This window comes from Salvelinus alpinus, chromosome 4, assembly GCF_045679555.1.
Source record: "Salvelinus alpinus chromosome 4, SLU_Salpinus.1, whole genome shotgun sequence".
NCBI classification, from domain to species: domain Eukaryota; kingdom Metazoa; phylum Chordata; class Actinopteri; order Salmoniformes; family Salmonidae; genus Salvelinus; species Salvelinus alpinus.
The window spans coordinates 4,249,235-4,393,413 of NC_092089.1; the positions used below are offsets into that span (position 1 = coordinate 4,249,235).

Consider the following 144,179-nt stretch of genomic DNA (forward strand, 5'->3'; position numbering starts at 1 on the left):
ACCAGGGTCCATAGGGAATAGGGTGCCAGGGTCCATAGGGAATAGGGTACCAGGGTCCATAGGGAATAGGGTACCATGGCCCATAGGGAATAGGGTACCAGGGCCCATAAGGAATAGGGTGCCAGGGTCCATAGGGAATAGGGTACCAGGGTCCATAGGGAATAGGGTACCAGGGAATAGGGTACCAGGGTCCATAGGGAATAGGGTGCCAGGGTCCATAGGGAATAGGGTACCAGGGTCCATAGGGAATAGGGTACCAGGGCCCATAAGGAATAGGGTACCAGGGCCCATAGGGAATAGGGTACCAGGGCCCATAGGGAATAGGGTACCAGGGCCCATTTTTTTAAACTAGGTAAGTCAGTTAAGAACAAATTCTTATTTACAATGACGGCCTACCGGGGAACAGTGGATTAACTGCCTTGTTCAGGGGCAGAAGGACAGATGTTTACCTTGTCAGCTCTGGGATTCGATCTTGCAACCTTTCGGTTACTGGCCCAACGCTCTAACCACTAGGCTACCTACGGCCCCATAGGGTAGTGCACTACATTTGACCAGGGCCCATAGGGTAGTGCACTACATTTGACCAGGGCCCATAGGGTAGTGCACTACATTTGACCAGGGCCCATAGGGTAGTGCACTACATTTGACCAGGGCCCATAGGGTAGTGCACTACATTTGACCAGGGCCCATAGGGTAGTGCACTACATTTGACCAGGGCCCATAGGGTAGTGCACTACATTTGACCAGGGCCCATAGGGTAGTGCACTACATTTGACCAGGGCCCATAGGGTAGTGCACTACATTTGACCAGGGCCCATAGGGTAGTGCACTACATTTGACCAGGGCCCATAGGGTAGTGCACTACATTTGACCAGGGCCCATAGGGTAGTGCACTACATTTGACCAGGGCCCATAGGGTAGTGCACTACTTATTAAATAGAGTGCCGTTTAGAACACAGCCAAGGGCCTGAAGTAATGATAAAGAGTGAGGACTCAGAGTCACAAACCTACAGCACCTCTACAGGGAATACAGGATATCACTGCTAGGAGGAGCAGCAACAGCTAATGAATATTCACAACCAGGCATGTACTGTACTTGGCTTGAGAACGAGTGATGGCTTGAAAACGGTACTGTTGGATCTCTACATTTGGAATCATCATTTGTATTGGTCTGGTCCACAAAACATATAGCATCCTATTACCTATACTGGACACTTTGACCAGGGCCCATAGGGAATAGGGTACCAGGGCCCATAGGGAATAGGGTGCCAGGGTCCATAGGGAATAGGGTACCAGGGTCCATAGGGAATAGGGTATCATGCTAATCACATTAGCCTACGTTAGCTCAACCGTCCCGAGGACGGGACACCGATCCGGTAGAGATTTTAAGGTACAGCCCCCCCCCCCCCCCCATCAGTACAGACTGCAAATACACTGAGAAAAGATAACATTCTCATGAGCAGATTTGTAGCTCCCCCTCTGGTCAGATTTGTAGCTCCCCCTCTGGTCAGATTTGTAGCTCCCCCTCTGGTCAAACAGAGTTACAGTACTAGGACAGATTAATCCTTCAGATGTAAGGTTATTAAATGAGGTTAAACAACACTGATCTAGGTCACTCGGAAAAAGGCAATTAACTGTGAGAAGGATGGTCCCTGAAGGACAACAGAGAGACAGAGACAGGAACTTAGAGGTCGGGAGATACAACTGGGTCACTTGACAGCGACAGTGTATGTCCTGTATTCAGCGACCACTGGCTGGCCACTGGTCAAACATAAATTACAAATCAGTGACTGAACAATGTATTTTGACGTTTTTAGATCAAGTTTGAGAAGAGTCACAATATTGTTGCAGAGTTTGAAAGGTGAAGCACCACAACATCCTGAAACGGGGCGTAGTGTAGTGTTATGTAGTGTTATGTGTTATGGAGTGTATTATGTAGTGTTATGTAGTGTGTTATGTAGTGTTATGTAGTGTGTTATGTTCGCTGCTCTGGCCCCCCAATGGTGGAACAAACTCCCTCACGACGCCAGGACAGCGGAGTCAATCACCACCTTCCGGAGACACCTGAAACCCCACCTCTTTAAGGAATACCTAGGATAGGATAAAGTAATCCTTCTCACCCCCCCCCCCCCCCTTAAAAGATTTAGATGCACTATTGTAAAGTGGCTGTTCCACTGGATGTCATAAGGTGAATGCACCAATTTGTAAGTCGCTCTGGATAAGAGCGTCTGCTAAATGACTTAAATGTAAAATGTAGTGTCATGTAGTATTATGTAGTGTTATGTAGTGTGTTGTGTAGTGTGTTATGTAGTGTTATGTAGTGTGTTATGTAATGTTATGTAGTGTGTTATGTAGTGTTATGTAGTGTGTTATGTAGTGTTATGTAGTGTGTTATGTAGTGTTATGTAGTGTGTTATGCAGTGTTATGTAGTGTGTTATGTAGTGTTATGTAGTGTTATGTAGTGTGTTATGTAGTGTATTATGTAGTGTTCTGTATATGATGTATTTTATGTGTTGTGTTTTGTTTCCTGTTTGTTTACATATACAATAAAAGACTGGCTAAACGTGTCAGTGTGTCTCTCTCTGTTTTCTCTCTAAGTCCACTACACTTGACTGCTGCAGCAGCAGCTGAGATGTCTGTGCTGCTAAACCTAGTATTACTGAGACCAGGGAACCACCACACTGTCTGTGCTGCTAAGCCTAGTATTACTGAGACCAGGGGACCACCACACTGTCTGTGCTGCTAAGCCTAGTATTACTGAGACCAGGGAACCACCACACTGTCTGTGCTGCTAAGCCTAGTATTACTGAGACCAGGGGACCACCACACTGTCTGTGCTGCTAAGCCTAGTATTACTGAGACCAGGGGACCACCACACTGTCTGTACTGTTAAGCCTAGTATTACTGAGACCAGGGAACCACCACACTGTCTGTGCTGTTAAGCCTAGTATTACTGAGACCAGGGGACCACCACACTGTCTGTGCTGCTAAGCCTAGTATTACTGAGACCAGGGGACCACCACACTGTCTGTGCTGCTAAGCCTAGTATTACTGAGACCAGGGGACCACCACACTGTCTGTACTGCTAAGCCTAGTATTACTGAGACCAGGGGATCACCACACTGTCTGTACTGTTAAGCCTAGTATTACTGAGACCAGGGGACCACCACACTGTCTGTACTGTTAAGCCTAGTATTACTGAGACCAGGGGATCAGGGGACCACCACACTGTCTGTACTGTTAAGCCTAGTATTACTGAGACCAGGGGACCACCACACTGTCTGTACTGTTAAGCCTAGTATTACTGAGACCAGGGGACCAGGGGACCACCACACTGTCTGTACTGTTAAGCCTAGTATTACTGAGACCAGGGGACCAGGGGACCACCACACTGTCTGTGCTGCTAAGCCTAGTATTACTGAGACCAGGGGACCACCACACTGTCTGTGCTGCTAAGCCTAGTATTACTGAGACCAGGGGACCACCACACTGTCTGTGCTGCTAAACCTAGTATTACTGAGACCAGGGGACCACCACACTGTCTGTGCTGCTAAGCCTAGTATTACTGAGACCAGGGGACCACCACACTGTCTGTGCTGCTAAGCCTAGTATTACTGAGACCAGGGGACCACCACACTGTCTGTGCTGCTAAGCCTAGTATTACTGAGACCAGGGGATCACCACACTGTCTGTGCTGCTAAGCCTAGTATTACTGAGACCAGGGGACCAGGGGACCACCACACTGTCTGTGCTGCTAAGCCTAGTATTACTGAGACCAGGGGACCAGGGGACCACCACACTGTCTGTGCTGCTAAGCCTAGTATTACTGAGACCAGGGGACCACCACACTGTCTGTGCTGCTAAGCCTAGTATTACTGAGACCAGGGGACCACCACACTGTCTGTGCTGCTAAGCCTAGTATTACTGAGACCAGGGGACCACCACACTGTCTGTGCTGCTAAACCTAGTATTACTGAGACCAGGGGACCACCACACTGTCTGTGCTGCTAAGCCTAGTATTACTGAGACCAGGGGACCACCACACTGTCTGTGCTGCTAAGCCTAGTATTACTGAGACCAGGGGACCACCACACTGTCTGTGCTGCTAAGCCTAGTATTACTGAGACCAGGGGACCAGGGGACCACCACACTGTCTGTACTGTTAAGCCTAGTATTACTGAGACCAGGGGACCACCACACTGTCTGTGCTGCTAAGCCTAGTATTACTGAGACCAGGGGACCACCACACTGTCTGTGCTGCTAAGCCTAGTATTACTGAGACCAGGGGACCACCACACTGTCTGGGCTGCTAAACCTAGTATTACTGAGACCAGGGGACCAGGGGACCACCACACTGTCTGTACTGCTAAGCCTAGTATTACTGAGACCAGGGGTCTGTGCTGCTAAGCCTAGTATTACTGAGACCAGGGGACCAGGGGACCACCACACTGTCTGTGCTGCTAAACCTAGTATTACTGAGACCAGGGGACCACCACACTGTCTGTGCTGCTAAGCCTAGTATTACTGAGACCAGGGGACCACCACACTGTCTGTGCTGCTAAGCCTAGTATTACTGAGACCAGGGGACCACCACACTGTCTGTGCTGCTAAGCCTAGTATTACTGAGACCAGGGGACCACCACACTGTCTGTGCTGCTAAGCCTAGTATTACTGAGACCAGGGGACCACCACACTGTCTGTGCTGCTAAGCCTAGTATTACTGAGACCAGGGGACCAGGGGACCACCACACTGTCTGTGCTGCTAAGCCTGGTATTACTGAGACCAGGGGACCACCACACTGTCTGTGCTGCTAAGCCTAGTATTACTGAGACCAGGGGACCACCACACTGTCTGTACTGTTAAGCCTAGTATTACTGAGACCAGGGAACCACCACACTGTCTGTACTGCTAAGCCTAGTATTACTGAGACCAGGGGACCACCACACTGTCTGTGCTGCTAAGCCTAGTATTACTGAGACCAGGGAACCACCACACTGTCTGTACTGCTAAGCCTAGTATTACTGAGACCAGGGGACCACCACACTGTCTGTGCTGCTAAGCCTAGTATTACTGAGACCAGGGGACCAGGGGACCACCACACTGTCTGTGCTGCTAAGCCTAGTATTACTGAGACCAGGGGACCAGGGAACCACCACACTGTCTGTACTGCTAAGCCTAGTATTACTGAGACCAGGGGACCACCACACTGTCTGTGCTGCTAAGCCTAGTATTACTGAGACCAGGGGACCACCACACTGTCTGTGCTGCTAAGCCTAGTATTACTGAGACCAGGGGACCACCACACTGTCTGTGCTGCTAAGCCTAGTATTACTGAGACCAGGGGACCACCACACTGTCTGTACTGCTAAGCCTAGTATTACTGAGACCAGGGGACCAGGGGACCACCACACTGTCTGTGCTGCTAAACCTAGTATTACTGAGACCAGGGAACCACCACACTGTCTGTGCTGCTAAACCTAGTATTACTGAGACCAGGGGACCACCACACTGTCTGTGCTGCTAAGCCTAGTATTACTGAGACCAGGGGACCAGGGGACCACCACACTGTCTGTGCTGCTAAGCCTAGTATTACTGAGACCAGGGGACCACCACACTGTCTGTGCTGCTAAGCCTAGTATTACTGAGACCAGGGGACCAGGGGACCACCACACTGTCTGTGCTGCTAAGCCTGGTATTACTGAGACCAGGGGACCACCACACTGTCTGTACTGCTAAGCCTAGTATTACTGAGACCAGGGGACCACCACACTGTCTGTGCTGCTAAGCCTAGTATTACTGAGACCAGGGGACCACCACACTGTCTGTGCTGCTAAGCCTAGTATTACTAAGACCAGGGGACCAGGGGACCACCACACTGTCTGTGCTGCTAAGCCTAGTATTACTGAGACCAGGGGACCACCACACTGTCTGTGCTGCTAAGCCTAGTATTACTGAGACCAGGGGACCACCACACTGTCTGTGCTGCTAAGCCTAGTATTACTGAGACCAGGGGACCAGGGGACCACCACACTGTCTGTGCTGCTAAACCTAGTATTACTGAGACCAGGGAACCACCACACTGTCTGTGCTGCTAAACCTAGTATTACTGAGACCAGGGGACCACCACAGTGTCTGTGCTGCTAAGCCTAGTATTACTGAGACCAGGGGACCAGGGGACCACCACACTGTCTGTGCTGCTAAGCCTAGTATTACTGAGACCAGGGGACCACCACACTGTCTGTGCTGCTAAGCCTAGTATTACTGAGACCAGGGGACCACCACACTGTCTGTGCTGCTAAGCCTAGTATTACTGAGACCAGGGGACCAGGGGACCACCACACTGTCTGTACTGTTAAGCCTAGTATTACTGAGACCAGGGGACCACCACACTGTCTGTGCTGCTAAGCCTAGTATTACTGAGACCAGGGGACCACCACACTGTCTGTGCTGCTAAGCCTATTATTAATGAGACCAGGGGACCACCACACTGTCTGTGCTGCTAAGCCTAGTATTACTGAGACCAGGGGACCACCACACTGTCTGTGCTGCTAAGCCTAGTATTACTAAGACCAGGGGACCAGGGGACCACCACACTGTCTGTGCTGCTAAGCCTAGTATTACTGAGACCAGGGGACCACCACACTGTCTGTGCTGCTAAGCCTAGTATTACTGAGACCAGGGAACCACCACACTGTCTGTGCTGCTAAGCCTAGTATTACTGAGACCAGGGGACCACCACACTGTCTGTGCTGCTAAGCCTAGTATTTTCTGAGACCAGGGGACCACCACACTGTCTGTGCTGTTAAGCCTAGTATTACTGAGACCAGGGGACCAGGGGACCACCACACTGTCTGTGCTGCTAAGCCTAGTATTACTGAGACCAGGGGACCAGGGGACCACCACACTGTCTGTGCTGCTAAACCTAGTATTACTGAGACCAGGGAACCACCACACTGTCTGTGCTGCTAAACCTAGTATTACTGAGACCAGGGGACCACCACACTGTCTGTGCTGCTAAGCCTAGTATTACTGAGACCAGGGGACCAGGGGACCACCACACTGTCTGTGCTGCTAAACCTAGTATTACTGAGACCAGGGAACCACCACACTGTCTGTGCTGCTAAACCTAGTATTACTGAGACCAGGGGACCACCACACTGTCTGTGCTGCTAAACCTAGTATTACTGAGACCAGGGGACCACCACACTGTCTGTGCTGCTAAACCTAGTATTACTGAGACCAGGGGACCACCACACTGTCTGTGCTGCTAAGCCTAGTATTACTGAGACCAGGGGACCACCACACTGTCTGTGCTGCTAAGCCTAGTATTACTGAGACCAGGGGACCAGGGGACCACCACACTGTCTGTACTGTTAAGCCTAGTATTACTGAGACCAGGGGACCACCACACTGTCTGTGCTGCTAAGCCTAGTATTACTGAGACCAGGGGACCACCACACTGTCTGTGCTGCTAAGCCTAGTATTACTGAGACCAGGGGACCACCACACTGTCTGTGCTGCTAAACCTAGTATTACTGAGACCAGGGGACCAGGGGACCACCACACTGTCTGTACTGCTAAGCCTAGTATTACTGAGACCAGGGGACCACCACACTGTCTGTGCTGCTAAGCCTAGTATTACTGAGACCAGGGGACCAGGGGACCACCACACTGTCTGTGCTGCTAAACCTAGTATTACTGAGACCAGGGGACCACCACACTGTCTGTGCTGCTAAGCCTAGTATTACTGAGACCAGGGGACCACCACACTGTCTGTGCTGCTAAGCCTAGTATTACTGAGACCAGGGGACCACCACACTGTCTGTGCTGCTAAGCCTAGTATTACTGAGACCAGGGGACCACCACACTGTCTGTGCTGCTAAGCCTAGTATTACTGAGACCAGGGGACCACCACACTGTCTGTGCTGCTAAGCCTAGTATTACTGAGACCAGGGGACCAGGGGACCACCACACTGTCTGTGCTGCTAAGCCTGGTATTACTGAGACCAGGGGACCACCACACTGTCTGTGCTGCTAAGCCTAGTATTACTGAGACCAGGGGACCACCACACTGTCTGTACTGTTAAGCCTAGTATTACTGAGACCAGGGAACCACCACACTGTCTGTACTGCTAAGCCTAGTATTACTGAGACCAGGGGACCACCACACTGTCTGTGCTGCTAAGCCTAGTATTACTGAGACCAGGGGACCACCACACTGTCTGTGCTGCTAAGCCTAGTATTACTAAGACCAGGGGACCAGGGGACCACCACACTGTCTGTGCTGCTAAGCCTAGTATTACTGAGACCAGGGGACCACCACACTGTCTGTGCTGCTAAGCCTAGTATTACTGAGACCAGGGGACCAGGGGACCACCACACTGTCTGTGCTGCTAAGCCTAGTATTTCTGAGACCAGGGGACCACCACACTGTCTGTGCTGCTAAGCCTAGTATTACTGAGACCAGGGGACCACCACACTGTCTGTGCTGCTAAGCCTAGTATTACTGAGACCAGGGGACCAGGGGACCACCACACTGTCTGTACTGTTAAGCCTAGTATTACTGAGACCAGGGGACCACCACACTGTCTGTGCTGCTAAGCCTAGTATTACTGAGACCAGGGGACCACCACACTGTCTGTGCTGCTAAGCCTAGTATTACTGAGACCAGGGGACCAGGGGACCACCACACTGTCTGTGCTGCTAAGCCTAGTATTACTGAGACCAGGGGACCACCACACTGTCTGTGCTGCTAAGCCTAGTATTACTGAGACCAGGGGACCACCACACTGTCTGTGCTGCTAAGCCTAGTATTACTGAGACCAGGGGACCAGGGGACCACCACACTGTCTGTACTGTTAAGCCTAGTATTACTGAGACCAGGGGACCACCACACTGTCTGTGCTGCTAAGCCTAGTATTACTGAGACCAGGGGACCACCACACTGTCTGTGCTGCTAAGCCTAGTATTACTGAGACCAGGGGACCACCACACTGTCTGTGCTGCTAAGCCTAGTATTACTGAGACCAGGGGACCAGGGGACCACCACACTGTCTGTACTGTTAAGCCTAGTATTACTGAGACCAGGGGACCACCACACTGTCTGTGCTGCTAAGCCTAGTATTACTGAGACCAGGGGACCACCACACTGTCTGTGCTGCTAAGCCTAGTATTACTGAGACCAGGGGACCACCACACTGTCTGTGCTGCTAAGCCTAGTATTACTGAGACCAGGGGACCACCACACTGTCTGTGCTGCTAAGCCTAGTATTACTGAGACCAGGGGACCACCACACTGTCTGTGCTGCTAAGCCTAGTATTACTGAGACCAGGGAACCACCACACTGTCTGTGCTGCTAAGCCTAGTATTACTGAGACCAGGGGACCACCACACTGTCTGTGCTGCTAAGCCTAGTATTACTGAGACCAGGGGACCACCACACTGTCTGTGCTGTTAAGCCTAGTATTACTGAGACCAGGGGACCAGGGGACCACCACACTGTCTGTGCTGCTAAGCCTAGTATTACTGAGACCAGGGGACCAGGGGACCACCACACTGTCTGTGCTGCTAAACCTAGTATTACTGAGACCAGGGAACCACCACACTGTCTGTGCTGCTAAACCTAGTATTACTGAGACCAGGGGACCACCACACTGTCTGTGCTGCTAAGCCTAGTATTACTGAGACCAGGGGACCACCACACTGTCTGTGCTGCTAAACCTAGTATTACTGAGACCAGGGGACCAGGGAACCACCACACTGTCTGTGCTGCTAAACCTAGTATTACTGAGACCAGGGGACCACCACACTGTCTGTGCTGCTAAACCTAGTATTACTGAGACCAGGGGACCACCACACTGTCTGTGCTGCTAAGCCTAGTATTACTGAGACCAGGGGACCAGGGGACCACCACACTGTCTGTGCTGCTAAACCTAGTATTACTGAGACCAGGGGACCACCACACTGTCTGTGCTGCTAAGCCTAGTATTACTGAGACCAGGGGACCACCACACTGTCTGTGCTGCTAAACCTAGTATTACTGAGACCAGAAGACCAGGGGACCACCGCACTGTCTGTACTGCTAAACCTGGTATTACTGAGACCAGGGGACCACCACACTGTCTGTGCTGCTAAGCCTAGTATTACTGAGACCAGGGGACCACCACACTGTCTGTGCTGCTAAACCTAGTATTACTGAGACCAGGGGACCAGGGAACCACCACACTGTCTGTGCTGCTAAACCTAGTATTACTGAGACCAGGGGACCACCACACTGTCTGTGCTGCTAAACCTAGTATTACTGAGACCAGGGGACCACCACACTGTCTGTGCTGCTAAGCCTAGTATTACTGAGACCAGGGGACCAGGGGACCACCACACTGTCTGTGCTGCTAAACCTAGTATTACTGAGACCAGGGGACCACCACACTGTCTGTGCTGCTAAGCCTAGTATTACTGAGACCAGGGGACCACCACACTGTCTGTGCTGCTAAACCTAGTATTACTGAGACCAGAAGACCAGGGGACCACCGCACTGTCTGTACTGCTAAACCTGGTATTACTGAGACCAGGGGACCAGGGGACCACAACACTGTCTGTGCTGCTAAGCCTAGTATTACTGAGACCAGTGGACCAGGGGACCACCACACTGTCTGTGCTGCTAAACCTAGTATTACTGAGACCAGGGGACCACCACACTGTCTGTGCTGCTAAACCTAGTATTACTGAGACCAGGGGACCACCACACTGTCTGTGCTGCTAAGCCTAGTATTACTGAGACCAGGGGACCAGGGGACCACCACACTGTCTGTGCTGCTAAGCCTAGTATTACTGAGACCAGAAGACCAGGGGACCACCGCACTGTCTGTACTGCTAAGCCTAGTATTACTGAGACCAGGGGACCAGGGGACCACAACACTGTCTGTACTGCTAAGCCTAGTATTACTGAGACCAGAAGACCAGGGGACCACCGCACTGTCTGTACTGCTAAGCCTAGTATTACTGAGACCAGGGGACCAGGGGACCACCGCACTGTCTGTACTGCTAAACCTAGAATTACTGAGACCAGGGGACCAGGGGACCACCACACTGTCTGTACTGCTAAGCCTAGTATTACTGAGAACAGGGGACCACCACACTGTCTGTACTGCTAAACCTAGTATTACTGAGACCAGGGGACCAGGGGACCACAACACTGTCTGTACTGCTAAGCCTAGTATTACTGAGACCAGGGGACCACCACACTGTCTGTACTGCTAAGCTTAGTATTACTGAGACCAGGGGACCACAACACTGTCTGTACTGCTAAACCTAGTATTACTGAGACCAGGGGACCACCACATTGTCTGTGCTGCTAAGCCTAGTATTACTGAGACCAGGGGACCACCACACTGTCTGTGCTGCTAAGCCTAGTATTACTGAGACCAGGGGACCAGGGGACCACCACACTGTCTGTACTGCTAAACCTAGTATTACTGAGACCAGGGGACCACCACACTGTCTGTGCTGCTAAGCCTAGTATTACTGAGACCAGGGGACCACCACACTGTCTGTGCTGCTAAACCTAGTATTACTGAGACCAGGGGACCAGGGGACCACAACACTGTCTGTACTGCTAAGCCTAGTATTACTGAGACCAGGGGACCACCACACTGTCTGTACTGCTAAGCTTAGTATTACTGAGACCAGGGGACCACAACACTGTCTGTACTGCTAAACCTAGTATTACTGAGACCAGGGGACCACCACATTGTCTGTGCTGCTAAGCCTAGTATTACTGAGACCAGGGGACCACCACACTGTCTGTGCTGCTAAGCCTAGTATTACTGAGACCAGGGGACCAGGGGACCACCACACTGTCTGTACTGCTAAACCTAGTATTACTGAGACCAGGGGACCACCACACGGTCTGTGCTGCTAAACCTAGTATTACTGAGACCAGGGGACTACCACACTGTCTGTGCTGCTAAACCTAGTATTACTGAGACCAGGGGACTACCACCCGGTCTGTGCTGCTAAACCTAGTATTACTGAGACCAGGGGACTACCACACTGTCTGTGCTGCTAAACCTAGTATTACTGAGACCAGGGGACTACCACACGGTCTGTGCTGCTAAACCTAGTATTACTGAGACCAGGGGACCACCACACTGTCTGTGCTGCTAAACCTAGTATTACTGAGACCAGGGGACTACCACACGGTCTGTGCTGCTAAACCTAGTATTACTGAGACCAGGGGACTACCACACGGTCTGTGCTGCTAAACCTAGTATTACTGAGACCAGGGGACCACCACACTGTCTGTGCTGCTAAGCCTAGTATTACTGAGACCAGGGGACCACCACACTGTCTGTGCTGCTAAACCTAGTATTACTGAGACCAGGGGACCACCACACTGTCTGTGCTGCTAAACCTAGTATTACTGAGACCAGGGGACCAGGGGACCACCACACTGTCTGTGCTGCTAAGCCTAGTATTACTGAGACCAGGGGACCACCACACTGTCTGTGCTGCTAAACCTAGTATTACTGAGACCAGGGGACCACCACACTGTCTGTACTGCTAAGCCTAGTATTACTGAGACCAGGGGACCACCACACGGTCTGTGCTGCTAAACCTAGTATTACTGAGACCAGGGGACCAGGGGACCACCACACTGTCTGTGCTGCTAAACCTAGTATTACTGAGACCAGGGGACCACCACACTGTCTGTGCTGCTAAACCTAGTATTACTGAGACCAGGGGACCACCACACTGTCTGTGCTGCTAAACCTAGTATTACTGAGACCAGGGGACCAGGGGACCACCACACTGTCTGTGCTGCTAAGCCTAGTATTACTGAGACCAGGGGACCACCACACTGTCTGTGCTGCTAAACCTAGTATTACTGAGACCAGGGGACCACCACACTGTCTGTGCTGCTAAGCCTAGTATTACTGAGACCAGGGGACCACCACACTGTCTGTGCTGCTAAGCCTAGTATTACTGTGACCAGGGGACCAGGGGACCACCACACTGTCTGTGCTGCTAAGCCTAGTATTACTGAGACCAGAAGACCAGGGGACCACCGCACTGTCTGTACTGCTAAGCCTAGTATTACTGAGACCAGGGGACCAGGGGACCACAACACTGTCTGTACTGCTAAGCCTAGTATTACTGAGAACAGGGGACCACCACACTGTCTGTACTGCTAAACCTAGTATTACTGAGACCAGGGGACCAGGGGACCACAACACTGTCTGTACTGCTAAGCCTAGTATTACTGAGACCAGGGGACCACCACACTGTCTGTACTGCTAAACCTAGTATTACTGAGACCAGGGGACCAGGGGACCACAACACGGTCTGTGCTGCTAAACCTAGTATTACTGAGACCAGGGGACCACCACACGGTCTGTGCTGCTAAACCTAGTATTACTGAGACCAGGGGACCACCACACGGTCTGTGCTGCTAAACCTAGTATTACTGAGACCAGGGGACCACCACACTGTCTGTACTGCTAAGCCTGGTATTACTGAGACCAGGGGACCACCACACTGTCTGTACTGCTAAGCCTAGTATTACTGAGACCAGGGGACCACCACACTGTCTGTACTGCTAAGCCTAGTATTACTGAGACCAGGGGACCACCACACTGTCTGTGCTGCTAAGCCTAGTATTACTGAGACCAGGGAACCAGGGGACCACCACACTGTCTGTGCTGCTAAGCCTAGTATTACTGAGACCAGGGGACCAGGGGACCACCACACTGTCTGTACTGCTAAGCCTAGTATTACTGAGACCAGGGGAGGTAGAGACCTCTCTACCTCCACTGCAACACAGCAACTCCTCCCTACCTCCACTGCACCATAGCAACTCCTCTCTACCTCCACTGCAACACAGCAACTCCTCCCTACCTCCACTGCACCACAGCAACTCCTCCCTACCTCCACTGCACCCCACAACTCCTCCCTACCTCCACTGCAACACAGCAACTCCTCCCTACCTCCACTGCACCACAGCAACTCCTCGCTACCTCCACTGCACCACAGCAACTCCTCCCTACCTCCACTGCACCACAGCAACTCCTCCCTACCTCCACTGCACCACAGCAACTCCTCTCTACCTCCACTGCACCACAGCAACTCCTCCCTACCTCCACTGCACCACAGCAACTCCTCTCTACCTCCACTGCACCACAGCAACTCCTCTCTACCTCCACTGCACCACAGCAACTCCTCCCTACCTCCACTGCACCACAGCAACTCCTCCCTACCTCCACTGCACCACAGCAACTCCTCTCTACCTCCACTGCACCACAGCAACTCCTCCTACCTCCACTGCACCACAGCAACTGATCTGTCATTTCTCACAGACACATCACAGACACAGGCACAGGCACAGGCACAGGCACAGGCACAGGCACAGGCACAGGCACAGGCACAGGCACAGGCACAGGCACAGGCACAGGCACAGGCACAGGCACAGACACAGACACAGACAACAGCACTGGACCAGCAGAAACAAATCAATCGGTTAATTTCACATATTCAGCAGCGTTGGCCTCAAGACCCCTTTTGTTGGTCTCTCAACTTTTTGATGATGTGCTTTTGACTTCGAATGGGAATTTGCGCCACCTCAGCTCGGCCACCATTGGTCAGCCACCTCAGCTTGGCCACCATTGGTCAGCCACGTTAGCTCGGCCACCAATGGTCAGCCACCTCAGCTCGGCCACCATTGGTCAGCCACCTCAGCTCGGCCACCATTGGTCAGTACCACCTCAGCTCGGCCACCATTGGTCAGTCACCTCAGCTTGGCCACCATTGGTCAGTACCACCTCAGCTCGGCCACCAATGGTCAGCCACCTCAGCACCACCTCAGCTCGGCCACCAATGGTCAGCCACCTCAGCACCACCTCAGCTCGGCCACCATTGGTCAGCCACCTCAGTACCACCTCAGCTCGGCCACCATTGGTCAGCCACCTCAGCACCACGTTAGCTCGGCCACCAATGGTCAGCCACCTCAGTACCACCTCAGCTCGGCCACCATTGGTCAGTACCACCTCAGCTCGGCCACCATTGGTCAGTACCACCTCAGCTCGGCCACCATTGGTCAGCCAAATGCTCAATAGGAACTGAATATACATTCCTACATTCCGCCTCACCCAATGTGGTACGGACCTGCTATTTTTTTATACTTTAGAACCGTAACCCCAATCAGAAGCTAGCCAGATAACTAGCTACTAGCTAGTAGTCAGTTAGCCACTGCTGCGGTCTTCACCCTCAACTCGGACACAGCCAGCTTCAATACCGGGCCAATACCTGCCAGTCTGCAAGCGCGATATCAATCCAGAGCATATAGGACTGCTTTTTCTCTACCACATCACCGGATTCCTGACGCAAGCTCTGGACAATTACACCGTCTCATCACAGCTAGCTAGCTGCAACCGAGTGGCTACTACTGGCTAACACCTCTGTCCCGAAGCAAGCACCAGTTAGCCTTGAGCTAGCCTCGAGCTAGGCCCATCTGCCGGCTAGCTGAAGAGGTCTACCAGCGAATTCTTGGGCTACAATACCAGCTACAAGCTAATTTAGCCATTTTTTTTGCCGCTGCTAGTAGCTTTTACCTTCTGCACAGACACCAGCCCTGTTATTAGCCTGGATATTACTCACCAATTTACCAGCATCGGACTGTCTCTCGACAACAACGCCGGATTCCTGCCGTAATCCCTGAGCCACTACTTCTGATCCTCACAGCTAGCTTGTAGCTAGCGCAGCTAGCGCCACTGCCACGAAGCTAGCACCAGTTAGCAAACACAATTCTACAATTCACAACCTCTCTTTCGCCATCGCCATCTGGCTTGGATTCTCTGTCGACACGACCACGTCTGAGCAGACCCCCTCCGTCTGAGCAGACCACCCCCCGGGCTACTAACTTTAAACGCCGCGTGCTAGCTTAGTGGAGGCCTCCTCTGCTCCATCTACGGCTGCCCCCTGGACACTATGATCACTTGGCTACATAGCTGATGCATGCTTGACTGTCCATTAATTCACGGTACTCCATTCTGTTTATTTGTGTTTTATCTGTCGGCTCTGTGCTTTAACTCAGGATCTGTGTGTAGTTAATCCGACCCTCTCTGCCTAGTCGTCGCCATTTTTACCTGTTGTTGCTGTGTTAGACTAGCACCCTGTTATTGCTGCTGTTATCTTACCTGTTGTTTTAGCTAGCTCTCCCAATCAAGACCTGCAATCACTTTATGCCTTATTGTATGTCTCTCTCAAATATCAATATGCCTTGCATACTGTTGTTCAGGCTAGTTATCATTATCATTGTTTTGGTTTGCAATGGACCCTGTAGTTCCACTCTCCGTACCTCTGATACCTCCTTGGTCCCACCCCCCACACATGCGGTGACCTCACCCATTGAGACCAGCATGTCCAGAGATACAACCTCTCTTATCATCACCCAGTGCCTGGGCTTGCCTCCGCTGTACCCACGCCCCACCATACCCCTGTCTGCACATTATGCCCAGAATCTATTCTACCACGCCCATAAATCTGCTCCTTTTATTCTTTGTCCCCAACGCTCTAGGCGACCAGTTTTGATAGCCTTTAGCCGCACCCTCATCCTACTACTCCTCTGTTCCTCGGGTGATGTGGAGGTAAACCCAGGCCCTGCATGTCCCCAGTCACCCTCATTTGTTGACTTCTGTGATCGAAAAAGCCTTGGCCTCATGCATGTCAACATCAGAAGCCTCCTCCCTAAGTTTGCCTTACTCACCGCTTTAGCACACTCTGCCAACCCTGATGTCCTTGCCGTGTCCGAATCCTGGCTTAGGAAGGCCACCAAAAATTCTGAGATTTCCATACCCAACTATAACACTTTCCGTCAAGATAGAACTGCCAAAGGGGGAGGAGTTGCAATCTACTGCAGAGAGAGCCTGCAAAGTTCTGTCATACTTTCCAGGTCTATGCCCAAACAGTTCGAACTTCTAATTTTAAAAATTAATCTCTCCAGAAATAAGTCTCTCACTGTTGCCACCTGCTACAGACCCCCCTCAGCTCCCAGCTGTGCCCTGGACACCATCTGTGAATTGATCGCTCCCCATCTAGCTTCAGAGTTTGTTCTGTTAGGTGACCTAAACTGGGATATGCTTAACACCCCGGCAGTCCTACAATCCAAGCTTGATGCCCTCAATCTCACACAAATCATCAAGGAACCCACCAGGTACAACCCTAAATCCGTAAACATGGGCACCCTAATAGACATTATCCTGACCAACCTGCCCTCCAAATACACCTCTGCTGTCTTCAATCAAGATCTCAGCGATCACTGCCTCATTGCCTGTATCCGCCACGGGTCCGCGGTCAAACGACCACCCCTCATCACTGTCAAACGCTCCCTAAAACACTTCTGCGAGCAGGCCTTTCTAATCGACCTGGCCCGGGTACCCTGGAAGGATATTGACCTCATCCCGTCAGTTGAGGATGCCTGGTCATTCTTTAAATGTTACTTCCTCACCATATTAGACAAGCACGCTCCGTTCAAAAAATGCAGAACCAAGAACAGATATAGCCCTTGGTTCACTCCAGACCTGACTGCCCTCGACCAGCACAAAAACATCCTGTGGCGAACTGCAATAGCATCGAAGAGCCCCCGCGATATGCAACTGTTCAGGGAAGTCAGGAACCAATACACGAAGTCAGTCAGGAAAGCAAAGGCCAGCTTTTTCAAGCAGAAATTTGCATCCTGTAGCTCTAACTCCAAAAAGTTCTGGGATACTGTAAAGTCCATGGAGAACAAGAGCACCTCCTCCCAGCTGCCCACTGCACTGAGGCTAGGTAACACGGTCACCACCGATAAATCCGTGATAATCGAAGACTTCAACAAGCATTTCTCAATGGCTGGCCATGCCTTCCTCCTGGCGACTCCAACCTTGGCCAACAGCCCCGCCCCCCCCCGCTGCTACTCGCCCAAGCCTCCCCAGCTTCTCCTTTACCCAAATCCAGATAGCAGATGTTCTGAAAGAGCTGGAAAACCTGGACCCATACAAATCAGCTGGGCTTGACAATCTGGACCCCCTATTTCTGAAACTGTCCGCCGCCATTGTCGCACCCCCTATCACCAGCCTGTTCAACCTCTCCTTCGTATCATCTGAGATCCCCAAGGATTGGAAAGCTGCCGCGGTCATCCCCCTCTTCAAAGGGGGAGACACCCTGGACCCAAACTGTTACAGACCTATATCCATCCTGCCCTGCCTATCTAAGGTCTTCGAAAGCCAAGTCAACAAACAGATCACTGACCATCTCGAATCCCACCGTACCTTCTCCGCTGTGCAATCCGGTTTCCGAGCCGGTCATGGGTGCACCTCAGCCACGCTCAAGGTACTAAACGATATCATAACCGCCATCGATAAAAGACATTACTGTGCAGCCGTCTTCATCGACCTGGCCAAGGCTTTCGACTCTGTCAATCACCATATTCTTATCGGCAGACTCAGTAGCCTCGGTTTTTCTAATGACTGCCTTGCCTGGTTCACCAACAACTTTGCAGACAGAGTTCAGTGTGTCAAATCGGAGGGCATGTTGTCCGGTCCTCTGGCAGTCTCTATGGGGGTACCACAGGGTTCAATTCTCGGGCCGACTCTTTTCTCTGTATACATCAATGATGTTGCTCTTGCTGCGGGCGATTCCCTGATCCACCTCTACGCAGACGACACCATTCTATATACTTCCGGCCCTTCCTTGGACACTGTGCTATCTAACCTCCAAACGAGCTTCAATGCCATACAACACTCCTTCCGTGGCCTCCAACTGCTCTTAAACGCTAGTAAAACCAAATGCATGCTTTTCAACCGTTCGCTGCCTGCACCCGCACGCCCGACTAGCATCACCACCCTGGACGGTTCCGACCTAGAATATGTGGACATCTATAAGTACCTAGGTGTCTGGCTAGACTGCAAACTCTCCTTCCAGACTCATATCAAACATCTCCAATCCAAAATCAAAGCAAGAATCGGCTTTCTATTCCGCAACAAAGCCTCCTTCACTCACGCCGCCAAACTTACCCTAGTAAAACTGACTATCCTACCGATCCTCGACTTCGGCGATGTCATCTACAAAATAGCTTCCAATACTCTACTCAGCAAACTGGATGCAGTTTATCACAGTGCCATTCGTTTTGTTACTAAAGCACCTTATACGACCCACCACTGCGACCTGTATGCCCTAGTCGGCTGGCCCTCGCTACATGTTCGTCGTCAGACCCACTGGCTCCAGGTCATCTACAAGGCTATGCTAGGTAAAGTGCCGCCTTATCTCAGTTCACTGGTCACGATGGCTACACCCACCCGCAACACGCGCTCCAGCAGGTGTATCTCACTGATCATCCCTAAAGCCAAAACCTCATTTGGACGCCTTTCCTTCCAGTTCTCTGCTGCCTGCGACTGGAACGAATTGCAAAAATCTCTAAAGTTGGAGACTTTTATCTCCCTCAACAACTTTAAAAATCTGCTATCCGAGCAGCTAACCGATCGCTGCAGCTGTACATAGTCCATCTGTAAACTACCCACCCAATTTACCTACCTCACCCCCCATACTGCTTTTATTTATTTACTTTTCTGCTCTTTTGCACACCAGTATCTCTTCTTGCACATGATCATCTGATGATTTATCACTCCAGTGTTAATCTGCTAAATTGTAATTATTCGATTTATTGCCTACCTCATGCCTTTTGCACACATTGTATATAGATTCTCTTTTTTTCTACCATGTTATTGACTTGTTTATTGTTTACTCCATGTGTAACTCTGTGTTGTCTGTTCACACTGCTATGCTTTATCTTGGCCAGGTCGCAGTTGCAAATGAGAACTTGTTCTCAACTAGCCTACCTGGTTAAATAAAGGTGAAATAAAAAAAATAAAAAATAAATATATAGATTATTATTACAGAGAACAGAGAAATTACGGAAAAGTCAATTAATATATATATTTTTTTTACCAAATATATATATATATTTTTTCGACCAGCCCACCTCAGTATAAGATGGTCCAGCCCCTCTGACATTTGTCAGAATTGCCAAACGGCCAATCTGCTCATGTCCTGAAATCAGTTTACCTTCCCTGAATCAATTCTCAGAAATGTAGTACAAATATGTTCCACTAGGTGGCGTAATATCCCTGAAAACAACTTGTCATCCCCCCAGAGAGCGGTCCTGTCCATCCACTTACTGTCGTGTCAAAACTCTCTGGCTCAGACATAAATGCATTTACACACCGTGATTCGCTCATGTTAGGATGTCTCACCTTGTGTTAGGATCTACCAGATCTACCAGATCTACCATCGGCAGCATCCTGGCTCAGAACATCCCTAAAGATGCAGGCTATTGGTCAATAATATAATTATACAGCATAGTATCCCGCTTTCCTCCATGACACAGGGCCAACTAGCCATCAGACTAAATTATTAGATTTTGTGATGGCTAAGCAACCTGGTCTCATAGACTACACGTAACATAGTAAATGTAAATCCGGGACATTATAATTAGTATGATATGTTACGTCTGGTATGGTTAACCGCTCCTGTCTCAGCCTCCAGTATTTATGCTGCAGTAGTTTATGTGTCGGGGGGCTAGGGTCAGTTGGTTACCTGGAGTACTTCTCCTGTCTTATCCAGTGTCCTGTGTGAATTTAAGTATGCTCTCTCTAATTCTCTCGTTCTCTCTTTCTCTCTGAGAACCTGAGCCCTAGGACCATACGTCAGGACTACCGGGCATGATGACACCTTGCTGTCCCCAGTCCGCCTGGCCTTGCTGCTATTCCAGTTTCAACTGTTCTGCCTGCGGTTACGGAACCCCTACCTGTCCCAGACCTGCTGTTTTCAACTCTTAATGATCGGCTATGAAAAGCCAACTGAGATTTATTCCTGATTATTATTTGACCATGCTTGTCATTTATGAACATTTTGAAAATCTTGGCTCTCTCTAATTTTCTCCTTCTCTCTTTCTTTCTCTCGGAGGACCTGGGCCCTAGGACCATGCGTCGGGACTGCCGCCCGTGGTGACTCCTTGCTGTCCCCAGTCCGCCTGGCCTTGCTGCTATTCCAGTTTCAGCTGTTCTGCCTGCGGTTATGGAACCGCCACCTGTCCCAGACCTGTTGTTTTTCAACTCTTGATGATCGGCTATGAAAAGCCAACTGAAAATTATTCATGATTATTATTTGACCATGCTTGTCATTTATGAACATTTTGAAAATCTTGGCTCTCTCTAATTTTCTCCTTCTCTCTTTCTTTCTCTCGGAGGACCTGAGCCCTAGGACCATACGTCGGGACTACCGGCCGTGGTGACTCCTTGCTGTCCCCAGTCCGCCTGGCCTTGCTGCTATTCCAGTTTCAACTGTTCTGCCTGCGGTTATGGAACCCCTACCTGTCCCAGACCTGCTGTTTTCAACTCTTAATGATCGGCTATGAAAAGCCAACTGAGATTTATTCCTGATTATTATTTGACCATGCTTGTCATTTATGAACATTTTGAAAATCTTGGCTCTCTCTAATTTTCTCCTTCTCTCTTTCTTTCTCTCGGAGGACCTGGGCCCTAGGACCATGCGTCGGGACTGCCGCCCGTGGTGACTCCTTGCTGTCCCCAGTCCGCCTGGCCTTGCTGCTATTCCAGTTTCAGCTGTTCTGCCTGCGGTTATGGAACCGCCACCTGTCCCAGACCTGTTGTTTTTCAACTCTTGATGATCGGCTATGAAAAGCCAACTGAAAATTATTCATGATTATTATTTGACCATGCTTGTCATTTATGAACATTTTGAAAATCTTGGCTCTCTCTAATTCTCTCCTTCTCTCTTTCTTTCTCTCGGAGGACCTGAGCCCTAGGACCATACGTCGGGACTACCGGCCGTGGTGACTCCTTGCTGTCCCCAGTCCGCCTGGCCTTGCTGCTATTCCAGTTTCAACTGTTCTGCCTGCGGTTATGGAACCCCTACCTGTCCCAGACCTGCTGTTTTCAACTCTTAATGATCGGCTATGAAAAGCCAACTGAGATTTATTCCTGATTATTATTTGACCATGCTTGTCATTTATGAACATTTTGAAAATCTTGGCTCTCTCTAATTTTCTCCTTCTCTCTTTCTTTCTCTCGGAGGACCTGGGCCCTAGGACCATGCGTCGGGACTGCCGCCCGTGGTGACTCCTTGCTGTCCCCAGTCCGCCTGGCCTTGCTGCTATTCCAGTTTCAGCTGTTCTGCCTGCGGTTATGGAACCGCCACCTGTCCCAGACCTGTTGTTTTTCAACTCTTGATGATCGGCTATGAAAAGCCAACTGAAAATTATTCATGATTATTATTTGACCATGCTTGTCATTTATGAACATTTTGAAAATCTTGGCTCTCTCTAATTTTCTCCTTCTCTCTTTCTTTCTCTCGGAGGACCTGAGCCCTAGGACCATACGTCGGGACTACCGGCCGTGGTGACTCCTTGCTGTCCCCAGTCCGCCTGGCCTTGCTGCTATTCCAGTTTCAACTGTTCTGCCTGCGGTTATGGAACCCCTACCTGTCCCAGACCTGCTGTTTTCAACTCTTAATGATCGGCTATGAAAAGCCAACTGAGATTTATTCCTGATTATTATTTGACCATGCTTGTCATTTATGAACATTTTGAAAATCTTGGCTCTCTCTAATTTTCTCCTTCTCTCTTTCTTTCTCTCGGAGGACCTGGGCCCTAGGACCATGCGTCGGGACTGCCGCCCGTGGTGACTCCTTGCTGTCCCCAGTCCGCCTGGCCTTGCTGCTATTCCAGTTTCAGCTGTTCTGCCTGCGGTTATGGAACCGCCACCTGTCCCAGACCTGTTGTTTTTCAACTCTTGATGATCGGCTATGAAAAGCCAACTGAAAATTATTCATGATTATTATTTGACCATGCTTGTCACTTATGAACATTTTTGAACATCTTGGCATAGTTCTGTTATAATCTCCACCCGGCACAGCCAGAAGAGGACTGGCCACCCCTCATAGCCTGGTTCCTCTCTAGGTTTCTTCCTAGGTTTTGGCCTTTCTAGGGAGTTTTTCCTAGCCACCGTGCTTCTACACCTGCATTACTAGCTGTTTGGGGTTTTAGGCTGGGTGTCTGTACAGCACTTCGAGATATTAGCTGATGTACGAAGGGCTATATAAAAATAAAATTGATTGATTGATTGATTGGTTAAATAATACAGAAGGCTACTTAAGGCAATATATATATTTTATTTTTATTTTATTTCACCTTTATTTAACCAGGTAGGCTAGTTGAGAACAAGTTCTCATTTACAACTGCGACCTGGCCAAGATAAAACAAAGCAGTGCGACACAAACAACAACAGAGTTACACATGGAGTAAACAAGCGAACAGTCAATAACACAATAGAAAAAAAGAAAGTCTATATACAGTGTGTGCAAATGGCGTGAGGAGGTAAGGCAATAAATAGGCCATAGTAGCAAAGTAATTACAATTTAGCAGATTAACACTGGAGTGATAGATGAGCAGATGATGATGTGTAAGTAGTGATACTGGTGTGCAAAAGAGCAGAAAAGTAAATAAAAACAGTATGGGGATGAGGTAGGTAGATTGGGTGGGCTATTTACAGATGGACTATGTACAGCTACAGCGATCGGTTAGCTGCTCAGATTGCTGATGTTTAAAGTTAGTGAGGGAAATGTAAGTCTCCAGCTTCAGCAATTTTTGCAATTCGTTCCAGTCACAGGCAGCAGAGAACTGGAAGGAAAGGCGGCCAAAGGAGGTGTTGGCTTTGGGGATGACCAGTGAGATATACCTGCTGGAGCGCGTACTACGGGTGGGTGTTGTTATCGTGACCAGTGAGCTGAGGTAAGGCGGAGCTTTAGTCTAGCGACCCAAAGGTTGTGTGTTCGAATTTCATCACGGACAACTTTATTGTTTTAGTTAATTAGCAACTTTGCAACTACTTACTGCTACTACTTAGCATGTTAGCTAACCCTAACCCTAACCTTAACCATTTAACCTAACTCCTAACACTAACCTTAACCCTAAACTCAACCCTTTAACCTAACTCCTAACACTAACCTTAACCCTAAACTCAACCCTTTAACCTAACTCCTAACACTAACCGAAACCCTAACCTTAACCCTAACCCCTAACCTCAACCTCAACCCTAATTCCTAACCCTAACCTTAACCCTTTAACCTAACTCCTAACACTAAACAAAAACCTTAACCCTTCCCCTAACCCTAACCTTAACCCCTAACCTTAACCCTTTAACCTAATTCCTAACCCTAACCTTAACCCCTAACCTTAACCTTAACCCCTAACCTTAACCCTAACCTTAACCCCTAACCTTAACCTCAACCCTTTAACCTAATTCCTAACCCTAACCCTAACCATAACCCCTAACCCCTAACCTTAACCCCTAACCTTAACCCTAACCCCTAACCTTAACCTTAACCCCAACCCTTTAACCTAATTACTAACCCTAACCTTAACCCCTAACCTCTCATCAAAGAGCTGTAATGGATAGCAGATCCCCCGGGGCTCCTGATCTTAACTTTGTTTTGTACATGTTTTTTTGCCATCGTTTCCTTTGACCGAACAAGATCTCCTGGACATCAAAACAGCCAATCAATAACCTGGATTTGGATGCCGATGTTCTACTTCAACGAGTCGGAGGAGCAGGACGAACTACTCACCCCGGACCTTAATCCCAGAGACTCGGAAAAATAAAAATAACAGGAATATCTTATGTTTCTTGAAGTCGTGGCTGAATAAGGACATGGATACTATACATCTAGCTGGGGTTTTTCTCTCTGCATCGGCAGGACAGAACGGCAACGTCGGGTAACGGAGGAGGTGTGGTGTGTCTCTTTGTTAACAACAGCTGGTGTCTCTAATATTAAGGAGGTCTCGAGGTTCTGCTCTCCTGAGGTAGAGTATCTCATGATAAGCTGTAGACTCCACTATTTACAAAGAGAGTTTTCATCTATATTTTTTGTAGCTGTCTACTTACCACCACAAAGTGATGCTGGCACTAACATCTCATTCAACGAGCTGTATGAGGCCATAAGATATGAGGCACTAACATCTCATTCAACGAGCTGTATGAGGCCGTAAGATATGAGGCACTAACATCTCATTCAACGAGCTGTATGAGGCCGTAAGATATGAGGCACTAACATCTCATTCAACGAGCTGTATGAGGCCGTAAGATATGAGGCACTAACATCTCATTCAACGAGCTGTATGAGGCCGTAAGATATGAGGCACTAACATCTCATTCAACGAGCTGTATGAGGCCGTAAGATATGAGGCACTAACATCTCATTCAACGAGCTGTATGAGGCCGTAAGATATGAGGCACTAACATCTCATTCAACGAGCTGTATGAGGCCGTAAGATATGAGGCACTAACATCTCATTCAACGAGCTGTATGAGGCCGTAAGATATGAGGCACTAACATCTCATTCAACGAGCTGTATGAGGCCGTAAGATATGAGGCACTAACATCTCATTCAACGAGCTGTATGAGGCCGTAAGATATGAGGCACTAACATCTCATTCAACGAGCTGTATGAGGCCGTAAGATATGAGGCACTAACATCTCATTCAACGAGCTGTATGAGGCCGTAAGATATGAGGCACTAACATCTCATTCAACGAGCTGTATGAGGCCGTAAGATATGAGGCACTAACATCTCATTCAACGAGCTGTATGAGGCCGTAAGATATGAGGCACTAACATCTCATTCAACGAGCTGTATGAGGCCGTAAGATATGAGGCACTAACATCTCATTCAACGAGCTGTATGAGGCCGTAAGATATGAGGCACTAACATCCCATTCAACGAGCTGTATGAGGCCGTAAGATATGAGGCACTAACATCTCATTCAACGAGCTGTATGAGGCCGTAAGATATGAGGCACTAACATCTCATTCAACGAGCTGTATGAGGCCGTAAGATATGAAGCACTAACATCTCATTCAACGAGCTGTATGAGGCCGTAAGATATGAGGCACTAACATCTCATTCAACGAGCTGTATGAGGCCGTAAGATATGAGGCACTAACATCTCATTCAACGAGCTGTATGAGGCCGTAAGATATGAGGCACTAACATCTCATTCAACGAGCTGTATGAGGCCGTAAGATATGAGGCACTAACATCTCATTCAACGAGCTGTATGAGGCCGTAAGATATGAGGCACTAACATCTCATTCAACGAGCTGTATGAGGCCGTAAGATATGAGGCACTAACATCTCATTCAACGAGCTGTATGAGGCCGTAAGATATGAGGCACTAACATCTCATTCAACGAGCTGTATGAGGCCGTAAGATATGAGGCACTAACATCTCATTCAACGAGCTGTATGAGGCCGTAAGATATGAGGCACTAACATCTCATTCAACGAGCTGTATGAGGCCGTAAGATATGAGGCACTAACATCTCATTCAACGAGCTGTATGAGGCCGTAAGATATGAGGCACTAACATCTCATTCAACGAGCTGTATGAGGCCGTAAGATATGAGGCACTAACATCTCATTCAACGAGCTGTATGAGGCCGTAAGATATGAGGCACTAACATCTCATTCAACGAGCTGTATGAGGCCGTAAGATATGAGGCACTAACATCTCATTCAACGAGCTGTATGAGGCCGTAAGATATGAGGCACTAACATCTCATTCAACGAGCTGTATGAGGCCGTAAGATATGAGGCACTAACATCTCATTCAACGAGCTGTATGAGGCCGTAAGATATGAGGCACTAACATCTCATTCAACGAGCTGTATGAGGCCGTAAGATATGAGGCACTAACATCTCATTCAACGAGCTGTATGAGGCCGTAAGATATGAGGCACTAACATCTCATTCAACGAGCTGTATGAGGCCGTAAGATATGAGGCACTAACATCTCATTCAACGAGCTGTATGAGGCCGTAAGATATGAGGCACTAACATCTCATTCAACGAGCTGTATGAGGCCGTAAGATATGAGGCACTAACATCTCATTCAACGAGCTGTATGAGGCCGTAAGATATGAGGCACTAACATCTCATTCAACGAGCTGTATGAGGCCGTAAGATATGAGGCACTAACATCTCATTCAACGAGCTGTATGAGGCCGTAAGATATGAGGCACTAACATCTCATTCAACGAGCTGTATGAGGCCGTAAGATATGAGGCACTAACATCTCATTCAACGAGCTGTATGAGGCCGTAAGATATGAGGCCGTAAGATATGAGGCCGTAAGCGAAACCAGAAGTGAGCTCCTAGCGGCCGCTGGTTTTGACGCAAGAAAACAGAAATATCATTTTTTCTTTAGGTATTTACCTCATTTCTACCTGCATGTCACCTGTGCAACTAGAGGCGAAAAAACTAGAGAACACCTTTACTCCACACACAGAGACGCGTACAAAGCTCTCCCTGAATTTGGCAAATCTGACCATAACTTTATCCTCCTGATTCCGGCTTACAAGCAAAAACTCAAACAGGAAGTACCACTCAATACGGAAGTGGTCCGATGAAGCGGATGCTAAGCTACAGGACTGTTTCGCTAGCGCAGACTGGAATATGTTCCGGGGATTAATCCGATAACGTCGACAACGTCGACCCCACAGTGACCGTACGTACATATCCCAACCAGAAGCCATCGATTACAGGCAACATCCGCACCAAGCTAAAGGCTAGAGCTGCCGCTTTCAAGGAGCAGGTCTCTAATCCAGATGCTTATAAGAAATACCGCTACGCCCTCCGACGAAACAAGCAAAGCATCAATACATGACTAAGATCGAATCCTACTACACCGACTCTGACTCTCGTCGGATGTGGCAGGACGTGCAAACTATCACGGATTACAAAGGGAAACCCAGCCGTGAGCTGCCAAGTGACGCTAGCCTACCAGACTAGCTAAGTGCCTTCTATGTTCTCTTCGAAGCAAGCAACACTGAAGCATGCATGAGAGCACCAGCTGTTCCGGATGCCTGTGTGATCACACTCTCGGTAGCAGTTGTGAGTAAGACCTTTAAACAGGTTAACATTCACAAGGCCGCAGAGCCAGATGGATTACCAGGACCCGTACTCAGAGCATGCGCTGACCAGCTGGCAAGTTTATTTATTTATTTATTTTTATTTAACGTCCCATCCCGTTTAACGTTTAACGTCCCATCCGAAAGATTGTGTGGTGCCAAAGTGACATTTGCACCCTGTCCCTGACCCAGTCTGCAATCTTTTAAGCAGACCACCATAGTCTCTGTGCCCAACAACGCCACGGTAACCTGTCTAAATGATTATCGTCCAGTAGCACTCACATCTGTGGCCATGAAATGCTTTGAAAGGCTGGTCATGGCTCACATCAACACTATCATCCCAGACATTCCTGGACCCACTCCAATTCTCATACAACCCTAACAGATCCACAGATGATGCAGTCTCTATTGCAGTCCACACTGCCCTTTATCACCTGGACAAGAGGAACACCTATGTGAAAATGCTTTTCATTGACTACAGCTCAGTGTTCAACACCATAGCTCATCACTAAGCTAAGGACGCTGGGACTAAACACCTCCCTCTGAAACTGGATCCTGGAATTCCTGATGGGCCGCCCCCAGGTGGTGAGGGTAGACAACAACACATCTGCCTCGCTGACCCTCAACACGGTGGTGCATGCTTAGTCCCCTCCTGTACTCCCTGTTCACGACTGCGCACAACTCTAACACCAACATTAAGTTTGCAGACGAGACAACGGTGGTAGGTCTGATCACCGACAACGATGAGACAGCCTATAGGGAGGAGGTCAGAGACCTGGCAGTGTGGTGCCAGGACAACAACCTCTCCCTCAACGATGAGACAGCCTATAGGGAGGAGGTCAGAGACCTGGCAGTGTGGTGCCAGGACAACAACCTCTCCCTCAACGATGAGACAGCCTATAGGGAGGAGGGCAGAGACCTGGCAGTGTGGTGCCAGGACAACAGCCTCTCCCTCAACGATGAGACAGCCTATAGGGAGGAGGGCAGAGACCTGGCAGTGTGGTGCCAGGACAACAACCTCTCCCTCAACGATGAGACGGCCTATAGGGAGGAGATCAGAGACCTGACAACGATGAGACAGCCTATAGGGAGGAGGGCAGAGACCTGGCAGTGTGGTGCCAGGACAACAACCTCTCCCTCAACGATGAGACAGCCTATAGGGAGGAGGGCAGAGACCTGGCAGTGTGGTGCCAGGACAACAACCTCTCCCTCAACGATGAGACAGCCTATAGGGAGGAGGTCAGAGACCTGGCAGTGTGGTGCCAGGACAACAACCTCTCCCTCAACGATGAGACAGCCTATAGGGAGGAGGTCAGAGACCTGGCAGTGTGGTGCCAGGACAACAACCTCTCCCTCAACGATGAGACAGCCTATAGGGAGGAGGTCAGAGACCTGGCAGTGTGGTGCCAGGACAACAACCTCTCCCTCAACGATGAGACAGCCTATAGGGAGGAGGTCAGAGACCTGCCAGTGTGGTGCCAGGACAACAACCTCTCCCTCAACGATGAGACGGCCTATAGGGAGGAGGTCAGAGACCTGGCAGTGTGGTGCCAGGACAACAGCCTCTCCCTCAACGATGAGACAGCCTATAGGGAGGAGGGCAGAGACCTGGCAGTGTGGTGCCAGGTCTCCTCTCCCTCAACGATGAGACGGCCTATAGGGAGGAGGGCAGAGACCTGGCAGTGTGGTGCCAGGACAACAGCCTCTCCCTCAACGTTGAGACTTCCTATAGGGAGGAGGTCAGAGACCTGGCAGTGTGTGCCAGGACAACAACCTCTCCCTCAACGATGAGACAGCCTATAGGGAGGAGGTCAGAGACCTGGCAGTGTGGTGCCAGGACAACAACCTCTCCCTCAACGATGAGACAGCCTATAGGGAGGAGATCAGAGACCTGGCAGTGTGGTGCCAGGACAACAGCCTCTCCCTCAACGATGAGACAGCCTACAGGGAGGAGATCAGAGACCTGGCAGTGTGGTGCCAGGACAACAGCCTCTCCCTCAACGATGAGACAGCCTATAGGGAGGAGGGCAGAGACCTGGCAGTGTGGTGCCAGGACAACAACCTCTCCCTCAACGATGAGACAGCCTATAGGGAGGAGATCAGAGACCTGGCAGTGTGGTGCCAGGACAACAGCCTCTCCCTCAACGTTGAGACAGCCTATAGGGAGGAGATCAGAGACCTGACAACGATGAGACAGCCTATAGAGAGGAGATCAGAGACCTGGCAGTGTGGTGCCAGGACAACAGCCTCTCCCTCAACGATGAGACAGCCTACAGGGAGGAGGTCAGAGACCTGGCAGTGTGGTGCCAGGACAACAACCTCTCCCTCAACGATGAGACGGCCTATAGGGAGGAGATCAGAGACCTGACAACGATGAGACAGCCTATAGGGAGGAGGGCAGAGACCTGGCAGTGTGGTGCCAGGACAACAGCCTCTCCCTCAACGATGAGACAGCCTATAGGGAGGAGGGCAGAGACCTGGCAGTGTGGTGCCAGGACAACAGCCTCTCCCTCAACGATGAGACGGCCTATAGGGAGGAGATCAGAGACCTGGCAGTGTGGTGCCAGGACAACAGCCTCTCCCTCAACGATGAGACAGCCTATAGGGAGGAGGGCAGAGACCTGGCAGTGTGGTGCCAGGACAACAACCTCTCCCTCAACGGTGAGACAGCCTATAGGGAGGAGGGCAGAGACCTGGCAGTGTGGTGCCAGGACAACAACCTCTCCCTCAACGGTGAGACAGCCTATAGGGAGGAGGGCAGAGACCTGGCAGTGTGGTGCCAGGACAACAACCTCTCCCTCAACGATGAGACAGCCTATAGGGAGGTCAGAGACAGTTAACCAAATAGTTAGTTAAATAGTTAACCAACTAGTTAGTTAAATAGTTAACCAACTAGTTAGTTAAACAGTTAACCAAATTGTTAGTTAAATAGTTAACCAAATAGTTTGTTAAACAGTTAACCAAATAGTCAGTTAAATAGTTAACCAACTAGTTTCTTAAATAGTTAAGCAAATAGTTAGTTAAATAGTTAACCAAATAGTTAGTTAAATAGTTAACCAAATAGTTAGTTAAATAGTTAACAAATAGTTAGTTAAACAGTTAACCAAATAGTCAGTTAAATAGTTAACCAAATAGTTAACCAAATAGTTAGTTAAATAGTTAACCAAATAGTTAGTTAAATAGTTAACCAACTAGTCCGTTAAATAGTTAACCAAATTGTTAGCTAAATAGTTAACCAAATAGTTAGCTAAATAGTTAACCAAATAGTTAGTTAAACAGTTAACTAAATTGTTAGTTAAATAGTTAACCAAATAGTTAGTTAAACAGTTAACCAAATAGTTAGTTAAATAGTTAACCAACTAGTTAGTTAAATAGTTCACCAAATAGTTAGTTAAATAGTTAACCAAATTGTTAGCTAAATAGTTAACCAAATAGTTAGCTAAATAGTTAACCAAATAGTTAGTTAAACAGTTAACCAAATAGTTAGTTAAATAGTTAACCAACTAGTTAGTTAAATAGTTAACCAACTAGTTAGTTAAATAGTTCACCAAATAGTTAGTTAAATAGTTCACCAAATAGTTAGTTAAATAGTTAACCAAATTGTTAGTTAAATAGTTAACCAAATAGTTAGTTAAATAGTTAACCAAATAGTTAGTTAAACAGTTAACCTAATAGTTAGTTAATAGTTCGAGAGATACTCAGCCCCTGGACTCCAGGAGGAAACCTGAGAGCTTCCCATTGCCAGATATCCAGCCCCTGGACTCCAGGAGGAAACCTGAGAGCTTCCCATTGACAGATATCCAGCCCCTGGACTCCAGGAGGAAACCTGAGAGCTTCCCATTGACAGATATCCAGCCCCTGGACTCCAGGAGGAAACCTGAGAGCTTCCCATTGACAGATACCCACCCTCTGGACTCCAGGAGGAAACTGTTGTAGAATTTTGTAATCAATGTTCATAAATTTCAATTATCTTTATAGGTCTGCAACCCAGAGTGTGTAAAGTTCTGGTTTAAATGAAACAGACAGAATTCCCAACTCACAATTAGTCAAATCCAAGATTATTCGCGAGAGCTCTCCCGTGCATATACAAAGATGTTCCTTTTATAACCTTCTCTTAACCTTACCACATACCTACACACTAACATTAAGAGCTATCTTCTTCTCTACAATTCTCACCACAGTTGATCACTCCCCAGCTGACAGTTCCCCCCCCCCAGATAAGGGAAACCTGGAGGGGCTCACCCTGTCCTGTCTAATCTCTCTGTCCTATCTTATCTCCCTGTCCTATCTTATCTCCCTGTCCTGTCTTATCTCCCTGTCCTATCTTATCTTCATGTTCTGTCTTATCTCACTGTCCTATCTTATCTTCCTGTCCTGTCTTATCACCCTGTCCTATCTTATCTCCCTGTCCTGTCTTATCTCCCTGTCCTATCTTATCTCCCTGTCCTATCTTATCTCCCTGTCCTGTCTTATCTCCCTGTCCTGTCTTATCTCCCTGTCCTATCTTATCTCACTGTCCTATCTTATCTCCCTGTCCTATCTTATCTCCCTGTCCTATCTTATCTCCCTGTCCTATCTTATCTCCCTGTCCTATCTTATCTCTCTGTCCTGTCTTATCTCCCCAGAGTTATAGCCGGGTCGGTTCAAACATAGGTTAAGGATTCTCTTTGTTTTCTTTCGGGCACACACATACATTCCTATCTTCCCCAGTCCAACCTATTTGGACTTATGTTGATCAGCTTTAATTACTCCTTGTCCTTGGCTACATAACCTCTCATCCCCAGTCCAACCTATTTGGACGTATGTTGATCAGCTTTAATTACTCCTTGTCCTTGGCTACATAACCTCTCATCCCCAGTCCAACCTATTTGGACGTATGTTGATCAGCTTTAATTACTCCTTGTCCTTGGCTACATAACCTCTCATCCCTAATGGTTAAGTTTCCGGGTAGAATTATTTAGTCATTTTTCTTCAACCTTTATAAATTCCTTTAACAGAAACCTGAGAGCTTCCCATTGAGCAACCCAGAACAATGTGTAACACAGTAGTGATCCTACCTGTGAAGGAATATGGACTGGGATATAGAAAGAATGAATTACGATTCAGTTTAAATTAATGTAGCAGCAATCACCATACATACAGAGGGAATCACACAGCAATCCCCATAAATACAGAGGGAATCACACAGCAATCACCATACATGCAGAGGGAATCACACAGCAATCACCATACATGCAGAGGGAATCACACAGCAATCACCATACATGCAGAGGGAATCACACAGCAATCACCATACATACAGAGGGAATCACACAGCAATCACCATACATGCAGAGGGAATCACACAGCAATCAGCATACATACAGAGGGAATCACACAGCAATCAGCATACATACAGAGGGAATCACACAGCAATCAGCATACATACAGAGGGAATCACACAGCAATCAGCATACATACAGAGGGAATCACACAGCAATCAGCATACATACAGAGGGAATCACACAGCAATCAGCATACATACAGAGGGAATCACACAGCAATCAGCATACATACAGAGGGAATCACACAGCAATCACCATACATACAGAGGGAATCACACAGCAATCACCATACATACAGAGGGAATCACACAGCAATCACCATACATACAGAGGGAATCACACAGCAATCACCATACATACAGAGGAAATCACACAGCAATCACCATACATACAGAGGGAATCACACAGCAATCACCATACATACAGAGGGAATCACACAGCAATCACCATACATACAGAGGGAATCACACAGCAATCACCATACATACAGAGGGAATCACACAGCAATCACCATACATACAGAGGGAATCACACAGCAATCACCATACATACAGAGGGAATCACACAGCAATCACCATACATACAGAGGAAATCACACAGCAATCAGCATACATACAGAGGAAATCCCACAGCAATCAGCATACATACAGAGGGATTCACACAGCAATCACCATACATACAGAGGGAATCACACAGCAATCACCATACATACAGAGGAAATCCCACAGCAATCAGCATACATACAGAGGGAATCACACAGCAATCACCATACATGCAGAGGGAATCACACAGCAATCACCACACATACAGAGGGAATCACACAGCAATCACCATACATACAGAGGGAATCACACAGCAATCACCATACATACAGAGGGAATCACACAGCAATCACCACACATACAGAGGGAATCACACAGCAATCACCATACATACAGAGGGAATCATACAGCAATCACCACACATACAGAGGGAATCACACAGCAATCACCATACATACAGAGGGAATCACACAGCAATCACCATACATACAGAGGGAATCACACAGCAATCACCATACATACAGAGGGAATCACACAGCAATCACCATACATGCAGAGGGAATCACACAGCAATCACCATACATACAGAGGGAATCACACAGCAATCACCATACATACAGAGGAAATCACACAGCAATCACTATACATACAGAGGGAATCACACAGCAATCACCATACATGCAGAGGGAATCACACAGCAATCACCATACATACAGAGGGAATCACACAGCAATCACCATACATACAGAGGAAATCACACAGCAATCACCATACATACAGAGGAAATCACACAGCAATCACCATACATACAGAGGAAATCACACAGCAATCACCATACATACAGAGGGAATCACACAGCAATCACCATACATACAGAGGAAATCACACAGCAATCACCATACATACAGAGGGAATCACACAGCAATCACCATACATACAGAGGAAATCACACAGCAATCACCATACATACAGAGGAAATCACACAGCAATCACCATACATGCAGAGGGAATCACACAGCAATCACCATACATGCAGAGGGAATCACACAGCAATCACCATACATACAGAGGAAATCACACAGCAATCACCATACATACAGAGGAAATCACACAGCAATCACCATACATGCAGAGGGAATCACACAGCAATCACCATACATGCAGAGGAAATCACACAGCAATCACCATACATGCAGAGGGAATCACACAGCAATCACCATACATACAGAGGAAATCCCACAGCAATCACCATACATACAGAGGGAATCACACAGCAATCAGCATACATACAGAGGGAATCACACAGCAATCACCATACATACAGAGGAAATCACACAGCAATCACCATACATACAGAGGAAATCACACAGCAATCACCATACATGCAGAGGGAATCACACAGCAATCACCATACATGCAGAGGAAATCACACAGCAATCACCATACATGCAGAGGGAATCACACAGCAATCACCATACATACAGAGGAAATCCCACAGCAATCACCATACATACAGAGGGAATCACACAGCAATCAGCATACATACAGAGGGAATCACACAGCAATCACCATACATACAGAGGAAATCACACAGCAATCACCATACATACAGAGGGAATCACACAGCAATCACCATACATACAGAGGGAATCACACAGCAATCACCATACATACAGAGGGAATCACACAGCAATCACCATACATACAGAGGGAATCACACAGCAATCACCATACATACAGAGGGAATCACACAGCAATCACCATACATGCAGAGGGAATCACACAGCAATCACCATACATACAGAGGGAATCACACAGCAATCACCATACATACAGAGGGAATCACACAGCAATCACCATACATACAGAGGGAATCCCACAGCAATCACCATACATGCAGAGGGAATCACACAGCAATCACCATACATGCAGAGGGAATCACACAGCAATCACCATACATACAGAGGGAATCACACAGCAATCACCATACATACAGAGGGAATCACACAGCAATCAGCATACATACAGAGGGAATCACACAGCAATCACCATACATACAGAGGGAATCACACAGCAATCAGCATACATACAGAGGGAATCACACAGCAATCACCATACATACAGAGGGAATCACACAGCAATCACCATACATACAGAGGGAATCACACAGCAATCACCATACATACAGAGGGAATCACACAGCAATCACCATACATGCAGAGGGAATCACACAGCAATCACCATACATACAGAGGGAATCACACAGCAATCACCATACATACAGAGGGAATCACACAGCAATCACCATACATACAGAGGGAATCACACAGCAATCACCATACATACAGAGGGAATCACACAGCAATCACCATACATACAGAGGGAATCACACAGCAATCACCATACATACAGAGGGAATCCCACAGCAATCACCATACATACAGAGGGAATCCCACAGCAATCACCATACATACAGAGGGAATCCCACAGCAATCACCATACATACAGAGGGAATCCCACAGCAATCACCATACATACAGAGGGAATCCCACAGCAATCACCATACATACAGAGGGAATCCCACAGCAATCACCATACATACAGAGGGAATCACACAGCAATCACCATACATACAGAGGGAATCACACAGCAATCACCATACATACAGAGGGAATCACACAGCAATCACCATACATACAGAGGGAATCACACAGCAATCACCATACATACAGAGGGAATCACACAGCAATCACCATACATACAGAGGGAATCACACAGCAATCACCATACATACAGAGGGAATCACACAGCAATCACCATACATACAGAGGGAATCACACAGCAATCACCATACATACAGAGGGAATCACACAGCAATCACCATACATACAGAGGGAATCACACAGCAATCACCATACATACAGAGGGAATCACACAGCAATCACCATACATACAGAGGGAATCACACAGCAATCACCATACATACAGAGGGAATCACACAGCAATCACCATACATGCAGAGGGAATCACACAGCAATCACCATACATGCAGAGGGAATCACACAGCAATCAGCATACATACAGAGGGAATCACACAGCAATCAGCATACATGCAGAGGGAATCACACAGCAATCACCATACATACAGAGGGAATCACACAGCAATCACCATACATACAGAGGGAATCACACAGCAATCACCATACATACAGAGGGAATCACACAGCAATCACCATACATACAGAGGGAATCACACAGCAATCACCATACATACAGAGGGAATCACACAGCAATCACCATACATACAGAGGGAATCACACAGCAATCACCATACATACAGAGGGAATCACACAGCAATCACCATACATACAGAGGGAATCACACAGCAATCACCATACATACAGAGGGAATCACACAGCAATCACCATACATACAGAGGGAATCACACAGCAATCACCATACATACAGAGGGAATCACACAGCAATCACCATGCATACAGAGGGAATCACACAGCAATCACCATACATGCAGAGGGAATCACACAGCAATCACCATACATGCAGAGGGAATCACACAGCAATCACCATACATACAGAGGGAATCACACAGCAATCACCATACATGCAAAGGGAATCACACAGCAATCACCATACATGCAGAGGGAATCACACAGCAATCACCATACATGCAGAGGGAATCACACAGCAATCACCATACATGCAGAGGGAATCACACAGCAATCACCATACATACAGAGGGAATCACACAGCAATCAGCATACATGCAGAGGGAATCACACAGCAATCACCATACATGCAGAGGGAATCACACAGCAATCACCATACATGCAGAGGGAATCACACAGCAATCACCATACATACAGAGGGAATCACACAGCAATCACCATACATGCAGAGGGAATCACACAGCAATCACCATACATGCAGAGGGAATCACACAGCAATCACCATACATGCAGAGGGAATCACACAGCAATCACCATACATGCAGAGGGAATCACACAGCAATCACCATACATGCAGAGGGAATCACACAGCAATCACCATACATGCAGAGGGAATCACACAGCAATCACCATACATGCAGAGGGAATCACACAGCAATCACCATACATACAGAGGGAATCACACAGCAATCACCATACATGCAGAGGGAATCACACAGCAATCACCATACATGCAGAGGGAATCACACAGCAATCAGCATACATACAGAGGGAATCACACAGCAATCACCATACATGCAGAGGGAATCACACAGCAATCACCATACATGCAGAGGGAATCACACAGCAATCACCATACATGCAGAGGGAATCACACAGCAATCACCATACATGCAGAGGGAATCACACAGCAATCACCATACATGCAGAGGGAATCACACAGCAATCACCATACATGCAGAGGGAATCACACAGCAATCACCATACATGCAGAGGGAATCACACAGCAATCACCATACATGCAGAGGGAATCACACAGCAATCACCATACATACAGAGGGAATCACACAGCAATCAGCATACATACAGAGGGAATCACACAGCAATCAGCATACATGCAGAGGGAATCACACAGCAATCACCATACATGCAGAGGGAATCACACAGCAATCACCATACATGCAGAGGGAATCACACAGCAATCACCATACATACAGAGGGAATCACACAGCAATCAGCATACATACAGAGGGAATCACACAGCAATCAGCATACATGCAGAGGGAATCACACAGCAATCACCATACATGCAGAGGGAATCACACAGCAATCACCATACATGCAGAGGGAATCACACAGCAATCACCATACATACAGAGGGAATCACACAGCAATCACCATACATACAGAGGGAATCACACAGCAATCAGCATACATGCAGAGGGAATCACACAGCAATCACCATACATGCAGAGGGAATCACACAGCAATCACCATACATGCAGAGGGAATCACACAGCAATCACCATACATGCAGAGGGAATCACACAGCAATCACCATACATGCAGAGGGAATCACACAGCAATCACCATACATACAGAGGGAATCACACAGCAATCACCATACATACAGAGGGAATCACACAGCAATCACCATACATACAGAGGAAATCACACAGCAATCACCATACATACAGAGGAAATCACACATGTGTCACGCTCTGACCTTAGAGATCCTTTTTATGTCTCTGTTTTTGGTTTGGTTGGGGCGTGAGTTGGGGTGGGCATTCTATGTTGTGTGTTCTATGTTTTCTATTTCTGTGTGTTTGGCCGGGTGTGGTTCTCAATCAGAGGCAGCTGTCTATCGTTGTCTCTGATTGAGAACCATACTTAGGTAGCTCTTGCCCACATGGGGTTTTGTGGGTAGTTGTTTTCTGTTTTGTGTGTCTGCACCAGACAGAACTGTTTCGGTTCGTTCACTCCCTTTGTTGTTTTTGTTGTTTCAAGTGTTCAGGTTATTTTATTAAATTAAAATGAACATTTACCACGCTGTGTTTTAGTCACCTTCTTTCCAGGACGATCGTTACAACATTAAAATACAGCATCACAACTGTAAAGCATGGTTGGGTTTCTGTGTGTCTGTTTGGTAGCCGAGCCTCACCTGTTGAGAGGGTACACCTGTAAAGCATGGTTGGGTTTCTGTGTGTCTGTTTGGTAGCCGAGCCTCACCTGTTGAGAGGGTACACCTGTAAAGCATGGTTGGGTTTCTGTGTCTCTGTTTGGTAGCCAAGCCTCACCTGTTGAGAGGGTACAACTGTAAAGCATGGTTGGGTTTCTGTGTGTCTGTTTGGTAGCCAAGCCTCACCTGTTGAGAGGGTACACCTGTAAAGCATGGTTGGGTTTCTGTGTGCCTGTTTGATAGCCAAGCCTCACCTGTTGAGAGGGTACACCTGTAAAGCATGGTTGGGTTTCTGTGTGCCTGTTTGGTAGCCAAGCCTCACCTGTTGAGAGGGTACACCTGTAAAGCATGGTTGGGTTTCTGTGTGCCTGTTTGATAGCCAAGCCTCACCTGTTGAGAGGGTACACCTGTAAAGCATGGTTGGGTTTCTGTGTGTCTGTTTGGTAGCCAAGCCTCACCTGTTGAGAGGGTACACCTGTAAAGCATGGTTGTGTTTCTGTGTGTCTGTTTGGTAGCCAAGCCTCACCTGTTGAGAGGGTACACCTGTAACACATGGTTGTGTTTCTGTGTGTCTGTTTGGTAGCCAAGCCTCACCTGTTGAGAGGGTACACCTGTAAAGCATGGTTGGGTTTCTGTGTGTCTGTTTGGTAGCCAAGCCTCACCTGTTGAGAGGGTACACCTGTAAAGCATGGTTGGGTTTCTGTGTGCCTGTTTGGTAGCCAAGCCTCACCTGTTGAGAGGGTACAACTGTAACACATGGTTGTGTTTCTGTGTGTCTGTTTGGTAGCCAAGCCTCACCTGTTGAGAGGGTACACCTGTAAAGCATGGTTGGGTTTCTGTGTGCCTGTTTGGTAGCCAAGCCTCACCTGTTGAGAGGGTACAACTGTAAAGCATGGTTGGGTTTCTGTGTGCCTGTTTGGTAGCCAAGCCTCACCTGTTGAGAGGGTACAACTGACACACCAGCACACCACTCAAACACACATTCCTGTCCCACTCTCACTTCACACTCTAGTCGTTACCTGTCAAACAGGAAGTAGTAAACACACCGTGTGTGTGTGTGTGTGTGTTTCCTGGTAATGTCCAGACACGAAACTGGTTCCCATGAAATACCTGGAATACAACACACCTTTATCTGTGATAAAAACACACATTTCACCTTTATCTGTTATAACACACATTTCACCTTTATCTGTGATAACAACACACCTTTCACCTTTATGTGTGATAACAACACACCTTTCACCTTTATCTGTTATAACAACACACCTTTCACCTTTATGTGTGATAACACACCTTTCACCTTTATCTGTTATAACAACACCTTTCACCTTTATCTGTTATAACAACACACCTTTCACCTTTATCTGTTATAACACACCTTTCACCTTTATCTGTTATAACACACCTTTCACCTTTATCTGTTATAACACACCTTTCACCTTTATCTGTTATAACACACCTTTCACCTTTATCTGTTATAACACACCTTTCACCTGTATCTGTTATAACAACACACCTTTCACCTTTATCTGTTATAACACACCTTTCACCTTTATCTGCTATAACAACACACCTTTCACCTTTATCTGCTATAACACACCTTTCACCTTTATCTGCTATAACACACCTTTCACCTTTATCTGCTATAACAACACACCTTTCACCTTTATCTGCTATAACACACCTTTCACCTTTATCTGCTATAACACACCTTTCACCTTTATCTGTTATAACAACACACCTTTCACCTTTATCTGTTATAACACACCTTTCACCTTTATCTGCTATAACAACACACCTTTCACCTTTATCTGCTATAACACACCTTTCACCTTTATCTGCTATAACAACACACCTTTCACCTTTATCTGCTATAACACACCTTTCACCTTTATCTGCTATAACAACACACCTTTCACCTTTATCTGCTATAACACACCTTTCACCTTTATCTGCTATAACAACACACCTTTCACCTTTATCTGTTATAACACACCTTTCACATTTATCTGCTATAACAACACACCTTTCACCTTTATCTGCTATAACACACCTTTCACCTTTATCTGCTATAACAACACACCTTTCACCTTTATCTGTTATAACAACATTATATCTGTTATAACAACATTATCTGTTATAACAACATTTTATCTGTTATAATAACACTACACTACTGCTGTAGTCTTTGGTACAGTTCCAGACTGCCTAACTGGCTGAGTGACTGGTTGATTGACTGCCTGACTGGCTGCCTAACTGGCTGACTGATGGACTGGCTGACTGGCTGACTCTCTGGCTGACTGATGGACTGGCTGACTCTCTGGCTGACTGTCTGACTGCCTAACTGGCTGAGTGACTGGTTGATTGACTGCCTGACTGGCAGACTGACTGAATGACTGACTGGCTGACTGCCTAACTGGCTGACTGATGGACCGGCTGACTCTCTGGCTGACAGTCTCACTGCCTACCTGGCTGAGTGACTGGTTGACTGACTGGCAGACTGACTGACTGCCTAACTGGCTGACTGATGGACTGGCTGACTGGCTGACTCTCTGGCTGCCTAACTGGCTGACTGATGGACTGGCTGACTCTCTGGCTGACAGTCTCACTGCCTACCTGGCTGAGTGACTGGTTGACTGACTGGCAGACTGACTGGCTGACTGCCTAACTAGCTGGCTGACTGACTGCCTAACTGGCTAACTAGCTAACTGGTTGACTGACAGACTGGCTGATGGAATGACTTATTGGCTGACAGTGTACAGGGTAGAGTACCAGGTGGTAGCTGGTTAGTAACAGTGTACAGGGTAGAGTACCAGGTGGTAGCTGGTTAGTAACAGTGTTCAGGGTAGAGTACCAGGTGGTAGCTGGTTAGTAACAGTGTACAGGGTAGAGTACCAGGTGGTAGCTGGTTAGTAACAGTGTACAGGGTAGAGTACCAGGTGGTAGCTGGTTAGTAACAGTGTACAGGGTAGAGTACCAGGTGGTAGCTGGTTAGTAACAGTGTACAGGGTAGAGTACCAGGTGGTAGCTGGTTAGTAACAGTGTACAGGGTAGAGTACCAGGTGGCACCTGGTTAGTAACAGTGTACAGGGTAGAGTACCAGGTGGTAACCGGTAGTAACAGTGTACAGGGTAGAGTACCAGGTGGTAGCTGGTTAGTAACAGTGTACAGGGTAGAGTACCAGGTGGTAGCTGGTTAGTAACAGTGTGCAGGGTAGAGTACCAGGTGGTAGCTGGTTAGTAACAGTGTACATGGTAGAGTACCAGGTGGTAGCTGGTTAGTAACAGTGTACAGGGTAGAGTACCAGGTGGTAGCTGGTTAGTAACAGTGTACAGGGTAGAGTACCAGGTGGTAGCTGGTTAGTAACAGTGTACAGGGTAGAGTACCAGGTGGTAGCTGGTTAGTAACAGGGTAGAGTACCAGGTGGTAGCTGGTTAGTAACAGTGTACAGGGTAGAGTACCAGGTGGTAGCTGGTTAGTAACAGTGTTCAGGGTAGAGTACCAGGAGGTAGCTGGTTAGTAACAGTGTTCAGGGTAGAGTACCAGGTGGTAGCTGGTTAGTAACAGTGTTCAGGGTAGAGTACCAGGTGGTAGCTGGTTAGTAACAGTGTTCAGGGTAGAGTACCAGGTGGTAGCTGGTTAGTAACAGTGTTCAGGGTAGAGTACCAGGTGGTAGCTGGTTAGTAACAGTGTACAGGGTAGAGTACCAGGTGGTAGCTGGTTAGTAACAGTGTTCAGGGTAGAGTACCAGGTGGTAGCTGGTTAGTAACAGTGTACAGGGTAGAGTACCAGGTGGTAGCTGGTTAGTAACAGTGTACAGGGTAGAGTACCAGGTGGTAGCTGGTTAGTAACAGTGTACAGGGTAGAGTACCAGGTGGTAGCTGGTTAGTAACAGTGTACAGGGTAGAGTACCAGGTGGTAGCTGGTTAGTAACAGTGTACAGGGTAGAGTACCAGGTGGTAGCTGGTTAGTAACAGTGTTCAGGGTAGAGTACCAGGTGGTAGCTGGTTAGTAACAGTGTTCAGGGTAGAGTACCAGGTGGTAGCTGGTTAGTAACAGTGTACAGGGTAGAGTACCAGGTGGTAGCCGGTTAGTAACAGTGTACAGGGTAGAGTACCAGGTGGTAACCGGTAGTAACAGTGTTCAGGGTAGAGTACCAGGTGGTAGCTGGTTAGTAACAGTGTACAGGGTAGAGTACCAGGTGGTAGCTGGTTAGTAACAGTGTACAGGGTAGAGTACCAGGTGGTAGCCGGTTAGTAACAGTGTTCAGGTGATTTTGTTTTGTGAACATGTAAAATGACACAACAAACTGTTAAAGGCTGTCATGTCTCAAATAACCAATCAATGATGCTGGTTCAAGGGTGGCTAGACCAATCAAAAACTTAATAGACAGAGTTATGGATGGATGCAAGGATTAACCATCCATGATGTAAAAATGATAGTTTTAACCATGTTGAGGCTTTATAGTGTTTGTTTACATTTACTTTGTTTACAAACGTCGGAGTTAATAAACAAGCTGATATTTTGGGTTCTGATGGTTCTGATGTTTCTGATGGTTCTGATGGTTCTGATGAGGTACGAGCTGATGAGGCATTTCAAAGTTATTTCTTCAAGAATCAATGGGTACATATCATTAATTCACAAGTCCAAAAAAATGTATGTAGCAACTGCCGATTGCCCCTTTAAGGTTACGGTTAGGTTTACAATCACATTTTAAGAAGAGAATTGTGGAAATAAGACGAGCTATATGACTTTGTGTCTGTGGTAACTAGTGACGACCTCTAACTATCTACCTAGTTTAAATAAAAGTTAAATAAATGTTAAATAAAAGTTAAATCAAATAAATAAAACCTATGCAAAAGTAGTTTATGTCGCGTGTATTCGCTCGTCAGAAACTAGGAAACTAGGAACTTTCATATTAACTCGTTGAAATATGATCCGGAGTTGCCCGCTTGGGAAGTATTAGAATCAACCAATAGGAAACTCTACGCAAATAACTTACGTTAATTTCACCCGGAGGTTCCGAGTTTCCCATAGCACTCAAACGCAGCATTACACACTGCACAAACGTTCTAATATATGACTTAAATTCTCTGCTACAGTCATTTGCAGCTATACCAATGTGATATGACCGTCTTTCAATCGTTCTTTTGACTCCAGATAGGCTTAATTAGAAAGGGACTCGTCGACTAATGTACTGGTTTACTGAGCACCAGGGAATGCGCACGTTGCGTAAATCATACAGCCAGCCTTGAACCAAAGGACGCGAAGACAGGATCCTGAAATTACCTGTGTGCCAAGTTCATTTGACATCCTTCCTCCGGTGTCTCAGCTACTGAAACTTGAAAGTCCAGTTCCTCAAAGAAAGACCGAGTGAAAATGCCTCAGGAGTTTGACAAGTAAGTAATTTACTGTGCTGCTTGCCGAAGTTACTATGCCTGTTATTTCATTTACCTAATATCCCAAAAGGAATTTATTTTGCCTAATTAATGTACATAATATTATTACATCATCTTACCTCGACTAGTCTGTCTTTTATTTATTATTTAACCTTTATTTAACGAGGCAAGTCAGTTAAGAAAAAATTATTATTTACAATGACAGCCTACTTGTAAAAGCCACCCCCGGCCAAACTCTCCCCGAACCCGGACGACGCTGGGCCAATTGTGCGCCGCCCTAAGGGACTCCCGATCACGGACGGTTGTGATACAGCCCGGGATCGAACCCGGGTCTGTAGTGACGCCTCTAGCACTGCACGGTGCCGGTACCCCCTGTATAAAGCCTCATTATTGTTATGTTACTGTTTAACTTTTTTTCTTACTTTAGTTTATTTAATTAAAATTAAAATTAAAAAATTGCCAATATTTTCTTAATTTTTACAAAATTCTGCATAGTTGGTTAAGGGCTTGTAAGTAAGCATTTCTGTAAGGTCGACACCTGTTGTATTAGGCACATGTGACAAAAAGCAATATGATTTGATTTGAATAACACATTGGTGACCCATTTCTACAACCATCCAACAGTAGCAGCAGTAAATATGTGGAGATTATGGCAGGTCTCAATTCTGTGGCTATTATGGTAACCTAACTGGGGGTGCAATACTTGACGTTGACGTGCCAGTTATATAGTCTGCCTGCCGTCTAGCATCTTTAACTTGGAGAAAAAAATACTTCAGGAATGAAAATGTGTCATTGTTAATTGAGAAATACAGTGAGAGGCTATATTTGGTGTTAGAAAAATCTATACATTCATGAATGACTGTAGTTTAACATATGTTGCAAGTTCAATCAACCCCGAGGGATACCATCAACAGTGTCAGTGAGATAGGAGCTGGTTGATGGAGGCTTGGTGAGAAACAGCCTGAGGCAGAGCTGACAACAACAGTAGTGGCTTGGCAGGAGCTGGTTGATGGCAGCTTGGTGAGAAACAGCCTGAGGCAGAGCTTACAACAACAGTAGTGGCTTGGCAGACATGATGGCGAATGCCCTTTAATGACGTAATGAACATGTTCTCTCATGTCCCACTGTTTCCCAATGTGTTGTGTCCAATAGTGGGAATATCTATGGGTGTGTCCAACCGTAAGCATCTGGTAATGTCATTGTGTTGTTGTCCTACTGGTTGAAGTGTCCTGGGGGTAAGGAATACTTTCTAGGGATTGTCCTCCAGTAGGTGTCTGGTGATTTGTGTTGTCTCGTTGTGTTGTGTCCCTCCAGTAGGTGTCTGGTGATTTGTGTTGTCTCATTGTGTTGTGTCCCTCCAGTAGGTGTCTGGTGATTTGTGTTGTCTCATTGTGTTGTGTCCCTCCAGTAGGCGTCTGGTGGTGGTGGTGCCCAACGAGATGGCTGCCCCGTCGCGGAGGTCCTTCAGCAGTGAGGACGAGGAATGGAAGACCTACCTGGAGAACCCTCTGACTGCAGCCACCAAGGCCATGATGAGCATCAATGGAGACGAGGACAGTGCTGCCGCTCTGGGGCTGCTCTATGATTACTATAAGGTGAGAGGTCAGGGGTCAGGGGTTAGACTGCTCTATGATTACTACAAGGTGAGAGGTCAGGGGTCAGACTGCTCTATGATTACTACAAGGTGAGAGGTCAGGGGTTAGACTGCTCTATGATTACTACAAGGTGAGAGGTCAGGGGTCAGGGGTTAGACTGCTCTATGATTACTACAAGGTGAGAGGTCAGGGGTCAGGGGTTAGACTGCTCTATGATTACTACAAGGTGAGAGGTCAGGGGTTAGACTGCTCTATGATTACTACAAGGTGAGAGGTCAGGGGTCAGGGGTTAGACTGCTCTATGATTACTACAAGGTGAGAGGTCAGGGGTTAGGGGTCAGGGGTTAGACTGCTCTACGACCACTACAAGGTGAGAGGTCAGGGGTCAGGGGTTAGACTGCTCTATGATTACTACAAGGTGAGAGGTCAGGGGTTAGGGGTTAGACTGCTCTATGATTACTACAAGGTGAGAGGTCAGGGGTCAGGGGTTAGACTGCTCTATGATTACTACAAGGTGAGAGGTCAGGGGTTAGGGGTCAGGGGTTAGACTGCTCTACGACCACTACAAGGTGAGAGGTCAGGGGTCAGGGGTTAGACTGCTCTATGATTACTACAAGGTGAGAGGTCAGGGGTTAGGGGTTAGACTGCTCTATGATTACTACAAGGTGAGAGGTCAGGGGTTAGACTGCTCTATGATTACTACAAGGTGAGAGGTCAGGGGTCAGGGGTTAGACTGCTCTACGACCACTACAAGGTGAGAGGTCAGGGGTCAGGGGTTAGACTGCTCTATGATTACTACAAGGTGAGAGGTCAGGGGTTAGGGGTTAGACTGCTCTATGATTACTACAATGTGAGAGGTCAGGGGTCAGGGGTTAGACTGCTCTATGATTACTATAAGGTGAGAGGTCAGGGGTTAGACTGCTCTATGATTACTACAAGGTGAGAGGTCAGGGGTCAGGGGTTAGACTGCTCTATGATTACTACAAGGTGAGAGGTCAGGGGTTAGGGGTTAGACTGCTCTATGATTACTACAAGGTGAGAGGTCAGGGGTTAGACTGCTCTATGATTACTACAAGGTGAGAGGTCAGGGGTTAGACTGCTCTATGATTACTACAAGGTGAGAGGTCAGGGGTTAGGGGTTAGACTGCTCTATGATTACTACAAGGTGAGAGGTCAGGGGTCAGGGGTTAGACTGCTCTATGATTACTACAAGGTGAGAGGTCAGGGGTTAGGGGTTAGACTGCTCTATGATTACTACAAGGTGAGAGGTCAGGGGTCAGGGGTTAGACTGCTCTATGATTACTATAAGGTGAGAGGTCAGGGGTCAGGGGTTAGACTGCTCTACGACCACTATAAGGTGAGAGGTCAGGGGTTAGACTGCTCTACGACCACAGTGCTCTTTGACGAAGGTGAGACGGCTGTAATGGGAGTGGTCATTAAGGGGGATTCCTTGTGTTGTACCGTCTCCTCATGTACTTTACTTGCCCAAACCCTACAACGTGCTGCTAGCTAAGACTCTGATGTGAAATCTGACAGAACAACGTCAAACCCTACAACGTGCTGCTAGCCTGTTGAGGACAGAGGGCGCTGTTTTCACTTTGGGAGAAAATCGTGCCCAATTTAAACGGCCTCGTACTCAATTCTTGCTCGTACAATATGCATATTATTATTACTATTGGATAGAAAACACTCTCTAGTTTCTAAAACAGTTTGAATTATGTCTGTGAGTAAAACAGAACTCATTTGGCAGCACACTTCCTGACCAGGAAGTGGAAAGTCTGAAATCGATGGTCTGTTCTAGGGCTTGCCTATAAATGGGCATGATACGTATTAGTATACATGCACGTCATACACCTTCCACTAGATGTCAAGAGGCAGTGAGAGAAGAAATTGAGTGATTATCTTGGTCTGAGGTGGAATAAATCCTCTTGGAATGACGTGTCACCCATTTCCTGTTTTCTGGAAAGCGCGAGGATGGACCTGGAATTGCCTTCTGGAAAGCTGTTGTTATAGGCGACTACTATCTCCGGCTTTGATTTTATTTGATACATGTCACAATATCATCGTAAAGTATGTTTTTTCAATATAGTTTTATTAGATTATTGAAATTTATTCGGGACGTTAGGCGTGTTGCGTTGCGTGCCTTTGTTCAGGAAGGAGAGCTTCGCGCCACTTGGCTAGTGTGCTTGCTAATTCAAGAGGGACAAAGGACGTTCTAAAACCAAACAACGATTGTTCCCGACAAAGGACCTCTTGTACAACATTCTGATGGAAGCTCATCAAAAGTAAGACCCATTTTATGATGCTATTTCATATATCTGTCGAACTGTGCACTATTAGTTTTGCGCCCAGGTTTTGGGCACGCTCTCGCTATAACATAAGCCTTATGTCGTAATGAAGTTATTTTTAGAATTCTAACACTGCGATTGCATTAAGAACAAGTGTATCTATCATTTCCTATACAACATGTATTTTTTTGTAATGTTTATGAATAGTTATTTGGTCAGAATAGGTGAGAGTCTAATAGAAATATCCGCACATTCTGGGAAAAAGATGCTACGTTAGCACAATGTATAACCACTGATTTCAGCTCTAAATATGTACATTTTCGAACAAAATATAAGTGTATGTATAACCTGATGTTATAGGACTGTCATCTGATGAAGGTTTATGAAGGTTAGTGAAAATTAATATCTTTTGCTGGTTTATTCGCTAACGCTAACGTGCCTTGATGAATGAATGCGGTAGTGTGGTAGGCTATTGTAGTAAGCTAATATAATGATATATTGTGTTTTCGCTGTAAAACACTTAAAATCGGAAATATTGGCTGGATTCACAAGATGTTTGTCTTTAATTTGCTGTACACCATCGATTTTTCAGAAATGTTTTATGATGAGTATTTGTGGTATTTCACTTTGGTCTCTATAATTACTCTGGCTGCTTCGGTGCTATTTTTGACGGTAGCTGTGATGGTAGCTGCAATGTAAAACTGATTTATACCTCAAATATGCACATTTTTCGAACAAAACATAGATTTATTGTGTAACATGTTATAGGACTGTCATCTGATGAAGTTGTTTCTTGGTTAGATCTTGGTTAGTTATGTTGGTTTTGTGCATGCTACCTGTGCTGTGAAAAATGTCTGTCCTTTTTTGTATTTGGTGGTGAGCTAACATAAATATACGTGGTGTTTTCGCTGTAAAACATTTTAAAATCGGACATGTTGGCTGGATTCACAAGATGTGTATCTTTCATTTGCTGTATTGGACTTGTTAATGTGTGAAAGTTAAATATTTCAAAAAAATATTTTTTGAATTTATAAATTCAATAAATTCAAAAATATTTTTTGAATTTTCAGTGGAATGTGGGAGGAGTTCCGCTAGCGGAACGCTGGGGCTGTACAGGCTAGCAAAGACTCTGATGTGATATCTGACAGATCAACATCAAACCCTACAACGTGCTGCTAGCTAAGACTCTGACGTGAAATCTGACAGATCAACGTCAAACCCTACAACGTGCTGCTAGCTAAGACTCTGACGTGAAATCTGACAGATCAAACGTCAAACCCTACAACGTGCTGCTAGCTAAAATATGATATCTGACAGATCAACGTCAAACCCTACAACGTGCTGCTAGCTAAGATATGAAATCTGACAGATCAAACGTCAAACCCTACAACGTGCTGCTAGCTAAGACTCTGACGTGATATCTGACAGATCAACGTCAGAGCTAAGTTGTATACTTATGGTTTCACGATGTTGACGTGAGCTAATAACCGTCCTGGTGATAAATCTGTGGTGTGTGATTTATTCTTCCTAGATCCCAAGAGACAAGCGACTGCTGGCCAGCTCTAAAGCACCAGAGACATCAGCCCCTGACTCCCAGGGGAACCTGGAGACCCTGGAGAATCGTGTTCAAGGGCTAAAATCTGAACCTGTCAACCTGTCTCTTAACATCCAGCAGCTGGACTGTACAGACAGGCAAGGGTATGGAGGGGCACCTGGGGAGGCAGTGGGAGCTGTGGTGAAGACTGAGGACCAGACGTCTTGCTACATGGCTCTTGGGGGTCCGGGGGGGCCTGGGGGGTCGTACAGGGGAGAGGGGGAGCGGCAGCAGGTCCGGGTGGTTTATGAGCAGATCAATCCCAATTCCGTGGTCAGCCCTGTCAGCCATGTTGGGAGACACAGAGGCTACACGAAGGAGGAACAGAGTCAGAAGAGTTCTCCAGACAGCACCAACGATGCCTCGTACCCTGAGGAGCAGGAGGTGAGGCCTGGAGCAGAGTGGGGTGGTGTCTACATGTTTAGTTATTCCTTTGAATCCAATCAATTGGAGCAAAACCTTTTCAGACATGACTGTTCTGTTGTTCCTGTTGGTTAATGACACTATAGTCCCATATCTTCTGACATGACTGTTCTGTTGTTCCTGTTGGTTAATGACACTATAGTCCCATATCTTCTGACATGACTGTTCTGTTGTTCCTGTTCCTGTTGGTTAATGACACTATAGTCCCATATCTTCTGACATGACTGTTCTGTTGTTCCTGTTCCTGTTGGTTAATGACACTATAGTCCATATCTTCTGACATGACTGTTCTGTTGTTTAATGACACTATAGTCCCATATCTTCTGATATGACTGTTCTGTTGTTCCTGTTCCTGTTGGTTAATGACACTATAGTCCATATCTTCTGACATGACTGTTCTGTTGTTCCTGTTGGTTAATGACACTATAGTCCCATATCTTCTGACATGACTGTTCTGTTGTTCCTGTTGGTTAATGACACTATAGTCCCATATCTTCTGACATGACTGTTCTGTTGTGTATTTATAATACAGAGATACAGACCATCACCTTCTATAGGAGGGGACGAATCCCTCTACAGTCAGACTGGAGCGTAAGTTACTGACTCTAGTCAGCACTACTATACTGCTACCACTAGTCTACTGATACCACTAGTCTACTGATACCACTAGTCTACTGCTACCACTACTATACTGCTACCACCACCATACTGCTACCACTAGTCTATTGCTACCACTATTATACTGCTACCACTACTATACTGCTACTACTAGTCTACTGCTACCACTAGTCTACTGCTACCACTACTATACTGCTACCAATACTATACTGCTACCACTACTATACTGCTACCACTAGTCTACTGCTACCACTACTATGCTGCTACCACTAGTCTACTGCTACCACTAGTCTACTGCTACCACTAGTCTACTGCTACCACTAGTCTACTGCTACCACTACCATACTGCTACCACTACCATACTGCTACCACTACCATACTGCTACCACTACCATACTGCTACCACTAGTCTACTGCTACCACTAGTCTACTGCTACCACTACTATACTGCTACCACTACCATACTGCTACCACTACTATACTGCTACCACTAGTCAACTGCTACCACTAGTCTACTGCTACCACTAGTCTACTGCTACCACTACCATACTGCTACCACTACCATACTGCTACCACTACTATACTGCTACCACTACTATACTGCTACCACTAGTCAACTGCTACCACTACTATACTGCTACCACTACTATACTGCTACCACTTGTCTATTGCTACCACTACTATACTGCTACCACTACCATACTGCTACCACTACTATACTGCTACCACTACCATACTGCTACCACTACTATACTGCTACCACTACCATACTGCTACCACTACTATACTGCTACCACTACCATACTGCTACCACTACCATACTGCTACCACTAGTCTACTGCTACCACTACTATACTGCTACCACTACTATACTGCTACCACTAGTCTAATGCTACCACTACTATGCTGCTACCACTAGTCTACTGCTACCACTAGTCTACTGCTACCACTACCATACTGCTACCACTACTATACTGCTACCACTAGTCTACTGCTACCACTACTGCTACCACTAGTCCACTGCTACCACTAGTCCACTGCTACCACTAGTCTACTGCTACCTCTACCATACTGCTACCACTAGTCTACTGCTACCACTACTATACTGCTACCACTACTATACTGCTACCACTAGTCTATTGCTACCACTACTATACTGCTACCACTACTATACTGCTACCACTAGTCTACTGCTACCACTAGTCTACTGCTACCACTAGTCTACTGCTACCACTACCATACTGCTACCACTAGTCTACTGCTACCACTAGTGTACTGCTACCACTACTATACTGCTACCACTACCATACTGCTACCACTACCATACTGCTACCACTACTATACTGCTACCACTAGTCTACTGCTACCACTAGTCTACTGCTACCACTAGTCTACTGCTACCACTACTATACTGCTACCACTACTATACTGCTACCACTACCATACTGCTACCACTACTATACTGCTACCACTACTATACTGCTACCACTACCATACTGCTACCACTACTATACTGCTACCACTACTATACTGCTACCACTACCATACTGCTACCACTACTATACTGCTACCACTAGTCTATTGCTACCACTAGTCTACTGCTACCACTACTATACTGCTACCACTAGTCTACTGCTACCACTACCATACTGCTACCACTAGTCTACTGCTACCACTAGTGTACTGCTACCACTACTATACTGCTACCACTACCATACTGCTACCACTACCATACTGCTACCACTACTATACTGCTACCACTACTATGCTGCTACCACTAGTCTATTGCTACCACTAGTCTACTGCTACCACTAGTCTACTGCTACCACTAGTCTACTGCTACCACTAGTCTACTGCTACCACTACTATACTGCTACCACTACTATACTGCTACCACTACCATACTGCTACCACTACTATACTGCTACCACTACTATACTGCTACCACTACCATACTGCTACCACTACTATACTGCTACCACTACTATACTGCTTCCACTACCATACTGCTACCACTACTATACTGCTACCACTACCATACTGCTACCACTACCATACTGCTACCACTACTATACTGCTACCACTACTATGCTGCTACCACTAGTCTATTGCTACCACTAGTCTACTGCTACCACTACTATACTGCTACCACTACCATACTGCTACCACTACCATACTGCTACCACTACTATACTGCTACCACTACTATACTGCTACCACTACTATACTGCTACCACTAGTCTACTGCTACCACTAGTCTACTGCTACCACGACTATACTGCTACCACTACCATACTGCTACCACAACTATACTGCTACCACTACTATACTGCTACCACTACCATACTGCTACCACTACCATACTGCTACCACTACTATCCTGCTACCACTACTATGCTGCTACCACTAGTCTATTGCTACCACTAGTCTACTGCTACCACTACCATACTGCTACCACTAGTCTACTGCTACCACTAGTCTACTGCTACCACTACTATACTGCTACCACTACTATACTGCTACCACTAGTCTAATGCTACCACTACTATGCTGCTACCACTAGTCTAATGCTACCACTAGTCTACTGCTACCACTAGTCTACTGCTACCACTAGTCTACTGCTACCACTACTATGCTGCTACCACTAGTCTACTGCTACCACTAGTCTACTGCTACCACTACTATACTGCTACCACTACTATACTGCTACCACTAGTCTAATGCTACCACTACTATACTGCTACCACTAGTCTACTGCTACCACTAGTCTACTGCTACCAATACTATGCTGCTACCACTAGTCTACTGCTACCACTAGTCTACTGCTACCACTACTATACTGCTACCACTACTATACTGCTACCACTAGTCTAATGCTACCACTACCATACTGCTACCACTACTATACTGCTACCACTAGTCTAACTCAATTCCATTTTATTCAATAGAACTTTGTCAATGAAGGGCAGTTTGGTCACGCTCAACCCACATCCGTGTCCTCTTCTCAACAGTGACACTTTCCAGTGTTCTCTAGAGGCGCCCAGGTCTGTCAGTCAGAATCAGAGGGAGGGGCCTATGACCTACCTGAACAAGGGACAGTTCTACGCTGTGACGCTGCGCGAGATGGGCGGAGCCAACAAGGGCCGACGCAATCCATTCAGCAAAGTGCGGGTGAGTGGGAGGAGCCAGAGTGTTGTACAGGTGAGGGAGAGGGGGAGGAGCCAGAGTGTTGTGCAGGTGAGGGAGAGGGGGGGAGCCAGAGTCTTGTGCAGGTGAGAGGGAGGAGCCAGAGTGTTGTGCAGGTGAGAGGGAGGAGCCAGAGTGTTGTGCAGGTGAGGGAGAGGGGGAGGAGCCAGAGTGTTGTGCAGGTGAGGGAGAGGGGGAGGAGCCAGAGTGTTGTGCAGGTGAGGGAGAGGGGGAGGAGCCAGAGTGTTGTGCAGGTGAGGGAGAGTGGGGGAGCCAGAGTCTTGTGCAGGTGAGGGAGAGGGGGAGGAGCCAGAGTGTTGTGCAGGTGAGGGAGAGGGGGGGAGCCAGAGTCTTGTGCAGGTGAGGGAGAGGTGGAGAAGCCAGAGTGTTGTGCAGGTGAGGGAGAGGGGGAGGAGCCAGAGTGTTGTGCAGGTGAGGGAGAGGGGGAGGAGCCAGAGTGTTGTGCAGGTGAGTGAGAGGGGGGGAGCCAGAGTGTTGTGAATGTGAGGGAAAGGGGGGGAGCCAGAGTGTTGTGCAGGTGAGTGAAAGGGGGGGAGCCAGAGTGTTGTGCAGGTGAGAGGGGGGGAGGTGGTGTAGAGGACACATTCTGAACTCTTCCAAAGTTTCCTGGGAGGTTCTGAAGCCGTGCTGAACCCTGTTCTGGCTAATGATGTACTGGGTATTGAGCTGAACCCTGTTCTGGCTAATGATGTACTGGGTATTGAGCTGAACCCTGTTCTGGCTAATGATGTACTGGGTATTGAGCTGAACCCTGGCCTGGATAATGATGTACTGGGTATTGAGCTGAACCCTAGCCTGGATAATGATGTACTGGGTATTGAGCTGAACCCTGGCCTGGATAATGATGTACTGGGTATTGAGCTGAACCCTAGCCTGGATAATGATGTACTGGGTATTGAGCTGAACCCTGGATAATGATGTACTGGGTATTGAGCTGAACCCTGGCCTGGATAATGATGTACTGGGTATTGAGCTGAACCCTGGCCTGGATAATGATGTCCTGGGTATTGAGCTGAACCCTAGCCTGGATAATGATGTCCTGGGTATTGAGCTGAACCCTAGCCTGGATAATGATACATAATGATGTACTGGGTATTGAGCTGAACCCTGGCTTGGATAATGATGTCCTGGGTATTGAGCTGAACCCTGGCCTGGATAATGATGTACTGGGTATTGAGCTGAACCCTGGCCTGGATAATGATGTCCTGGGTATTGAGCTGAACCCTGGCCTGGATAATGCTGTACTGGGTATTGAGCTGAACCCTGGCCTGGATAATGATGTCCTGGGTATTGAGCTGAACCCTAGCCTGGATAATGATGTCCTGGGTATTGAGCTGAACCCTGGATAATGATGTCCTGGGTATTGAGCTGAACCCTAGCCTGGATAATGATGTCCTGGGTATTGAGCTGAACCCTAGCCTGGATAATGATGTCCTGGGTATTGAGCTGAATCCTAGCCTGGATAATGATGTACTGGGTATTGAGCTGAACCCTAGCCTGGATAATGATGTCCTGGGTATTGAGCTGAACCCTAGCCTAGATAATGATGTACTGGGTATTGAGCTGAACCCTGGATAATGATGTCCTGGGTATTGAGCTGAACCCTGGATAATGATGTCCTGGGTATTGAGCTGAACCCTGGATAATGATGTCCTGGGTATTGAGCTGAACCCTAGCCTGGATAATGATGTACTGGGTATTGAGCTGAATGTACTGTATTCTCTCCAGAGTGTGGTGATGGTGATGTTCAGTGACGATAAGGACAGAGACGAGCAGCTGAAACACTGGACATACTGGCATTCCAGACAACACACGGCCAAACAGAGGGTCCTAGACATCGGTAAGAACAACTAACTAACCCTAACTAACCCTAACTAACCCTAACTAACCCTAACTAACCAACGTAATGGCACTCCAGACAACACACTGTCAAACAGAGGGTCCTGGACATCGGTAATAACAACTAACTAATCCTAACTAACCAACATACTGGCACTCCAGACAACACACTGCCAAACAGAGGGTCCTAGACATCGGTAAGAACAACTAACTAACCCTAACTAACCCTAACTAATCCTAACTAACCCTAACTAATCCTAACTAACCAACGTACTGGCACTCCAGACAACACACTGTCAAACAGAGGGTCCTGGACATCGGTAATAACAACTAACTAATCCTAACTAACCCTAACTAACCAACGTACTGGCACTCCAGACAACACACTGCCAAACAGAGGGTCCTGGACATCGGTAAACTCAACATGTCTTTCCCCACATTGACTTGATCAACCAATGACATCAGTGTCCTCATGGAAAGCCACAGTGTCTTTGAGCCAAAGCCCAGGTCATGGAAAGGCCACAGCGTCTTTGAGCCAAAGCGCAGGTCCTGGAAAGCCACAGCGTCTTTGAGCCAAAGCCCAGGTCATGGAAAGGCCACAGGGTCTTTGAGCCAAAGCCCAGGTCATGGAAAGGCCACAGCGTCTTTGAGCCAAAGCCCAGGTCATGGAAAGCCACAGTGTCTTTGAGCCAAAGCCCAGGTCATGGAAAGGCCACAGTGTCTTTGAGCCAAAGCCCAGGTCATGGAAAGGCCACAGTGTCTTTGAGCCAAAGCCCAGGTCCTGGAAAGGCCACAGTGTCTTTGAGCCAAAGCCCAGGTCATGGAAAGGCCACAGCGTCTTTGAGCCAAAGCCCAGGTCCTGGAAAGGCCACAGCGTCTTTGAGCCAAAGTCCAGGTCATGGAAAGGCCACAGTGTCTTTGAGCCAAAGCCCCAGGTCATGGAAAGGCCACAGTGTCTTTGAGCCAAAGCCCAGGTCACGGAAAGCCACAGTGTCTTTGAGCCAAAGCCCAGGTCACGGAAAGGCCACAGTGTCTTTGAGCCAAAGCCCAGGTCCTGGAAAGGCCACAGCGTCTTTGAGCCAAAGCCCAGGTCATGGAAAGGCCACAGTGTCTTTGAGCCAAAGCGCAGGTCCTGGAAAGGCCACAGTGTCTTTGAGCCAAAGCGCAGGTCATGAAAAGACACAGTGTCTTTGAGCCAAAGCGCAGGTCCTGGAAAGCCACAGTGTCTTTGAGCCAAAGCTCAGGTCATGGAAAGCCACAGCGTCTTTGAGCCAAAGCTCAGGTCATGGAAAGCCACAGTGTCTTTGAGCCAAAGCGCAGGTCCTGGAAAGACACAGTGTCTTTGAGCCAAAGCGCAGGTCATGAAAAGCCACAGTGTCTTTGAGCCAAAGCCCAGGTCATGGAAAGCCACAGTGTCTTTGAGCCAAAGCCCAGGTCCTGGAAAGACACAGTGTCTTTGAGCCAAAGCCCAGGTCATGGAAAGCCACAGTGTCTTTGAGCCAAAGCCCAGGTCATGGAAAGGCCACAGTGTCTTTGAGCCAAAGCCCAGGTCATCGAAAGGCCACAGTGTCTTTGAGCCAAAGCCCAGGTCCTGGAAAGGCCACAGTGTCTTTGAGCCAAAGCCCAGGTCATGGAAGGCCACAGTGTCTTTGAGCCAAAGCCCAGGTCATCGAAAGGCCACAGTGTCTTTGAGCCAAAGCCCAGGTCCTGGAAAGCCACAGTGTCTTTGAGCCAAAGCCCAGGTCATGGAAAGCCACAGTGTCTTTGAGCCAAAGCCCAGGTCATGGAAAGCCACAGGGTCTTTGAGCCAAAGCCCAGGTCATGGAACGCCACAGGGTCTTTGAGCCAAAGCCCAGGTAATCGAAAGGCAGTTTCGATACCACTCCTCTCTCTGTCTGTCTCTTCTCATGTTACTGATGCACACTATGACGCATAACCCTCCCGATTCCCAGACAGTAACAAATGGGGAATACAGCGGGGTGGGGGAGGGGAGCGGAGGGCAGTGACAGATGGGGAATACAGCGGGGGGAGGAGGGGAGCGGAGGGCAGTGACAGATGGGGAATACAGCGGGGGGGAGGAGGGGAGCGGAGGGCAGTGACAGATGGGGAATACAGCGGGGGGAGGAGGGGAGCGGAGGGCAGTGACAGATGGGGAATACAGCGGGGTGGGGGGGGGGAGCGGAGGGCAGTGACAGATGGGGAATACAGCGGGGTGGGGGGGGGAGCGGAGGGCAGTGACAGATGGGGAATACAGCGGGGTGGGGGGGGGAGCGGAGGGCAGTGACAGATGGGGAATACAGCGGGGTGGGGTGGGGGAGCGGAGGGCAGTGACAGATGGGGAATACAGCGGGGGGGGGGGGGGCAGTAATAGATGGGGAATACAGCGGGGGAGGGGAGCGGAGGGCAGTAACAGTCTCTAGTGGGGGAAGAATCAGCCAGAGGTGTGGTCCACTGCCCCCAGGTACCTAACATATTAGGAATGGAGACCCCCCCCTCAGCAGGTGGTGAAACCTGGGAGATGAGAGGAGGAGAGACCTCACGTTACCGGTGGTGAAACCTGGGAGATGAGGGGAGGAGAGACCTCACGTTACCGGTGGTGAAACCTGGGAGATGAGGGGAGGAGAGACCTCACGTTACCGGTGGTGAAACCTGGGAGATGAGGGGAGGAGAGACCTCACGTTACCGGAAGTAGACCTGGGAGATGAGGGGAGGAGAGACCTCACGTTACCGGTGGTGAAACCTGGGAGATGAGGGGAGGAGAGACCTCACGTTACCGGAAGTAGACCTGGGAGATGAGGGGAGGAGAGACCTCACGTTACCGGTGGTGAAACCTGGGAGATGAGGGGAGGAGAGACCTCACGTTACCGGTGGTGAAACCTGGGAGATGAGGGGAGGAGAGACCTCACGTTACCGGTGGTGAAACCTGGGAGATGAGGGGAGGAGAGACCTCACGTTACCGGAAGTAGACCTGGGAGATGAGAGGAGGAGAGACCTCACGTTACCGGTGGTGAAACCTGGGAGATGAGAGGAGGAGAGACCTCACGTTACCGGTGGTGAAACCTGGGAGATGAGAGGAGGAGAGACCTCACGTTACCGGTGGTGAAACCTGGGAGATGAGAGGAGGAGAGACCTCATGTTACCGGTGGTGAAACCTGGGAGATGAGGGGAGGAGAGACCTCACGTTACCGGTGGTGAAACCTGGGAGATGAGGGGAGGAGAGACCTCACGTTACCGGTAGTAGACCTGGGAGATGAGAGGAGGAGAGACCTCACGTTACCGGTGGTGAAACCTGGGAGATGAGAGGAGGAGAGACCTCACGTTACCGGTGGTGAAACCTGGGAGATGAGGGGAGGAGAGACCTCACGTTACCGGTGGTGAAACCTGGGAGATGAGGGGAGGCGATCCCTCATGTTAACGGTGATGAAACCTGACACAGGGAGGTGATTTGAATAACGGACTGGCACGATTCCTCCTGAGGCCCGGTGGCGATGTCACTGCGTCAGGGCTGTTAGCATGAAACATGGGGTGGGGGAGGGATGACTTGTCTCAACTTGTGGGAAGGAGTAAACTGTAGGTAAATAGACAGGGGATCTTAACATGGGGTGGGGGGGGATGACTTGTCTCAACTTGTGGGAAGGAGTAAACTGTAGGTAAATAGACAGGGGATCTTAACATGGGGTGGGGGGGGATGACTTGTCTCAACTTGTGGGAAGGAGTAAACTGTAGGTAAATAGACAGGGGATCTTAACATGGGGTGGGGGGGGATGACTTGTCTCAACTTGTGGGAAGGAGTAAACTGTAGGCAAATAGACAGGGGATCTTAACATGGGGTGGGGGGGGGGACTTGTCTCAACTTGTGGGAAGGAGTAAACTGTAGGTAAATAGACAGGGGATCTTAACATGGGGTGGGGGGGGGGGGACTTGTCTCAACTTGTGGGAAGGAGTAAACTGTAGGTAAATAGACAGGGGATCTTAACATGGGGTGGGGGGGGGGGGACTTGTCTCAACTTGTGGGAAGGAGTAAACTGTAGGCAAATAGACAGGGGATCTTAACATGGGGGGGGGGGGGGGGATCTTTTATCTACCACGTGGCCTTGTCCAATGCACATCGTTCGATCTCGTCTTCCTGTAAAACTGCACATCGTTATATCTCGTCTTCCTGTAAAACTGCACATCGTTCGATCTCGTCTTCCTGTAAAACTGCACATCGTTATATCTCGTCTTCCTGTAAAACTGCACATCGTTATATCTCGTCTTCCTGTAAAACTGCACATCGTTATATCTCGTCTTCCTGTAAAACTGCACATCGTTATATCTCGTCTTCCTGTAAAACTGCACATCGTTATATCTCGTCTTCCTGTAAAACTGCACATCGTTATATCTCGTCTTCCTGTAAAACTGCACATCGGTATATCTCGTCTTCCTGTAAAACTGCACATCGTTATATCTCGTCTTCCTGTAAAACTGCACATCGTTATATCTCGTCTTCCTGTAAAACTGCACATCGTTATATCTCGTCTTCCTGTAAAACTGCACATCGTTATATCTCGTCTTCCTGTAAAACTGCACATCGTTATATCTCGTCTTCCTGTAAAACTGCACATCATTATATCTCGTCTTCCTGTAAAACTGCACATCGTTATATCTCGTCTTCCTGTAAAACTGCACATCGTTATATCTCGTCTTCCTGTAAAACGGTGTTGAACGCTGTGCTTTGTGGACGTGCCAACTAAATACTTAGAATCTGATTCGGCTCAAAAGATGTTGCAGATTTTTGGAAATACTGATTATTTTTTATTGAAGTGAATTGAGTGTGCTCTCATTATCCACTAGTAGAGTTAAAAACATTTCCTACTGTGCTGCCGCAGGGAATATTCTCTAAACTCTTAGAGGTGTGTGTGTGTGTGTGTGCGTGCGGTATTTTTGAAATGCTCTATGTAAATGAAACATCAAAGTAGTGTTTTTAGAGATACTGATGACCTGTGACCTCTTCTCTGCGTGTTAGCCGACTACAAAGAGAGCTTCAACACCATCGGGAACGTTGAGGAGATCGCCTACAACGCCGTCTCCTTCACCTGGGATGTCAACGACGAGGCCAAGGTAAGGAGAAACATGACTGTTGGATACAGGTGCTTCGACAGAAGTGGAAACTTACTCTCCGTACCACACAGGAGACGGTGATCTGGAAAAGTTAACGAGTGAAAATATTTCTAGGGTCCTAAATCTTTGGAGGATGTTGGAATGCAGTATGTGGTAAATAATGAGTTCCGTCGTACCTGTCGTGCCATTATCCTCTCCCTGTTGGTCTGTCAGAAACAGGCCATTATCCGCTCCCTGTTGGTCTGTCAGAAACAGACCATTATCCGCTCCCTGTTGGTCTGTCAGAAACAGACCATTATCCGCTCCCTGTTGGGCCATTATCCTCTCCCTGTTGGTCTGTCAGAAACAGGCCATTATCCTCTCCTGTTGGTCTGTCAGAAACAGACCATTATCCTCTCCCTGTTGGTCTGTCAGAAACAGGCCATTATCCTCTCCTGTTGGTCTGTCAGAAACAGACCATTATCCTCTCCCTGTTGGTCTGTCAGAAACAGGCCATTATCCGCTCCCTGTTGGTCTGTCAGAAACAGACCATTATCCTCTCCCTGTTGGTCTGTCAGAAACAGGCCATTATCCACTCCCTGTTGGTCTGTCAGAAACAGACCATTATCCGCTCCCTGTTGGTCTGTCAGAAACAGACCATTATCCGCTCCCTGTTGGTCTGTCAGAAACAGACCATTATCCGCTCCCTGTTAGTCTGTCAGAAACAGACCATTATCCTCTCCCTGTTGGTCTGTCAGAAACAGACCATTATCCTCTCCCTGTTGGTCTGTCAGAAACAGACCATTATCCTCTCCCTGTTGGTCTGTCAGAAACAGACCATTATCCGCTCCCTGTTGGTCTGTCAGAAACAGACCATTATCCTCTCCCTGTTGGTCTGTCAGAAACAGACCATTATCCTCTCCCTGTTGGTCTGTCAGAAACAGACCATTATCCTCTCCCTGTTGGTCTGTCAGAAACAGACCATTATCCTCTCCCTGTTGGTCTGTCAGAAACAGACCATTATCCTCTCCCTGTTGGTCTGTCAGAAACAGACCATTATCCTCTCCCTGTCGGTCTGTCAGAAACAGGGAGCGTCCTCTGTGTTTCTCGGTAGTATTGTAGGTGTGACACACAGGGCAACTCTGAGGTACATAAAGGTTTCAGCTCAGATTTCAGCCCAGGTTTCAGCTCTGAAAGAGACCCAGCTCTCCAGATAAATACTGACTGTTATGGACGGCCTCTGTTGAAACAGCCCACGACTGTCACTAGCTTGTTGGTCATGTGATTGGGAACGTAAATTATTTTGCATTGTTAAAAGGATGGATGTTATTCGCAAAGGAAATCCAATCTTGTCTTCCTGTATTGTGAGTTGGCCAGACATGCTGATGTTTTGTTCTCAGCTATGAAATGTGAACTCTCTTATTGTCTGTTGATGAGCGGCACCATGTGAATTGAATTGGTTTAGTTGGTAGATCACACCGTTCTGATCAAACTGTCTGGACTATCAGAGTATGTAGGGTTCTGATCAAACTGGACTATCAGAGTATGTAGGGTTCTGATCAGACTGGACTATCAGAGTATGTAGGGTTCTGATCAGACTGGACTATCAGAGTATGTAGGGTTCTGTTCAGACTGTCTGGACTATCAGAGTATGTAGGGTTCTGATCAGACTGTCTGGACTATCAGAGTATGTAGGGTTCTGATCAGACTGGACTATCAGAGTATGTAGGGTTCTGATCAGACTGGACTATCAGAGTATGTAGGGTTCTGATCAGACTGTCTGGACTATCAGAGTATGTAGGGTTCTGATCAGACTGGACTATCAGAGTATGTAGGGTTCTGATCAAACTGGACTATCAGAGTATGTAGGGTTCTGATCAGACTGGACTATCAGAGTATGTAGGGTTCTGATCAGACTGGACTATCAGAGTATGTAGGGTTCTGATCAGACTGTCTGGACTATCAGAGTATGTAGGGTTCTGATCAGACTGGACTATCAGAGTATGTAGGGTTCTGATCAGACTGTCTGGACTATCAGAGTATGTAGGGTTCTGATCAGACTGGACTATCAGAGTATGTAGGGTTCTGATCAGACTGTCTGGACTATCAGAGTATGTAGGGTTCTGATCAGACTGGACTATCAGAGTATGTAGGGTTCTGATCAGACTGTCTGGACTATCAGAGTATGTAGGGTTCTGATCAGACTGGACTATCAGAGTATGTAGGGTTCTGATCAGACTGGACTATCAGAGTATGTAGGGTTCTGATCAGACTGTCTGGACTATCAGAGTATGTAGGGTTCTGATCAGACTGGACTATCAGAGTATGTAGGGTTCTGATCAGACTGGACTATCAGAGTATGTAGGGTTCTGATCAGACTGGACTATCAGAGTATGTAGGGTTCTGATCAGACTGTCTGGACTATCAGAGTATGTAGGGTTCTGATCAGACTGTCTGGACTATCAGAGTATGTAGGGTTCTGATCAGACTGGACTATCAGAGTATGTAGGGTTCTGATCAGACTGGACTATCAGGGTATGTAGGGTTCTGATCAGACTGTCTGGACTATCAGAGTATGTAGGGTTCTGATCAGACTGGACTATCAGAGTATGTAGGGTTCTGATCAGACTGTCTGGACTATCAGAGTATGTAGGGTTCTGATCAGACTGGACTATCAGAGTATGTAGGGTTCTGATCAGACTGTCTGGACTATCAGAGTATGTAGGGTTCTGATCAGACTGTCTGGACTATCAGAGTATGTAGGGTTCTGATCAGACTGGACTATCAGAGTATGTAGGGTTCTGATCAGACTGTCTGGACTATCAGAGTATGTAGGGTTCTGATCAGACTGTCTGGACTATCAGAGTATGTAGGGTTCTGATCAGACTGGACTATCAGAGTATGTAGGGTTCTGATCAGACTGTCTGGACTATCAGAGTATGTAGGGTTCTGATCAGACTGTCTGGACTATCAGAGTATGTAGGGTTCTGATCAGACTGGACTATCAGAGTATGTAGGGTTCTGATCAGACTGTCTGGACTATCAGAGTATGTAGGGTTCTGATCAGACTGTCTGGACTATCAGAGTATGTAGGGTTCTGATCAGACTGGACTATCAGAGTATGTAGGGTTCTGATCAGACTGTCTGGACTATCAGAGTATGTAGGGTTCTGATCAGACTGTCTGGACTATCAGAGTATGTAGGGTTCTGATCAGACTGTCTGGACTATCAGAGTATGTAGGGTTCTGATCAGACTGGACTATCAGAGTATGTAGGGTTCTGATCAGACTGTCTGGACTATCAGAGTATGTAGGGTTCTGATCAGACTGTCTGGACTATCAGAGTATGTAGGGTTCTGATCAGACTGGACTATCAGAGTATGTAGGGTTCTGATCAAACTGTCTGGACTATCAGAGTATGTAGGGTTCTGATCAGACTGGACTATCAGAGTATGTAGGGTTCTGATCAGACTGTCTGGACTATCAGAGTATGTAGGGTTCTGATCAGACTGTCTGGACTATCAGAGTATGTAGGGTTCTGATCAGACTGTCTGGACTATCAGAGTATGTAGGGTTCTGATCAGACTGGACTATCAGAGTATGTAGGGTTCTGATCAAACTGTCTGGACTATCAGAGTATGTAGGGTTCTGATCAGACTGGACTATCAGAGTATGTAGGGTTCTGATCAGACTGTCTGGACTATCAGAGTATGTAGGGTTCTGATCAGACTGACTGGACTATCAGAGTATGTAGGGTTCTGATCAGACTGTCTGGACTATCAGAGTATGTAGGGTTCTGATCAGACTGTCTGGACTATCAGAGTATGTAGGGTTCTGATCAGACTGTCTGGACTATCAGAGTATGTAGGGTTCTGATCAGACTGGACTATCAGAGTATGTAGGGTTCTGATCAAACTGTCTGGACTATCAGAGTATGTAGGGTTCTGATCAGACTGGACTATCAGAGTATGTAGGGTTCTGATCAGACTGGACTATCAGAGTATGTAGGGTTCTGATCAAACTGTCTGGACTATCAGAGTATGTAGGGTTCTGATCAGACTGGACTATCAGAGTATGTAGGGTTCTGATCAGACTGGACTATCAGAGTATGTAGGGTTCTGATCAGACTGGACTATCAGAGTATGTAGGGTTCTGATCAGACTGGACTATCAGAGTATGTAGGGTTCTGATCAAACTGTCTGGACTATCAGAGTATGTAGGGTTCTGATCAGACTGGACTATCAGAGTATGTAGGGTTCTGATCAGACTGGACTATCAGAGTATGTAGGGTTCTGATCAGACTGTCTGGACTATCAGAGTATGTAGGGTTCTGATCAGACTGGACTATCAGAGTATGTAGGGTTCTGATCAGACTGTCTGGACTATCAGAGTATGTAGGGTTCTGATCAGACTGGACTATCAGAGTATGTAGGGTTCTGATCAGACTGTCTGGACTATCAGAGTATGTAGGGTTCTGATCAGACTGGACTATCAGAGTATGTAGGGTTCTGATCAGACTGTCTGGACTATCAGAGTATGTAGGGTTCTGATCAGACTGTCTGGACTATCAGAGTATGTAGGGTTCTGATCAGACTGGACTATCAGAGTATGTAGGGTTCTGATCAGACTGTCTGGACTATCAGAGTATGTAGGGTTCTGATCAGACTGTCTGGACTATCAGAGTATGTAGGGTTCTGATCAGACTGGACTATCAGAGTATGTAGGGTTCTGATCAGACTGGACTATCAGAGTATGTAGGGTTCTGATCAGACTGGACTATCAGAGTATGTAGGGTTCTGATCAAACGGTCTGGACTATCAGAGTATGTAGGGTTCTGATCAGACTGTCTGGACTATCAGAGTATGTAGGGTTCTGATCAGACTGTCTGGACTATCAGAGTATGTAGGGTTCTGATCAGACTGGACTATCAGAGTATGTAGGGTTCTGATCAGACTGTCTGGACTATCAGAGTATGTAGGGTTCTGATCAGACTGTCTGGACTATCAGAGTATGTAGGGTTCTGATCAGACTGTCTGGACTATCAGAGTATGTAGGGTTCTGATCAGACTGTCTGGACTATCAGAGTATGTAGGGTTCTGATCAGACTGGACTATCAGAGTATGTAGGGTTCTGATCAGACTGTCTGGACTATCAGAGTATGTAGGGTTCTGATCAGACTGTCTGGACTATCAGAGTATGTAGGGTTCTGATCAGACTGGACTATCAGAGTATGTAGGGTTCTGATCAGACTGGACTATCAGAGTATGTAGGGTTCTGATCAGACTGGACTATCAGAGTATGTAGGGTTCTGATCAGACTGTCTGGACTATCAGAGTATGTAGGGTTCTGATCAGACTGGACTATCAGAGTATGTAGGGTTCTGATCAGACTGGACTATCAGAGTATGTAGGGTTCTGATCAGACTGTCTGGACTATCAGAGTATGTAGGGTTCTGATCAGACTGTCTGGACTATCAGAGTATGTAGGGTTCTGATCAGACTGTCTGGACTATCAGAGTATGTAGGGTTCTGATCAGACTGGACTATCAGAGTATGTAGGGTTCTGATCAGACTGGACTATCAGAGTATGTAGGGTTCTGATCAGACTGTCTGGACTATCAGAGTATGTAGGGTTCTGATCAGACTGGACTATCAGAGTATGTAGGGTTCTGATCAGACTGGACTATCAGAGTATGTAGGGTTCTGATCAGACTGTCTGGACTATCAGAGTATGTAGGGTTCTGATCAGACTGTCTGGACTATCAGAGTATGTAGGGTTCTGATCAGACTGTCTGGACTATCAGAGTATGTAGGGTTCTGATCAGACTGGACTATCAGAGTATGTAGGGTTCTGATCAGACTGGACTATCAGAGTATGTAGGGTTCTGATCAGACTGGACTATCAGAGTATGTAGGGTTCTGATCAGACTGTCTGGACTATCAGAGTATGTAGGGTTCTGATCAGACTGGACTATCAGAGTATGTAGGGTTCTGATCAGACTGTCTGGACTATCAGAGTATGTAGGGTTCTGATCAGACTGGACTATCAGAGTATGTAGGGTTCTGATCAGACTGGACTATCAGAGTATGTAGGGTTCTGATCAAACTGGACTATCAGAGTATGTAGGGTTCTGATCAGACTGGACTATCAGAGTATGTAGGGTTCTGATCAGACTGTCTGGACTATCAGAGTATGTAGGGTTCTGATCAGACTGGACTATCAGAGTATGTAGGGTTCTGATCAGACTGTCTGGACTATCAGAGTATGTAGGGTTCTGATCAGACTGTCTGGACTATCAGAGTATGTAGGGTTCTGATCAGACTGTCTGGACTATCAGAGTATGTAGGGTTCTGATCAAACGGTCTGGACTATCAGAGTATGTAGGGTTCTGATCAGACTGACTGGACTATCAGAGTATGTAGGGTTCTGATCAGACTGTCTGGACTATCAGAGTATGTAGGGTTCTGATCAGACTGGACTATCAGAGTATGTAGGGTTCTGATCAGACTGGACTATCAGAGTATGTAGGGTTCTGATCAGACTGTCTGGACTATCAGAGTATGTAGGGTTCTGATCAGACTGTCTGGACTATCAGAGTATGTAGGGTTCTGATCAGACTGTCTGGACTATCAGAGTATGTAGGGTTCTGATCAGACTGTCTGGACTATCAGAGTATGTAGGGTTCTGATCAGACTGTCTGGACTATCAGAGTATGTAGGGTTCTGATCAGACTGGACTATCAGAGTATGTAGGGTTCTGATCAGACTGGACTATCAGAGTATGTAGGGTTCTGATCAGACTGGACTATCAGAGTATGTAGGGTTCTGATCAGACTGGACTATCAGAGTATGTAGGGTTCTGATCAGACTGTCTGGACTATCAGAGTATGTAGGGTTCTGATCAGACTGTCTGGACTATCAGAGTATGTAGGGTTCTGATCAGACTGTCTGGACTATCAGAGTATGTAGGGTTCTGATCAGACTGGACTATCAGAGTATGTAGGGTTCTGATCAGACTGTCTGGACTATCAGAGTATGTAGGGTTCTGATCAGACTGGACTATCAGAGTATGTAGGGTTCTGATCAGACTGTCTGGACTATCAGAGTATGTAGGGTTCTGATCAGACTGGACTATCAGAGTATGTAGGGTTCTGATCAGACTGTCTGGACTATCAGAGTATGTAGGGTTCTGATCAGACTGTCTGGACTATCAGAGTATGTAGGGTTCTGATCAAACTGTCTGGACTATCAGAGTATGTAGGGTTCTGATCAGACTGTCTGGACTATCAGAGTATGTAGGGTTCTGATCAGACTGTCTGGACTATCAGAGTATGTAGGGTTCTGATCAGACTGGACTATCAGAGTATGTAGGGTTCTGATCAGACTGGACTATCAGAGTATGTAGGGTTCTGATCAGACTGGACTATCAGAGTATGTAGGGTTCTGATCAGACTGTCTGGACTATCAGAGTATGTAGGGTTCTGATCAGACTGGACTATCAGAGTATGTAGGGTTCTGATCAGACTGGACTATCAGAGTATGTAGGGTTCTGATCAGACTGTCTGGACTATCAGAGTATGTAGGGTTCTGATCAGACTGTCTGGACTATCAGAGTATGTAGGGTTCTGATCAGACTGTCTGGACTATCAGAGTATGTCGGGTTCTGATCAGACTGTCTGGACTATCAGAGTATGTAGGGTTCTGATCAGACTGTCTGGACTATCAGAGTATGTAGGGTTCTGATCAGACTGGACTATCAGAGTATGTAGGGTTCTGATCAGACTGTCTGGACTATCAGAGTATGTAGGGTTCTGATCAGACTGGACTATCAGAGTATGTAGGGTTCTGATCAAACTGGACTATCAGAGTATGTAGGGTTCTGATCAGACTGTCTGGACTATCAGAGTATGTAGGGTTCTGATCAGACTGGACTATCAGAGTATGTAGGGTTCTGATCAGACTGACTGGACTATCAGAGTATGTCGGGTTCTGATCAGACTGTCTGGACTATCAGAGTATGTAGGGTTCTGATCAGACTGTCTGGACTATCAGCGTATGTAGGGTTCTGATCAGACTGGACTATCAGAGTATGTAGGGTTCTGATCAGACTGGACTATCAGAGTATGTAGGGTTCTGATCAGACTGGACTATCAGAGTATGTAGGGTTCTGATCAGACTGTCTGGACTATCAGAGTATGTTGGGTTCTGATCAGACTGTCTGGACTATCAGAGTATGTAGGGTTCTGATCAAACTGTCTGGACTATCAGAGTATGTAGGGTTCTGATCAGACTGTCTGGACTATCAGAGTATGTAGGGTTCTGATCAGACTGGACTATCAGAGTATGTAGGGTTCTGATCAGACTGTCTGGACTATCAGAGTATGTAGGGTTCTGATCAGACTGGACTATCAGAGTATGTAGGGTTCTGATCAGACTGTCTGGACTATCAGAGTATGTAGGGTTCTGATCAGACAGTCTGGACTATCAGAGTATGTAGGGTTCTGATCAGACAGTCTGGACTATCAGAGTATGTAGGGTTCTGATCAGACTGTCTGGACTATCAGAGTATGTAGGGTTCTGATCAGACTGTCTGGACTATCAGAGTATGTAGGGTTCTGATCAGACTGGACTATCAGAGTATGTAGGGTTCTGATCAGACTGGACTATCAGAGTATGTAGGGTTCTGATCAGACTGTCTGAACTATCAGAGTATGTAGGGTTCTGATCAGACTGGACTATCAGAGTATGTAGGGTTCTGATCAGACTGGACTATCAGAGTATGTAGGGTTCTGATCAGACTGGACTATCAGAGTATGTAGGGTTCTGATCAAACTGTCTGAACTATCAGAGTATGTAGGGTTCTGATCAGACTGTCTGGACTATCAGAGTATGTAGGGTTCTGATCAGACTGTCTGGACTATCAGAGTATGTAGGGTTCTGATCAGACTGTCTGGACTATCAGAGTTTGTAGGGTTCTGATCAAACTGTCTGAACTATCAGAGTATGTAGGGTTCTGATCAGACTGGACTATCAGAGTATGTAGGGTTCTGATCAGACTGTCTGGACTATCAGAGTATGTAGGGTTCTGATCAGACTGGACTATCAGAGTATGTAGGGTTCTGATCAGACTGTCTGGACTATCAGAGTATGTAGGGTTCTGATCAGACTGGACTATCAGAGTATGTAGGGTTCTGATCAAACTGTCTGAACTATCAGAGTATGTAGGGTTCTGATCAGACTGTCTGGACTATCAGAGTATGTAGGGTTCTGATCAGACTGGACTATCAGAGTATGTAGGGTTCTGATCAAACTGTCTGAACTATCAGAGTATGTAGGGTTCTGATCAGACTGGACTATCAGAGTATGTAGGGTTCTGATCAGACTGGACTATCAGAGTATGTAGGGTTCTGATCAGACTGGACTATCAGAGTATGTAGGGTTCTGATCAGACTGTCTGGACTATCAGAGTATGTAGGGTTCTGATCAAACGGTCTGGACTATCAGAGTATGTAGGGTTCTGATCAGACTGGACTATCAGAGTATGTAGGGTTCTGATCAAACTGTCTGAACTATCAGAGTATGTAGGGTTCTGATCAGACTGGACTATCAGAGTATGTAGGGTTCTGATCAGACTGTCTGGACTATCAGAGTATGTAGGGTTCTGATCAAACGGTCTGGACTATCAGAGTATGTAGGGTTCTGATCAGACTGTCTGGACTATCAGAGTATGTAGGGTTCTGATCAGACTGTCTGGACTATCAGAGTATGTAGGGTTCTGATCAGACTGGACTATCAGAGTATGTAGGGTTCTGATCAGACTGGACTATCAGAGTATGTAGGGTTCTGATCAGACTGGACTATCAGAGTATGTAGGGTTCTGATCAGACTGTCTGGACTATCAGAGTATGTAGGGTTCTGATCAGACTGGACTATCAGAGTATGTAGGGTTCTGATCAGACTGGACTATCAGAGTATGTAGGGTTCTGATCAGACTGGACTATCAGAGTATGTAGGGTTCTGATCAGACTGTCTGGACTATCAGAGTATGTAGGGTTCTGATCAGACTGTCTGGACTATCAGAGTATGTAGGGTTCTGATCAGACTGGACTATCAGAGTATGTAGGGTTCTGATCAGACTGGACTATCAGAGTATGTAGGGTTCTGATCAGACTGGACTATCAGAGTATGTAGGGTTCTGATCAGACTGGACTATCAGAGTATGTAGGGTTCTGATCAGACTGTCTGGACTATCAGAGTATGTAGGGTTCTGATCAGACTGTCTGGACTATCAGAGTATGTAGGGTTCTGATCAGACTGGACTATCAGAGTATGTAGGGTTCTGATCAGACTGGACTATCAGAGTATGTAGGGTTCTGATCAGACTGTCTGGACTATCAGAGTATGTAGGGTTCTGATCAGACTGGACTATCAGAGTATGTAGGGTTCTGATCAAACTGTCTGGACTATCAGAGTATGTAGGGTTCTGATCAGACTGGACTATCAGAGTATGTAGGGTTCTGATCAGACTGGACTATCAGAGTATGTAGGGTTCTGATCAAACTGTCTGGACTATCAGAGTATGTAGGGTTCTGATCAGACTGGACTATCAGAGTATGTAGGGTTCTGATCAGACTGGACTATCAGAGTATGTAGGGTTCTGATCAGACTGGACTATCAGAGTATGTAGGGTTCTGATCAGACTGGACTATCAGAGTATGTAGGGTTCTGATCAAACTGTCTGGACTATCAGAGTATGTAGGGTTCTGATCAGACTGGACTATCAGAGTATGTAGGGTTCTGATCAGACTGGACTATCAGAGTATGTAGGGTTCTGATCAGACTGTCTGGACTATCAGAGTATGTAGGGTTCTGATCAGACTGGACTATCAGAGTATGTAGGGTTCTGATCAGACTGTCTGGACTATCAGAGTATGTAGGGTTCTGATCAGACTGGACTATCAGAGTATGTAGGGTTCTGATCAGACTGTCTGGACTATCAGAGTATGTAGGGTTCTGATCAGACTGGACTATCAGAGTATGTAGGGTTCTGATCAGACTGTCTGGACTATCAGAGTATGTAGGGTTCTGATCAGACTGTCTGGACTATCAGAGTATGTAGGGTTCTGATCAGACTGGACTATCAGAGTATGTAGGGTTCTGATCAGACTGTCTGGACTATCAGAGTATGTAGGGTTCTGATCAGACTGTCTGGACTATCAGAGTATGTAGGGTTCTGATCAGACTGGACTATCAGAGTATGTAGGGTTCTGATCAGACTGGACTATCAGAGTATGTAGGGTTCTGATCAGACTGGACTATCAGAGTATGTAGGGTTCTGATCAAACGGTCTGGACTATCAGAGTATGTAGGGTTCTGATCAGACTGTCTGGACTATCAGAGTATGTAGGGTTCTGATCAGACTGTCTGGACTATCAGAGTATGTAGGGTTCTGATCAGACTGGACTATCAGAGTATGTAGGGTTCTGATCAGACTGTCTGGACTATCAGAGTATGTAGGGTTCTGATCAGACTGTCTGGACTATCAGAGTATGTAGGGTTCTGATCAGACTGTCTGGACTATCAGAGTATGTAGGGTTCTGATCAGACTGTCTGGACTATCAGAGTATGTAGGGTTCTGATCAGACTGGACTATCAGAGTATGTAGGGTTCTGATCAGACTGGACTATCAGAGTATGTAGGGTTCTGATCAGACTGTCTGGACTATCAGAGTATGTAGGGTTCTGATCAGACTGTCTGGACTATCAGAGTATGTAGGGTTCTGATCAGACTGTCTGGACTATCAGAGTATGTAGGGTTCTGATCAGACTGGACTATCAGAGTATGTAGGGTTCTGATCAGACTGGACTATCAGAGTATGTAGGGTTCTGATCAGACTGGACTATCAGAGTATGTAGGGTTCTGATCAGACTGGACTATCAGAGTATGTAGGGTTCTGATCAGACTGTCTGGACTATCAGAGTATGTAGGGTTCTGATCAGACTGGACTATCAGAGTATGTAGGGTTCTGATCAGACTGTCTGGACTATCAGAGTATGTAGGGTTCTGATCAGACTGGACTATCAGAGTATGTAGGGTTCTGATCAGACTGGACTATCAGAGTATGTAGGGTTCTGATCAAACTGGACTATCAGAGTATGTAGGGTTCTGATCAGACTGGACTATCAGAGTATGTAGGGTTCTGATCAGACTGTCTGGACTATCAGAGTATGTAGGGTTCTGATCAGACTGGACTATCAGAGTATGTAGGGTTCTGATCAGACTGTCTGGACTATCAGAGTATGTAGGGTTCTGATCAGACTGTCTGGACTATCAGAGTATGTAGGGTTCTGATCAGACTGTCTGGACTATCAGAGTATGTAGGGTTCTGATCAAACGGTCTGGACTATCAGAGTATGTAGGGTTCTGATCAGACTGACTGGACTATCAGAGTATGTAGGGTTCTGATCAGACTGTCTGGACTATCAGAGTATGTAGGGTTCTGATCAGACTGGACTATCAGAGTATGTAGGGTTCTGATCAGACTGGACTATCAGAGTATGTAGGGTTCTGATCAGACTGTCTGGACTATCAGAGTATGTAGGGTTCTGATCAGACTGTCTGGACTATCAGAGTATGTAGGGTTCTGATCAGACTGTCTGGACTATCAGAGTATGTAGGGTTCTGATCAGACTGTCTGGACTATCAGAGTATGTAGGGTTCTGATCAGACTGTCTGGACTATCAGAGTATGTAGGGTTCTGATCAGACTGGACTATCAGAGTATGTAGGGTTCTGATCAGACTGGACTATCAGAGTATGTAGGGTTCTGATCAGACTGGACTATCAGAGTATGTAGGGTTCTGATCAGACTGGACTATCAGAGTATGTAGGGTTCTGATCAGACTGTCTGGACTATCAGAGTATGTAGGGTTCTGATCAGACTGTCTGGACTATCAGAGTATGTAGGGTTCTGATCAGACTGTCTGGACTATCAGAGTATGTAGGGTTCTGATCAGACTGGACTATCAGAGTATGTAGGGTTCTGATCAGACTGTCTGGACTATCAGAGTATGTAGGGTTCTGATCAGACTGGACTATCAGAGTATGTAGGGTTCTGATCAGACTGTCTGGACTATCAGAGTATGTAGGGTTCTGATCAGACTGGACTATCAGAGTATGTAGGGTTCTGATCAGACTGTCTGGACTATCAGAGTATGTAGGGTTCTGATCAGACTGGACTATCAGAGTATGTAGGGTTCTGATCAGACTGGACTATCAGAGTATGTAGGGTTCTGATCAGACTGGACTATCAGAGTATGTAGGGTTCTGATCAGACTGGACTATCAGAGTATGTAGGGTTCTGATCAGACTGTCTGGACTATCAGAGTATGTAGGGTTCTGATCAGACTGGACTATCAGAGTATGTAGGGTTCTGATCAGACTGTCTGGACTATCAGAGTATGTAGGGTTCTGATCAGACTGGACTATCAGAGTATGTAGGGTTCTGATCAGACTGGACTATCAGAGTATGTAGGGTTCTGATCAAACTGGACTATCAGAGTATGTAGGGTTCTGATCAGACTGGACTATCAGAGTATGTAGGGTTCTGATCAGACTGTCTGGACTATCAGAGTATGTAGGGTTCTGATCAGACTGGACTATCAGAGTATGTAGGGTTCTGATCAGACTGTCTGGACTATCAGAGTATGTAGGGTTCTGATCAGACTGTCTGGACTATCAGAGTATGTAGGGTTCTGATCAGACTGTCTGGACTATCAGAGTATGTAGGGTTCTGATCAAACGGTCTGGACTATCAGAGTATGTAGGGTTCTGATCAGACTGACTGGACTATCAGAGTATGTAGGGTTCTGATCAGACTGTCTGGACTATCAGAGTATGTAGGGTTCTGATCAGACTGGACTATCAGAGTATGTAGGGTTCTGATCAGACTGGACTATCAGAGTATGTAGGGTTCTGATCAGACTGTCTGGACTATCAGAGTATGTAGGGTTCTGATCAGACTGTCTGGACTATCAGAGTATGTAGGGTTCTGATCAGACTGTCTGGACTATCAGAGTATGTAGGGTTCTGATCAGACTGTCTGGACTATCAGAGTATGTAGGGTTCTGATCAGACTGTCTGGACTATCAGAGTATGTAGGGTTCTGATCAGACTGGACTATCAGAGTATGTAGGGTTCTGATCAGACTGGACTATCAGAGTATGTAGGGTTCTGATCAGACTGTCTGGACTATCAGAGTATGTAGGGTTCTGATCAGACTGGACTATCAGAGTATGTAGGGTTCTGATCAGACTGTCTGGACTATCAGAGTATGTAGGGTTCTGATCAGACTGGACTATCAGAGTATGTAGGGTTCTGATCAGACTGGACTATCAGAGTATGTAGGGTTCTGATCAAACTGGACTATCAGAGTATGTAGGGTTCTGATCAGACTGGACTATCAGAGTATGTAGGGTTCTGATCAGACTGTCTGGACTATCAGAGTATGTAGGGTTCTGATCAGACTGGACTATCAGAGTATGTAGGGTTCTGATCAGACTGTCTGGACTATCAGAGTATGTAGGGTTCTGATCAGACTGTCTGGACTATCAGAGTATGTAGGGTTCTGATCAGACTGTCTGGACTATCAGAGTATGTAGGGTTCTGATCAAACGGTCTGGACTATCAGAGTATGTAGGGTTCTGATCAGACTGACTGGACTATCAGAGTATGTAGGGTTCTGATCAGACTGTCTGGACTATCAGAGTATGTAGGGTTCTGATCAGACTGGACTATCAGAGTATGTAGGGTTCTGATCAGACTGGACTATCAGAGTATGTAGGGTTCTGATCAGACTGTCTGGACTATCAGAGTATGTAGGGTTCTGATCAGACTGTCTGGACTATCAGAGTATGTAGGGTTCTGATCAGACTGTCTGGACTATCAGAGTATGTAGGGTTCTGATCAGACTGTCTGGACTATCAGAGTATGTAGGGTTCTGATCAGACTGTCTGGACTATCAGAGTATGTAGGGTTCTGATCAGACTGGACTATCAGAGTATGTAGGGTTCTGATCAGACTGGACTATCAGAGTATGTAGGGTTCTGATCAGACTGGACTATCAGAGTATGTAGGGTTCTGATCAGACTGGACTATCAGAGTATGTAGGGTTCTGATCAGACTGTCTGGACTATCAGAGTATGTAGGGTTCTGATCAGACTGTCTGGACTATCAGAGTATGTAGGGTTCTGATCAGACTGTCTGGACTATCAGAGTATGTAGGGTTCTGATCAGACTGGACTATCAGAGTATGTAGGGTTCTGATCAGACTGTCTGGACTATCAGAGTATGTAGGGTTCTGATCAGACTGTCTGGACTATCAGAGTATGTAGGGTTCTGATCAGACTGGACTATCAGAGTATGTAGGGTTCTGATCAGACTGTCTGGACTATCAGAGTATGTAGGGTTCTGATCAGACTGGACTATCAGAGTATGTAGGGTTCTGATCAGACTGGACTATCAGAGTATGTAGGGTTCTGATCAGACTGTCTGGACTATCAGAGTATGTAGGGTTCTGATCAGACTGTCTGGACTATCAGAGTATGTAGGGTTCTGATCAGACTGTCTGGACTATCAGAGTATGTAGGGTTCTGATCAGACTGGACTATCAGAGTATGTAGGGTTCTGATCAGACTGTCTGGACTATCAGAGTATGTAGGGTTCTGATCAGACTGTCTGGACTATCAGAGTATGTAGGGTTCTGATCAAACTGTCTGGACTATCAGAGTATGTAGGGTTCTGATCAGACTGTCTGGACTATCAGAGTATGTAGGGTTCTGATCAGACTGTCTGGACTATCAGAGTATGTAGGGTTCTGATCAGACTGGACTATCAGAGTATGTAGGGTTCTGATCAGACTGGACTATCAGAGTATGTAGGGTTCTGATCAGACTGGACTATCAGAGTATGTAGGGTTCTGATCAGACTGTCTGGACTATCAGAGTATGTAGGGTTCTGATCAGACTGGACTATCAGAGTATGTAGGGTTCTGATCAGACTGTCTGGACTATCAGAGTATGTAGGGTTCTGATCAGACTGTCTGGACTATCAGAGTATGTAGGGTTCTGATCAGACTGGACTATCAGAGTATGTAGGGTTCTGATCAGACTGGACTATCAGAGTATGTAGGGTTCTGATCAGACTGTCTGGACTATCAGAGTATGTAGGGTTCTGATCAGACTGTCTGGACTATCAGAGTATGTAGGGTTCTGATCAGACTGTCTGGACTATCAGAGTATGTAGGGTTCTGATCAGACTGTCTGGACTATCAGAGTATGTCGGGTTCTGATCAGACTGTCTGGACTATCAGAGTATGTAGGGTTCTGATCAGACTGTCTGGACTATCAGAGTATGTAGGGTTCTGTTCAGACTGGACTATCAGAGTATGTAGGGTTCTGATCAGACTGTCTGGACTATCAGAGTATGTAGGGTTCTGATCAGACTGGACTATCAGAGTATGTAGGGTTCTGATCAAACTGGACTATCAGAGTATGTAGGGTTCTGATCAGACTGTCTGGACTATCAGAGTATGTAGGGTTCTGATCAGACTGGACTATCAGAGTATGTAGGGTTCTGATCAGACTGACTGGACTATCAGAGTATGTCGGGTTCTGATCAGACTGTCTGGACTATCAGAGTATGTAGGGTTCTGATCAGACTGTCTGGACTATCAGAGTATGTAGGGTTCTGATCAGACTGGACTATCAGAGTATGTAGGGTTCTGATCAGACTGGACTATCAGAGTATGTAGGGTTCTGATCAGACTGGACTATCAGAGTATGTAGGGTTCTGATCAGACTGGACTATCAGAGTATGTAGGGTTCTGATCAGACTGGACTATCAGAGTATGTAGGGTTCTGATCAGACTGTCTGGACTATCAGAGTATGTAGGGTTCTGATCAGACTGTCTGGACTATCAGAGTATGTAGGGTTCTGATCAGACTGTCTGGACTATCAGAGTATGTAGGGTTCTGATCAGACTGGACTATCAGAGTATGTAGGGTTCTGATCAGACTGTCTGGACTATCAGAGTATGTAGGGTTCTGATCAGACTGGACTATCAGAGTATGTAGGGTTCTGATCAGACTGTCTGGACTATCAGAGTATGTAGGGTTCTGATCAGACTGGACTATCAGAGTATGTAGGGTTCTGATCAGACTGTCTGGACTATCAGAGTATGTAGGGTTCTGATCAGACTGTCTGGACTATCAGAGTATGTAGGGTTCTGATCAAACTGTCTGGACTATCAGAGTATGTAGGGTTCTGATCAGACTGTCTGGACTATCAGAGTATGTAGGGTTCTGATCAGACTGTCTGGACTATCAGAGTATGTAGGGTTCTGATCAGACTGGACTATCAGAGTATGTAGGGTTCTGATCAGACTGGACTATCAGAGTATGTAGGGTTCTGATCAGACTGGACTATCAGAGTATGTAGGGTTCTGATCAGACTGTCTGGACTATCAGAGTATGTAGGGTTCTGATCAGACTGGACTATCAGAGTATGTAGGGTTCTGATCAGACTGTCTGGACTATCAGAGTATGTAGGGTTCTGATCAGACTGTCTGGACTATCAGAGTATGTAGGGTTCTGATCAGACTGGACTATCAGAGTATGTAGGGTTCTGATCAGACTGGACTATCAGAGTATGTAGGGTTCTGATCAGACTGTCTGGACTATCAGAGTATGTAGGGTTCTGATCAGACTGTCTGGACTATCAGAGTATGTAGGGTTCTGATCAGACTGTCTGGACTATCAGAGTATGTAGGGTTCTGATCAGACTGTCTGGACTATCAGAGTATGTCGGGTTCTGATCAGACTGTCTGGACTATCAGAGTATGTAGGGTTCTGATCAGACTGTCTGGACTATCAGAGTATGTAGGGTTCTGATCAGACTGGACTATCAGAGTATGTAGGGTTCTGATCAGACTGTCTGGACTATCAGAGTATGTAGGGTTCTGATCAGACTGGACTATCAGAGTATGTAGGGTTCTGATCAGACTGTCTGGACTATCAGAGTATGTAGGGTTCTGATCAGACTGTCTGGACTATCAGAGTATGTAGGGTTCTGATCAGACTGGACTATCAGAGTATGTAGGGTTCTGATCAGACTGTCTGGACTATCAGAGTATGTAGGGTTCTGATCAGACTGTCTGGACTATCAGAGTATGTCGGGTTCTGATCAGACTGTCTGGACTATCAGAGTATGTAGGGTTCTGATCAGACTGTCTGGACTATCAGAGTATGTAGGGTTCTGATCAGACTGGACTATCAGAGTATGTAGGGTTCTGATCAGACTGTCTGGACTATCAGAGTATGTAGGGTTCTGATCAGACTGGACTATCAGAGTATGTAGGGTTCTGATCAAACTGGACTATCAGAGTATGTAGGGTTCTGATCAGACTGTCTGGACTATCAGAGTATGTAGGGTTCTGATCAGACTGGACTATCAGAGTATGTAGGGTTCTGATCAGACTGACTGGACTATCAGAGTATGTCGGGTTCTGATCAGACTGTCTGGACTATCAGAGTATGTAGGGTTCTGATCAGACTGTCTGGACTATCAGAGTATGTAGGGTTCTGATCAGACTGGACTATCAGAGTATGTAGGGTTCTGATCAGACTGGACTATCAGAGTATGTAGGGTTCTGATCAGACTGGACTATCAGAGTATGTAGGGTTCTGATCAGACTGGACTATCAGAGTATGTAGGGTTCTGATCAGACTGGACTATCAGAGTATGTAGGGTTCTGATCAGACTGTCTGGACTATCAGAGTATGTAGGGTTCTGATCAGACTGTCTGGACTATCAGAGTATGTAGGGTTCTGATCAGACTGTCTGGACTATCAGAGTATGTAGGGTTCTGATCAGACTGGACTATCAGAGTATGTAGGGTTCTGATCAGACTGTCTGGACTATCAGAGTATGTAGGGTTCTGATCAGACTGGACTATCAGAGTATGTAGGGTTCTGATCAGACTGTCTGGACTATCAGAGTATGTAGGGTTCTGATCAGACTGGACTATCAGAGTATGTAGGGTTCTGATCAGACTGTCTGGACTATCAGAGTATGTAGGGTTCTGATCAGACTGTCTGGACTATCAGAGTATGTAGGGTTCTGATCAAACTGTCTGGACTATCAGAGTATGTAGGGTTCTGATCAGACTGACTGGACTATCAGAGTATGTAGGGTTCTGATCAGACTGTCTGGACTATCAGAGTATGTAGGGTTCTGATCAGACTGGACTATCAGAGTATGTAGGGTTCTGATCAGACTGGACTATCAGAGTATGTAGGGTTCTGATCAGACTGGACTATCAGAGTATGTAGGGTTCTGATCAGACTGTCTGGACTATCAGAGTATGTAGGGTTCTGATCAGACTGGACTATCAGAGTATGTAGGGTTCTGATCAGACTGTCTGGACTATCAGAGTATGTAGGGTTCTGATCAGACTGTCTGGACTATCAGAGTATGTAGGGTTCTGATCAGACTGGACTATCAGAGTATGTAGGGTTCTGATCAGACTGGACTATCAGAGTATGTAGGGTTCTGATCAGACTGTCTGGACTATCAGAGTATGTAGGGTTCTGATCAGACTGTCTGGACTATCAGAGTATGTAGGGTTCTGATCAGACTGTCTGGACTATCAGAGTATGTAGGGTTCTGATCAGACTGTCTGGACTATCAGAGTATGTCGGGTTCTGATCAGACTGTCTGGACTATCAGAGTATGTAGGGTTCTGATCAGACTGTCTGGACTATCAGAGTATGTAGGGTTCTGATCAGACTGGACTATCAGAGTATGTAGGGTTCTGATCAGACTGTCTGGACTATCAGAGTATGTAGGGTTCTGATCAGACTGGACTATCAGAGTATGTAGGGTTCTGATCAAACTGGACTATCAGAGTATGTAGGGTTCTGATCAGACTGTCTGGACTATCAGAGTATGTAGGGTTCTGATCAGACTGGACTATCAGAGTATGTAGGGTTCTGATCAGACTGACTGGACTATCAGAGTATGTCGGGTTCTGATCAGACTGTCTGGACTATCAGAGTATGTAGGGTTCTGATCAGACTGTCTGGACTATCAGAGTATGTAGGGTTCTGATCAGACTGGACTATCAGAGTATGTAGGGTTCTGATCAGACTGGACTATCAGAGTATGTAGGGTTCTGATCAGACTGGACTATCAGAGTATGTAGGGTTCTGATCAGACTGTCTGGACTATCAGAGTATGTTGGGTTCTGATCAGACTGTCTGGACTATCAGAGTATGTAGGGTTCTGATCAAACTGTCTGGACTATCAGAGTATGTAGGGTTCTGATCAGACTGTCTGGACTATCAGAGTATGTAGGGTTCTGATCAGACTGGACTATCAGAGTATGTAGGGTTCTGATCAGACTGTCTGGACTATCAAGGTATGTAGGGTTCTGATCAGACTGGACTATCAGAGTATGTAGGGTTCTGATCAGACTGTCTGGACTATCAGAGTATGTAGGGTTCTGATCAGACAGTCTGGACTATCAGAGTATGTAGGGTTCTGATCAGACAGTCTGGACTATCAGAGTATGTAGGGTTCTGATCAGACTGTTTGGACTATCAGAGTATGTAGGGTTCTGATCAGACTGTCTGGACTATCAGAGTATGTAGGGTTCTGATCAGACTGGACTATCAGAGTATGTAGGGTTCTGATCAGACTGGACTATCAGAGTATGTAGGGTTCTGATCAGACTGTCTGAACTATCAGAGTATGTAGGGTTCTGATCAGACTGGACTATCAGAGTATGTAGGGTTCTGATCAGACTGGACTATCAGAGTATGTAGGGTTCTGATCAGACTGGACTATCAGAGTATGTAGGGTTCTGATCAAACTGTCTGAACTATCAGAGTATGTAGGGTTCTGATCAGACTGTCTGGACTATCAGAGTATGTAGGGTTCTGATCAGACTGTCTGGACTATCAGAGTATGTAGGGTTCTGATCAGACTGTCTGGACTATCAGAGTATGTAGGGTTCTGATCAAACTGTCTGAACTATCAGAGTATGTAGGGTTCTGATCAGACTGGACTATCAGAGTATGTAGGGTTCTGATCAGACTGTCTGGACTATCAGAGTATGTAGGGTTCTGATCAGACTGGACTATCAGAGTATGTAGGGTTCTGATCAGACTGTCTGGACTATCAGAGTATGTAGGGTTCTGATCAGACTGGACTATCAGAGTATGTAGGGTTCTGATCAAACTGTCTGAACTATCAGAGTATGTAGGGTTCTGATCAGACTGTCTGGACTATCAGAGTATGTAGGGTTCTGATCAGACTGGACTATCAGAGTATGTAGGGTTCTGATCAAACTGTCTGAACTATCAGAGTATGTAGGGTTCTGATCAGACTGGACTATCAGAGTATGTAGGGTTCTGATCAGACTGGACTATCAGAGTATGTAGGGTTCTGATCAGACTGGACTATCAGAGTATGTAGGGTTCTGATCAGACTGTCTGGACTATCAGAGTATGTAGGGTTCTGATCAAACGGTCTGGACTATCAGAGTATGTAGGGTTCTGATCAGACTGGACTATCAGAGTATGTAGGGTTCTGATCAAACTGTCTGAACTATCAGAGTATGTAGGGTTCTGATCAGACTGGACTATCAGAGTATGTAGGGTTCTGATCAGACTGTCTGGACTATCAGAGTATGTAGGGTTCTGATCAAACGGTCTGGACTATCAGAGTATGTAGGGTTCTGATCAGACTGTCTGGACTATCAGAGTATGTAGGGTTCTGATCAGACTGTCTGGACTATCAGAGTATGTAGGGTTCTGATCAGACTGGACTATCAGAGTATGTAGGGTTCTGATCAGACTGGACTATCAGAGTATGTAGGGTTCTGATCAGACTGTCTGGACTATCAGAGTATGTAGGGTTCTGATCAGACTGGACTATCAGAGTATGTAGGGTTCTGATCAGACTGTCTGGACTATCAGAGTATGTAGGGTTCTGATCAGACTGGACTATCAGAGTATGTAGGGTTCTGATCAGACTGGACTATCAGAGTATGTAGGGTTCTGATCAGACTGGACTATCAGAGTATGTAGGGTTCTGATCAGACTGTCTGGACTATCAGAGTATGTAGGGTTCTGATCAGACTGTCTGGACTATCAGAGTATGTAGGGTTCTGATCAGACTGGACTATCAGAGTATGTAGGGTTCTGATCAGACTGGACTATCAGAGTATGTAGGGTTCTGATCAGACTGGACTATCAGAGTATGTAGGGTTCTGATCAGACTGGACTATCAGAGTATGTAGGGTTCTGATCAGACTGTCTGGACTATCAGAGTATGTAGGGTTCTGATCAGACTGTCTGGACTATCAGAGTATGTAGGGTTCTGATCAGACTGGACTATCAGAGTATGTAGGGTTCTGATCAGACTGTCTGGACTATCAGAGTATGTAGGGTTCTGATCAGACTGGACTATCAGAGTATGTAGGGTTCTGATCAGACTGGACTATCAGAGTATGTAGGGTTCTGATCAGACTGGACTATCAGAGTATGTAGGGTTCTGATCAGACTGTCTGGACTATCAGAGTATGTAGGGTTCTGATCAGACTGTCTGGACTATCAGAGTATGTAGGGTTCTGATCAGACTGTCTGGACTATCAGAGTATGTAGGGTTCTGATCAGACTGGACTATCAGAGTATGTAGGGTTCTGATCAGACTGGACTATCAGAGTATGTAGGGTTCTGATCAGACTGTCTGGACTATCAGAGTATGTAGGGTTCTGATCAGACTGGACTATCAGAGTATGTAGGGTTCTGATCAGACTGGACTATCAGAGTATGTAGGGTTCTGATCAGACTGTCTGGACTATCAGAGTATGTAGGGTTCTGATCAGACTGGACTATCAGAGTATGTAGGGTTCTGATCAGACTGTCTGGACTATCAGAGTATGTAGGGTTCTGATCAGACTGGACTATCAGAGTATGTAGGGTTCTGATCAGACTGTCTGGACTATCAGAGTATGTAGGGTTCTGATCAGACTGTCTGGACTATCAGAGTATGTAGGGTTCTGATCAGACTGGACTATCAGAGTATGTAGGGTTCTGATCAGACTGGACTATCAGAGTATGTAGGGTTCTGATCAGACTGTCTGGACTATCAGAGTATGTAGGGTTCTGATCAGACTGGACTATCAGAGTATGTAGGGTTCTGATCAGACTGTCTGGACTATCAGAGTATGTAGGGTTCTGATCAGACTGTCTGGACTATCAGAGTATGTAGGGTTCTGATCAGACTGGACTATCAGAGTATGTAGGGTTCTGATCAGACTGGACTATCAGAGTATGTAGGGTTCTGATCAGACTGGACTATCAGAGTATGTAGGGTTCTGATCAGACTGTCTGGACTATCAGAGTATGTAGGGTTCTGATCAGACTGGACTATCAGAGTATGTAGGGTTCTGATCAGACTGGACTATCAGAGTATGTAGGTTTCTGATCAGACTGGACTATCAGAGTATGTAGGGTTCTGATCAGACTGTCTGGACTATCAGAGTATGTAGGGTTCTGATCAGACTGTCTGGACTATCAGAGTATGTAGGGTTCTGATCAGACTGGACTATCAGAGTATGTAGGGTTCTGATCAGACTGGACTATCAGAGTATGTAGGGTTCTGATCAGACTGGACTATCAGAGTATGTAGGGTTCTGATCAGACTGTCTGGACTATCAGAGTATGTAGGGTTCTGATCAGACTGTCTGGACTATCAGAGTATGTAGGGTTCTGATCAGACTGGACTATCAGAGTATGTAGGGTTCTGATCAGACTGGACTATCAGAGTATGTAGGGTTCTGATCAGACTGTCTGGACTATCAGAGTATGTAGGGTTCTGATCAGACTGGACTATCAGAGTATGTAGGGTTCTGATCAGACTGGACTATCAGAGTATGTAGGGTTCTGATCAGACTGGACTATCAGAGTATGTAGGGTTCTGATCAGACTGGACTATCAGAGTATGTAGGGTTCTGATCAGACTGTCTGGACTATCAGAGTATGTAGGGTTCTGATCAGACTGGACTATCAGAGTATGTAGGGTTCTGATCAGACTGGACTATCAGAGTATGTAGGGTTCTGATCAGATTGGACTATCAGAGTATGTAGGGTTCTGATCAGACTGTCTGGACTATCAGAGTATGTAGGGTTCTGATCAGACTGTCTGGACTATCAGAGTATGTAGGGTTCTGATCAGACTGGACTATCAGAGTATGTAGGGTTCTGATCAGACTGGACTATCAGAGTATGTAGGGTTCTGATCAGACTGGACTATCAGAGTATGTAGGGTTCTGATCAGACTGTCTGGACTATCAGAGTATGTAGGGTTCTGATCAGACTGTCTGGACTATCAGAGTATGTAGGGTTCTGATCAGACTGTCTGGACTATCAGAGTATGTAGGGTTCTGATCAGACTGGACTATCAGAGTATGTAGGGTTCTGATCAGACTGGACTATCAGAGTATGTAGGGTTCTGATCAGACTGTCTGGACTATCAGAGTATGTAGGGTTCTGATCAGACTGGACTATCAGAGTATGTAGGGTTCTGATCAGACTGGACTATCAGAGTATGTAGGGTTCTGATCAGACTGTCTGGACTATCAGAGTATGTAGGGTTCTGATCAGACTGGACTATCAGAGTATGTAGGGTTCTGATCAGACTGTCTGGACTATCAGAGTATGTAGGGTTCTGATCAGACTGGACTATCAGAGTATGTAGGGTTCTGATCAGACTGTCTGGACTATCAGAGTATGTAGGGTTCTGATCAGACTGTCTGGACTATCAGAGTATGTAGGGTTCTGATCAGACTGGACTATCAGAGTATGTAGGGTTCTGATCAGACTGGACTATCAGAGTATGTAGGGTTCTGATCAGACTGTCTGGACTATCAGAGTATGTAGGGTTCTGATCAGACTGGACTATCAGAGTATGTAGGGTTCTGATCAGACTGTCTGGACTATCAGAGTATGTAGGGTTCTGATCAGACTGTCTGGACTATCAGAGTATGTAGGGTTCTGATCAGACTGGACTATCAGAGTATGTAGGGTTCTGATCAGACTGGACTATCAGAGTATGTAGGGTTCTGATCAGACTGGACTATCAGAGTATGTAGGGTTCTGATCAGACTGTCTGGACTATCAGAGTATGTAGGGTTCTGATCAGACTGGACTATCAGAGTATGTAGGGTTCTGATCAGACTGGACTATCAGAGTATGTAGGGTTCTGATCAGACTGTCTGGACTATCAGAGTATGTAGGGTTCTGATCAGACTGGACTATCAGAGTATGTAGGGTTCTGATCAGACTGGACTATCAGAGTATGTAGGGTTCTGATCAGACTGTCTGGACTATCAGAGTATGTAGGGTTCTGATCAGACTGGACTATCAGAGTATGTAGGGTTCTGATCAGACTGTCTGGACTATCAGAGTATGTAGGGTTCTGATCAGACTGGACTATCAGAGTATGTAGGGTTCTGATCAGACTGTCTGGACTATCAGAGTATGTAGGGTTCTGATCAGACTGTCTGGACTATCAGAGTATGTAGGGTTCTGATCAGACTGGACTATCAGAGTATGTAGGGTTCTGATCAGACTGGACTATCAGAGTATGTAGGGTTCTGATCAGACTGTCTGGACTATCAGAGTATGTAGGGTTCTGATCAGACTGGACTATCAGAGTATGTAGGGTTCTGATCAGACTGTCTGGACTATCAGAGTATGTAGGGTTCTGATCAGACTGTCTGGACTATCAGAGTATGTAGGGTTCTGATCAGACTGGACTATCAGAGTATGTAGGGTTCTGATCAGACTGGACTATCAGAGTATGTAGGGTTCTGATCAGACTGGACTATCAGAGTATGTAGGGTTCTGATCAGACTGGACTATCAGAGTATGTAGGGTTCTGATCAGACTGGACTATCAGAGTATGTAGGGTTCTGATCAGACTGTCTGGACTATCAGAGTATGTAGGGTTCTGATCAGACTGGACTATCAGAGTATGTAGGGTTCTGATCAGACTGGACTATCAGAGTATGTAGGGTTCTGATCAGACTGTCTGGACTATCAGAGTATGTAGGGTTCTGATCAGACTGTCTGGACTATCAGAGTATGTAGGGTTCTGATCAGACTGGACTATCAGAGTATGTAGGGTTCTGATCAGACTGGACTATCAGAGTATGTAGGGTTCTGATCAGACTGGACTATCAGAGTATGTAGGGTTCTGATCAGACTGTCTGGACTATCAGAGTATGTAGGGTTCTGATCAGACTGTCTGGACTATCAGAGTATGTAGGGTTCTGATCAGACTGGACTATCAGAGTATGTAGGGTTCTGATCAGACTGGACTATCAGAGTATGTAGGGTTCTGATCAGACTGTCTGGACTATCAGAGTATGTAGGGTTCTGATCAGACTGTCTGGACTATCAGAGTATGTAGGGTTCTGATCAGACTGGACTATCAGAGTATGTAGGGTTCTGATCAGACTGGACTATCAGAGTATGTAGGGTTCTGATCAGACTGGACTATCAGAGTATGTAGGGTTCTGATCAGACTGTCTGGACTATCAGAGTATGTAGGGTTCTGATCAGACTGGACTATCAGAGTATGTAGGGTTCTGATCAGACTGGACTATCAGAGTATGTAGGGTTCTGATCAGACTGTCTGGACTATCAGAGTATGTAGGGTTCTGATCAGACTGGACTATCAGAGTATGTAGGGTTCTGATCAGACTGTCTGGACTATCAGAGTATGTAGGGTTCTGATCAGACTGGACTATCAGAGTATGTAGGGTTCTGATCAGACTGGACTATCAGAGTATGTAGGGTTCTGATCAGACTGGACTATCAGAGTATGTAGGGTTCTGATCAGACTGTCTGGACTATCAGAGTATGTAGGGTTCTGATCAGACTGGACTATCAGAGTATGTAGGGTTCTGATCAGACTGGACTATCAGAGTATGTAGGGTTCTGATCAGACTGTCTGGACTATCAGAGTATGTAGGGTTCTGATCAGACTGTCTGGACTATCAGAGTATGTAGGGTTCTGATCAGACTGGACTATCAGAGTATGTAGGGTTCTGATCAGACTGTCTGGACTATCAGAGTATGTAGGGTTCTGATCAAACGGTCTGGACTATCAGAGTATGTAGGGTTCTGATCAGACTGGACTATCAGAGTATGTAGGGTTCTGATCAGACTGTCTGGACTATCAGAGTATGTAGGGTTCTGATCAGACTGGACTATCAGAGTATGTAGGGTTCTGATCAGACTGTCTGGACTATCAGAGTATGTAGGGTTCTGATCAGACTGGACTATCAGAGTATGTAGGGTTCTGATCAAACGGTCTGGACTATCAGAGTATGTAGGGTTCTGATCAGACTGGACTATCAGAGTATGTAGGGTTCTGATCAGACTGTCTGGACTATCAGAGTATGTAGGGTTCTGATCAGACTGTCTGGACTATCAGAGTATGTAGGGTTCTGATCAGACTGGACTATCAGAGTATGTAGGGTTCTGATCAGACTGTCTGGACTATCAGAGTATGTAGGGTTCTGATCAGACTGTCTGGACTATCAGAGTATGTAGGGTTCTGATCAGACTGGACTATCAGAGTATGTAGGGTTCTGATCAAACTGGACTATCAGAGTATGTAGGGTTCTGATCAGACTGGACTATCAGAGTATGTAGGGTTCTGATCAGACTGTCTGGACTATCAGAGTATGTAGGGTTCTGATCAGACTGGACTATCAGAGTATGTAGGGTTCTGATCAGACTGGACTATCAGAGTATGTAGGGTTCTGATCAGACTGGACTATCAGAGTATGTAGGGTTCTGATCAGACTGTCTGGACTATCAGAGTATGTAGGGTTCTGATCAGACTGGACTATCAGAGTATGTAGGGTTCTGATCAGACTGGACTATCAGAGTATGTAGGGTTCTGATCAGACTGTCTGGACTATCAGAGTATGTAGGGTTCTGATCAGACTGTCTGGACTATCAGAGTATGTAGGGTTCTGATCAGACTGTCTGGACTATCAGAGTATGTAGGGTTCTGATCAGACTGTCTGGACTATCAGAGTATGTAGGGTTCTGATCAGACTGGACTATCAGAGTATGTAGGGTTCTGATCAGACTGTCTGGACTATCAGAGTATGTAGGGTTCTGATCAGACTGTCTGGACTATCAGAGTATGTAGGGTTCTGATCAGACTGTCTGGACTATCAGAGTATGTAGGGTTCTGATCAGACTGGACTATCAGAGTATGTAGGGTTCTGATCAGACTGGACTATCAGAGTATGTAGGGTTCTGATCAGACTGTCTGGACTATCAGAGTATGTAGGGTTCTGATCAGACTGGACTATCAGAGTATGTAGGGTTCTGATCAGACTGTCTGGACTATCAGAGTATGTAGGGTTCTGATCAGACTGGACTATCAGAGTATGTAGGGTTCTGATCAGACTGTCTGGACTATCAGAGTATGTAGGGTTCTGATCAGACTGGACTATCAGAGTATGTAGGGTTCTGATCAGACTGTCTGGACTATCAGAGTATGTAGGGTTCTGATCAGACTGGACTATCAGAGTATGTAGGGTTCTGATCAGACTGTCTGGACTATCAGAGTATGTAGGGTTCTGATCAGACTGTCTGGACTATCAGAGTATGTAGGGTTCTGATCAGACTGTCTGGACTATCAGAGTATGTAGGGTTCTGATCAAACTGGACTATCAGAGTATGTAGGGTTCTGATCAGACTGGACTATCAGAGTATGTAGGGTTCTGATCAGACTGGACTATCAGAGTATGTAGGGTTCTGATCAGACTGACTGGACTATCAGAGTATGTAGGGTTCTGATCAGACTGTCTGGACTATCAGAGTATGTAGGGTTCTGATCAGACTGGACTATCAGAGTATGTAGGGTTCTGATCAAACTGGACTATCAGAGTATGTAGGGTTCTGATCAGACTGTCTGTACTATCAGAGTATGTAGGGTTCTGATCAGACTGGACTATCAGAGTATGTAGGGTTCTGATCAAACTGGACTATCAGAGTATGTAGGGTTCTGATCAGACTGTCTGGACTATCAGAGTATGTAGGGTTCTGATCAGACTGGACTATCAGAGTATGTAGGGTTCTGATCAGACTGTCTGGACTATCAGAGTATGTAGGGTTCTGATCAGACTGTCTGGACTATCAGAGTATGTAGGGTTCTGATCAGACTGGACTATCAGAGTATGTAGGGTTCTGATCAGACTGTCTGGACTATCAGAGTATGTAGGGTTCTGATCAAACTGGACTATCAGAGTATGTAGGGTTCTGATCAGACTGTCTGGACTATCAGAGTATGTAGGGTTCTGATCAGACTGGACTATCAGAGTATGTAGGGTTCTGATCAGACTGTCTGGACTATCAGAGTATGTAGGGTTCTGATCAGACTGTCTGGACTATCAGAGTATGTAGGGTTCTGATCAGACTGTCTGGACTATCAGAGTATGTAGGGTTCTGATCAGACTGGACTATCAGAGTATGTAGGGTTCTGATCAAACTGGACTATCAGAGTATGTAGGGTTCTGATCAGACTGACTGGACTATCAGAGTATGTAGGGTTCTGATCAGACTGGACTATCAGAGTATGTAGGGTTCTGATCAGACTGTCTGGACTATCAGAGTATGTAGGGTTCTGATCAGACTGTCTGGACTATCAGAGTATGTAGGGTTCTGATCAGACTGTCTGGACTATCAGAGTATGTAGGGTTCTGATCAGACTGGACTATCAGAGTATGTAGGGTTCTGATCAGACTGTCTGGACTATCAGAGTATGTAGGGTTCTGATCAGACTGTCTGGACTATCAGAGTATGTAGGGTTCTGATCAGACTGTCTGGACTATCAGAGTATGTAGGGTTCTGATCAGACTGGACTATCAGAGTATGTAGGGTTCTGATCAGACTGTCTGGACTATCAGAGTATGTAGGGTTCTGATCAGACTGTCTGGACTATCAGAGTATGTAGGGTTCTGATCAGACTGGACTATCAGAGTATGTAGGGTTCTGATCAGACTGTCTGGACTATCAGAGTATGTAGGGTTCTGATCAGACTGTCTGGACTATCAGAGTATGTAGGGTTCTGATCAGACTGTCTGGACTATCAGAGTATGTAGGGTTCTGATCAGACTGGACTATCAGAGTATGTAGGGTTCTGATCAGCCTGTCTGGACTATCAGAGTATGTAGGGTTCTGATCAGACGGGACTATCAGAGTATGTAGGGTTCTGATCAGACTGTCTGGACTATCAGAGTATGTAGGGTTCTGATCAGACTGTCTGGACTATCAGAGTATGTAGGGTTCTGATCAGACTGGACTATCAGAGTATGTAGGGTTCTGATCAGACTGTCTGGACTATCAGAGTATGTAGGGTTCTGATCAGACTGTCTGGACTATCAGAGTATGTAGGGTTCTGATCAGACTGTCTGGACTATCAGAGTATGTAGGGTTCTGATCAGACTGTCTGGACTATCAGAGTATGTAGGGTTCTGATCAGACTGACTGGACTATCAGAGTATGTAGGGTTCTGATCAGACTGGACTATCAGAGTATGTAGGGTTCTGATCAGACTGTCTGGACTATCAGAGTATGTAGGGTTCTGATCAGACTGTCTGGACTATCAGAGTATGTAGGGTTCTGATCAGACTGACTGGACTATCAGAGTATGTAGGGTTCTGATCAGACTGGACTATCAGAGTATGTAGGGTTCTGATCAGACTGGACTATCAGAGTATGTAGGGTTCTGATCAGACTGTCTGGACTATCAGAGTATGTAGGGTTCTGATCAAACTGGACTATCAGAGTATGTAGGGTTCTGATCAGACTGGACTATCAGAGTATGTAGGGTTCTGATCAGACTGTCTGGACTATCAGAGTATGTAGGGTTCTGATCAGACTGACTGGACTATCAGAGTATGTAGGGTTCTGATCAGACTGGACTATCAGAGTATGTAGGGTTCTGATCAGACTGGACTATCAGAGTATGTAGGGTTCTGATCAGACTGGACTATCAGAGTATGTAGGGTTCTGATCAGACTGGACTATCAGAGTATGTAGGGTTCTGATCAGACTGGACTATCAGAGTATGTAGGGTTCTGATCAGACTGTCTGGACTATCAGAGTATGTAGGGTTCTGATCAGACTGGACTATCAGAGTATGTAGGGTTCTGATCAGACTGTCTGGACTATCAGAGTATGTAGGGTTCTGATCAGACTGGACTATCAGAGTATGTAGGGTTCTGATCAGACTGTCTGGACTATCAGAGTATGTAGGGTTCTGATCAGACTGTCTGGACTATCAGAGTATGTAGGGTTCTGATCAGACTGGACTATCAGAGTATGTAGGGTTCTGATCAGACTGGACTATCAGAGTATGTAGGGTTCTGATCAGACTGTCTGGACTATCAGAGTATGTAGGGTTCTGATCAGACTGGACTATCAGAGTATGTAGGGTTCTGATCAGACTGTCTGGACTATCAGAGTATGTAGGGTTCTGATCAGACTGGACTATCAGAGTATGTAGGGTTCTGATCAGACTGTCTGGACTATCAGAGTATGTAGGGTTCTGATCAGACTGGACTATCAGAGTATGTAGGGTTCTGATCAGACTGGACTATCAGAGTATGTAGGGTTCTGATCAGACTGTCTGGACTATCAGAGTATGTAGGGTTCTGATCAGACTGGACTATCAGAGTATGTAGGGTTCTGATCAGACTGTCTGGACTATCAGAGTATGTAGGGTTCTGATCAAACTGTCTGGACTATCAGAGTATGTAGGGTTCTGATCAGACTGGACTATCAGAGTATGTAGGGTTCTGATCAGACTGTCTGGACTATCAGAGTATGTAGGGTTCTGATCAGACTGGACTATCAGAGTATGTAGGGTTCTGATCAGACTGGACTATCAGAGTATGTAGGGTTCTGATCAGACTGGACTATCAGAGTATGTAGGGTTCTGATCAGACTGGACTATCAGAGTATGTAGGGTTCTGATCAGACTGGACTATCAGAGTATGTAGGGTTCTGATCAGACTGTCTGGACTATCAGAGTATGTAGGGTTCTGATCAGACTGGACTATCAGAGTATGTAGGGTTCTGATCAGACTGTCTGGACTATCAGAGTATGTAGGGTTCTGATCAAACGGTCTGGACTATCAGAGTATGTAGGGTTCTGATCAGACTGGACTATCAGAGTATGTAGGGTTCTGATCAGACTGGACTATCAGAGTATGTAGGGTTCTGATCAGACTGTCTGGACTATCCGAGTATGTAGGGTTCTGATCAGACTGTCTGGACTATCAGAGTATGTAGGGTTCTGATCAGACTGTCTGGACTATCAGAGTATGTAGGGTTCTGATCAGACTGGACTATCAGAGTATGTAGGGTTCTGATCAGACTGTCTGGACTATCAGAGTATGTAGGGTTCTGATCAGACTGTCTGGACTATCAGAGTATGTAGGGTTCTGATCAGACTGGACTATCAGAGTATGTAGGGTTCTGATCAGACTGGACTATCAGAGTATGTAGGGTTCTGATCAGACTGGACTATCAGAGTATGTAGGGTTCTGATCAAACTGTCTGGACTATCAGAGTATGTAGGGTTCTGATCAGACTGGACTATCAGAGTATGTAGGGTTCTGATCAGACTGTCTGGACTATCAGAGTATGTAGGGTTCTGATCAGACTGTCTGGACTATCAGAGTATGTAGGGTTCTGATCAGACTGGACTATCAGAGTATGTAGGGTTCTGATCAGACTGGACTATCAGAGTATGTAGGGTTCTGATCAAACTGTCTGGACTATCAGAGTATGTAGGGTTCTGATCAGACTGGACTATCAGAGTATGTAGGGTTCTGATCAAACGGTCTGGACTATCAGAGTATGTAGGGTTCTGATCAAACGGTCTGGACTATCAGAGTATGTAGGGTTCTGATCATACTGGACTATCAGAGTATGTAGGGTTCTGATCAGACTGTCTGGACTATCAGAGTATGTAGGGTTCTGATCAGACTGGACTATCAGAGTATGTAGGGTTCTGATCAGACTGTCTGGACTATCAGAGTATGTAGGGTTCTAACTATCAAACTGGCCCCTCTACCCTCCTGGAGGTTTTAACTCCAACCCTGTTCCTGGATAGAAACCCTCCTGGAGGTTTTAACTCCAACCCTGTTCCTGGAGAGCTACCCTCCTGGAGGTTTTAACTCCAACTCTGTTCCTGGAGAGAAACCCTCCTGGAGGTTTTTACTCCAACCATGTTCCTGGAGAGAAACCCTCCTGTAGGTTTTAACTCCAACCCTGTTCCTGGAGAGAAACCCTCCTGGAGGTTTTAACTCCAACCCTGTTCCTGGAGAGAAACCCTCCTGGAGGTTTTTACTTCAACCCTGTTCCTGGAGAGAAACCCTCCTGGAGGATTTAACTCCAACCCTGTTCCTGGAGAGAAACCCTCCTGGAGGTTTTAACTCCAACCCTGTTCCTGGAGAGCTACCCTCCTGGAGGTTTTAACTCCAACTCTGTTCCTGGAGAGAAACCCTCCTGGAGGTTTTTACTCCAACCATGTTCCTGGAGAGAAACCCTCCTGTAGGTTTTAACTCCAACCCTGTTCCTGGAGAGAAACCCTCCTGGAGGTTTTAACTCCAACCCTGTTCCTGGAGAGAAACCCTCCTGGAGGTTTTTACTCCAACCCTGTTCCTGGAGAGAAACCCTCCTGGAGGATTTAACTCCAACCCTGTTCCTGGAGAGAAACCCTCCTGGAGGTTTTAACTCCAACCCTGTTCCTGGAGAGAAACCCTCCTGGAGGTTTTTACTCCAACCCTGTTCCTGGAGAGAAACCCTCCTGGAGGTTTTAACTCCAACCCTGTTCCTGGAGAGAAACCCTCCTGGAGGTTTTAACTCCAACCCTGTTCCTGGAGAGACCCTCCTGTAGGTTTTAACTCCAACCCTGTTCCTGGAGAGATACCCTCCTGGAGGTTTTAACTCCAACCCTGTTCCTGGAGAAACCCTCCTGTAGGTTTTAACTCCAACCCTGTTCCTAGAGAGATACCCACCAGTAGGTTTTAACTCCAGCCCTGTTCCTAGAGGGAGACCCTCCTGTAGGTTTTAACTCCAACCCTGTTCCTAGAGAGATACCCACCAGTAGGTTTTAACTCCAGCCCTGTTCCTAGAGGGAGACCCTCCTGTAGGTTTTAACTCCAACCCTGTTCCTGGAGAGATACCCTCCTGTAGGTTTTAACTCCAACCCTGTTCCTGGAGAGAAACCCTCCTGGAGGTTTTAACTCCAACCCTGTTCCTGGAGAGAAACCCTCCTGGAGGTTTTTACTCCAACCCTGTTCCTGGAGAGAAACCCTCCTGGAGGATTTAACTCCAACCCTGTTCCTGGAGAGAAACCCTCCTGGAGGTTTTAACTCCAACCCTGTTCCTGGAGAGAAACCCTCCTGGAGGTTTTTACTCCAACCCTGTTCCTGGAGAGAAACCCTCCTGGACGTTTTAACTCCAACCCTGTTCCTGGAGAGAAACCCTCCTGGAGGTTTTAACTCCAACCCTGTTCCTGGAGAGAAACCCTCCTGGAGGTTTTTACTCCAACCCTGTTCCTGGAGAGAAACCCTCCTGGAAGATTTAACTCCAACCCTGTTCCTGGAGAGAAACCCTCCTGGAGGTTTTAACTCCAACCCTGTTCCTGGAGAGAAACCCTCCTGGAGGTTTTTACTCCAACCCTGTTCCTGGAGAGAAACCCTCCTGGAGGTTTTAACTCCAACCCTGTTCCTGGAGAGAAACCCTCCTGGAGGTTTTAACTCCAACCCTGTTCCTGGAGAGACCCTCCTGTAGGTTTTAACTCCAACCCTGTTCCTGGAGAGAAACCCTCCTGGAGGTTTTAACTCCAACCCTGTTCCTGGAGAAACCCTCCTGTAGGTTTTAACTCCAACCCTGTTCCTAGAGAGATACCCACCAGTAGGTTTTAACTCCAGCCCTGTTCCTAGAGGGAGACCCTCCTGTAGGTTTTAACTCCAACCTCGTTCCTAGAGAGATACCCACCAGTAGGTTTTAACTCCAGCCCTGTTCCTAGAGGGAGACCCTCCTGTAGGTTTTAACTCCAACCCTGTTCCTGGAGAGATACCCTCCTGTAGGTTTTAACTCCAGCCCTGTTCCTGGAGAGACCCTCCTGTAGGTTTTAACTCCAGCCCTGTTCCTGGAGAGACACCCTCCTGTAGGTTTTAACTCCAGCCCTGTTCCTAGAGAGAAACCCTCCTGTAGGTTTTAACTCCAGCCCTGTTCCTAGAGAGACACCCTCCTGGAGGTCTTAACTCTGTCCGACAGGAAACATAGGAGCTGGGATGTTGTGGCGACTCTTTTTTAGGCAACATGAGAAACCGCTGACAACCTGGCAGATTGCGGCTCCTGAACGATGACAAAAACAACAACCTACGTAAACTGTTTTGTGAAAAAGTCATATTTGTTTGACTTCCTATTTGGGCTGTGACAGTCATGCAATTTTGGATGACGGTAATTGGCCAAATGACCACGGTCTCAGTAATACCGTTCGACCGCATTTGCTGCCATAGAAATATAAGGAATAGAACGGGCGTCCCCATTCAAGTCAATGATGGCATAAAGGGTGGACTGGCAGGTCATTGCGAGTGTATCTATAGGAGCAAAGAAGTAAAAGCAGGAAGTAAACACAGGAAGTAAAAGCAGGAAGTAAACACAGGAAGTAAAAGCAGGAAGTAAACACAGGAAGTAAAAGCAGGAAGTAAACACAGGAAGTAAAAGCAGGAAGTAAACACAGGAAGTAAAAGCAGGAAGTAAACACAGGAAGTAAAAGCAGGAAGTAAACACAGGAAGTAAAAGCAGGAAGTAAACACAGGAAGTAAAAGCAGGAAGTAAAAGCAGGAAGTAAAAGCAGGAAGTAAACACAGGAAGTAAAAGCAGGAAGTAAACACAGGAAGTAAACACAGGAAGTAAAAGCAGGAAGTGTACCCATCAGTATGTGCTACGCTTTGTTGATTCAACTCAACTGACATTACAAAAAATACATTCCATTGCACGAGTCACATTTGAATTAACATTCTACGTTTCCATGGCAATGATTGCATCACAATACCTGGCAGCCATTGAGAGTGTTCCCATGAGTTTACAAGTCAAACTGCCAGGGTTAAAGGGTTCCAAGCCCATTCCATTCATCATTTGCTTCAATACCTTGCTTGTGTCAGCAATGCCCGGACGTGTTCTTTATGATGTTTATTTTATTAGTTTCACGACAGTCTATTTTCATAACCGTGGGTTATACGGTAATGTTGCTTCGCCCTACTTCATATAGATTGTAACCTGTACTCTCTTCTTCTCTCTACCAGGTATTCATCACAGTGAACTGTCTGAGTACAGACTTCTCCTGCCAGAAGGGGGTGAAGGGCATGCCTCTGATGATCCAGATAGACACTTACAGCTATAACTCTAACCGCGGCTGCAACACACCCACACACAGAGCCTTCTCTGAGATCAAGGTCTTCTGTGACAAGGTGAGACTCTCTGTTTGACCTCTAACCCCACACACAGAGCCTTCTCTGAGATCAAGGTCTTCTGTGACAAGGTGACTCTCTCTCTTTGACCTCTAACCCCACACACAGAGCCTTCTCTGAGATCAAGGTCTTCTGTGACAAGGTGAGACTCTCTGTTTGACCTCTAACCCCACACACAGAGCCTTCTCTGAGATCAAGGTCTTCTGTGACAAGGTGAGACTCTCTGTTTGACCTCTAACCCCACACACAGAGCCTTCTCTGAGATCAAGGTCTTCTGTGACAAGGTGAGTCTCTCTCTCTTTGACCTCTAACCCCACACACAGAGCCTTCTCTGAGATCAAGGTCTTCTGTGACAAGGTGAGTCTCTCTCTCTTTGACCTCAACCCCCACACACAGAGCCTTCTCTGAGATCAAGGTCTTCTGTGACAAGGTGAGTCTCTCTCTGTTTGACCTCTAACCCCACACACAGAGCCTTCTCTGAGATCAAGGTCTTCTGTGACAAGGTGAGACTCTCTCTTTGACCTCTAACCCCCACACACAGAGCCTTCTCTGAGATCAAGGTCTTCTGTGACAAGGTGAGTCTCTCTCTGTTTGACCTCTAACCCCACACACAGAGCCTTCTCTGAGATCAAGGTCTTCTGTGACAAGGTGAGACTCTCTGTTTGACCTCTAACCTCTAACCCCGCCACAGAAGGCTCTCTAAAACTATTAGGTTTTAAATATACTGTATCAAAATTAAATGTAATTGTTCAAATATACACTGCTCAAAAAAATAAAGGGAACACTTAAACAACACAATGTAACTCCAAGTCAATCACACTTCTGTGAAATCAAACTGTCCACTTAGGAAGCAACACTGATTGACAATAAATTTCACATGCTGTTGTGCAAATGGAATAGACAAAAGGTGGAAATTATAGGCAATTAACAAGACACCCCCAATAAAGGAGTGATTCTGCAGGTGGTGACCACAGACCACTTCTCAGTTCCTATGCTTCCTGGCTGATGTTTTGGTCACTTTTGAATGCTGGCGGTGCTCTCACTCTAGTGGTAGCATGAGACGGAGTCTACAACCCACACAAGTGGCTCAGGTAGTGCAGCTCATCCAGGATGGCACATCAATGCGAGCTGTGGCAAGAAGGTTTGCTGTGTCTGTCAGCGTAGTGTCCAGAGCATGGAGGCGCTACCAGGAGACAGGCCAGTACATCAGGAGACGTGGAGGAGGCCGTAGGAGTGCAACAACCCAGCAGCAGGACCGCTACCTCCGCCTTTGAGCAGGAGGAGCACTGCCAGAGCCCTGCAAAATGACCTCCAGCAGGCCACAAATGTGCATGTGTCTGCTCAAACGGTCAGAAACAGACTCCATGAGAGTGGTATGAGGGCCCGACGTCCACAGGTGGGGGTTGTGCTTACAGCCCAACACCGTGCAGGACGTTTGGCATTTGCCAGAGAACACCAAGATTGGCAAATTCGCCACTGGCGCCCTGTGCTCTTCACAGATGAAAGCAGGTTCACACTGAGCACATGAGCACATGTGACAGACGTGACAGAGTCTGGAGACGCCGTGGAGAACGTTCTGCTGCCTGCAACATCCTCCAGCATGACCGGTTTGGCGGTGGGTCAGTCATGGTGTGGGGTGGCATTTCTTTGTGGGGCCGCACAGCCCTCCATGTGCTCGCCAGAGGTAGCCTGACTGCCATTAGGTACCGAGATGAGATCCTCAGAGCCCTTGTGAGACCATATGCTGACACATGCACATTTGTCATCACTCATCACTCAGACATCATTTACAAACAAAGTATTTGTGTTTAGTGAGTCCTCCAGATCAGTAGGCATGACCAGGGATGTTCTCTTGATAAGTGTGTGAATTGGACAATTTTTGGACTGGGGGTGGGCTGGGGAGATAAGCTGGACTGGAGGTTGACTGGGGAGATGGGAGGTGGGCTGGACTGGGGGTTGGCTAGGGAGATGGGGGGTGGGCTGGACTGGGGGTTGGCTGGGGAGATGGGAGGTGGGCTGGACTGGGGGTTGGCTAGGGAGATGGGGGGTGGGCTGGACTGGGGGTTGGCTGGGGAGATGGGAGGTGGGCTGGACTGGGGGTTGGCTGGGGAGATGGGAGGTGGGGTGGGCTGGGGGTTGGCTGGGGAGATGGGAGGTGGGCTGGACTGGGGGTTGGCTAGGGAGATGGGGGGTGGGCTGGACTGGGGGTTGGCTGGGGAGATGGGGGGTGGGCTGGACTGGGGGTTGGCTAGGGAGATGGGCTGGACTGGGATTTTATAGTGCCTTTCCAGGTTTCAGCATGAATGACCAAATGTATGTGGACACCTGCTCGTCCAACATCTCATTCCAAAATCATGGGCATTAATATGGAGTTGGTCCCCTTTTTGCTGCTGTAACAGCCTCCACTCTTCTGGGAAGGCTTTCCACTAGATGTTGGAACATTGCTGCGGGGACTTGCTTCCATTCAGCCACAAGAGCATTGGTGACGTTGGGCACTGATGTTGGGCGACTAGGCCTGGCTCGCAGTCGGTGTTCCAAATCATCCCAAAAGTGTTCGACGGGGTTGAGGTCAGGGCTCTGTGCAGGCCAGTCAAGTTCTTCCACACCGATCTCGACAAACCATTTCTGTATGGCCCTCGCTTTGTGCACGGGGGCATTGTCATGCTGAAACAGGAAAGGGCCTTCCCCAAAATGTTGCCACAAAGTTGGAAGCACAGAATCGTCTAGAATGTCATTGTATGCTGTAGCGTTAAGATGTCCCTTTCACTGGAACTAAGGGGCCCGAACCATGAAAAACAGCCCTAGACTGTTACTCCTCCTCCACCAAACTTTACAGTTGGCACTCTGCATTGGGTCAGGTAGCGTTCTCCTGGCATCCGCCAAACCCAGATTCGTCCGCCAGACTGGCAGATGGTGAAGCGTGATTCATCACTCCAGAGAACGCGTTTCCACTGCTCCAGAGTCCAATGGCGGTGAGCTTTACACCACTCCAGCTGACGCTTGGCAATGCGCGTCGTGATCTTAGGCTTGTGTGCTGCTGCTCGGCCATGGAAACCCATTTCATGAAGCTCCTGACCAACAGTTATTGTGCTGACGTTGCTTCCAGAGGCAGTTTGGAACTCGGTAGTGAGTGTTGCAACCGAGGACAGACGATTTTTAAGCACTTCGCGCTTCAGCAGTTCCGTTCTGTGAGTTTGTGTGGCCTACCACTTGGCAGCTGAGCCTTTGTTGCTCCTAGACGTTTCCAAGTCACAATAACAGCACTTACAGTTGACCCGGGGAAGCTCTAGCAAGGCTATTATACGAACTGACTTGTTGGAAAGGTGGCATCCTATGACGATGCCAAGTTCAAATAAAAAAGCATTGATCGTTCACCAAATTCCATAGGCCATGTTTCCATATCTCTCCTATTAATCATCCCATCCATTCCAGGTTTCATCTCTCATCCTAATCCCTGGTATTAATCATCCCATTCATTCCAGGTTTCCATCTCTCCTCCTAATCCCTGGTATTAATCATCCCATTCATTCCAGGTTTCCATCTCTCCTCCTAATCCCTGGTATTAATCATCCTATCCATTCCAGGTTTCCATCTCTCATCCTAATCCCTGGTATTAATCATCCCATCCATTCCATGTTTCCATCTCTCCTCCTAATCCCTGGTATTAATCATCCCATCCATTCCAGGTTTCCATCTCTCCTCCTAATCCCTGGTATTAATCATCCCATCCATTCCAGGTCTCCATCTCTCCTCCTAATCCCTGGTATTAATCATCCCATCCATTCCAGGTTTCCATCTCTCCTCCTAATCCCTGGTATTAATCATCCCATCCATTCCAGGTTTCCATCTCTCCTCCTAATCCCTGGTATTAATCATCCCATCCATTCCAGGTCTCCATCTCTCCTCCTAATCCCTGGTAATAATCATCCCATCCATTCCGTGTTTCCTCTCTCCTCCTAATCCCTGGTATTAATCATCCCATCCATTCCAGATTTCCGTCCCTGGTATTAATCATCCCATCCATTCCAGGTTTCCATCTCTCCTCCTAATCCCTGGTATTAATCATCCCATCCATTCCAGGTTTCCATCTCTCCTCCTAATCCCTGATATTAATCATCCCATCCATTCCAGGTTTCCATCTCTCCTCCTAATCCCTGATATTAATCATCCCATCCATTCCAGGTTTCCATCTCTCCTCCTAATCCCTGATATTAATCATCCAATCCATTCCAGGTTTCATCTCTCCTTCTAATCCCTGGTATTAATTATCCCATCCATTCCAGGTTTCATCTCTCCTTCTAATCCCTGGTATTAATTATCCCATCCATTCCATGTTTCCATCTCTCCTCCTAATCCCTGGTATTAATCATCCCATCCATTCCAGGTTTCCATCTCTCCTCCTAATCCCTGATATTAATCATCCCACCCATTCCATGTTTCCATCTCTCCTCCTAATCCCTGGTATTAATCATCCCATCCATTCCATCTCTCCTCCTAATCCCTGGTATTAATCATCCCATCCATTCCAGGTTTCCATCTCTCCTCCTAATCCCTGATATTAATCATCCCATCCATTCCAGGTTTCATCTCTCCTTCTAATCCCTGGTATTAATTATCCCATCCATTCCAGGTTTCCATCTCTCCTCCTAATCCCTGGTATTAATCATCCCATCCATTCCATGTCTCCATCTCTCTTCCTAATCCCTGGTATTAATCATCCCATCCATTCCAGGTTTCCATCTCTCCTCCTAATCCCTGGTATTAATCATCCCATCCATTCCATGTTTCCATCTCTCATCCTAATCCCTGGTATTAATCATCCCATCCATTCCAGGTTTCCATCTCTCCTCCTAATCCCTGGTATTAATCATCCCATCCATTCCATGTTTCCATCTCTCCTCCTAATCCCTGGTATTAATCATCCCATCCATTCCATGTCTCCATCTCTCCTCCTAATCCCTGGTATTAATCATCCCATCCATTCCATGTTTCCATCTCTCCTCCTAATCCCTGGTATTAATCATCCCATCCATTCCATCTCTCCTCCTAATCCCTGGTATTAATCATCCCATCCATTCCAGGTTTCCATCTCTCCTCCTAATCCCTGATATTAATCATGCCATCCATTCCAGGTTTCATCTCTCCTTCTAATCCCTGGTATTAATTATCCCATCCATTCCAGGTTTCCATCTCTCCTCCTAATCCCTGGTATTAATCATCCCATCCATTCCAGGTTTCCATCTCTCCTCCTAATCCCTGGTATTAATCATCCCATCCATTCCAGGTTTCCATCTCTCCTCCTAATCCCTGGTATTAATCATCCCATCCATTCCATCTCTCCTTCTAATCCCTGGTATTAATCATCCCATCCATTCCAGGTTTCCATCTCTCCTCCTAATCCCTGGTATTAATCATCCCATCCATTCCATGTTTCCATCTCTCCTCCTAATCCCTGGTATTAATCATCCCATCCATTCCAGGTTTCCATCTCTCCTCCTAATCCCTGGTATTAATCATCCCATCCATTCCAGGTTTCCATCTCTCCTCCTAATCCCTGGTATTAATCATCCCATCCATTCTATGTTTCCATCTCTCCTCCTAATCCCTGGTATTAATCATCCCATCCATTCCAGGTTTCCATCTCTCCTCCTAATCCCTGGTATTAATCATCCCATCCATTCCAGGTTTCCATCTCTCCTCCTAATCCCTGGTATTAATCATCCCATCCATTCCATGTTTCCATCTCTCCTCCTAATCCCTGGTATTAATCATCTCATCCATTCCAGGTTTCCATCTCTCCTCCTAATCCCTGGTAATAATCATCCCATCCATTCCATGTTTCCATCTCTCCTCCTAATCCCTGGTATTAATCATCCCACCCATTCCATGTTTCCATCTCTCCTCCTAATCCCTGGTATTAATCATCCCACCCATTCCATGTTTCCATCTCTCCTCCTAATCCCTGGTATTAATCATCCCATCCATTCCAGGTTTCCATCTCTCCTCCTAATCCCTGGTATTAATCATCCCATCCATTCTATGTTTCCATCTCTCCTCCTAATCCCTGGTATTAATCATCCCACCCATTCCATGTTTCCATCTCTCCTCCTAATCCCTGGTATTAATCATCCCACCCATTCCAGGTTTCCATCTCTCCTCCTAATCCCTGATATTAATCATCCCATCCATTCCATGTTTCCATCTCTCCTCCTAATCCCTGGTATTAATCATCCCATCCATTCCAGGTTTCCATCTCTCCTCCTAATCCCTGGTATTAATCATCCCATCCATTCCACAGGGAGCAGAACGGAAAATCCGTGGCGAGGAGAGGAAGCAGATGCGGATGAAGCCCAAAGGTCAGATAAGTAGTTTCCATGGAGATAACGGTAAAGAACATACCGGTAGCTGCAGTAAAGAGAGTACCTGTCTGGTTTCAACAGGAAGCTATGATTTAGGGGTTCAGACTGGTGCAGCAGGGAAGGTGGATGATGGTTGCATGGATCTGATGGTTGAATGAATCTGTCAGACTTCAGTTTAGATTTTTCCTACGCACCTGTGTACCTGTGTACCTGTGTACCTGTGCACCTGTGTACCTGTGTACCTGTGTACCTGTGTACCTGTGCACCTGTGTACCTGTGTACCTGTGTACCTGTGTACCTGTGTACCTGTGTACCTGTGTACCTGTGCACCTGTGTACCTGTGTACCTGTGTACCTGTGTACCTGTGTACCTGTGACAGTAGGTGTGCAGATGTTTTTATGTTCTCTGTAGACTAACGTCGAGTACCCGTGCATGTTGTTTCTCTCCCGTGTTCCAGGGACGGACGGGAGCCTGGCAGCGTTGAACGGGAAGCCAGATACAATGTTTTTCAAGTCCCTCTCTGACCTGGACACCCAGCCTGTCCTGTTCATCCCAGACGGAAACTTTGGGCACGTGCAGAGGACTGGACAGGTGAGAGATACTTTTGGAGACAAGCCACCGTGACACAAAGACAAATGCATGAGCCAATAATAACCAGAATGATCCATAGTATCTCTATCAATTGGTAATGAAAGTGTTTATCCTAGAAAGATACAATCTTATAGCGTGATTCATCTGTCTGTCTGTGTTGTCCACCCCTAGGTCTTTGCCTTCAACACAGAGGAGATGGAGAGGGAAGGGTAAGTGTAGCTGTATAGATGGAGAGGGAAGGGTAAGTGTAGCTGTATAGTTCTAATAGAGGGAAGGGTAAGTGTAGCTGTATAGTTCTAATAGAGGGAAGGGTAAGTGTAGCTGTATAGTTCTAATAGAGGGAAGGGTAAGTGTAGCTGTATAGATGGAGAGGGAAGGGTAAGTGTAGCTGTATAGATGGAGAGGGAAGGGTAAGTGTAGCTGTATAGGTGGAGAGGTAAGGGTAAGTGTAGCTGTATAGATGGAGAGGGAAGGGTAAGTGTAGCTGTATAGATGGAGAGGGAAGGGTAAGTGTAGCTGTATAGATGGAGAGGGAAGGGTAAGTGTAGCTGTATAGGTGGAGAGGTAAGGGTAAGTGTAGCTGTATAGATGGAGAGGGAAGGGTAAGTGTAGCTGTATAGATGGAGAGGGAAGGGTAAGTGTAGCTGTATAGATGGAGAGGGAAGGGTAAGTGTAGCTGTATAGATGGAGAGGGAAGGGTAAGTGTAGCTGTATAGTTCTAATAGAGGGAAGGGTAAGTGTAGCTGTATAGATGGAGAGGGAAGGGTAAGTGTAGCTGTATAGATGGAGAGGGAAGGGTAAGTGTAGCTGTATAGTTCTAATAGAGGGAAGGGTAAGTGTAGCTGTATAGATGGAGAGGGAAGGGTAAGTGTAGCTGTATAGGTGGAGAGGTAAGGGTAAGTGTAGCTGTATAGATGGAGAGGGAAGGGTAAGTGTAGCTGTATAGTTCTAATAGAGGGAAGGGTAAGTGTAGCTGTATAGATGGAGAGGGAAGGGTAAGTGTAGCTGTATAGGTGGAGAGGTAAGGGTAAGTGTAGCTGTATAGATGGAGAGGGAAGGGTAAGTGTAGCTGTATAGATGGAGAGGGAAGGGTAAGTGTAGCTGTATAGATGGAGAGGGAAGGGTAAGTGTAGCTGTATAGATGGAGAGGGAAGGGTAAGTGTAGCTGTATAGTTCTAATAGAGGGAAGGGTAAGTGTAGCTGTATAGATGGAGAGGGAAGGGTAAGTGTAGCTGTATAGATGGAGAGGGAAGGGTAAGTGTAGCTGTATAGTTCTAATAGAGGGAAGGGTAAGTGTAGCTGTATAGTTCTAATAGAGGGAAGGGTAAGTGTAGCTGTATAGATGGAGAGGGAAGGGTAAGTGTAGCTGTATAGATGGAGAGGGAAGGGTAAGTGTAGCTGTATAGTTCTAATAGAGGGAAGGGTAAGTGTAGCTGTATAGATGGAGAGGGAAGGGTAAGTGTAGCTGTATAGGTGGAGAGGTAAGGGTAAGTGTAGCTGTATAGATGGAGAGGGAAGGGTAAGTGTAGCTGTATAGTTCTAATAGAGGGAAGGGTAAGTGTAGCTGTATAGATGGAGAGGGAAGGGTAAGTGTAGCTGTATAGGTGGAGAGGTAAGGGTAAGTGTAGCTGTATAGATGGAGAGGGAAGGGTAAGTGTAGCTGTATAGATGGAGAGGGAAGGGTAAGTGTAGCTGTATAGATGGAGAGGGAAGGGTAAGTGTAGCTGTATAGATGGAGAGGGAAGGGTAAGTGTAGCTGTATAGTTCTAATAGAGGGAAGGGTAAGTGTAGCTGTATAGATGGAGAGGGAAGGGTAAGTGTAGCTGTATAGATGGAGAGGGAAGGGTAAGTGTAGCTGTATAGTTCTAATAGAGGGAAGGGTAAGTGTAGCTGTATAGTTCTAATAGAGGGAAGGGTAAGTGTAGCTGTATAGATGGAGAGGGAAGGGTAAGTGTAGCTGTATAGATGGAGAGGGAAGGGTAAGTGTAGCTGTATAGTTCTAATAGAGGGAAGGGTAAGTGTAGCTGTATAGATAGAGAGGGAAGGGTAAGTGTAGCTGTATAGATGGAGAGGGAAGGGTAAGTGTAGCTGTATAGTTCTAATAGGGGAGGTATAGACTCTACTATAATACACCATACAGTAAGGCTGGCTACTCTACTATAATACACCATACAGTAAGGCTGGCTACTCTACTATAATACACCATACAGTAAGGCTGGCTACTCTACTATAATACACCATACAGGAAGGCTGGCTACTCTACTATAATACACCATACAGTAAGGCTGGCTACTCTACTATAATACACCATACAGTAAGGCTGGCTACTCTACTGTAATACACCATACAGTAAGGCTGGCTACTCTACTATAATACACCATACAGTAAGGCTGGCTACTCTACTGTAATACACCATACAGTAAGGCTGGCTACTCTACTATAGTACACCATACAGTAAGGCTGGCTACTCTACTATAGTACACCATACAGTAAGGCTGCCTACTCTACTATAATACACCATACAGTAAAGCTGGCTACTCTACTATAATACACCATACAGTAAGGCTGGCTACTCTACTATAATACACTATACAGTAAGGCTGGCTACTCTACTATAATACACCATACAGTAAGGCTGGCTACTCTACTATAATACACCATACAGTAAGGCTGGCTACTCTACTATAATACACCATACAGTAAGGCTGGCTACTCTACTATAATACACCATACAGTAAGACTGGCTACTCTACTGTAATACACCATACAGTAAGACTGGCTACTCTACCATAGTACACCATACAGTAAGGCTGGCTACTCTACTATAATACACCATTCAGTAAGGCTGGCTACTCTACTGTAATACACCATACAGTAAGGCTGGCTACTCTACTATAGTACACCATACAGTAAGGCTGGCTACTCTACTATAGTACACCATACAGTAAGGCTGGCTACTCTAATATAATACACCATACATTAAGACTGGCTACTCTACTGTAATACACCATACAGTAAGGCTGGCTACTCTACTGTAATACACCATACAGTAAGACTGGCTACTCTACTGTAATACACCATACAGTAAGGCTGGCTACTCTACTATAATACACCATACAGTAAGGCTGGCTACTCTACTATAATACACCATACAGTAAGACTGGCTACTCTACCATAGTACACCATACAGTAAGGCTGGCTACTCTACTGTAATACACCATACAGTAAGGCTGGCTACTCTACTATAGTACACCATACAGTAAGGCTGACTACTCTACTATAATACACCATACAGTAAGGCTGGCTACTCTACTATAATACACCATACAGTAAGGCTGACTACTCTACTATAATACACCATACAGTAAGGCTGGCTACTCTACTATAATACACACAGTCCAGTTCAAAGTGAATGATGGCAGGCTTGTGTGGCAAATGGCTTATTTGCATATAGACGTACTGTAGCTCTGATTGGCTATGGCCCACCGGTCTGCAGTAGACTCCGTTCCTGGCCGAGACAGATGTTTTATTAAGGTTTATTTACTGCAGTGTCTAAGTTGTCCAAACACACGGCCACTTTCCCACTCTGTTGTCACAGATGCCTTACTCTACGTCATTCCCAAACACTCTATGAATTAATGAAAACGTTAAAATGACCTTATCTAAGTGCTCACTTGACAGAACATGTAAAAACCTGTGTTATAGTCTTCCTGGGGGTGTACACAAACACATTTTAATACGATTTCATGTAGGAGAGAGGGTAGGGGGAGGGGAGAGGGTAGAGGAGAGGGTAGGGGAGAGGGTAGGAAGAGAGGGTTGGAAGAGAGGGTTGGAAGAGAGGGTTGGAAGAGAGTAGGAGAGAGGGTTGGAGAGAGGGTTGGAAAGAGGGTAGGAGAGAGGGTAGGGGAGAGGGTAGGAGAGAGGGTAGGAAGAGAGGGTTGGAAGAGAGGGTTGGAAGAGAGGGTAGAAAGAAAGGGTAGGAGAGAGGGTTGGAGAGAGGGTTGGAAGAGAGGGTAGGAAGAGAGGGTTGGAAGAGAGTAGGAGAGAGGGTAGGAGAGAGGGTAGGAAGAGAGGGTTGGAAGAGAGTAGGAGAGAGGGTTGGAGAGAGGGTAGGAAGAGAGGGTTGGAAGAGAGGGTTGGAAGAGAGTAGGAGAGAGGGTTGGAGAGAGGGTTGGAAAGAGGGTAGGAGAGAGGGTAGGGGAGAGAGAGGGTTGGAGAGAGGGTTGGAGAGAGGGTTGGAGAGAGGGTAGGAAGAGAGGGTTGGAAGAGAGGGTAGGGGAGAGGGTAGGGAGAGGGTTGGAGAGAGGGTAGGAAGAGGGTAGGAAGAGAGGGTAGGAAGAGAGGGTAGGAGAGAGGGTTGGAAGAGAGTAGGAGAGAGGGTAGGAAGAGAGGGTAGGAAGAGAGGGTAGGAGAGAGGGTTGGAAGAGAGTAGGAGAGAGGGTTGGAGAGAGGGTAGGAAGAGAGGGTTGGAGAGAGGGTAGGAAGAGAGGGTAGGAGGGAGGGTAGGAGAGAGGGTTGGAAGAGAGGGTTGGAAAGAGGGGAGGAGAGAGGGTTGGAAGAGAGGGTAGGAGAGAGGGTAGGAAGAGAGGGTTGGAAAGAGGGTAGGAGAGAGGGTAGGAAGAGAGGGTAGGAAGAGAGGGTTGGAAAGAGGGTAGGAGAGAGGGTAGGAAGAGAGGGTAGGAAAGAGGGTTGGAAGAGAGGGTAGGAGAGAGGGTAGGAAGAGAGGGTTGGAAGAGAGTAGGAGAGAGGGTAGGAGAGAGGGTAGGAAGAGAGGGTTGGAAGAGAGTAGGAGAGAGGGTTGGAGAGAGGGTAGGAAGAGAGGGTTGGAAGAGAGTAGGAGAGAGGGTTGGAAAGAGGGTAGGAGAGAGGGTAGGGGAGAGGGTAGGAGAGAGGGTAGGAAGAGAGGGTTGGAAGAGAGGGTTGGAAGAGAGGGTAGAAAGAAAGGGTAGGAGAGAGGGTTGGAGAGAGGGTTGGAAGAGAGGGTAGGAAGAGAGGGTTGGAAGAGAGTAGGAGAGAGGGTAGGAGAGAGGGTAGGAAGAGAGGGTTGGAAGAGAGTAGGAGAGAGGGTTGGAGAGAGGGTAGGAAGAGAGGGTTGGAAGAGAGGGTTGGAAGAGAGTAGGAGAGAGGGTTGGAGAGAGGGTTGGAAAGAGGGTAGGAGAGAGGGTAGGGGAGAGGGTAGGAGAGAGGGTAGGAAGAGAGGGTTGGAAGAGAGGGTTGGAAGAGAGGGTAGAAAGAAAGGGTAGGAGAGAGGGTTGGAGAGAGGGTTGGAAGAGAGGGTAGGAAGAGAGGGTAGGAGAGAGAGAGGGTTGGAGAGAGGGTAGGAAGAGAGGGTTGGAAGAGAGGGTAGGGGAGAGGGTTGGAGAGAGGGTTGGAGAGAGGGTAGGAAGAGAGGGTAGGAAGAGAGGGTAGGAGAGAGGGTTGGAAGAGAGTAGGAGAGAGGGTTGGAGAGAGGGTAGGAAGAGAGGGTAGGAGAGAGGGTTGGAAGAGAGTAGGAGAGAGGGTTGGAGAGAGGGTAGGAAGAGAGGGTTGGAGAGAGGGTAGGAAGAGAGGGTTGGAAAGAGGGTAGGAGGGAGGGTAGGAGAGAGGGTTGGAAGAGAGGGTTGGAAAGAGGGGAGGAGAGAGGGTTGGAAGAGAGGGTAGGAAGAGAGGGTTGGAAAGAGGGTAGGAGAGAGGGTAGGAAGAGAGGGTAGGAAGAGAGGGTTGGAAAGAGGGTAGGAGAGAGGGTAGGAAGAGAGGGTAGGAGAGAGGGTAGGAAGAGAGGGTAGGAAAGAGGGTTGGAAGAGAGGGTAGGAGAGAGGGTAGGAAGAGAGGGTTGGAAAGAGGGTAGGAGAGAGGGTAGGAAGAGAGGGTTGGAAAGAGGGTAGGAGATAGGGTAGGGGAGAGGGTAGGAGAGAGGGTGGGAAGAGAGGGTAGGGGAGAGGGTAGGAAGAATATCAATTCCACACATTCCATTGGCTGCTTCGATAAGCTGCTGTGTGTTTCCATGGTGACATAACGGCCATGTTTCCATGGTGACATAACGGCCATGTTTCCATGGTGACATAACGACCATGTTTCCATGGTGACATAACGGCCATGTTCTGATGTCTCTATTTAAACAGCATGTAATGAAATCCTCCTCAATGTGACTATTTCTCAATAGTTGGTCTTCATTTACAACGTTAAAGGACTGATGAGGAATTAGAGCTGCTGATTGGCTGCTGTTAAACCCTTAAATGGGTTCCTATTGGTTGTTGTTCAACGTTAATCTATTCCTGTGTGTCAGGGGTGTCGTGATGAAGAGGGTGTCACGACCTGCTGAGGAACACGGCTGTCCGCCTCCTGCCAAACACTTCAAACCAGAAACCCGGAAGAGAGGTGGGTGGTTATTAAAACAGCCTCATCGCTCTCCTGTCTACAGGGTTAGGGTTACACCACTACAGGGAACATCAGTCACGTCTCCTGTCTACAGGGAACATCAGTCACGTCTCCTGTCTACAGGGAACATCAGTCACGTCTCCTGTCTACAGGGAACATCAGTCACGTCTCCTGTCTACAGGGAACATCAGTCACGTCTCCTCTCTACAGGGAACATCAGTCACGTCTCCTGTCTACAGGGAACATCAGTCACGTCTCCTGTCTACAGGGAACATCAGTCACGTCTCCTCTCTACAGGGAACATCAGTCACGTCTCCTGTCTACAGGGAACATCAGTCACGTCTCCTGTCTACAGGGAACATCAGTCACGTCTCCTGTCTACAGGGAACATCAGTCACGTCTCCTGTCTACAGGGAACATCAGTCACGTCTCCTGTCTACAGGGAACATCAGTCACGTCTCCTGTCTACAGGGAACATCAGTCACGTCTCCTGTCTACAGGGAACATCAGTCACGTCTCCTGTCTACAGGGAACATCAGTCACGTCTCCTGTCTACAGGGAACATCAGTCACGTCTCCTGTCTACAGGGAACATCAGTCACGTCTCCTGTCTACAGGGAACATCAGTCACGTCTCCTGTCTACAGGGAACATCAGTCACGTCTCCTGTCTACAGGGAACATCAGTCACGTCTCCTGTCTACAGGGAACATCAGTCACGTCTCCTGTCTACAGGGAACACCAGTCACGTCTCCTGTCTACAGGGAACATCAGTCATGTCTCCTGTCTACAGGGAACATCAGTCACGTCTCCTGTCTACAGGGAACATCAGTCACGTCTCCTGTCTACAGGGAACATCAGTCACGTCTCCTGTCTACAGGGAACATCAGTCACGTCTCCTGTCTACAGGGAACACCAGTCACGTCTCCTGTCTACAGGGAACATCAGTCACGTCTCCTGTCTACAGGGAACATCAGTCACGTCTCCTGTCTACAGGGAACATCAGTCACGTCTCCTGTCTACAGGGAACATCAGTCACGTCTCCTGTCTACAGGGAACATCAGTCACGTCTCCTGTCTACAGGGAACATCAGTCATGTCTCCTCTCTACAGGGAACATCAGTCACGTCTCCTGTCTACAGGGAACATCAGTCACGTCTCCTGTCTACAGGGAACATCAGTCACGTCTCCTGTCTACAGGGAACATCAGTCACGTCTCCTGTCTACAGGGAACATCAGTCATGTCTCCTGTCTACAGGGAACATCAGTCACGTCTCCTCTCTACAGGGAACATCAGTCACGTCTCCTGTCTACAGGGAACATCAGTCATGTCTCCTCTCTACAGGGAACATCAGTCACGTCTCCTGTCTACAGGGAACATCAGTCACGTCTCCTGTCTACAGGGAACATCAGTCACGTCTCCTGTCTACAGGGAACATCAGTCACGTCTCCTGTCTACAGGGAACATCAGTCACGTCTCCTGTCTACAGGGAACATCAGTCACGTCTCCTGTCTACAGGGAACATCAGTCACGTCTCCTGTCTACAGGGAACATCAGTCACGTCTCCTGTCTACAGGGAACATCAGTCACGTCTCCTGTCTACAGGGAACATCAGTCACGTCTCCTCTCTACAGGGAACATCAGTCACGTCTCCTGTCTACAGGGAACATCAGTCACGTCTCCTGTCTACAGGGAACATCAGTCACGTCTCCTCTCTACAGGGAACATCAGTCACGTCTCCTGTCTACAGGGAACATAAGTCATGTCTCCTCTCTACAGGGAACATCAGTCACGTCTCCTGTCTACAGGGAACATCAGTCACGTCTCTGTAACAAAGCAAATGTCCATGTTTGTTTCAAGCCTACTATAAATGACATCTCAATTGGTTTGCTGTAAAGCAACAAAATAATTGTGTCCCTCAGCCCTATTGACCATAACACGTGCTCTGTTCCCCGTCTCTACAGTCCTGCTGTACGTGAGGAAGGAGTCAGAGGAGGTGTTTGACGCCTTGATGCTGAAGTCTCCCACCCTGATGGCCTTGCTGGAAGCAGTAAGTACTACTAAATATATATAAACTACTAAAAATATATAAACTACTAAAAATATATAAAACGCAACATGCAACAATTTCAAACATATTTCAGAGTTACAGGTCATATAAGGATATCAGTCAATTGAAATAAATTAATTAGTCCGTAATCTATGGATTTCACGTGACTGGGAATACAGATATACATCTGTTGGTCACAGATACCTTTATAAAATAAGGTAGGGGTGTGGATCAGAAAACCAGTCAGTATCTGGTGTGACCATCATTTGCCTCATGCAGCGTGACACATCTCCTTCACATAGAGTTGATCAGGCTGTCGATTGGTCAGGCTGTTGATTGGTCAGGCTGTTGATTGGTCAGGCTGTTGATTGGTCAGGCTGTTGGTTGATTCTTGATTATGCCACACCTGTCAGGTGGATGGATTATTTTAGCAAAGGATATAATGCTCACTAACAGGGATGTAAACAAATTTGTGCACAAGATTTGAGAGAAATTACCTTTTTGTGTGTATGAAACATTTCTGGGATCTTTTATTTCAGCTCATGAAACATGGGGACCAAGACTTAACATGTTGCGTTTCATATTTCTGTTCGGTGTCGATACACTGGAAACCTGGACAACTGTAATAAAACAGGCCATCGTGACGTCCTCTGTAACTGTTTTCACAGATCTCAGAGAAGTACGCAGTACCTCGTGAAAAGACCAACATTTACCAGGACAACAGAGGGTGAGTCATTCCACAGATCCAGGACTATACTTGTACAAATGTGGGGCTTTTGTTTTGTTGTTTTGCTAGTGAAACAGGAACCTTTTCTTCTCTCCCTCAGGATCCTGGTGAACATGAATGACAATATCATAGAGCACTATTCCAACGAGGACACCTTCATCCTGGCCATCGAGAGGTCAGCGGACTGCTTCCGGGTCACGCTGGCAGAGATCTGACCCTTTGTGAGGGAGTAAAGGGGCCTCCATCTCAAACCTCACTGGACGGCAGCCACACCTCAGAGTCCATAGCTCAGAGCCAATGCTGGACGCCAAGGCTCTCACTCCAGAAGGTGGATTTACTGCGTCGTTCTCAGTCGTGATCGGATCAACCAAAAAGAACCCTGTGGAATAGCTCCCCCTGCAGGTGGAGATTGGGACTCCAGGAGAGTGGGACATCAGGGCTCTGATCTGCCTCTTTCTCTCTCCAGCATGGTTCCATTAGTTTCCTCCCAGTTAGAGCCTTCTGAACATGATCCTGATCACAACCTCCATCTCGCCTGCTATCTCTGTGACTGAGAGGAAATTACATCTCTGTGACTGAGAGGGAATAACATCTCTGTGACTGAGAGGGAATAACACTGGACAACATGCTGAGTCCCTAATGGAACAGAGCCCATTCAAGCTGAGGCTTCAAAGCCCTGCTGCTTTTAAAGTTCAGTCCACAACTGTAGCAGCACTAAACAATAAAGATTCATATTGTTTTATCGGAGGTTTTATTTGATATTTTATCAACAAAAACATACAGATACAAACGACGACATCATCACCCACTATCTCCCATCATCTACATCACTCCTCCCCAGACCCACTATCTCCCATCATCTACATCACTCCTCCCCAGACCCACTATCTCCCATCATCTACATCACTCTTCCCCAGACCCACTATCTCCCATCAGCTACATCACTCCTCCCCAGTCCCCCTATCTCCCATCAACTACATCACTCCTCCCCAGACCCCCTATCTCCCATCATCTACATCACTCCTCCCCAGACCCACTATCTCCCATCAACTACATCACTCCTCCCCAGACCCCCTATCTCCCATCATCTACAGCACTCCTCCCCAGTCCCACTATCTCCCATCAACTACATCACTCCTCCCCAGACCCCCTATCTCCCATCATCTACAGCACTCCTCCCCAGTCCCACTATCTCCCATCATCTACATCACTCCTCCCCAGACCCACTATCTCCCATCAACTACATCACTCCTCCCCAGACCCCCTATCTCCCATCATCTACATCACTCCTCCCCAGACCCACTATCTCCCATCATCTACAGCACTCCTCCCCAGTCCCACTATCCCCCATCATCTACAGCACTCCTCCCCAGTCCCACTATCTCCCATCATCTACATCACTCCTCCCCAGACCCACTATCTCCCATCATCTACAGCACTCCTCCCCAGTCCCACTATCTCCCATCATCTACAGCACTCCTCCCCAGACCCACTATCTCCCATCAACTACATCACTCCTCCCCAGACCCCCTATCTCCCATCATCTACATCACTCCTCCCCAGACCCACTATCTCCCATCATCTATATCACTCCTCCCCAGACCCCCCATCTCCCATCAACTACATCACTCCTCCCCAGTCCCCCTATCTCCCATCAACTACATCACTCCTCCCCAGACCCACTATCCCCCACCCCTATATCACTCCTCCCCAGACCCACTATCTCCCACCCCTATCAACTACATCACTCCTCCCCAGACCCACTATCTCCCATCATTTACATCACTCCTCCCCAGACCCCCTATCTCCCATCAACTACATCACTCCTCCCCAGACCCACTATCTCCCATCATCTACATCACTCCTCCCCAGACCCACTATCCCCCACCCCTATATCACTCCTCCCCAGACCCACTATCTCCCACCCCTATCAACTACATCACTCCTCCCCAGACCCACTATCTCCCATCATTTACATCACTCCTCCCCAGACCCACTATCTCCCATCAACTACATCACTCCTGCCCAGACCCACTATCTCCCATCAACTACATCACTCCTGCCCAGACCCACTATCTCCCATCAACTACATCACTCCTGCCCAGACCCCCTATCTCCCATCAACTACATCACTCCTCCCCAGACCCACTATCTCCCATCAACTACATCACTCCTCCCCAGACCCACTATCCTCCCCTATCTCCAGCGTCTGTATCACTTTCCACCACATGGCCTCAAACGGCACCATTTTGTTTCTCTCCATCACCCACAAACGTTACATTTTTTGATAGCATTTGACCTTTCCGTTGCGTGAACAACAGAGGTTGATTTACATTTTTTAGGTATACGTTTAAAAAAAAAAAGATAATTGATGAGGAAAGTATTGTCCAGCCCATGGGGTCTCTCACTGCATCCTCATATGTATCCTCACTGCATCCTCATATGTATCCTCACTGCATCCTCATATGTATCCTCACTGCATCCTCATATGTATCCTCACTGCATCCTCATATGTATCCTCACTGCATCCTCATATGTATCCTCACATCTCACTGCATCCTCATATTCCATGTCCTGATATATGCAGACAGACACATTTAAAGTAAATTAACATTATAATACCTCTGACAGCCGTCTTTCCATCTCCGCCCATAACTTTTGGACTTTATAACATTCCCGAGAAGACGTGAATCATTGAGTCATTGGGTAGCTTTACCCTTCGGACACGACTCTGCCGTTGTGCTGTAGAATTTGTGAATTTTTGTCTCTTGTATAATACATTCTAAACATTACATTTATACTGGGTGAAGCGTACATTCTCATTAACTGTCATCTGTTTAGTTATGTTCCATCATTCCCTCCATTTTGTGCCAATATCAGTTATTTTTAGACCTTGTTTCCGGTAGTTTATATTGTGATCTGAGAGATAGTCAGTTGGATCGGCTCTCTGCAGGGTTTTTGTATAGCGGACCTCTATCTGAATATCATTTTCTGACTCAAATAGGATTCCCTTCAAGATGGCTCTGATGTCCGAAATATTTAAAAAAATCGAAATTCTCTGATATAAAACGTTTTAAGTTGGATGTACAGTATTTGGAAAATATCTACCGTTGGTCAGTCCAAAATTGCTGTTTTTAAATGCAGGTCATGGAAATAAATGTATTTCCTGTTATCAAGTCATTTAGGGTTTTTCCGATGCCTTTAGTTTTCCCATGTGGACCAATTGATCAGTGGATTGTGAGAAGCTATCCAAGGATTGTTCCAGAAGGTTTTTCTCGGGAGGGATATTGGTTCTTCTAGAATACGTTTCATTTTCTTCTGTATTGTTGACAGTGTTCAACCAGTGAGGAGATAATCAACCACACACTTAACCAGGAAGTGGTTGATGTTCTCAGGTTTATCCTGTGAACATAGACACGTATAAATATTCTGGGGTTGAGCATCTTCCACCGTTGTTCCTCTTTGGTGTATTTAAACTATAAAGAAGTGTTTCATGACGGTGCAGTTTGAAACAACCGGTCAGAGTTTGATGTATTTTACACGAGGATGTTGAATTAAAACAGACCCAGTTTGCACAATGTTGTCAGGTCTTTTCTGATTGGGATAACCGCTCTCCTTTGATTTACTGAGAACAGATACAAAGCCACATAAAACCCCGTCCCAGTGAAGTCCTCTTTTTGTTGTCCAGCCTTTTCAAACTTTCTTTAGGATCAACAGAGAATTTGTCCAACCAGTGAAGAGATAATCAACCACACAGAGAAATTTCTAATTCTGATGACTGTCCTGGTTTGATGCATATTTGTTAAAATGGTCTCATTGGGGGGGATAGCGGAGTTGATTCTCTAGAGGTTATTATTGAATCATATATCGTCCTCTTGTGTATAACATTTACATTACATTTAAGTCATTTAGCAGACGCTCTTATCCAGAGCGACTTACAAATTGGTGCATTCACCTTATGACATCCAGTGGAACAACCACTTTACAATAGTGCATCTAACTCTAAGGGGGGGGGGGGGGGTTAGAAGGATTACTTTATCCTATCCTAGGTATTCCTTAAAGAGGTGGGGTTTCAGGTGTCTCCGGAAGGTGGTGATTGACTCCGCTGTCCTGGCGTCGTGAGGGAGTTTGTTCCACCATTGGGGGGCCAGAGCAGCGAACAGTTTTGACTGGGCTGAGCGGGAACTGTACTTCCTCAGTGGTAGGGAGGCGAGCAGGCCAGAGGTGGATGAACGCAGTGCCCTTGTTTGGGTGTAGGGCCTGATCAGAGCCTGGAGGTACTGAGGTGCCGTTCCCCTCACAGCTCCGTAGGCAAGCACCATGGTCTTGTAGCGGATGCGAGCTTCAACTGGAAGCCAGTGGAGAGAGCGGAGGAGCGGGGTGACGTGAGAGAACTTGGGAAGGTTGAACACCAGACGGGCTGCGGCGTTCTGGATGAGTTGTAGGGGTTTAATGGCACAGGCAGGGAGCCCAGCCAACAGCGAGTTGCAGTAATCCAGACGGGAGATGACAGGTGCCTGGATTAGGACCTGCGCCGCTTCCTGTGTGAGGCAGGGTCGTACTCTGCGGATGTTGTAGAGCATGAACCTACAGGAACGGGCCACCGCCTTGATGTTAGTTGAGAACGACAGGGTGTTGTCCAGGATCACGCCAAGGTTCTTAGCGCTCTGGGAGGAGGACACAATGGAGTTGTCAACCGTGATGGCGAGATCATGGAACGGGCAGTCCTTCCCCGGGAGGAAGAGCAGCTCCGTCTTGCCGAGGTTCAGCTTGAGGTGGTGATCCGTCATCCACACTGATATGTCTGCCAGACATGCAGAGATGCGATTCGCCACCTGGTCATCAGAAGGGGGAAAGGAGAAGATTAATTGTGTGTCGTCTGCATAGCAATGATAGGAGAGACCATGTGAGGTTATGACAGAGCCAAGTGACTTGGTGTATAGCGAGAATAGGAGAGGGCCTAGAACAGAGCCCTGGGGGACACCAGTGGTGAGAGCACGTGGTGAGGAGACAGATTCTCGCCACGCCACCTGGTAGGAGCGACCTGTCAGGTAGGACGCAATCCAAGCGTGGGCCGCGCCGGAGATGCCCAACTCGGAGAGGGTGGAGAGGAGGATCTGATGGTTCACAGTATCGAAGGCAGCCGATAGGTCTAGAAGGATGAGAGCAGAGGAGAGAGAGTTAGCTTTAGCAGTGCGGAGCGCCTCCGTGATACAGAGAAGAGCAGTCTCAGTTGAATGACTAGTCTTGAAACCTGACTGATTTGGATCAAGAAGGTCATTCTGAGAGAGATAGCGGGAGAGCTGGCCAAGGACGGCACGTTCAAGAGTTTTGGAGAGAAAAGAAAGAAGGGATACTGGTCTGTAGTTGTTGACATCGGAGGGATCGAGTGTAGGTTTTTTCAGAAGGGGTGCAACTCTCGCTCTCTTGAAGACGGAAGGGACGTAGGCAGCGGTCAGGGATGAGTTGATGAGCGAGGTGAGGTAAGGGAGAAGGTCTCCGGAAATGGTCTGGAGAAGAGAGGAGGGGATAGGGTCAAGCGGGCAGGTTGTTGGGCGGCCGGCCGTCACAAGACGCGAGATTTCATCTGGAGAGAGAGGGGAGAAAGAGGTCAGAGCACAGGGTAGGGCAGTGTGAGCAGAACCAGCGGTGTCGTTTGACTTAGCAAACGAGGATCGGATGTCGTCGACCTTCTTTTCAAAATGGTTGACGAAGTCATCTGCAGAGAGGGAGGAGGGGGGGGGAGGGGGAGGAGGATTCAGGAGGGAGGAGAAGGTGGCAAAGAGCTTCCTAGGGTTAGAGGCAGATGCTTGGAATTTAGAGTGGTAGAAAGTGGCTTTAGCAGCAGAGACAGAAGAGGAAAATGTAGAGAGGAGGGAGTGAAAGGATGCCAGGTCCGCAGGGAGGCGAGTTTTCCTCCATTTCCGCTCGGCTGCCCGGAGCCCTGTTCTGTGAGCTCGCAATGAGTCGTCGAGCCACGGAGCGGGAGGGGAGGACCGAGCCGGCCTGGAGGATAGGGGACATAGAGAGTCAAAGGATGCAGAAAGGGAGGAGAGGAGGGTTGAGGAGGCAGAATCAGGAGATAGGTTGGAGAAGGTTTGAGCAGAGGGAAGAGATGATAGGATGGAAGAGGAGAGAGTAGCGGGGGAGAGAGAGCGAAGGTTGGGACGGCGCGATACCATCCGAGTAGGGGCAGTGTGGGAAGTGTTGGATGAGAGCGAGAGGGAAAAGGATACAAGGTAGTGGTCGGAGACTTGGAGGGGAGTTGCAATGAGGTTAGTGGAAGAACAGCATCTAGTAAAGATGAGGTCGAGCGTATTGCCTGCCTTGTGAGTAGGGGGGGAAGGTGAGAGGGTGAGGTCAAAAGAGGAGAGGAGTGGAAAGAAGGAGGCAGAGAGGAATGAGTCAAAGGTAGACGTGGGGAGGTTAAAGTCGCCCAGAACTGTGAGAGGTGAGCCGTCCTCAGGAAAGGAGCTTATCAAGGCATCAAGCTCATTGATGAACTCTCCGAGGGAACCTGGAGGGCGATAAATGATAAGGATGTTAAGCTTGAAAGGGCTGGTAACTGTGACAGCATGGAATTCAAAGGAGGCGATAGACAGATGGGTAAGGGGAGAAAGAGAGAATGACCACTTGGGAGAGATGAGGATCCCGGTGCCACCACCCCGCTGACCAGAAGCTCTCGGGGTGTGCGAGAACACGTGGGCGGACGAAGAGAGAGCAGTAGGAGTAGCAGTGTTATCTGTGGTGATCCATGTTTCCGTCAGTGCCAAGAAGTCGAGGGACCCGAGGGAGGCATAGGCTGAGATGAACTCTGCCTTGTTGGCCGCAGATCGGCAGTTCCAGAGGCTACCGGAGACCTGGAACTCCACGTGGGTCGTGCGCGCTGGGACCACCAGATTAGGGTGGCCGCGGCCACGCGGTGTGGAGCGTTTGTATGGTCTGTGCAGAGAGGAGAGAACAGGGATAGACAGACACATAGTTGACAGGCTACAGAAGAGGCTACGCTAATGCAAAGGAGATTGGAATGACAAGTGGACTATACGTCTCGAATGTTCAGAAAGTTAAGCTTACGTAGCAAGAATCTTATTGACTAAAATGATTAAAATGATACAGTACTGCTGAAGTAGGCTAGCTGGCAGTGGCTGCGTTGTTGACTTTGTAGGCTAGCTGGCAGTGGCTGCGTTGTTGACACTACACTAATCAAGTCGTTCCGTTGAGTGTAATAGTTTCTACAGTGCTGCTATTCGGGGGCTAGCTGGCTAGCTAGCAGTGTTGATTACGTTACGTTGCGTTAAAAGAACGACAATAGCTGGCTAGCTAACCTAGAAAATCGCTCTAGACTACACAATTATCTTTGATACAAAGACCACGAACCTTCATTGAGAAGACTCTTTATGCTGTCTGAGAGGATATCACCAGAGCAACAATCATCGAAGCATTTGGGAACTTCACAGAATCTATTGGAACAAAACCATTTCCTGTGTTCAAAAACCTAATTTGCTTCATTTATCTATAGTTAGATATGATATTAGCTGATGTGGACTAGTCTTCTAGAGTTAGATCTGATGTGGACTATTCTTCTATAGTTAGATCTGATGTGGACTAGTCTTCTACAGTTAGATCTGATGTGGACTAGTCTTCTACAGTTAGATCTGATGTGGACTAGTCTTCTACAGTTAGATCTGATGTGGACTAGTCTTCTACAGTTAGATCTGATATTAGCTGATGTGGACTAGTCTTCTACAGTTAGATCTGATGTGGACTAGTCTTCTACAGTTAGATCTGATGTGGACTAGTCTTCTACAGTTAGATCTGATGTGGACTAGTCTTCTACAGTTAGATCTGATGTGGACTAGTCTTCTACAGTTAGATCTGGTGTGGACTAGTCTTCTACAGTTAGATCTGATATTAGCTGATGTGGACTAGTCTTCTACAGTTAGATCTGATATTAGCTGATGTGGACTAGTCTTCTACAGTTAGATCTGATGTGGACTAGTCTTTTACATTTACATTTACATTTAAGTCATTTAGCAGACGCTCTTATCCAGAGCGACTTACAAATTGGTGCATTCACCTTATGACATCCAGTGGAACAGCCACTTTACAATAGTGCATCTAAATCTTTTAAGGGGGGGGGGGGGGGGGGGGTGAGAAGGATTACTTTATCCTATCCTAGGTATTCCTTAAAGAGGTGGGGTTTCAGGTGTCTCCGGAAGGTGGTGATTGACTCCGCTGTCCTGGCGTCGTGAGGGAGTTTGTTCCACCATTGGGGGGCCAGAGCAGCGAACAGTTTTGACTGTCTTCTACAGTTAGATCTGATGTGGACTAGTCTTCTACAGTTAGATCTGATGTGGACTAGTCTTCTCCAGGTAGATCTGATATTAGCTGATGTGGACTAGTCTTCTCCAGTTCAGTAGTTAATACAGTCAATACAGAGGGATTCCTGTGTTGTATGTAATCGTAGCTCAGAGTCAAGATATTTAGAGTTGGGCCAACTTTTATAATGTTGTAATTCTAGACATTCAGATACATATCATTGTTTAAATATTCCCCATGTAATGTTAACGGGGAGCTAATATGGCCGCCATAGAATGTTGTCGTGTTACGTAAACGCATCATAACGCAGAAACCTCAATGTCCCAACTACTTGTCTCTGGCCTCCCTGTTATTAGTGAGTAGTTGCATCCTATTGAAACCAACAAAACATGAGACTTGGAAAAAGACGACACGACATCCAACATTCGAGCAGAAAACTTGCAGATTTAATTCTTGCTTTTTAAAAGTTGACAAAAAAAAAACTAAATCATGTGTTTAAAAAAAAAACTACAAGTTCACTAAATACAGGACACCAATACAAAATCTACAAAATCCAAACGAGTACAAACATTTTGTTCGACAGATCATTTTACAGTATAAATTTATACAATACTGTTTCGTGTTTATTTGGCACATGACCACATGATGCCATGGTTAATTTATTTCTTACAGAAATGTTACACCTGACAGCTAAAAACAAGATAGAAATACAATAAAAAGCCATTCCAATGTGAAAATCATTGCAGTAGTTGTGATTCTCAGTTATTTTAAAATGTACTTTTTTTTTTTTTTTTTACAAAACAGCAGTTATTAAAAAAACATTCCAAGATTTGTCCGATGAACAGTAAGCCAACTGAAACCACTGATCTGGGGCCTCAGTTACATTCTATTAACAGGAGATGGAAGGGTCAGTTCAATGGGTTCCTGACTGGTATAACTGATCTGGGGCCTGAGTTACATTCCATTAACAGGAGATGGAAGGGTCAGTTCAATGGGTTCCTGACTGGTATAACTGATCTGGGGCCTGAAGCAGGACTGAACGCTAGGGGGGGGGGGGAAGAGGAGAACGCCTGTGAGCTCTGAGAGGATGTATGTACTGTATATACACTGTATGTTACATACTCTGTGTGTGTGTGTCTGTACATTTGTCACTACATGATCAAAAGTATGTGGACACCTGCTAGTCAAACGTCTCATTCCAAAATCATGGGTGTTAATATGGAGTTGGTTTCCCCCATTTTGCTGCTATAACAGCCTCCACTCTTCTGGGAAGGCTTTCCACTAGATGTTGGAACATTGCTGCTGGACTTGTTTCCATTAAGCCACGAGAGCATTAGTGAGGTCAGGCACTGATGTTGGGCGATTAGGCCTGGCTCGCAGTCGGCGTTCCAATTCATCCCAAAGGTGTTCGATGGAGTTGAGGTCAGGGCGCCGTGCAGGCCAGTCAAGTTCTTCCACACCGATCTCGTCAAACAATTTCTGTATGGACCTCGCTTTGTGCATAGGCGCATTGTCAGGCTGAAACAGGAAAGGGCCTTTCCCAAACTCTTGCCACGAAGTTGGAAGCACAGAATCGTCTAGAACGTCATTGTATGCTGTAGTGTTAAGATTTCCCTTCACTGGAACTAAGGGGCCCGAACCATGAAAAACAGCCCCAGACCATTATTCATCCTCCACCAAACCTTACAGTTTGCACTATGCATTAGGGCAGGTAGCGTTCTCCTGGCATCCGCCAAACCCCGATTTGTTCATCGGACTGCCAGATGGTGAAGCGTGATTCATCGCTCCAGAGAACACGTTTCCACTGCTCCAGAGTCCAATGGCGGTGAGCTTTACACCACTCCAGCTGACGCTTGGCATTGTGCATGGTGATCTGAGGCTTGTGTGCGGCTGCTCGGCCATGGAAACCCATTTCATGAAGGTCCCAACCAACAGTTCTTGTGCTGACGTTGCTTACCAGAGGCAGTCTGGAACTCGGTAGCGAGTGTTACAACCGAGGACAGATGATTTTTACGCGCTTCAGCACTCGGTGGTCCCGTTCTGTGAGCTTGTGTGGCCTACCACTTCGTGGCTGAGCCGTTGTTGCTCCTAGACGTTTCACTTCACAATGACAGCACTTACAGTTGACCGGGGCAACTCAGATTTTTGACAAACTGACTTGTTGGAAAGGTGGCATCCTATGACGGTGTTGAAAGTCACTGAGCTCTTCAGTAAGGTACATTCTATTGTCAGTGTTTGTCTATGGAGATTACATTGCTGTGTGCTCGATTTTATACACCTGTCAGGAACAGTGTTGCTGAAATAGACAAATCCACTAATTTGAAGGGGTGTCCACATACTTTTGTAATATATCACACACACACAGTTGAAGTCGGAAGTTTACATACACTTAGGTTGGAATCATTAAAACTTGTTTTTCAACCACTCCACAAATGTCTTGTTGACAAACTATAGTTTTGGCAAGTCGATTAGGACATCTACTTTGTGCATGACACATGTAATTTTTTCAACAATTGTTTACAGACAGATTATTTCACTTAAAATTCACTGTATCACAATTCCAGTGGGTCAGAAGATTACATACACTAAGTTGACTGTGCCTTTAAACAGCTTGGAAAATTCCAGAAAATGATGTCATGGCTTTAGAAGCTTCTGATAGGCTAATTGACATAATTTGAGTCAATTGGAGGTGTACCTGTGGATGTATTTCAAGGCCTACCTTCAAACTCAGTGCCTCTTTGACATCATGGGAACATCAAAATAAATCAGCCAAGACCTCAGAAAATAAATTGTAGACCTCCACAAGTCTGGTTCATTCTTGAGAGCAATTTCCAAATGCCTGAAGGTACCACGTTCATCTGTATAGAACATTTGTGAGCAGAACTGAGAAAGCGTGTGCAAGCAAGGAGGTCTACAATCCTAAATCAGTTACACCAGCTCTGTCAGGAGGAATGGGCCAAAATTCACCCAACTTACTGTGGGAAGCTTGTGGAAGGCTACCTGAAACGTTTGACCCAAGTTAAACAATTTAAAGGCAATGCTACCAAATACTAATTGAGTGTATGTAAACTTCTGACCCACTGGGAATGTGATGAAAGAAATAAAAGCTGAAATAAATCATTCTCTCTACTATTATTCTGACATTTCACATTCTTAAAATAAAGTGGTGATCCTAACTGACCTAAGACAGGGAATTATTACTTGGATTAAATGTCAGGAATTGTGAAAAACTGAGTTTAAATGAATTTGGCTAAGGTGTATGTAAACTTCCGACTTCAACTGTGTGTATAGATATATAGAGAGAGATAGATATATACCTATCTATATCACACACAGTGCATTTGGAAAGTATTCAGACCCCTTCACTTTTTCTACATTTTGTTACGTTACAGCCTTACTCTAAAATGGACACAATACTCCATAATGACATCACAATACTCCATAATGACATCACAATACTCCATAATGACATCACAATACTCCATAATGACATCACAATACTCCATAATGACATCACAATACTCCATAATGACATCACAATACCCCATAATGACAAAGCGAAAACAGGTTTTTCAAAATGTTTGCACATTTATTTACAACAAAAACAGCACTTATTTAGATAATTATTCAGACCCTTTGCTATGAGACTCGAAACTGAGTTCAGGTGCATCCTGTTTCCATTGATCATCCTTGAGATGTTTCTACAACTTGATTAGAGTCCACCTGTGGTAAATTCACGATTGGACATGATTTGGAAAGGCACACACCTGTCTATATAAGGTCCCACAGTTGACAGTGCACGTCAGAGCAAAAACCAAGCCATGAGGTCTGTAGTGCTCCGAGACAGGATTGGGTCGAGGTACAGATCTGGGGAAGGGTACCAAAAAATGTCTGCAGCGTTGAAGGTCCCCAAGAACACAGTGGCCTCCATCATTCATAAACGGAAGATGTTTGGAACCACCAATACTTCCTAGAGCTGGCTGCCCGGCCAAACTGAGCAATCGGGGGAGAAGAGCTCCAGAGTTCCTCTGTGGAGATGGGAGAACCTTCCAGAAGGACAACCATCTCTGCAGCACTTCACCAATCAGGTCTTTATGGTGGAGTGGCCAGATGGAAGCCACCCCTCAGTAAAAGGCACATGACAGCCAGCTTGGAGTTTGCCAAAAGGCACCTAAAGGACTCTCAGACAATGAGAAATAAGATTCTCTGGTCTGATGAAACCAAGATTGAACTCTTTGGCCTGAAAGCCAAGCGTCACGTCTGGAAGAAACCTGCCACCATCCCTACGGTGAAGCATGGTGGTGGCAGCATCATGCTGTGGGGATGTTTTTCAGTGGCAGGGACTGGGAGACTAGTCAGGATCGAGGCAAAGATGAACAGAGCAAAGTACAGAGAGATCCTTGATGAAAACCTGCTCCAGAGCGCACAGGACCTCAGACTGGGGCAAAGGTTCACCTTCCAACAGGACAACAACCCTAAGCACACAGCCAAGACAACGCAGGAGTGGCTTTGGGACAAGTCCTTGACTAGGTCAGCGAGAGCCTGGACTTGAACCCGATCGAACATCTATGGAGACCTGAAAATAGCTGAGCAGCAACGCTCCCCATCCAACCTGACAGAGCTTGAGAGGATCTGAAGAGAAGAATGGGAGAAACTCCCCAAATACAGGTGTGCCAAGCTTGTAGCGTCATACCCAAGAAGACTCGAGGCTGTAATCGCTGCCAAAGGTGCTTCAACAAAGTACTGAGTGAAGGGTCTGAATACAGTTTTAAAAATGTCTAAAAACCTGTTTTTGCTTTGTCACCATGGGGTTGCTATGGGGTTGTGTTGTCGCTATGGGGTTGTGCTGTCACTATGGGGTTGCTATGGGGTTGTGTTGTCGCTATGGGGTTGTGCTGTCACTATGGGGTTGCTATGGGGTTGTGTTGTCACTATGGGGTTGCTATGGGGTTGTGTTGTCACTATGGGGTTGCTATGGGGTTTTGCTGTCACTATGGGGTTGCTATGGGGTTGTGTTGTCACTATGGGGTTGCTATGGGGTTGTGCTGTCGCTAGGGGGTATTGTGTGTGTGTATATATATAACTCAGGGCCAGATCCTTGTTATGGGGTTGGTTGTGGTTGAATATAACAGGGTCGGTTGTGGTTGAATATAACAGGGTCGGTTGTGGTTGAATATAACAGGGTCGGTTGTGGTTGAATATAACAGGGTCGGTTGTGGTTGAATATAACAGGGTCGGTTGTGGTTGAATATAACAGGGTCGGTTGTGGTTGAATATAACAGGGTCGGTTGTGGTTGAATATAACAGGGTCGGTTGTGGTTGAATATAACAGGGTCGGTTGAATATAACAGGGTCGGTTGTGGTTGAATATAACAGGGTTGGTTGTGGTTGAATATAACAGGGTCGGTTGTGGTTGAATATAACAGGGTCGGTTGTGGTTGAATATAACAGGGTCGGTTGTGGTTGAATATAACAGGGTAGGTTGTGGTTGAATATAACAGGGTTGGTTGTGGTTGAATATAACAGGGTCGGTTGTGGTTGAATATAACAGGGTCGGTTGTGGTTGAATATAACAGGGTCGGTTGTGGTTGAATATAACAGGGTCGGTTGTGGTTGAATATAACAGGGTCGGTTGTGGTTGAATATAACAGGGTCGGTTGTGGTTGAATATAACAGGGTCGGTTGTGGTTGAATATAACAGGGTCGGTTGAATATAACAGGGTCGGTTGTGGTTGAATATAACAGGGTCGGTTGTGGTTGAATATAACAGGGTTGGTTGTGGTTGAATATAACAGGGTTGGTTGTGGTTGAATATAACAGGGTCGGTTGTGGTTGAATATAACAGGGTCGGTTGTGGTTGAATATAACAGGGTTGGTTGTGGTTGAATATAACAGGGTCGGTTGAATATAACAGGGTCGGTTGAATATAACAGGGTCGGTTGTGGTTGAATATAACAAGGTCGGTTGTGGTTGAATATAACAGGGTTGGTTGTGGTTGAATATAACAGGGTTGGTTGAATATAACAGGGTTGGTTATGGTTGAACATAACTAAGACACCACAACATATCTGTAAAGGTACTGTACCCCATTCAACAGGGCAGATCTGTGGTGGTCTATGGTCATTGGCCAGTGGCAGGGCTTGAGCTGGTCATAGGAGCTGCTCTCTCTCTACAAAAGCTTCGCTGCTGTCGAGAAACCAGAGGAAACAGTTGGTTATCCGTAATAACACAGTGACTTTCACAACATCAGTGGGCGGGGAGGCCACAAGCTAGTCAATCACCACTGAAAACCATCAGCACATGAACACACACACATGCACCGTACGTACAGGAACCTGTTCCAAAACAAACCCCCCCCCCAGATTGAAACACGTGTTTAACATGCGCCAGTTAAAACATCCACAATGTGACGTTGTTTCTCTTCACAACAGTAGATGAGAAACACAACAGAATTGCTTCATATCCTTTAAACAACTTCTATGGAAACGCAGCTCATTACATTTGTTCTGTAACCATTTCTACTTCCTGGAGGAGGAGGAGGGGGTCTCGTTTAACTTATTAACAGCCCATAAGGCTGTGAACAAATGTCTCGAAGGCTCTGCTTAAGGATCATTCTAACATTTTAAATTTGAAATGCAATTTACCATTTTAAAGTCTTTTAAACATTTTCTTTTCTATAAAACACATATATTTAAGAGAAACATGTCAAAAATAACCATGTAGTTAACATCAATAACCACATTATCTGTGACAGGAAGTGTCCCAAAGGGCACCCTATATAGTGCACTACTGCAGACCACAGGGACCAGAGCCCTATGGGTCCTGGTCTAAAGTAGTGCACTATATAGGGTGCCCTTTGGGACACGTCCCTGGGGACAGTCCTCATCCTTTATTTCACTAGAGGTACTTCCAACCATGACTAAAGGCCTTTAACAGTATCTGCATAGTACTATATGGAGACCCCAATCTTTAACTGGAGTCTGAAAAATACCAGCACAAATATTAATTCAAAATAGTACAACTTAACACAAGTGTATCAAGCCTGAAAAACACATCCAACACATCCACATTCTAACAGTAAAATAACTCAGTTCTCTTTCCATCCATGGGACAAATATCACAACCTTTCTCTCTCTCATTCCCTCTCTCTCTCTCATTCCCTCTCTCTCTCTCATTCCCTCCCTCTCTCTCCCTCCCTCTCTCTCTCTCATTCCCTCTCTCTCTCTCATTCCCTCTCTCTCTCATTCCCTCTCTCTCTCTCATTCCCTCCCTCTCTCTCCCTCCCTCTCTCTCTCTCATTCCCTCTCTCTCTCTCATTCCCTCCCTCTCTCTCCCTCCCTCTCTCTCTCATTCCCTCTCTCTCTCCCTCCCTCTCTCTCTCTCATTCCCTCTCTCTCTCTCATTCCCTCTCTCTCTCATTCCCTCTCTCTCTCTCATTCCCTCTCTCTCTCTCATTCCCTCTCTCTCTCAAACGGTTTACGATACACAAGAGCTAGGAGGACCTAGTTGAGGGCAGTGGGTGTGTCCAGAACACTGACAACCAAACAGAGAGTCCAGTTGACAGCCTTAAAACAGGACGGGATACGTCTCAAACGGCATCCTATTCCCCATGTAGTGCACTACTGCAGACCAGGGCCCTATTCCCCATGTAGTGCACTACTGCAGACCAGAGCCCTATTCCCTATGTAGTGCACTACTGCAGACCAGGGCCCTATTCCCTATGTAGTGCACTACTGCAGACCAGAGCCTACAGGGCTTAAAGTTCTGCAATACAGAGAAAATGGGTGTGATTTGGGATGTAAACCCCTAGGACTTATCAAATACATGGCGAGTGGACTGGATCACATGACTGGGATCACGAGAGATCAAATACATGGCAAGTGGACTGGATCACATCGTGACTGGGATCACGAGAGCCTGGAGATGTTGTCAGGTTGGGAGTGGTCAGAGAGGAGGAGGGAGGAGTCTGGAGAACATGGCTGCCTCTCATTGGCCCCGTTGTCTTCAGTGTCATCATTTGAAGGCATGGCTTTTCTTCTTCATCAGTTTGCGCCAAAGGTGGAGGGGGGAGGGGCTATTTGGATTCACCCAATAAGAACTGGAAATAGAATAACAAAGACTGGTTAGTGGAGGTAACAGACTGGTTAGTGGAGGTAACAGACTGGTTGGTGGAGGTAACAGACTGGTTGGTGGAGGTAACAGACTGGTTGGTGGAGGTAACAGACTGGTTGGTGGAGGTAACAGACTGGTTGGTGGAGGTAACAGACTGGTTAGTGGAGGTTAGTGGAGGTAACAGACTGGTTAGTGGACGTAACAGACTGGTTAGTGGAGGTAACAGACTGGTTAGTGGAGGTAACAGACTGGTTAGTGGAGGTAACAGACTGGTTAGTGGAGGTAACAGACTGGTTAGTGGAGGTAACAGACTGGTTAGTGGAGGTAACAGACTGGTTAGTGGAGGTAACAGACTGGTTAGTGGAGGTAACAGACTGGTTGGTGGACGTAACAGACTGGTTAGTGGAGGTAACAGACTGGTTAGTGGAGGTAACAGACTGGTTAGTGGAGGTAACAGACTGGTTAGTGGAGGTAACAGACTGGTTAGTGGAGGTAACAGACTGGTTAGTGGACGTAACAGACTGGTTAGTGGAGGTAACAGACTGGTTAGTGGAGGTAACAGACTGGTTAGTGGAGGTAACAGACTGGTTAGTGGACGTAACAGACTGGTTAGTGGAGGTAACAGACTGGTTGGTGGAGGTAACATACTGGTTGGTGGAGGTAACATACTGGTTGGTGGAGGTAACAGACTGGTTAGTGGAGGTAACAGACTGGTTAGTGGAGGTAATAGACTGGTTAGTGGAGGTAACAGACTGGTTGGTGGACGTAACAGACTGGTTGGTGGAGGTAACAGACTGGTTGGTGGAGGTAACAGACTGGTTGGTGGAGGTAACAGACTGGTTGGTGGAGGTAACAGACTGGTTAGTGGAGGTTAGTGGAGGTAACAGACTGGTTAGTGGAGGTTAGTGGAGGTAACAGACTGGTTAGTGGAGGTTAGTGGACGTAACAGACTGGTTAGTGGAGGTAACAGACTGGTTAGTGGAGGTAACAGACTGGTTAGTGGAGGTAACAGACTGGTTAGTGGAGGTAACAGACTGGTTAGTGGAGGTAACAGATTGGTTAGTGGAGCTAACAGATTGGTTAGTGGAGCTAACAGACTGGTTAGTGGAGGTAACAGACTGGTTAGTGGAGGTAACAGACTGGTTAGTGGAGGTAACAGACTGGTTAGTGGAGGTAACAGACTGGTTAGTGGAGGTAACAGATTGGTTAGTGGAGGTAACAGACTGGTTAGTGGAGGTAACAGACTGGTTAGTGGAGGTAACAGACTGGTTAGTGGAGGTAACAGACTGGTTGGTGGACGTAACAGACTGGTTAGTGGAGGTAACAGACTGGTTAGTGGAGGTAACAGACTGGTTAGTGGACGTAACAGACTGGTTAGTGGAGGTAACAGACTGGTTAGTGGACGTAACAGACTGGTTAGTGGAGGTAACAGACTGGTTAGTGGAGGTAACAGACTGGTTAGTGGAGGTAACAGACTGGTTAGTGGAGGTAACAGACTGGTTAGTGGAGGTAACAGACTGGTTAGTGGACGTAACAGACTGGTTAGTGGAGGTAACAGACTGGTTAGTGGAGGTAACATACTGGTTGGTGGAGGTAACATACTGGTTGGTGGAGGTAACAGACTGGTTAGTGGAGGTAACAGACTGGTTAGTGGAGGTAACAGACTGGTTAGTGGAGGTAACAGACTGGTTAGTGGACGTAACAGACTGGTTAGTGGAGGTAACAGACCGGTTAGTGGAGGTAACAGACCGGTTAGTGGAGGTAACAGACCGGTTAGTGGAGGTAACAGACCGGTTAGTGGAGGTAACAGACCGGTTAGTGGAGGTAACAGACCGGTTAGTGGAGGTAACAGACCGGTTAGTGGAGGTAACAGACCGGTTAGTGGAGGTAACAGACCGGTTAGTGGAGGTAACAGACCGGTTAGTGGAGGTAACAGACTGGTTAGTGGAGGTAACAGACTGGTTAGTGGAGGTCGGTGGAGAAAACAGACTGGTTAGTGGAGGTCGGTGGACGTAACAGACTGGTTAGTGGAGGTCGGTGGAGGTAACAGACTGGTTAGTGGAGGTCGGTGGACGTAACAGACTGGTTAGTGGAGGTCGGTGGACGTAACAGACTGGTTAGTGGAGGTTAGTGGAGGTAACAGACTGGTTAGTGGAGGTTAGTGGAGGTAACAGACTGGTTAGTGGAGGTAACAGACTGGTTAGTGGAGGTAACAGACTGGTTAGTGGAGGTAACAGACTGGTTAGTGGAGGTAACAGACTGGTTAGTGGAGGTAACAGACTGGTTAGTGGAGGTAACAGACTGGTTAGTGGAGGTTGGTGGACGTTACAGACTGGTTAGTGGAGGTAACAGACTGGTTAGTGGAGGTAACAGACTGGTTAGTGGAGGTAACAGACTGGTTAGTGGAGAATGGTGGACGTAACAGACTGGTTAGTGGAGGTAACAGACTGGTTAGTGGAGGTAACAGACTGGTTAGTGGAGGTTGGTGGACGTAACAGACTGGTTAGTGGAGGTAACAGACTGGTTAGTGGAGGTTGGTGGACGTAACAGACTGGTTAGTGGAGGTAACAGACTGGTTGGTGGAGGTAACAGACTGGTTAGTGGAGGTAACAGACTGGTTAGTGGAGGTAACAGACTGGTTAGTGGAGGTAACAGACTAGTTGGTGGAGGTAACAGACTGGTTAGTGGAGGTTGGTGGACGTAACAGACTGGTTAGTGGACGTAACAGACTGGTTAGTGGAGGTTGGTGGACGTAACAGACTGGTTGGTGGACGTAACAGACTGGTTAGTGGAGGTAACAGACTGGTTAGTGGAGGTCGGTGGAGGTAACAGACTGGTTAGTGGAGGTAACAGACTGGTTGATGGAGGTAACAGACTGGTTAGTGGAGGTCGGTGGAGGTAACAGACTGGTTAGTGGAGGTAACAGACTGGTTAGTGGAGGTAACAGACTGGTTAGTGGAGGTAACAGACTGGTTAGTGGAGGTGGTGGACGTAACAGACTGGTTAGTGGACGTAACACACTGGTTAGTGGAGGTAACAGACTGGTTAGTGGAGGTTGGTGGAGGTAACAGACTGGTTAGTGGAGGTTGGTGGAGGTAACAGACTGGTTAGTGGAGGTTGGTGGAGGTAACAGACTGGTTAGTGGACGTAACACACTGGTTAGTGGAGGTAACAGACTGGTTAGTGGAGGTAACAGACTGGTTAGTGGAGGTAACAGACTGGTTAGTGGAGGTAACAGACTGGTTGGTGGAGGTTGGTGGAGGTAACAGACTGGTTAGTGGAGGTAACAGACTGGTTAGTGGAGGTCGGTGGACGTAACAGACTGGTTAGTGGAGGTAACAGACTGGTTAGTGGAGGTAACAGACTGGTTAGTGGAGGTAACAGACTGGTTAGTGGACGTAACAGACTGGTTAGTGGACGTAACAGACTGGTTAGTGGACGTAACAGACTGGTTAGTGGAGGTAACAGACTGGTTAGTGGAGGTAACAGACTGGTTAGTGGAGGTAACAGACTGGTTAGTGGAGGTCGGTGGACGTAACAGACTGGTTAGTGAGCCACTCTATTCCCGTTTCAGATAATCAGTCTTCTCTCTATTAATCAGGTACTACAAAGCAACCGTGTTCGATCTCACACTCGGGGTGAGACATCGACAGGAATGAAACAGGAAACCTAAATGAATAGAGTGTAGCCTTACCTTGTCTTGACCCCCAAAGTCGGGTGGTTTAGAACTGTCCAGCGCTGCTGGGGTCACACTGTAACAGACGCACGATGGAGGGGTCACTTTTAGCCCCTTTAATGAACTCTTCCAGAGACAGTTTACCTGGAGAAACACAACAACAGGAGACAGTCAGGTTATATTAACGTTTGACTTCTCTAGGATAGGGGGCAGCATTTTCACGTTTGGATGAAAAGCATACCCAAATTCAACTACCAGCTACTCATCCCCAGAATATAAGATATGCATATTATTAGTAGATTTGGATAGAAAACACTCTGAAGTTTCTAAATCATGTCTGTGAGTATAACATAACTTATTTAGCAGGCGAAACCCCGAGGACAAACCATTTAGATTTTGTTTTGTGGTCACTCTCTTTTCAATGAGATTTCATTGGGAATACAGAATTCTAAGGGACCTTCGTGCAGTTCCTACCGCTTCCACTGGATGTCAACAGTCTTTAGAAATTGGTTGAGGGTTTTTCCTTTGTGTAATGAAGAAGTAGCCCTGTTCAGAACGAGGGTCGAGTGAAGTGTACTGTTTGTTTGAGGCGCGTAACCAGAAAGCATGCTACAGTTTGTTTTAATCCTGTTTTGAACACAGATCATCCCGTCTTCAATTTTAATCGATTATTTACTTGAAAAAATACCTAAAGTTGTATTACAAAAGTAGTTTGAAATGTTTTGGCAAAGTTTACAGGTAACCTTTGAGATATTTTGTAGCCACGTTGAGCAAGCTGGAACCGGTGTGGCTCTGGATCAAACGCGCCAAATAAATGGACATTTTGGATATATATCGACGGAATTAATCGAACAAAATGACCATTTGTGATGTTTATGGGACATATTGGAGTGTCAACAACAGAAGCTCGTCAAAGGTAAGGCATGAATTATATTTTTTATTTCTGCGTTTTGTGTCGCGCCTGCAGGGTTGAAATATGCTTCTCTGTCTTTGTTTACTGTTGTGCTATACTCAGATAATAGCATCGTTTGCTTTCGCCAAAAAGCCCATTTGAATTCTGACATGTTGGCTGGATTCACAACCAGTGTCGCTTTAATTTGGTATCTTTCATGTGTGATTTAATGAAAGTTTGATTTTTATAGTAATTTATTAGAATATGGTGCGCTGCATTTTCTCCGGCTTTTGGCCGAGTGAGACAGTAGCGTCCCGCCTAAACTCAGATTTTTGGATATAAATATGAACTTTACCGAACAAAACATACATGTATTGTGTAACATGAAGTCCTATGAGTGTCATCTGATGAAGATCATCAAAGGTTAGTGATTAATTTTATCTCTATTTCTGCTTTTTGTTACTCCGCTCTTTGGCTGGAAAAATGGCTGTGTTTTTCTGTGGCTATGTACTGACCTAACATAATCGCAAGGTGTGCTTTCGCCGTAAATCCTTTTTGAAGTCAGACACTGTGGCTGGATTAACGAGAAGTTTATCTTTAAAATGGTGTATAATACTTGTATGTTTGAGGAATTTTAATTATGAGATTTCTGTTGTTTTGAATTTGGCGCCCTGCAATTTCACTGGCTGTTGGTTAGGTGGGACGCTACCGTCCCACATATCCCAGATAAGTTAATGAACTCTTCCAGAAGTATACCCTATACCCTATACCCTATACCCTAACACTCCCACTATCGGCTGCCACTGTAGGCTGTACTGTGTTGTAGGTGGATGAGATGAGACCTACCGTCTCTGTTGGTGTCCATCTGTCTGAAGATCTTCTCTGTTCTCTTCTCTGGAGTAGACTCGTCCTCTGGCATCTTCATCACAGACGACACCATCTTATAGATCGCCTGGAGAATAACACACACAGACACCATCTTATAGATCGCCTGGAGAATAAAACACAGACACCATCTTATAGATCGCCTGGAGAATAAACACACAGACACCATCTTATAGATCGCCTGGAGAATAAACACACAGACACCATCTTATAGATCTCCTGGAGAATAAACACACAGACACCATCTTATAGATCTCCTGGAGAATAAACACACAGACACCATCTTATAGATCTCCTGGAGAATAAAACACACACACAGACACTGGTCTGGGGGTAGGAACTAGGACTGGTCTGGGGGTAGGACTAGGACTGGTCTGGGGGTAGGAACTAGGACTGGTCTGGGGGTAGGAACTAGGACTGGTCTGGGGGTAGGAACTAGGACTGGTTGAGGGTAGGAACTAGGACTGGTCTGGGAGTAGGAACTAGGACTGGTCTGGGGGTAGGAACTAGGACTGGTCTGGGGGTAGGAACTAGGACTGGTCTGGGGGTAGGAACTAGGACTGGTCTGGGGGTAGGAACTAGGACTGGTTGAGGGGTAGGAACTAGGACTGGTCGGGGGTAGGAACTAGGACTGGTCTGGGGGTAGGAACTAGGACTGGTCTGGGGGTAGGAACTAGGACTGGTCTGGGGGTAGGAACTAGGACTGGTCTGGGGGTAGGAACTAGGACTGGTCTGGGGGTAGGAACTAGGACTGGTCTGGGGGTAGGAACTAGGACTGGTCTGGGGGTAGGAACTAGACAAGTGTTTCATCACAGATCTGGCCAGCGTCGGCAACATTTCTACGAGGAGTTAACATGAGTATATATTTCAATAGACATCGGTATGTGTAGGAGGTCTAAGCATTTTAGGTGAAGTTTTTCCAGGAGTGAAATCCAACAGTAAGATTATGTTGCTGATCAACAACTAATCAGTCAACATGAACCACGCTACAGAGGACAACCAGTTGGTACACACTACTGAAGGTAGTCTCTACCATCTCTACCATCTCTACCATCTCTGTTCCCGTCCAGTTGGTACACACTACTGAAGGTAGTCTCTACCATCTCTACCATCTCAGACATGTGTCTGTTCCCGTCCAGTTGGTACACACTACTGAAGGTCAATCCTCCCCTCTACCATCTCAACACTACTGAAGGTCAATCCTCCCCTCTAACATCTCAACACTACTGAAGGTCAATCCTCCTCTCTACCATCTCAACACTACTGAAGTTCAACCCTCCCCTCTACCATCTCCAGCATCTCAGACACCCTCATGTATCTGTTCCCGTCCAGGTCGTACATACTGTGCCTACAAATAACTCACACCAGAACTACAAATCCCACCTCTCTGTTCCCGCCTCACCTGTACAATCTCCAGCATCTCAGACTTGCTGATGTATCCGTTCCCGTCCAGGTCGTACATGCTGAAGGCCCACTTCAATTTCTGCTCCAGCTTGCCCCGCGACGTGACGCTCAGAGCGATGATGAACTCCCGGAAGTCTATCGTCCCGTCCCCGTTGGCGTCGAAGGTGCGGAAGACGTGCTCTGCGAACTTGGAGGCGTCTCCGTAAGGGAAGAAGTTACCGTAGATCTTCTTAAACTCCTCCATGGAGAGGTTCCCGCTGGGGCAGTCTCTCAGGAAGCCCTTATACCACTCCTGGATCTCATGCTCTGTGAAGTCCGTGCTCTCCAGCAGATCCTGCATCACCTCTGGGCGGAGTTTGCTGTTCTGCTTCCCCATGGCTGGTGGTTACTATAGTAACAGCTGGAAGAAAGAGAGAGAGAGGAAACAGAAGCTGAGAAAAGGAGAGGAAGATGTCCACTAGTCCTGAAGACCATGATGATAACAGCGAACAGAAACAACAACATGTTAGCTGTATGTTGACGGCTGTAACAGAGAAATTAGAGATGCACATCCTACATGACACAGGAGATCTTTTTTTTTTTTTTTTTTTAAGGACCCAAAACATATGTTTGGTTGTTTGCATATCACAGAAAGCTTCATTAAAGACGACTTAGTTATCAGAGCAGCAAAGTAAGCAGACAGAACAGTATCCCTCTACTGCTATGCAACCAAACCGCCTGTATCCTTCTGAGGAACCCTCATCGTGGAACGAGGGAGAAGTGTACTTCACTGTGCCCAGGAATCTTCACATGCTCAATGTTACCAAACATATTGTTATGTCTGAAGTGATGGAATATTCCACGCAGCAGACAGACACACACATATGTCCATGTACTGAACGTACGGCTGTAGAAAACACTTGGAGACAGACACTACTGAACGTACGGCTGTAGAAAACACTTGGAGACGGACACTACTGAACGTACGGCTGTAGAAAACACTTGGAGACAGACACTACTGAACGTACGGCTGTAGAAAACACTTGGAGACGGACACTACTGAACGTACGGCTGTAGAAAACACTTGGAGACGGACACTACTGAACGTACGGCTGTAGAAAACACAGACAGACACTACTGAACGTACGGCTGTAGAAGACACTTGGAGACGGACACTACTGAACGTACGGCTGTAGAAAACACTTGGAGACGGACACTACTGAACGTACGGCTGTAGAAAACACTTGGAGACGGACACTACTGAACATACGGCTGTAGAAAACACTTGGAGACGGACACTACTGAACGTACGGCTGTAGAAGACACTTGGAGACGGACACTACTGAACGTACGGCTGTAGAAAACACTTGGAGACGGACACTACTGAACGTACGGCTGTAGAAAACACTTGGAGACAGACACTACTGAACGTACGGCTGTAGTAAACACTTGGAGACGGACACTACTGAACGTACGGCTGTAGAAAACACTTGGAGACGGACACTACTGAACGTACGGCTGTAGAAAACACTTGGAGACGGACACTACTGAACGTACGGCTGTAGAAGACACTTGGAGACGGACACTACTGAACGTACGGCTGTAGTAAACACTTGGAGACGGACACTACTGAACGTACGGCTGTAGAAGACACTTGGAGACGGACACTACTGAACGTACGGCTGTAGAAAACACTTGGAGACGGACACTACTGAACATACGGCTGTAGAAAACACTTGGAGACGGACACTACTGAACGTACGGCTGTAGAAAACACTTGGAGACGGACACTACTGAACGTACGGCTGTAGAAAACACTTGGAGACGGACACTACTGAACGTACGGCTGTAGAAAACACTTGGAGACGGACACTACTGAACGTACGGCTGTAGAAAACACTTGGAGACGGACACTACTGAACGTACGGCTGTAGAAAACACTTGGAGACGGACACTACTGAACGTACGGCTGTAGAAAACACTTGGAGACGGACACTACTGAACGTACGGCTGTAGAAAACACTTGGAGACGGACACTACTGAACGTACGGCTGTAGAAAACACTTGGAGACGGACACTACTGAACGTACGGCTGTAGAAAACACTTGGAGACGGACACTACTGAACGTACGGCTGTAGAAGACACTTGGAGACGGACACTACTGAACGTACGGCTGTAGAAAACACTTGGAGACGGACACTACTGAACGTACGGCTGTAGAAAACACTTGGAGACGGACACTACTGAACGTACGGCTGTAGAAAACACTTGGAGACGGACACTACTGAACGTACGGCTGTAGAAAACACTTGGAGACAGACACTACTGAACGTACGGCTGTAGAAAACACTTGGAGACGGACACTACTGAACGTACGGCTGTAGAAAACACTTGGAGACGGACACTACTGAACGTACGGCTGTAGAAAACACTTGGAGACAGACACTACTGAACGTACGGCTGTAGAAAACACTAGGAGACGGACACTACTGAACGTACGGCTGTAGAAAACACTTGGAGACGGACACTACTGAACGTACGGCTGTAGAAAACACTTGGAGACGGACACTACTGAACGTACGGCTGTAGAAAACACTTGGAGACGGACACTACTGAACGTACGGCTGTAGAAAACACTTGGAGACGGACACTACTGAACGTACGGCTGTAGAAAACACTTGGAGACGGACACTACTGAACGTACGGCTGTAGAAAACACTTGGAGACGGACACTACTGAACGTACGGCTGTAGAAAACACTTGGAGACGGACACTACTGAACGTACGGCTGTAGAAAACACTTGGAGACGGACACTACTGAACGTACGGCTGTAGAAGACACTTGGAGACGGACACTACTGAACGTACGGCTGTAGAAAACACTTGGAGACGGACACTACTGAACGTACGGCTGTAGAAAACACTTGGAGACGGACACTACTGAACGTACGGCTGTAGAAGACACTTGGAGACGGACACTACTGAACGTACGGCTGTAGAAAACACTTGGAGACGGACACTACTGAACGTACGGCTGTAGAAAACACTTGGAGACGGACACTACTGAACATACGGCTGTAGAAAACACTTGGAGACGGACACTACTGAACGTACGGCTGTAGAAGACACTTGGAGACGGACACTACTGAACGTACGGCTGTAGAAAACACTTGGAGACGGACACTACTGAACGTACGGCTGTAGAAAACACTTGGAGACAGACACTACTGAACGTACGGCTGTAGTAAACACTTGGAGACAGACACTACTGAACGTACGGCTGTAGAAAACACTTGGAGACGGACACTACTGAACGTACGGCTGTAGAAAACACTTGGAGACGGACACTACTGAACGTACGGCTGTAGAAAACACTAGGAGACGGACACTACTGAACGTACGGCTGTAGAAAACACTTGGAGACAGACACTACTGAACGTACGGCTGTAGTAAACACTAGGAGACGGACACTACTGAACGTACGGCTGTAGAAAACACAGACAGACACTACTGAACGTACGGCTGTAGAAAACACTTGGAGACGGACACTACTGAACGTACGGCTGTAGAAAACACTAGGAGACGGACACTACTGAACGTACGGCTGTAGAAAACACTTGGAGACGGACACTACTGAACGTACGGCTGTAGAAAACACTAGGAGACGGACACTACTGAACGTACGGCTGTAGAAAACACTTGGAGACGGACACTACTGAACGTACGGCTGTAGTAAACACTTGGAGACGGACACTACTGAACGTACGGCTGTAGAAAACACAGACAGACACTACTGAACGTACGGCTGTAGAAAACACTAGGAGACGGACACTAATGAACGTACGGCTGTAGAAAACACTAGGAGACAGATACTACTGAACATACGGCTGTAGAAAACACAGACAGACACTACTGAACGTACGGCTGTAGAAAACACTAGGAGACGGACACTAATGAACGTACGGCTGTAGAAAACACTAGGAGACAGACACTACTGAACGTACGGCTGTAGAAAACACTTGGAGACAGACACTACTGAACATACGGCTGTAGAAAACACAGACAGACACTACTGAACGTACGGCTGTAGAAAACACTAGGAGACGGACACTAATGAACGTACGGCTGTAGAAAACACTAGGAGACAGATACTACTGAACGTACGGCTGTAGAAAACACTTGGAGACAGACACTACTGAACGTACGGCTGTAGAAAACACTTGGAGACAGACACTACTGAACGTACGGCTGTAGAAAACACTTGGAGACAGACACTACTGAACGTACGGCTGTAGAGAACACTTGGAGACAGACACTACTGAACGTACGGCTGTAGAAAACACTTGGAGACAGATACTACTGAACGTACGGCTGTAGAAAACACTTGGAGACGGAACCTACTGAACGTACGGCTGTAGTAAACACTTGGAGACAGACACTACTGAACGTACGGCTGTAGAAAACACTTGGAGACGGAACCTACTGAACGTACGGCTGTAGGAAACACTTGGAGACAGACACTACTGAACGTACGGCTGTAGAAAACACAGACAGACACTACTGAACGTACGGCTGTAGAAAACACAGACAGACACTACTGAACGTACGGCTGTAGAAAACACTTGGAGACAGACACTACTGAACGTACGGCTGTAGAAAACACTAGGAGACGGACACTACTGAACGTACGGCTGTAGAAAACACTTGGAGACGGACACTACTGAACGTACGGCTGTAGAAAACACTAGGAGACGGACACTACTGAACGTACGGCTGTAGAAAACACTAGGAGACGGACACTACTGAACGTACGGCTGTAGAAAACACTTGGAGACGGACACTACTGAACGTACGGCTGTAGAAAACACTAGGAGACGGACACTACTGAACGTACGGCTGTAGAAAACACTTGGAGACGGACACTACTGAACGTACGGCTGTAGTAAACACTTGGAGACGGACACTACTGAACGTACGGCTGTAGAAAACACAGACAGACACTACTGAACGTACGGCTGTAGAAAACACTAGGAGACGGACACTAATGAACGTACGGCTGTAGAAAACACTAGGAGACAGATACTACTGAACATACGGCTGTAGAAAACACAGACAGACACTACTGAACGTACGGCTGTAGAAAACACTAGGAGACGGACACTAATGAACGTACGGCTGTAGAAAACACTAGGAGACAGACACTACTGAACGTACGGCTGTAGAAAACACTTGGAGACAGACACTACTGAACATACGGCTGTAGAAAACACAGACAGACACTACTGAACGTACGGCTGTAGAAAACACTAGGAGACGGACACTAATGAACGTACGGCTGTAGAAAACACTAGGAGACAGATACTACTGAACGTACGGCTGTAGAAAACACTTGGAGACAGACACTACTGAACGTACGGCTGTAGAAAACACTTGGAGACAGACACTACTGAACGTACGGCTGTAGAAAACACTTGGAGACAGACACTACTGAACGTACGGCTGTAGAAAACACTTGGAGACAGACACTACTGAACGTATGGCTGTAGAAAACACTTGGAGACAGACACTACTGAACGTACGGCTGTAGAAAACACTTGGAGACAGATACTACTGAACGTACGGCTGTAGAAAACACTTGGAGACGGAACCTACTGAACGTACGGCTGTAGTAAACACTTGGAGACAGACACTACTGAACGTACGGCTGTAGAAAACACTTGGAGACGGAACCTACTGAACGTACGGCTGTAGTAAACACTTGGAGACAGACACTACTGAACGTACGGCTGTAGAAAACACAGACAGACACTACTGAACGTACGGCTGTAGAAAACACAGACAGACACTACTGAACGTACGGCTGTAGAAAACACTTGGAGACAGACACTACTGAACGTACGGCTGTAGAAAACACTTGGAGACGGACACTACTGAATGTACGGCTGTTGTAAACACTTGGAGACGGACACTACTGAACGTACGGCTGTAGAAAACACAGACAGACACTACTGAACGTACGGCTGTAGAAAACACTAGGAGACGGACACTACTGAACGTACGGCTGTAGAAAACACTTGGAGACAGACACTACTGAACGTACGGCTGTAGAAAACACAGACAGACACTACTGAACGTACGGCTGTAGAAAACACTTGGAGACAGACACTACTGAACGTACGGCTGTAGAAAACACAGACAGACACTACTGAACGTACGGCTGTAGAAAACACTTGGAGACAGACACTACTGAACGTACGGCTGTAGAAAACACAGACAGACACTACTGAACGTACGGCTGTAGAAAACACAGACAGACACTACTGAACGTACGGCTGTAGAAAACACAGACAGACACTACTGAACGTACGGCTGTAGAAAACACTTGGAGACGGACACTACTGAACGTACGGCTGTAGAAAACACAGACATATCTAGAACGTCTACTATGTACCAGACAGAGCTGAGAACTTACACAGTGCAGCTCTAGAGAAAGGGCTGGTAGAACGTCTACTATGTACCAGACAGAGCTGAGACCTTACACAGTGCAGCTCTAGAGAAAGGGCTGGTAGAACGTCTACTATGTACCAGACAGAGCTGAGGCCTTACACAG

General features: G+C 46.7%; 2 protein-coding genes across 3 annotated transcripts in view; one reads left to right on the top strand and one right to left on the bottom strand.

The window, feature by feature from the left end:
- Window positions 1-44,399: 44,399 nt before the first annotated feature.
- Window positions 44,400-115,043, top strand: LOC139572783 (grainyhead-like protein 2 homolog). Its single transcript, XM_071395552.1, has 15 exons — window positions 44,400-44,931; window positions 46,343-46,526; window positions 50,346-50,792; window positions 51,364-51,422; window positions 54,461-54,620; window positions 56,385-56,496; window positions 61,501-61,595; window positions 98,056-98,220; window positions 104,519-104,576; window positions 105,037-105,170; window positions 105,342-105,379; window positions 111,436-111,527; window positions 113,489-113,574; window positions 114,243-114,301; window positions 114,402-115,043. Exons 1-15 carry the CDS (start codon window positions 44,912-44,914, stop codon window positions 114,514-114,516), a joined length of 1,824 nt encoding a protein of 607 aa, XP_071251653.1. The 5' UTR covers window positions 44,400-44,911; the 3' UTR covers window positions 114,517-115,043.
- Window positions 115,044-123,044: 8,001 nt separating this feature from the next.
- The window catches only part of LOC139572784 (neurocalcin-delta A), an 83,870-nt gene continuing 62,735 nt past the window's right edge, over window positions 123,045-144,179 (bottom strand). For both annotated transcript variants that reach the window (XM_071395554.1, XM_071395553.1), the window contains exons 2-5: window positions 137,588-137,989; window positions 136,147-136,252; window positions 134,427-134,552; window positions 123,045-130,718 (exon numbers count right to left, since the gene is read on the bottom strand). In XM_071395554.1, the coding sequence (XP_071251655.1) occupies window positions 134,455-134,552; window positions 136,147-136,252; window positions 137,588-137,965 (582 nt within the window). In that variant the 5' untranslated portion in view covers window positions 137,966-137,989 and the 3' untranslated portion in view covers window positions 123,045-130,718; window positions 134,427-134,454. The remainder of the gene's footprint in view (window positions 130,719-134,426; window positions 134,553-136,146; window positions 136,253-137,587; window positions 137,990-144,179) is intronic.

Coding starts and splice junctions, on each gene's coding strand:
- LOC139572783 (XM_071395552.1), top strand. CDS start 44,912: ATGCCTCAGGAGTTTGACAA. Junction 50,793..51,363: donor CGTACCCTGAGGAGCAGGAG/GTGAGGCCTGGA, acceptor TTTATAATACAG/AGATACAGACCATCACCTTC. Junction 104,577..105,036: donor GATGCGGATGAAGCCCAAAG/GTCAGATAAGTA, acceptor CCCGTGTTCCAG/GGACGGACGGGAGCCTGGCA.